Source organism: Musca autumnalis, unplaced genomic scaffold (genome assembly GCF_047663935.1).
Source record: "Musca autumnalis isolate F117 unplaced genomic scaffold, ASM4766393v1 scaffold_5, whole genome shotgun sequence".
Classification (NCBI taxonomy): Eukaryota; Metazoa; Arthropoda; class Insecta; order Diptera; family Muscidae; genus Musca; species Musca autumnalis.
This window is the reverse complement of record NW_027412088.1, coordinates 172776481-172920659: the sequence shown is the minus strand read 5'-3', so window position 1 is coordinate 172920659 and position 144179 is coordinate 172776481. Positions and strand designations below refer to the sequence as shown.

General features: G+C 35.1%; 2 protein-coding genes across 6 annotated transcripts in view; both read right to left on the bottom strand.

Annotated features, from left to right (window-relative positions):
- Window positions 1-9433, bottom strand: part of AGBE (1,4-alpha-glucan-branching enzyme) — a 13963-nt gene extending 4530 nt beyond the window's left edge. Inside the window, exons 1-5 of one of the 4 annotated variants that reach the window (XM_073992866.1) lie at window positions 9316-9433; window positions 9186-9251; window positions 9033-9118; window positions 464-633; window positions 1-394 (exon numbers count right to left, since the gene is read on the bottom strand). The exon at window positions 1-394 is cut by the window's left edge and continues 375 nt beyond it. In XM_073992866.1, the coding sequence (XP_073848967.1) occupies window positions 1-394; window positions 464-633; window positions 9033-9052 (584 nt within the window). In that variant the 5' untranslated portion in view covers window positions 9053-9118; window positions 9186-9251; window positions 9316-9433. Of the gene's footprint in view, window positions 395-463; window positions 634-5195; window positions 5525-9032; window positions 9119-9185; window positions 9252-9315 lie in introns of those variants that run through there. The other 3 variants (XM_073992867.1, XM_073992868.1, XM_073992865.1) reach the window with 3 other exon arrangements.
- A 22096-nt stretch (window positions 9434-31529) lies between these two features.
- Window positions 31530-139911, bottom strand: LOC141406814 (uncharacterized). 2 transcript variants are annotated; one of them, XM_073992863.1, is made up of 11 exons: window positions 139314-139911; window positions 61011-61546; window positions 59948-60286; window positions 59734-59882; window positions 59492-59659; window positions 59078-59346; window positions 58537-59010; window positions 54985-55674; window positions 48746-51374; window positions 32844-35283; window positions 31530-32752 (listed from the first exon to the last, which is right to left on the bottom strand). In XM_073992863.1, the coding sequence occupies exons 2-10, from the start codon at window positions 61446-61448 to the stop codon at window positions 33555-33557; spliced, it is 6885 nt and encodes a 2294-aa protein (XP_073848964.1). In that variant the 5' UTR covers window positions 61449-61546; window positions 139314-139911; the 3' UTR covers window positions 31530-32752; window positions 32844-33554. The 2 variants fall into 2 exon arrangements, with proteins under 2 accessions (XP_073848964.1, XP_073848965.1); XM_073992864.1 differs by lacking the exons at window positions 31530-32752; window positions 32844-35283 and adding exons at window positions 37048-37398; window positions 43361-43465 and having other exon boundaries at window positions 54985-55698; window positions 59078-59388; window positions 139314-139898.
- Between the last annotated feature and the right edge of the window lie 4268 nt (window positions 139912-144179).

The following is a 144179-nucleotide window of genomic DNA, read 5'->3' as shown; positions in this document are numbered from 1 at the left end:
TGTTTCTTGATACGTGGCAAAATGTTATTGGCAAAATTATCATAGGAACCAATGCAGGGTTCCTGTGATGCAATGCCCACATGGCATTCATAGATACGCAATGATTTGGGTCGCTTTGCTTTGGGATATTTACATTGATAACGTTCAGCTGCTGGTGGATTCCATACGTATTGTTTATAGTTAACACCCTGATTGGCTTCTTTGGGTGGTTGTTTAACATACACCGCCCAAGGGGACAATCGATCCAGCAATTGTCCCGCCTGATTGCGTATAATGACTTTGACCTCACTTAAATGCTTGATTGGTGCAGTACCATCGGGATTTGCGGGCAAATGTAGCTCCCATTTTCCAAAATCCATTTTTTTAAAAGGTGTTGCTTCCCATTGCCAATTATCTGGAAAAGATATGGATAAACTTAAAAGATATCAAACCAATGAGTTTATAGGGTGGAAGGGATACTTACTGAAATCACCTGTCAAATAGACATCTTTAGCTCCAGGCGCCCATTCACGTGCCACCACTGAGTTATCAGGTAAAAAGTGCAAACCATAATATTTGTAACCTTGGCTGAAGCTATCCATGCCACCTTCAAGTTTCTCGATTTTACCAATCCATTCTTGGAGGACACCGTTTCTGGAAAGAAGAGAAGTGCATTAAATTCTGAAGATGTATGCAATAGAATAGCTTTTTGTCGGGTTAACATCCTTTCTGAAAAGGTGCTTTTATAGACACTTTCTGAATGAAAGGGTGCTTCTATAGACACTTTCTGAAGAAAAGGGTGCTTCTATAGACACTTTCTGAAGAAAAGGATGCTTTTATAGACAATTTCTGAAGGAAAGGGTGCTTCTATAGACACTTTCTGAAGGAAAGGGTGCTTCTATAGACACTTTCGAAAGGAAAGGGTGCTTCTATAGACATTTTTTGAAGGAAAGGGTGCTTCTATAGACACTTTCTGAAGGAAAAAGGTGCTTCTACAGACACTTTCTGAAGGAAAAGATTGCTTCTATAGGCACTTTCTGAATGAAAGGGTGCTTCTATAGACACTTTATGAAGGAAAGGGTGCTTCTATAGACACTTTCTGAAGGAAAGGGTGCTTCTATAGACACTTTCTGAAAGAAAAGGGTGCTTCTATAGACACATTCTGAAGGAAAAAGGTGCTTCTACAGACACTTTCTGAAGGAAAAGATTGCTTCTATAGACACTTTCTGAAAGAAAAGGGTGCTTCTATAGACACATTCTGAAGGAAAAAGGTGCTTCTACAGACACTTTCTGAAGGAAAATATTGCTTCTATAGACACTTTATGAAGGAAAGGATGCTTTTATAGACACTTTATGAAGGAAAGGGTGCTTCTATAGACACTTTCTGAAAGAAAGGGTGCTTCTATAGAGCCTTTCTGAAAGAAAGGGTGCTTCTATAGAGCCTTTCTGAAAGAAAGGGTGCTTCTATAGAGCCTTTCTGAAAGAAAGGGTGCTTCTATAGAGCCTTTCTGAAAGAAAGGGTGCTTCTATAGAGCCTTTCTGAAAGAAAGGGTGCTTCTATAGAGCCTTTCTGAAAGAAAGGGTGCTTCTATAGAGCCTTTCTGAAAGAAAGGGTGCTTCTATAGAGCCTTTCTGAAAGAAAGGGTGCTTCTATAGAGCCTTTCTGAAAGAAAGGGTGCTTCTATAGAGCCTTTCTGAAAGAAAGGGTGCTTCTATAGAGCCTTTCTGAAAGAAAGGGTGCTTCTATAGAGCCTTTCTGAAAGAAAGGGTGCTTCTATAGAGCCTTTCTGAAAGAAAGGGTGCTTCTATAGAGCCTTTCTGAAAGAAAGGGTGCTTCTATAGAGCCTTTCTGAAAGAAAGGGTGCTTCTATAGAGCCTTTCTGAAAGAAAGGGTGCTTCTATAGAGCCTTTCTGAAAGAAAGGGTGCTTCTATAGAGCCTTTCTGAAAGAAAGGGTGCTTCTATAGAGCCTTTCTGAAAGAAAGGGTGCTTCTATAGAGCCTTTCTGAAAGAAAGGGTGCTTCTATAGAGCCTTTCTGAAAGAAAGGGTGCTTCTATAGAGCCTTTCTGAAAGAAAGGGTGCTTCTATAGAGCCTTTCTGAAAGAAAGGGTGCTTCTATAGAGCCTTTCTGAAAGAAAGGGTGCTTCTATAGAGCCTTTCTGAAAGAAAGGGTGCTTCTATAGAGCCTTTCTGAAAGAAAGGGTGCTTCTATAGAGCCTTTCTGAAAGAAAGGGTGCTTCTATAGAGCCTTTCTGAAAGAAAGGGTGCTTCTATAGAGCCTTTCTGAAAGAAAGGGTGCTTCTATAGAGCCTTTCTGAAAGAAAGGGTGCTTCTATAGAGCCTTTCTGAAAGAAAGGGTGCTTCTATAGAGCCTTTCTGAAAGAAAGGGTGCTTCTATAGAGCCTTTCTGAAAGAAAGGGTGCTTCTATAGAGCCTTTCTGAAAGAAAGGGTGCTTCTATAGAGCCTTTCTGAAAGAAAGGGTGCTTCTATAGAGCCTTTCTGAAAGAAAGGGTGCTTCTATAGAGCCTTTCTGAAAGAAAGGGTGCTTCTATAGAGCCTTTCTGAAAGAAAGGGTGCTTCTATAGAGCCTTTCTGAAAGAAAGTGTGCTTCTATAGAGCCTTTCTGAAAGAAAGGGTGCTTCTATAGAGCCTTTCTGAAAGAAAGGGTGCTTCTATAGAGCCTTTCTGAAAGAAAGGGTGCTTCTATAGAGCCTTTCTGAAAGAAAGGGTGCTTCTATAGAGCCTTTCTGAAAGAAAGGGTGCTTCTATAGAGCCTTTCTGAAAGAAAGGGTGCTTCTATAGAGCATTTCTGAAGGAAAGAGTGGCTGATTGTCAGTTGCTTTGTATTCGTACATGAAACTAGGGGTTCTTAAATCGAGTTCCATACTAGAGTAATTTTATGAAATTGCAGTAGTGGTGAAATCGATTTAAGAACCCCTAGTTTCATGCACGAATGGAAAGCAACTGACAATACGGAAGTCGGCCAGTGCTTCTATAGACACTATCTGAAGGAAAGAGTGCTTCTATAGAGACTTTCTGAAGGAAAAGGGTGCTTCTATAGACACTTTCTGAAGGAAAGGATGCTTTTATAGACACTTTCTGAAGGAAAAGGGATCTTCTATAGACACTTTATGAAGGAAAGGGTGCTTCTATAGACACTTTCTGAAGGAAAGGGTACTTCTATAGACAGTTTCTGAAGGAAAGGGTGCTTCTATAGAAACTTTCTGAAGGAAAGGGTTCTTCTATAGACAGTTTCTGAAGGAAAGGGTGCTTCTACAGAAACTTTCTGAAGGAAAGGGTGCTTCTATAGACACTTTCTGAAGGAAAAAGGTGCATCTATAGAAAATTTCTGAAGGAAAGGGTGCTTCTATAGACACTTTATGAAGGAAAGGGTGCTTCTATAGACACTTTATGATGGAAAGGGTGCTTCTATAGACACTCTCTGAAGGAAAGGGTGCTTCTATAGACTTAAAATGTATGTTTTGGGAAATTCCGCCATTTTATTGGCAGATATTCAATGGAATTTGCAAATTAAATGAAGTGTTTTGCTAAAACTTGTTGGATGTTAATACACTCTCAGTTATAGTCTGTTTATAGGTGTGTACGATAACTTTCCCAGCAAAAAACTACTCAGTCAATTCCAGCAACCTCTCTCAGTGAATTTTACTCTCTCAAGCAAGAAAAATTGCAGAAAGTTATCGAACAACAATTTGTAAAAACTTGCAAGGAATCAACTGTTTTGAAAAAGAAGAAGAAGAAAAGTTTTTGCATCAATTTAATGTTCTTGTTTTCCATGATTTTTTTATATTTTTCAGCTTTTGATGTTTAATTTTTTGATATTTCAATATTTATTTTTGTTTTCGCCAAACAAGAATAAAAAATAAAACAAAACAAATGTTTTCAAATCAGCTGATCAGACTTGCAAATTTTTGCGGGACAAATTTTCCCAGCAAAAATTTGCAAGTTCTCAGTCACAAAACTCTCCAAAAATCTCTCCAAACTCGCTCTCTTTTGCTGGATAATTTTGTTATCGAACAGCATTCAGCAATAATTTGTACGAATTTGTAAAAATTATTGGGTTATCGTACACACCTTATATCAGCCATGCACGCGTCTTTACGAAAAAGTTAACTACAACTCTCTTTCCCATACAAAAACCCAAAATAGCATTCTCTTCTTGTTCACCATTGGTTTATATTACAGCTTTTTTCCAAGTTAGCCTTGTTTATTAGAATTTATTTGACATTAGATTTACTAATGAGTACCACAAAATAAACGGTAAAAACTGCTCCCTTTTCTGCCCTCAAACTTATTTCAATTATTAGCCGTTTTCTTATTTATAAAATTATAATAAATAAATGTCACATAAGTTCATTTCCGTAATGTAAACGTTACGTACGTATAACTAATCGTCCGTAACGTGTCCAATTTACTTGATGAGAAGTACTCTCTCCCATTTCTCTCAAACATTGTGGGAAAGATTGTTTATAAACAACTTTCCAACTGATAAAGAAAACAAAAAGAAGTCCGAAGGCATGCAAGGTACAAGGTTTATTTATTTTATTTTTTGATAATGATTTCTCTTTCAATAAAAGAATATAAAAATAGTAAAACTAAACTAATGACGTTGTTCAACGAAATGCAGAGCAAGAAAATTGTGCGCCGGCATGCATAGCGAGGGGAAATAAAACAAAACCAACAAAAAAAACCAACTACAAAAACATTTGACCTTGATAATTGAATAGAATCTGCCGGGTTTTTTCACGCTTCTTCTACAGGGAAATTGAAATTGGTTGAACAAATTTGAAGGGAATTTTTTTTATATGTTTTTACTTCCTTTTTCCTTTATTTGTTGTTGTTGTAAATGTTGTATTAACAAAACCAACTTGTATTCCATTCCGATTTTTATTAATAAATAATCTTTTAGTTCCATCTTTTACTTTGTATTATTTAATTTAACCTTCACTTGACATTGCCCGCATAAATTCATTTCTATTCCCAACGCATTATTATTACACAATTTGTAGTTTTTTTTCATTGAACATCAATTATGATGCATATTTTAATGTTACATTCATCACTTTCGTATCTTTTATTTATCTCAACACATTCTTCATCGATACCGTTTAATTTCATTTATTTTTGCAATAAATGCGATAACCGACGAACCGCCTCATTGGAGAACGGAGGGAGTAGTGTTTGTTTTTTTACCTACCTACGACGAATTTCTCTTTCAAATGGTTTTAAATATGGATCCAATTTTAAAAGATTTTCAATTTCTTTAACTTCAACTTTCATGGGATCCATTCTCGACACTTTTTATATTCAATTTCAATTTAATTTTTTAGGTTTCTTGACCGGCTACCGAATTGCATGCGATGTTGTTGACAACTGACTATGGGGTATACAATTTATTTATGATGTTAGTTGTCAAGTATTAATGAGAATTTCTCAGTGGGGAGGAATGGGAGCAGTTGGATCAGCTGTTTTTTCTTGCTTTTGTTGTTTTGTGATTTGTTCTTTATCTTGTTGTGTTTTGTTATTAAAGGAAGGCATGAGTCGACTTTGGAGAATGCTAATGGTTACACTTAACCGGATTAACCCAGTGGGTTTGGATTTCAATGTCAATTCCATAGCGCAAACGTCAAATAAATCCCCTCGAAGTGGTTTAACCCGACAAAAAAACTCTAGTGTAATCGTACTATAAAACGGCGTTTGCATTAAACCCCGTTTGCACTTCATCTAAAATGCATTGGATTTCATTTGACGTTTAAGCAATGGAATTGACAGTTGAAATCGAGTGAATTTCATAAATGTATGTAAACTTATAGCTGGTTTATACTTATGCTCCGAAATCCACTGGATTTCACGAAATCCTGAAATACATGCCATTGTTTACACTTATTTTTTGTTGATTTCAAACATCCAATAATCAAGGTAGATGCATATGTGCAGCTGATTGAACATGAATAGAAGGGCAATGGTGGTAGAAGAGGATGATGCCCAACAAACCAGCCAGGCGAGCAACACACAAGAGGGGGTCGAAACCATCATCGACTCCAAAAAGCCCGCTTAAACTCCGTACACACTAGAGCTTTTTTGCCGGGTTAACCTTCTTTATGAGGATTTAGTTGACGTATACCTAATGGAATTGACATTTGAAACCCAAACCCACTGGGTTAACCCGGTTATATGTAAACGGCCTATAACTGGAGGAAGTACGATTGAGGTCATAAAGATAAACCTCCATCGGAGTAAAACGGCTACACAAGCCCCGGTGGAGAAAATAAACATAGGCAACATACATATTGATTTAAACCAGGTACCTTGGATCGTAAAAAACAAAGTCTCCGGACTGAACAATATAAATTATCAATTTTTTCACGCTAGCACAGGAACTAAACCGATCATATGACATGAAAAAACTTATGCTTCCTTTTCTCTACAGAGTTGTCAACATCGGACGTCACGGTATTAAAGCAAAGAGATGTGGAATATATACCTAGCGGCATTTTATCTGCTGTTCGACTCGCCGACATTATTAATGTCGTCGGAATTGAAAATCAAGCAAACAGGTAATGAAGTACTACACCATTTTTACATGTATTTCGAATAATTTCAGTATTAATTCGAAACATTTCACTTGTAATATGAGAACTCAAATTGAATTTTGAATTATTTCATTTGTAATTCGAAATTCATTTTTTTTCATTTATAATTTCAATTTTTTCATTTGTAATTCGAATTATTTCATTTGCAAATCTAATTGGGTTAAGTTCGGAAAACAAATAATAACCCGGTTACACTTAACCGGATTAACCCAGTGGGTTTGGGTTTCAAATGACAATTTCATAGCTCAAATGCCAAATAAATCCTCATCAAGTGGGTTAACCCGGCAAAAAACTCTAGTGTAACCGCACTATAAGATAAAAACTAGGACAAGAAGGAAGATATAGACAAACATGTTAACAAATTAACCGAGGCACTAGTAAGGTTACTCAAAGAAAGTTGTCCTCTTCGAGAAAGGAAGTCAGCCTACGAAAACCCTGGATGATAGAGAAAATTCGCATCAAGGGCAAAGAGATCCGAAGACTTTACAACAGGGCAAAACGTAAAAAAGCAACTATATTTTGGGACAACTTTTTGTGAACAGGTAGATGCGTAAAAGACGTCTCAAAAATCAAAAAGTTTCTATCCAAAACTAATGGAAACAGAGCTGATGGTTGATTAGATGTAAAAAAAAGATGGAAAACCCAAAGCTTTCTGATGAAAACGCATAAACAAGCCATAATTAGTATCTCACCATACAAAACAGCGGAACCAGACCAAATCTTCCTGGCCTTACTTTAAAGGGAAGTGTACTATATATTTCCAAGCTGGTCGGATTTGCGTATACTCCCTAGCATGAGAAGTCTTTAATCCAAAACCTGGCAACGCAGCAACGTCAGCACGGAAACACTGATCAACTCCATAAATGAGTTTTAGGTAGACCAGACCCTGAAGAACTGCATAAACCATATAATAAGAAATATGTATATGGATTAGTTGGGCGCTACATGATGTAAGAGAAATATATTAAGTTGGCCACGGAACGACACAGGGGTTTTTTTCACGTCTACTGTGGGTTACTACCATAAATAGTGTATAAGGGGCCTTAACCGATGATGGATTTAAATGAGGATCTCCCTTCTTACCCATAAGCTCAAACCAATCAAAAGAAAGTACGCAGCATACCTTCGACCAACAACTATTATCAACATGGATCGGCGCGTTTTTTCTGTTCTCCCATGAGAAGATTAGTGTCTAGCCTTCTATAAGAAGAGCTAGTGGTCCTCTATAAAAAGACCTAGTGACCTTCTTTATAAAGACCTGTAGTGGGATTCTGTAACTCATTTTTGCTGTTATCGATAATTGTCGGTAAAATTAAAATGCTTATAATTTCGATAATTAACGAAATTTTTCGGTAAGTTAACGATGAATAAAAAGTAGTCGCTTGCCTCTACCGACACATATATGCTCTGTTCCAGAACCTGCAAGAAGCTGTTACGGATCCGCTTCACGGTACTAGGAGGAGTCCTCCGGCTGCTCACCGCCTCCCAGGTCGAGTTCCAACCCGCTCCATCCCAGCCCAGACCCTTAACAAGAAACCTATTAGTCTATTATCTCAAACACTAAACAACGGTCATCTTTATTCCCATCAAGGACTTGGTGAATATGTCCCACACTAGCCCTCCCAACCTAGGCTGCAACATCCGTTTAAATTCGTCACGAGCCCCAATCCGCACCTGCACACATTTACAACACCACACTTACCTTCGCAGAATCATCCCCCTCTACTGCGACTTCAATCCGACATGATTACCTTCATTAATGCGACAGATGAGTCCTTATCCTAAGTACGACGACAATCGTTTTATTAAAATTGTAAAAAAAATTAACATACATATATCATTTATAGTTACCAAATACACAAAATATTACTGCAATTCATCAAGGAATCACAAAGGCGTATTGTTGGCTCTCTCTTCGGCCAAATAAAAAAAAAACAATCTCTCTCCCGACTAAATGAGCTCGCTTAGGTGGATATTTTAACTTCGGGCAATATTAATCCCTTCAAAATTTAGTATTTCCTTTGTAAATCCTATCTAACAATTTTTCCTATTAATTACCAAATTAAAAAAAAACATAAAAAAACATGCAATGACCTTAAAACTAGACTACAACTACTATATTTCTTTTCTTTATTGTTTTGTTTAATCTCGCTTCTTGATCCTTTAACGACAACGTTCTTGCAGAAATCAACACTTATATTCGGTTATGACCCTTTATAACAGGCCTTAAAGCGATCTTAACCGCCCTTACTCTGCCACCTTTTTTATGGATACCAATTGTTATTTTCAGCACGTCTGTCCACAGACATTGATAAAACTGGCTATCTGAGATATTCTATTCCAGTGACCTCACCAAATAGGCAACCCTCTTGCTTAAGAAACTCTCGACTTTTTCTTTTTTTGATCAAGCATACACATACACTGAAGGTATAACTACTTACAGTACCTGGTGGTGCCGCATATGAGTTGGCGACTGGACTTGCCTCTGCCCCAAGGGAACTGAACGTCCAATAGTGACCAGTACAATCTTTAACCAAATAGAACCATTTTACATGTTAAGTAAACTATTTATTCTGCGGTCGTTCTACACTTACGTATGCTTTTTGTTCACTTTAATTTCAGCCAACACAACCACACACACCGGAAAAGGACTTTGCAATCTGGATGAGATGTGTATTTTATTTTTTAACATTCCTGCTGAATTTTGATTTTGAAATAACTTACAATTTATTCCGCCCCGTATTTATTTAATTTATTAAATAAAAACCACTATTACTTTAGTCCTATACTAAACGGCTTTTGATAATGGCAACACGGCACACACACTTCACTGTTTTTGGTTATGCTTTGATTTTAAAATTTTTCGTGTTCCCCTTTTATATCATTCCCATATTTCCAATTTCAGTGGCCATTTTTAATGCCCCTCTCTTGAGTGTTTGCGCCAATTATATTATTTTGGAGCAAAACTCAAGAAAAACGGCAAATATAAAAATCTTTTTGGCGGTTAAATTTTTATGAATGAAATCTTTCTTATTGATCTCACCCTTTCATCCGTAGCATTGCCATCTTGAAATAGTCTAATAATCTTTAATCTATTACTTTCCTCTCGAAAGATACGTTTCATATACAACCCTTCTTATAATGGAGAGGACTTTGTTTACTATTGTCATTCACATTAATATTCTGGCACCACAGCACTCTTCGTATTTGATATTGACAAAAAGCCGGAAAAAAAACTAAAAAAAGACAAATTACGTGAACTTCATCAAAGGGACATGGTTTGTGTGAACCAACAAACCATATCAATGGAACTTCCCTCCCACAACCATTTTAGTGGGCGTCTGGTGTGCTCACCCAAACATCATCTGGCCTATTGCTTTTTGGAATTATGCCGTCCGTGTGTAAAATCACTATGACGTGGTGTGTAGGCCAGTCTAGTCCCCTGGATTTTGCCACATCGTCGAGCTTCACTTGGCTCTAACAGTGGTGTTATCCTACCGATCTCCGCAGTTCTGCTCCGCCTATGGTCAGGTCTTTCCCTAACCTCAATGCCAGTTACGAGGCCAGTCTAGAAATGTTGGGAAAGTCAGCCGACGACCCCCATCAATGGATTAAGGCATAATAGACGGATTTATAGGGGTTGCTCCCTCCTTAAAGAATGGAAGTGGTTGATCTACATCCCGCAACAAAACTCCGTGGCTAACAATGTCCCATTGGAAGGAACGGTGTGCGGGATAGGGGTTAGTCCACGTGGGGAATTCCCACACCCTGGAAGTCTCTAGCCGGGCATACGCAAACATGATTATACGAACACAGCATGAGTGTTTCTGGTAAGTGCTTGCCTTTTCCGTTACTGTTTTGTTGATTTGGGGGGGTTAAATTAATGTTGCTAAACTGTGGATCTGTACATTGGTTAGAATTTACGGCCTAGGGATAATCTATTGGCCAGTTTTGGAATAGAAATGTTGTTGGCCTGCGTGAATATAAGGGTTGCTTCTACATCCCCATTAATTTCCCGTTGTTGTACGAGCATTTGATACCCCCACTCTTGGGTCAATAGGTAGTATCATACCATGTGGCTAATCGTCAACCAAAAATGCCTATCTGACTATGATACATATGTTTTGGAGATACACATCCCATTTTGGACCAACAACTATGTGCATTAGCTCGTTAATTGGTCCAACGAAAACACCTTTTGAGTTTTACAACCAATGCTGTTTGTTAGTGTGTGGCAGACAACCGACTTTTTTCATATGTTCGGTTTTAATACCAAAAACATTAAAAACTAGATAAAGCCAACTCATTTCCAACAAAACAAATTTCAGTACATGGTTTCGCTGAAACCCCCTGTGCATGATGGGCAATTTTATACCGGTCTGCAAAAGGACACCATTTTGAACCAATATCGTAATTTTTCCTAAAAAAGTCTTCTTAATTTTGTTGGGAACTTCGGCTTTAAAGTTTGGATGTACATTGACACTTGTTTTGTTATTGCCACAATCGGTAATCCTTTTGATGAAAACAAATAGAGACGTGAATTACCGCCTCCTTGAATTTTTACAAAAAACACCAATGCTGTTATGGGAAACAGACTGTAAAAACAATCATGAATAATGGGATAATTCAGGAATTGTTCTTATGAGCAACAAGGCTCATTTTGAAAATAATCTTAATTCCCACCGAATAATTTGAACGCCCACGATTATTTTGGAAAACGTATTTGATCAGGTCGGTTGTGACTCGTAAAAAGCCGATGCACGTATCATATTCTTTATGAGGTCCCGCTAAACTTGTTTATTCTTAGTGAAACCTTTGGACAATCTCATGCTCGCCCCCAGCTATGTGTCGGGATTGTAAGAGATCAGTTTTCCGCATTTTTTTGTTCATTTTGTAGGCCACAACACTATAGATATATTTCTGCATTACGGCATTAACAGGGATTAGCTGAACTTTCTTAGGGTTTTAAGTCCTTGACGTGACATACCCCTAAGGGTCTGCCTTGCAGATCCTCAATTTCATACATATTATTGCCTTTTGGGCCCACTATTCTGCACTTTGTAAACTTCTTGGCGAATTTAGCATTGAAACATTTTCTAAAATCGCTTTGTTCGAAATTACGTTTATACACTTCTTGGCCCGGTATGAACTTTACGACCCTAGCTCTTTGGTTATAACGCCTAGCGCTTGTTTCATACGCTTTGTGTAGGTTTTGCGATATCTTTTCCCTAATCAATTCCAATCTTTCACTATTGGTCAGACTATCTATATTATGGTCCGAGAGGGACTTGAGTTGACGGGCTAGTTTGTAATCGGTACCATGGGAGTACATTTCAAATCCAAACAGTGCGAAAAAAGGAGTCGTTTTGGTGGCACTGTGGATTGATGTCCGAAGGGCACACTCAATTTCGCTCAAGTATATATCCCAATCTCTATGATCGCCATCCATATATGCTCTAATAGCTGCCAATATAGATTGATTGGTCCTTTCGGAGGCATTGGATTGTGGGGAGTATGGAGCAGTGTGAATGTGGTTAATTTTATACGTCTCCATAAGTTCTTTAAATGCTTTCGCGGTGAATTGGGGACCGTTATCGCTGTGTACCGTTTCCGGTACACCGAACTTACGAAAGATTTCTTCAACCAAGAATGCGATAACGTTGTTTGTAGTGGCCTCCTTCATAGCTTTTAAGAAGGTAAACTTAGAAAAATGGTCCAAGACCACGAACACATAAGCGTTGCCATTTCGGCTTCTGGGGTATTTGCCTAAAAAATCAATATAAAGTTTTTGAAACGGCCTTTCTGTGATCACTTCACATCCGATTTCGGCTTGAGTTGTACGATTTGTTGGCTTTGTCTCCTTGCAGGTTTGGCATTTGGACACATACTGCCTAACTTGTGAGGTCATTTTTGGCCAATAATACAAATTTTTCAGACGATGCAGTGTTTTAGCGATCCCCCCGTGAGCCGAAATTTTGTTATCGTGAGCCTTTTGAATCAACAGATGTGTTAGTGACTCCGGAATCCATAACTTCCACTGGGTTTCCTCTTCTAACATATAATTGTCAAAATGAGTACGCTTAAAGATCAGCCCATTTTTGACTTTGATATCCGGTAGCTTATCCGCGTGCTTCTCTACCACGGATATTAGATCTTTATATTCGTCGGACTCGAACTCGATCGTTTCAAAGTCGAAAATGTTGTCAGTGTTCACTACCTCTTCAGTAACGGCGGTTCGAGAGAGCATATCGGCCACCACATTATCTTTACCTTTTCGGTGCTCAATCTCGAAATTGTAGGCCTGCAATTGAAGAGACCACCTCGCCAGTCTCCCACTGAGATCTTTAAGGCTCATTAGCCATTTGAGACTGGCATGATCAGTTATTACAGTAAATGACATGAGTTCAACATACGGCCTGAAACGCTTTATTGCCATTACAGCGGCGAGACACTCTTTTTCCGTCACGCTGTAGTTCTTCTGGCACTTGTTTAACTTTTGGGAATAGAACGCTATTGGGTTCTCTTCCCCATTGTCTCCTTTTTGGAAGAGAACTGCGCCTATTCCCACATCAGAAGCATCGCATTGGATGTAGAAGGGTTTTTGGAAATTGGGATGTTTTAGAACGGGGGCTGTGGTCAAATCGTGTTTAAGCTCCTCAAAAGATTCAATGGCGGCTGGGGTCATTTGAAATTTCTCACTTTTCTTGAGGGTATCAGTCAGGGCTGCCGATTTAGAGGCAAAATTCTTTATAAATTTTCGGTACCAGCCGGCTGTACCTAAAAAACTCCTGACTTCCCTCATTGATCGTGGAATTTTTATCTTCTGGATCGCTGCCACTTTGTCAGGATCTGTTTTGAGCATTCCTCCACCAATGACGAAGCCCAAATAGCGGAGCTCTTTAAAACAGAACATGCTTTTCTTAAGGCCAATTGTTAAATTAGCGTCTTCTAGACATTTCGCTACTTTTTCAAGTGTCATCATATGGGCGTCGAAGTCTGCATTTATGATCAACAGATCATCTAAATAGACGAACACGTTGGCCTTTAATCGAGCTGGGATAACTTTGTCCATTAAGCGGCACAATCGCTGGGCCGCGTTACACAGTCCGAATGGCATCACTCGGAACTGGTAAAGCGGCCTGCCTGGGACGGTAAAAGCTGTATATTCTCGAGACTCCTCCTCCAACTCGATTTGCCAGAACGCGTGTTTTAAATCTACACTACTAATATAGACGGTCTGGTCTATTCGACTCAGAATACCCTCTATATTTTGTAGTGGATATGCGTCCTTAACCGTTAGAGCGTTTAATTTTCTTGCATCTAAACAGAATCTGTTTTTTCCAGGTTTACGTACAATAGTAGTCCTATGACTCCATGCGCTTTCGCTCTCTTCTATGACTTTAAGTTCCAGCATTTTGTCGATTTCAGAGTAGACTATTTCCTGGACTGCAGGGGATATTGGATAATGCTTATCCTTTACTGGCACTGCGCCATCAACCAATTTTATCACATGTTTTTCTAGGGTAGTTTTACCTAAACCCCTTTTCTCAAAAGCCGGAAATTTGTCTATTACGCTTTGTAACCGATTTCGCTGGCTTTGGTCCAGTTCATGCATGTTTCGTTTATATTCATTGCCAGTATTTTCGAACTGGGATTGTATTTTCTCAATGTCTAACTCGTCTACTTTCACCAGCTCGGGGGCTATCTCGAATGCTCTCCAAAAATCTATTCCAAGATAGACTCTTTGGTCCAAATCAGGACAAAGATAAAAGGATACTTGTTTTTTTATCCCCTTATAATTTACGTCCACTTCCACTTTGCCTAATATTCTAAACTTTTGACCGGAGGCGGTTCGCACCTTTGAACACATACTTTTAATCTTAAGACCAAGCTCCTCAACTAGTTCCCTACATCCTTGACCTAAGATACTAATGGTTGCTCCTGAGTCCAGTAATCCATGCAACTCGACGTCTCCTACTTTAAAATCGGCGTAAGGTCTTGGATCAGTACTTTTTTGGAATTGTATGACTGCCTCTGCAACAGATTTGCTAATTTGTTTTCTTTCCTTTTGTAGGTGTCTTAATTGGAGTATTCTTTTTGAAGGACCCTTGCCTAAACTTGGTTGGTTGCTAAGGCTGGATGGCTCGTTACAGCTCTCAACTTCCGGCAGGTCAGTATCCTTTTCTTTAAATATCCTTTCCTTTGTTATTTCATAATTTATCTTTCTAATTTCTAAAGGGAGGTAATGTCTAATTTTTGTATAGTTTTTATCTTGACCTATGTTTGCTTCTGTTGACTGTTTTCGGCAGGAATTATAGTAGGACGATGGTTGCCCGCCTTCACCATGTTCCTTTTGCCGTTTCCCGACTTGCAGTTTAGGCAGTAGGGTGCTATGGTGTCGGGTTTTCCACACCTGTAGCAAAAAACATGCCTTTCATTAGAAGGACAGTCTTTGAACACATGGCCGGATTGCCCACAGTTCCAACAACTTGCGGCAGCACCGATAGCAGCCACTTCAGGTTCATGGTCTTCATTTGTATCGCCCCGAATCTCGATAGAGGCTTCATGCACTAGCTTCTGCGGTCTTACTTGTTGTGGGGGTACATAACGAGTTTCCTTTTTTAAGAAGGTTTTCTCTGCTTCCACACAGGCGATACGTAATTGCTCGATGGAGGATACGAACATCGGAAATATTATACGGCCCAAACTGTCCTTTAAATTACTTTTTGCGATTTTTACCAGTTCAAAATTGTCGATTGGATGTTCTAATCTCGAACTCAATAGGTTGAATGAGTGGAAAAAACTGTCAACACTCTCGCCAGGTTGTTGCTTGCGGTCTAAGAGGTTACGAGTCGCTTCCAAATAGGATCTCGGGGTCTTGTATCGACTATATAAGGCTTGTTTCAGAGCTTCCCAATTATTGATTTTTCCACCTCTCAACTGTCCCCAGTACCACTCCTGTGCCTCTCCTGAAACTAATAAATGAAAATCTCGGAGAACTTCTGTCCATGTCAGTTGGTTACTCCATCTTAAATGTTCCACCCTGAACACGAAATCTTCGACCGACAACTTATTTTGATTACCATCAAACTTAACCCCAAACCTTTCTACTCTACAACCCCGGCTTTCAGCTAATGGCCAGTTAATCAGGGGTGGTATTTGTTGCTGTTGCACCGGTTGCGGTGTCGGTTGTGTTGGTATAATTTGTGGTACATCATTCCTACTACTATTCCCGGTGCTGCTGTTTGTTCGTGATTCCCTTTGATCGGTATCGGTCGTCCTTACCGTGGGTTCACTTTGGGACCTATCTCCTGTTACGTTCATATTGCGTTCCGTAGCTAACATTCGGACACTTTCATTGATTTGTGCAATCATATCATACACTCGGGTCATTTCCATAGCTACGGTCTCTTTGACCATTGTGTTCAAATTTTGTTGCACACTCTCTACACTCTCAACTACCATATTGCGCACAGCCGGGTCTAATGCAAACCCGTTCGTTGGTATTGATATGGTTACGAAGTTTTTCGGCAAATCACACACACGCGACCCGAACGCAAAGTAAGAGAGCAAATGTTTTGATTTTTTTACTTCAGTTTTGTACTGAATGTCATGCAAGCAGGTTGATGCCGCTTTATTTTTTTTTTTTGGGTACACTGAAAAGATTTTGCAGTTGTACAGCAAATATGTGGAGGGAAGAATTTGAAAATGATTTTTTGTATTAATATTTCTAATGACGCAGAATAGCCTCGTCTGCAATGCAACAATAAAAAATGTATATCCATCTTACCTTAGGCGTCATTATAATACGCATACAAAATATCATTTAATGACGGGAAATGTGCGAAATAAAATAATATGAGTGGATAATTTTCACTGTGAGGTAGAAATCGATGTTGTTTAACAATTTTTATTTTTTTATCTAAATTTACCCGAATTTCGTTAATTTTATTTTATTATATTTAAGTTAAGACCCTAATACCCTAGACAGACGGCAGAGTTAATTTGCATTAAAAATGTCCTAATTTGAATTAATTTTTCACCCTGACAGACGATAGTTTCTGCATTTATGAAACAGCTGTTTGTGTTGTTTGTTTGTACCCAGCAGACCATTTCATAAAGCTTTACAAAAGTTCGCCAAAATATGAGATACAAATACACTTTCTACCATTGACCTTTTCACCACGATGTAGCAAAAATAAATTTAATTTATTCACGATATTTTTGAGTCTTTTTAATATTATAAAAATATTGCAAAACTTTAAAAAACATTTGAAGAAGATATATGTAATTTTCGATAGAATTGGTATGGTGGGTAATGACATTTTTTTGTAAAAATAAAAATTTTAAAAAGAGGTTTGTTAGAAGGCCTGAAAAACTATTAGCTGCTATTCTACTCGCGAAAGACCACTGCTTATTTTGAAGAAACGCGAAAATTGCAGATTTTTTCCTTTTTTATTTTCTTAAACATGGAAATTTGACAAAAGACAATTGATTTTCAACAGCATTGCCATATTGAAATTGCTAAATTCAGTTTAAATTTCCCTTGATTTTGTGCATTAAGAACGTGGATAATGTACGAATTAATTTGAATTAAGGCAGTTAATGCAAATTAACTCCGCTGTCTGTCTAGGGTATTATGTACAAATATAAAAAAGAACGAAATCGCTATCATTAATCAACTCTTAGCAATCGCAGTTTTAATAAAAGAAACTGAAGTGGATACTTTTGACTGTGATTCACTGTATATTATTTTTAATTTTAGTCATACAAAGCGAACGCGCCAACACTATATTTTTTCTATTTGAAAATTTTGCCTTTTTAGGCGAAGATCATTTTTAGTATTAATTTTTTTTTTAATTTATTAATCGAGCTTTTTTATGATCTATAATGCAAATGAAAAAGGAAAGGCGACGATTCGAACCCACACTCCCACCACTATGTTTGGCTCTGAAAGCTAACACGCCGTGACAACTTTTTTCCTGTGTTTTTCATTTCATACTCAATATGAAAATCATCACCCTGTTCTGTTCTGTCAGTGTAATTTTACCCACACATAAACAATTTAAGCGCTCGCTCTTCTTGGTCGGCTATGGTCTAATGTTTCTGAGTCGTGTGTACTGGTTCCCATCTGGGGTAAGGAATTTGCCGGAAACGGACCTGCATTCCTATTTGAATTATTTATAGAATTTGACATGTCCCATATTAGGGGACCGTTTGTAGGTTGGTTCGCCATATTGGGCCCTGTATTATCTTTGCAGTATTTTCGGTTTATTCGATGTGGTGCTTTGTACTGATCATAAGAGCTTGGACGGCTCTTCTTGTGCCTTGTGCTTCTTCTTAATTCACTCATTCACTTTATGTTTACTCAAACGATAATAATCTCCTATACTAGAAAGCTGTGGTTAGCAGATGAACGTATATGTCGTAATATGTTCCAAAAAAATTTAAGAAGGTTTTCATATAGGCAATAGAGGTTTCTTCTAATTGTTGGCTAACTGCAACTAACGCTACAAAAAATGTTTTGCTTTTATAACTTTTCTAATCTTTGTTCATAGGGAGATTTTTCTGTCGGTTTTCAAGGTTTGTTGATGTGTGTGTGTGCAGTGCGTTTTCCTTTTTTTTCGCCGCTAAAGTACGACTCAAAAAAAAAACATTTATAGTGTTCTCCTAAGAGATTTAGGAATAGGAGATGACAAAATAACATTTAACTTTAAAAATAGTGATTCGGGTCCATGAACCGTGGCATTCCCTATTTCTTGGTATAGGTAACGATCTCACTACATTTTTGGATTATCAAAGCTCTATCTCCGGACGAGTGTCCGAGGCGGATATGATTCATCCTGTTTTCATGGACCTGTGGTACAATCGCTCAACGGATACTACATTATCTACTCAGATCATGCGCCTGCCGAGGTCGTCACAGCGTGAACGGACCGGTTGCACATGATCAGTAGCTGTGAAATATAGAGATTCTTACTTTCCTTCAACTAATTCCTAATACTAATACTGTACATGATCAAAACAACTCCTGTCATTTTGGCTACAATATTGCTTAGGTCTACGTTAAACTCTGGCAAAAACTCGTTGACTATTGACTTACTTTAACAATTCTGTTGTTGTGTGCCTAGCTGTTCGTACACACGGTATTTTTGCATCACTTTCCTTATGGAAAATGATCTTTAAGTCATTTTTTTGGGCGCCATTCTGTTACGGATCCGCTTCACGGTACTAGGAGGAGTCCTCCGGCTGCTCACCGCCTCCCAGGTCGAGTTCCAACCCGCTCCATCCCAGCCCAGACCCTTAACAAGAAACCTATTAGTCTATTATCTCAAACACTAAACAACGGTCATCTTTATTCCCATCAAGGACTTGGTGAATATGTCCCACACTAGCCCTCCCAACCTAGGCTGCAACATCCGTTTAAATTCGTCACGAGCCCCAATCCGCACCTGCACACATTTACAACACCACACTTACCTTCGCAGAATCATCCCCCTCTACTGCGACTTCAATCCGACATGATTACCTTCATTAATGCGACAGATGAGTCCTTATCCTAAGTACGACGACAATCGTTTTATTAAAATTGTAAAAAAAATTAACATACATATATCATTTATAGTTACCAAATACACAAAATATTACTGCAATTCATCAAGGAATCACAAAGGCGTATTGTTGGCTCTCTCTTCGGCCAAATAAAAAAAAAACAATCTCTCTCCCGACTAAATGAGCTCGCTTAGGTGGATATTTTAACTTCGGGCAATATTAATCCCTTCAAAATTTAGTATTTCCTTTGTAAATCCTATCTAACAATTTTTCCTATTAATTACCAAATTAAAAAAAAAACATAAAAAACATGCAATGACCTTAAAACTAGACTACAACTACTATATTTCTTTTCTTTATTGTTTTGTTTAATCTCGCTTCTTGATCCTTTAACGACAACGTTCTTGCAGAAATCAACACTTATATTCGGTTATGACCCTTTATAACAGGCCTTAAAGCGATCTTAACCGCCCTTACTCTGCCACCTTTTTTATGGATACCAATTGTTATTTTCAGCACGTCTGTCCACAGACATTGATAAAACTGGCTATCTGAGATATTCTATTCCAGTGACCTCACCAAATAGGCAACCCTCTTGCTTAAGAAACTCTCGACTTTTTCTTTTTTTGATCAAGCATACACATACACTGAAGGTATAACTACTTACAGTACCTGGTGGTGCCGCATATGAGTTGGCGACTGGACTTGCCTCTGCCCCAAGGGAACTGAACGTCCAATAGTGACCAGTACAATCTTTAACCAAATAGAACCATTTTACATGTTAAGTAAACTATTTATTCTGCGGTCGTTCTACACTTACGTATGCTTTTTGTTCACTTTAATTTCAGCCAACACAACCACACACACCGGAAAAGGACTTTGCAATCTGGATGAGATGTGTATTTTATTTTTTAACATTCCTGCTGAATTTTGATTTTGAAATAACTTACAATTTATTCCGCCCCGTATTTATTTAATTTATTAAATAAAAACCACTATTACTTTAGTCCTATACTAAACGGCTTTTGATAATGGCAACACGGCACACACACTTCACTGTTTTTGGTTATGCTTTGATTTTAAAATTTTTCGTGTTCCCCTTTTATATCATTCCCATATTTCCAATTTCAGTGGCCATTTTTAATGCCCCTCTCTTGAGTGTTTGCGCCAATTATATTATTTTGGAGCAAAACTCAAGAAAAACGGCAAATATAAAAATCTTTTTGGCGGTTAAATTTTTATGAATGAAATCTTTCTTATTGATCTCACCCTTTCATCCGTAGCATTGCCATCTTGAAATAGTCTAATAATCTTTAATCTATTACTTTCCTCTCGAAAGATACGTTTCATATACAACCCTTCTTATAATGGAGAGGACTTTGTTTACTATTGTCATTCACATTAATATTCTGGCACCACAGCACTCTTCGTATTTGATATTGACAAAAAGCCGGAAAAAAAAACTAAAAAAAGACAAATTACGTGAACTTCATCAAAGGGACATGGTTTGTGTGAACCAACAAACCATATCAATGGAACTTCCCTCCCACAACCATTTTAGTGGGCGTCTGGTGTGCTCACCCAAACATCATCTGGCCTATTGCTTTTTGGAATTATGCCGTCCGTGTGTAAAATCACTATGACGTGGTGTGTAGGCCAGTCTAGTCCCCTGGATTTTGCCACATCGTCGAGCTTCACTTGGCTCTAACAGTGGTGTTATCCTACCGATCTCCGCAGTTCTGCTCCGCCTATGGTCAGGTCTTTCCCTAACCTCAATGCCAGTTACGAGGCCAGTCTAGAAATGTTGGGAAAGTCAGCCGACGACCCCCATCAATGGATTAAGGCATAATAGACGGATTTATAGGGGTTGCTCCCTCCTTAAAGAATGGAAGTGGTTGATCTACATCCCGCAACAAAGCTACTACTTTTTACTACGATAACATTTTTTCCTTTATGTTATCGGAAAAAACAGTAAAAATTAGTAGATTCTTGCAGTACTGGAACAGACCAATAGTGATGCCAACTTTTCTTTATGTTTTTAGTCATAATTTTGCGATTTAATTTTACCGATGTTTGTCAAAAATTTGAAAAAAATGAGGTTAGGGAGACGTTCATTTTTTAGCTTTGAAAGAGATTTTATATGTTAGTAGCCCAATTTAATTTAATTTAATTTTTATTTGACAAACACAGTAACCTAGCCCATAGGGCCATGAGCGGTTCCAAAAACAGCTATACAATAACTACTCTCAGATACTTATATCTAACAATATTTCTTAGCATATCATGAATAGAATTAAACATAAATAAAAGCAAAAGCATGTAAATTAAGAAATGAAAATATATAACAAAATAATCATTAATAGAATCAGCTATGCAACAATATATCATTACAAACTAAGGCAACATTTGTGAACGCTGTATTTGATTACGATTAAAATGAGCACATAATTTATTCTTGTAACATTTTAAGGAGGAATTAAATGTCTTGAGACATGGTGGCAGATAGTTATAAACACGCGAAATTCTAACATAAAACGATTTTTCCAAAAAAGGAGTCAACTGCGGAACAATTATCTGTTTGTTCCTCTCAGAATGAGAAAACGTGAACAGACTCAACACACATAAAGGGGTCTTCAACATAAAAACCTTATAGAAGAATAACATAGACCGCAAACTCAAAAAATTTTCAAACGTGCACCCAAGAAACTCTTTCACATAAGGAGATATATGATCACGACGTTTAACACAGAACACATAACGCATAACACTATGGAACAAAAGTTTCAACTTACGCAAAGCACATCCCGGACTACCCCCAAAAATCTCAACACAATACAAAAAGTGAGGCATAATCAGTGCATGGACCAACTGAATTCTAATGCTCTTAGGCAGAGCTAAGTCCAAACAGTACAACTTTCTTAGAATAAAGTTCACCTTGGACACCAAAGAATTCACATGCACATCAAACACCAAACCACTATCAAGAAACAAACCAAGACATTTCATAGAGCTTACAACATTTATAGGAGTACTATAGATGGAAACACTTATTGAATCCTCTTGCATGTTTCCGAAGAACATAACTTTAGTTTTCTGAGTATTGATGGAGAGTCCATTGCAAGACAACCAAGTAACCAGCATATTCACAGTAAAATCAATCGACGACTGCAAAACATCCAAAAACACAAATTCTCCTTTAAACAAAATTTGCACATCATCAGCAAAAGCAAACGACATACAATTCCTACTATTAATACAACTCAACAAATCATTGACATACATCACAAACAACAGCGGGCCAAGAACAGACCCCTGAGGAACACCACTACTCGGAAGCATACGAGAAACATTATTTTTACAACAGACGTACTGACGTCTATTGAACAAATAAGAAAAAATTAACTTGCAAGCCGAGGACGAAAAGTTATACAAACTATGCAGTTTGCTAACCAATTTGGCATGATTTAGTTTGTCAAAGGCCTTTTCCAAATCCAGTGACAGTAAAACACAACACCCTCCAGCACTAACTGTATTCCTTATATTGTCAGTCAAACCAACAAGAAGTGATGTCGTGCTACGATTACTCCTAAATCCATGTTGACTCTCATGTAACTACGAATTCTGATTAATGAAGCCAAGCATTTGATCTTTCATAATATATTCAACCATTTTTGAAAGAATTGGCATTATTGATATAGGCCTGTATTCACCAGTATCGCCACTTTTGTGAATAGGCACTATCTTGGCTATTTTCCACACCTCTGGAAAAACAGACACTGTTAACATTGTATTGACAACATGTAACAAAAATTGACCAACAACGGGAAACACAAGCTTAAGAAACTTAAGCTGAAAGCCATCATAACCTACAGCTTTCGACTTTATTTTATTAAAAGCTAGTTCCAATTCAGCACAATCAATGCAACGAAACGAAAAACCACCATAAGCATCCACAGGAATACAAGAAACATCAAAGATATCCATAGACTGGTTAGAAACAAAATCCGCATTCAATCTCTCAACATCCACACCCTCAACTTCACTCTCCGAATCACTCAAACCATTCTTACTTAATATGGACCACACTTCCTTTGTGGTTTTATTTGCAAATATATCCTTATGTGCAATAAATTTCAGCCTCCTTATGATTTTCTTAGCTCGATTTCTACAACGACAAAATATATTCCAATTTTCGATATTTTTATCACGAAGGTATTGGCTATATGCAACATCCCTAAGTGAAAGGTGATATCGGATATCTGGAGATTTAAACCAGTCAAAATTATTAATTTTACAATATTTTCTTCTAATAGGGACAACACTTTGCAAACATTGAAGACCATAATTTAGAATATTGACCTGAGAATCAACATCCGTCAGTGCATATATTTCATCAAAGCTGCACAAACCAAAGGCCTCAGAAAGAGCTGCAGGGTCAACAGAACTATAGTCTGCATACTCATAAAATTTACGAGAACAATACCTAGGTACATTAAAAGAAACAAATAAAAACGAGTGGTCAGAAATTCCAGGACACGAAAATTGATTCGAGCATGCTAACAAACTCGAACACGAAACAAAAAAAGAATCCAACAAAGAGGTGGAAGCATGCGCAACATCAACACGCGTTGGCATTGAATTGTGCACAACAGACAAATTCAAACGATTACAAACTTCTCTTACTATTAAACTCCGGGACAGGTCAAACATGTTATTATTAAAGTCACCCATAATAATAACATTAGAGTACTTGACCACCAAGTCAGATATTTCATACTCCATGGCCACAATATCACCATGTGGTAAATAAACTACACCAATAAGAAACACAATATCATTTACAATTACCTCACAAAAAATGTATTCGACAACACCATAAGAACTCCCCCTACAAATAAGTTTATGTCTCATGTCATGCGCAAGGTATAAAACAACCCCACCTCCTCTACACTCAGGACGATCACTCCTGTAACAAATATAACTCGGTATTTGTATTGCTTCATTAGAAACTGTTGGCTTTAACCAAGACTCTGTCACACCAAAAATGCTTAAATTATTCCCCTCTAAAATGTTCCTTAATTCATGGATTTTAAAAGTATTCTTGCATAAGTTATAGCTTCTAATATTAACATGACCTACATTGAGATTGTTTCTAAAATTGCATAGCTGATTCGACAAAAAACTATTGTCACTGATAACATCACCTAAATTGGTGGCAAAGTTCATAATATATCACAATCGAGAAATCAAGAATAAAAATTAATGAACAAAATAGAATTGCAATAAGGAAAAAAATATAAAACAAATAAACAATTACACTACTAGAATAATTCCGCTTACGACTGACCGTCAAAACTTCCGGAATTACCAGAAGAAGCATCAACACCCTCGCCATTCAAAACACTAAGGCACCGATTAATGTCAAATTCATCCTCCCGACCATCTGGGAGTAAAACAAGAGCCTTAGGACTATCCTCACTTCTCAATTTAAATTTACGTATCTTATTGCTTCGCCACAACTTGCGACACAGATACATTAACTTGGCGGCTGCACGATTATGATGGTCATTCAAGTATACTCTACTTCTCACATATACACCAGTAATATCAGCAAGCAGGAGCGAATTACGACGCATTTGGTACTTAGCCATGAGGGTGTCTCTGAGAAGGACAGAATTAAACTTCACAAGTACGGAATTGCCCTTTGAGATATAGCAGCAATGATTAATGTCAGACGGCTGCACATCAACACCACACAATGCTCCTATTCTTATTATTGGGTCTCTTAATGTTTTAATGCCATCAGGCAAACCACTGACGATTATATTTGACCTATTGAGGCGCCTCGTAAGAACATCGCTCTCAATAGCAGACTCTTGCTTAGCTTGCTCAATAAGCTTAATAGAAGCATGACAGCGCTGCACTGACTGCTCCATTTGATGAATCTTATTATCAACCTCCGACCGTATAGTTTTCACAACTTCTTTGATTTTAACCATAAAGTTTTCAAACTGCTTCTCTAGACATAATTTATAGGCTTCAAACTCTTTTTCCATTTTCTCAATGACCTGCGTACCAACTACTTCACAGTCAACATTCTCACTGGCCACAGAGGAGGCATTGCTACTGGCATTATCATCAGAAACCTTTTTTATACATGTCGGGCATTTAAACAAGAACATCTTGTTCTTTCTGTTTTTGTACAAGAAGCTATGCTGTTCCTTTGTCACATTGACACAGTTAATATGAAAATAAAATCCACATGTACAACATCCGATACTGTTCTGGTTACTTTTGACAATACAGCTACAAGTAGGGCATGTATATGTTTTGGTTGTAGATGGCATGATTAATAGAACAAAATAAACAAAAAGCTCCAGATACTTTTAACGTCGATGGTGACACAGACACAAGCGCCAGAAATTATATTGAGGATCAACAACAACAATGCAATGTTGAAGAAAAAACACTGCAGCTGGTCTCCAATTACTCCAAACAAAATCCAGTTGCTTGTAAACAAACCCACACCAACATAGGAAGCAAACAGCACTTCTCAATTAATTACCAGCTACAATTCGTTTAGTATAAAAACAGCTTTTGTAACAACAGCACAGCGCGGCAAATTATTTTTTCTTCTTCTTCTTCCCGTAAACAGAACAGCTGCATGTATTTCAACAAATACGGAATTTCAAAGATCTCCTGCTTAATCAAAGCACTCCTCATCCCGAAAACATATCAGCGCAATGGCAAAGCATTGCCCACTCCATGCAAACAGCCGCAAAATCTATACTTGGATACCAGAGACCTCCACCAAGGAATCCATGGTATGATCAGGAGTGTCGTGCTGCCACCGAAGAGAAAAATGCGGCATATAGGGAGGGCTACTTTGCAATCCGTAGCAACGCGTAGCGCACGAGAGAGATACAGGGAGAAAAGGAGAGAGGAGAAACGTCTTTTCCGCAGGAAAAAGAGAGAGATGGAAAAGCGGGAGTGTGAAAAAATCGAGATGTACAGGAGCCAGAATGAAGTCCGAAAATTCTACCAAAGAGTCAAGCATCAAACTGATGGCTTTGGTACAGGCACATCCTCCTGTAGAGACCAGCAAGGTAATTTGGTAACTGATACAGATAGTGTACTCAGGATATGGAAAGAACATTTTTCAAATCTGTTGGTATTCAATAGCAGCGAAGACGGCGAAGATACCACAGTCCCAATCCCAGAAGATGGTATTGAATGTATACCGCCCAGCCAAGATGAGGTAAGGACAGCAATAAATCGGCTGAAGAATAATAAGGCGGCAGGGGCCGATGGCTTACCAGCCGAGCTGTTCAAAACCCGAGGCGACACGCTGATAAGGTGTATTCATCAGCTAGTTAGCACCATCTGGCAGAAAGAACGAGTACCCAACGATTGGAACCTGGGTATCCTGTGCCCCGTCCACAAGAAGGGAGATAAGACTGTGTGCTCCAATTACAGGGGCATAAGTCTGCTCCCTATTGCATATAAGATAGTATCTGGCATATTGTGTGAGAGACTAAAGCCTATGGTCAATGAAATTATTGGACCCTATCAGTGCGGCTTTAGACCTGGCAAAACCACCATTGACCAGATATTTACCTTGAGACAAATCCTGGAGAAGACCCAAGAGATGCAAATCGACACCTACCACCTTTGTGTCGATTATAAAGCAGCCTTCGACAGCCCGCTGCGTTCAAAGGTATTCCAAGCCATGTCTGAATTTGGTATCCCCGCAAAGCTCATCCGGCTTTGTAAAATGACTTTAACTGACACGAGGTCCTCAGTTAAAATAGGAAAGAACCACTCCGAAGAGCTTGGTACCAAAAAAGGTTTCAGACAAGGAGACAGCCTTTCGTGTGATCTCTTCAACATCCTGCTGGAAGGTCAAAAGAAATGGAACGATATACACGAACAGCCATATGTTACTGGCTTATGCCGACGACATTGACATCATGGGTCGATCGGTAAAGGAAGTAACTGACACCTTTACAATAGTCGAAAGAGAATCTGCCAAAGTAGGTCTGGCAGTAAACGGCGAAAAAACCAAGTTGATGGTATCGACGCGTAATATTACCACAAACCCCGCACCATTTGTGAATATTGGTACCTACAATTTTGAGGTATTAAAGGACTTCGTCTACCTCGACACCGCCATAAACACATCAAATAACATCAGTTGTGAAATACGAAGAAGAATAGTGTTGGCAAACAGATGCTACTTTGGGCTGAGTAAGCAGTTTAGGAATAAAGCCACCTCTCGTCAAACAAAAGTAAAACTTTACAAAACACTGATACTACCCGTGCTAATGTATGGTTCCGAAGCATGGGAACTTGCTCAAGCAGATAAGGCAGTGCTTGGTGTGTTCGAGAGAAAAATTCTTCGAAAGATCTACGGGCCAATCTGTGTTGACGGCGAATATCGGCGTCGTATGAACAACGAGCTGTACCAACTATACAATGACATCAATGTAGTTGAACAAATCGAGATACAACGATTGCGATGGCTAGGCCATGTTATAAGAATGAGTGATGATGAACCCGCTAAAAAGGCGTATAAATACGGGCCGCATGGAGGTTCTCGCAGATCTGGAAGGCCAAAGCTTCGTTGGAGCGAACAAGTGAAACGAGATATCAGTAAGCTACATATCCCAGATTGGGAAAATACAGCAGCAAACAGAGAGGATTGGAGATTTTTTCTTAGTTCGGCTTATGGAACAAATGTTCTGTAAAAGGCCAGCTAAGTAAGTAAGTAAAACGTTCTAAAGACTTTTAGTGGGAATTTGTATAATTTGTTGCCTTAATTTAGAAGTCAAACAAGTTTTCCACCATTTTCTGTATAATTTCAAAAAAATTCAAAAATTGAGGTTAAGTTGAAAAAAAAAATATTACATATTTTTCTTTTCTGTTAGAGGACTTGGTGGTGTCTTATCAAAACGCCTAACGTTTTCTGTTTATATAATAACTTTTTATGAGCATACCAAGTGGTCGTCCAGAACCAGTTTAGCAGATGTCCTTGTGGTCTTCTAGAAATAGACCAAAGAATAACAATAAAACACACATTGGTTTTTTTTTTAATTTTTTTCTTTATTTTTAATTTCATTTATGAAATACGTTGCTTGTTGTTGGTTTGTTTGTTTTGCTCTTATAATTAAAATATTTGTTTGTTTTTTATTTATAATTAAATGGTAAATCTTTTTTAAGAGGGGGTTTTCTTATTTAATTTTTGTCTTCAAATAATAATAATAATCGTATTTTTTATGTTCCAAAAATAAAACTATATCATAATGTAAAATATGATATATACTAGGTGTATGTATGTAATAATAGATCTTTTTGTTTTTTGTTTATATAATAGGTATTTTTATGTATATAGTTTTTTTTGTTTTGTTTTACTTTTCAATAACTTAGTTAAATATTATAAGTAGTAAAGATGTTTTTAGTTTTCTTTTTGTTAATTTTTATATATTTTGCAATAAAATATGATGTTTTTCGTTATTTATAATAATAAAGAGGCAATAATATAAAGGAGGGGGAAGAGAAAACATTTAAAAATAAATAAAAGTGAAACAAAAAAAAAAAATTGGTAATATGTTACAAAAATTAAAAACGAAAAGAAAACAAAAAAGAGAGGGAATTATAGGGCCTTAGTAAGCAAAGAGAATATGTTTTATATAACATAATAAGGTATGGCCTACAGATAACGAATTATTTTTTTTTTGTTATAAAGAAGAAACAAAAAGAAAAATATATTTTTATTAATTACTAAATATGTGGGGGTTGGTTTGTTTGTTTTGCTTGTAATGCTAAATAAAAGTTAAAAACTAAATTATATAACTAAAATTAAATATTTAAAAATATCTTCTAGGTAGTATTGTGGATGGTTGTTTGTTTTTTTGATGGGAAAATTATATCCTTAGGGTCTAATAAGGGATGCGGGTAGGGATGTTGGTTTGTTTGATTTGCTTATCGGTAAATTTGGAGTCTAACTAAAAAATATTTTAAAAATTTAACATAATCTTGTTTTTTAATATAAATTATATAAAAATAGTGTTTTTGTTATATTCAAAAAATGTTTATACAGATAAAGAGAAAATACAGGATAAAGAGAAAAACAACATCAATGATTTTGTTGATTTTTTTGTTTAATAACTATACAGCTTATATTATTATGCTAATGGACAAGCCTTTTTTTTGGGAAACTAAAACAAGTATTGGATTGTGAATAATTTTGAAACATTAAGGCTTGCCTTTATTATTTTTGTTTTGTTTTTGCTGTTTATACTCTTTCCTTTTGGTTATGAAGATCATTTTGTTTTACAAAATAGAAACAATAGTTTGTTTTGTTGTAATTGAACAAACTTTTTCTTTAAACTAATTTGGTTTGTTTTGTTTATATAACACACTATACTGTGGGAGAAGGGGAGGGAGGATATAACACCAACATTATCTTATTTTCTTATTACTTGTTATAGGCGGGTGCTACAGCAGAAATTTTTGGGCGCAATAATGTCGTTGCCCAAATGTGAGGTTATGTGCTGTTCATCTTCAACAAAATTGAAATTTTAGGTTATGGCTCATGATGTTAATGGAATTTAAAGGAATTGTTAAGTTATTAAGTTGGAATTTCGGTATTTGTTCAATGTTTTTGTAATACCACCACATTTACATTTAACCAGCTTAACCCAGTGGGTTTGGGTTTCAAATGTCAATTCCATAGCACAAACGTCAAATAAATCCTCATGAAGCGGGTTAACCCGGCAAAAAAAAAACTTTAATGTAAACGTACTATAAGGTTGGAATACCTTATATCCATTTTAAAGACCATTAAATGTATAATCACCAAAATGTAATAAAAGTGAGGTTAGGTTTAAAAAATATTTTCATTATTTAAAATGTTTTAGGGGCTGGGTACAAGAATTTGACAATTTTCATGGCAAAATCTAGAAGTAAAACAATTTTTCCACCATTTCCCGTGTAATTTCAAAAATTTCCAAACATATTTTTTTGTCAAATATTTTTTTCAGTTTTACAAAACGTGTTAAAGGCTCTAAATGGAAATTTAAAAAATTTCTTGACACAATTTACAGGTCAAAAAAACCATTTTCCTTGAAATTTTTAAAAATTTCAACAAGTGAGGTTAAGGTGAACGATATTTTGTTTAGTTTTACAAAGGCTTTCTTAAAGGCTTCGAATGGTTATTTGTATAACTTCTTGCCATGATTTTGAAGTCAAGTAATTTTCCCACAATTTCTTTGTAATTTCTAGAAATTTCAAAAAGTGAGGTTAAGTGCAAAGTTAGTTTTTCAATTTTAAGAAAACGTTTTTAAGGCTTCGAATGGTTATTTGTATAATTTCTTGCCAAGATTTATAAGTCAATCAATTTTTCCAACATTTTCCTTGTAATTTCTAAAAATTTCAAAAAGTGAGGTTAAGTGGAAATTTAGTTTTTCAATTTTAAGAAAACGTTTTAAAGGCTTCGAATGAAAATTTCTATAATTGGTTGTCATAATTTAAAAGCCAAATAATTTCTTATCAGTTTTCTGTGCAAACTTTCAAAATGGTAAAAAAGTGTGGTTAAGGTGAAAAAATATTCTTTTTAAGTTTTACAAAACATTTTGAAGGCTTTTAAGGGAGAATTGTATATTTTCTTATTACAAATTTCCCTGCCAAATTTTAGAAGTCAAAAAATTTTTCAAACACTTGCTGTGCTATTTCCGAATTTTTAAAAAAGTGAGGTTAAGTTGTGAAAAATATTTTTTTTTAGTTTTACAAATTGTTTTGAAGACTTCGAAAGATAAGTTTTATAATTCCATGTCACAATTTCAAGGTCAAGCAATTTTTCCAAAATAATTCAAAAAAAATTTAAAAAGTGGGGTTAAGGTGAAACGAATTTTTTTTTCTAGTTTTACAAACCATTTTAAAGGCTTGAATGCTTTTAATGATAGCTTATATAATTTCTTGTCACAATTTAGAAGCCAAATAATTTCTTAACTGTTTTCTGTTTAAACTTTCAAAATGCTAAAAAAGTGAGGTTAAGGTGAGAAAAATATTCTTTTTTAGTTTTACAAAACATTTTGAAGGCTTTTAAGGGAAAATTGTATATTTTCTCAACACAAATTTCCATGCCAAAATTTAGAATTAAAAAAAATGTTTAAACATTTACTGTGCTATTTCTGAATTTTTCAAAAAAGTGAGGTTATGTTGTGAAAAATATTTTTTTCAGTTTTACAAACTGTTTTGAAGACTTCGAAAGATAACTTTTATAATTCCTTGTCACAATTTCAAGGTCAAGCTATTTTCCACAACAATTTAAAAAAAATTTTAAAAAAGTGGGGTTAAGTTGAAACGTATTTTTTTTCTAGTTTTACAAAACCATTTTGAAGGCTTGAATGCTTCTAATGGTAGCTTATATAATTTCTTGTCACAATTTAGAAGCCAAGTAATTTTCAAACTATTTTCTGAGCAAAAATTCCAAAAATTAAAAAAAATTGGGTTAATGTGAAAATTTCTTTTGCAATTTGTATGCAAATTTTAAGGCTTGGAATACGATTTTTTGTAACAATATAACCACAAGAATTCCAAAATTTAGAAGTCAATTAATTTTTCAACCATTTACCTTGTAATTTCTAAAAATTTCAAAAAGTGAGGTTAGTTTGAAAAAAAATTTTTTTTCAGTTTTCAGAAACTTTTTAAAGGCTTTAAAGGGGTCAAATGGTAATGTGTATAATTTCTTGTAATAAATTATAATCCAATTCATTTTAAACTATTTTCTGTGTAAATTCCAAAAAAATGTTATAAAGTGAGGTTAAGGTGAAAGTTTCTTCATTTGCATTTTGTATACAATTAAAAGGTTTGGAATAAGGTTTTTTTATTATATAGCATTAGTAAAGTATGCAAACATTTTTTTAACAAAAATTTTACACAATCTCAAAAAAAAAAAAAAAAAAAAAAAACGTGAGGTTAGGGAGAAACACATTTTTTGGCTCATTAAAATATTAAAAAAAGTTTTTTAACTACTTTTGCTTAATTTTCCATGAAAGTGGTAACGTTTTTCCCGATTCGGAAATAGATGAGTAGTACCCCACTTTAATGAAACTAACCTCAATTGGCATAGCACTTTAGAACGTTTTGAAATGGACATATTTGTAGCATGATCATTAGACGCCTATGTAATTTAATTAGTTTGGACTATAAAATCTTGTCAAAACACTTTAATGCTTGGTTTACATTTCCGAAATCCACTATATTTCATCTGTCAATTCCTTTGCGTATACGTCAAATGAAAACTCATCTGAAATCCATTGAATTTCGTTTGACGTTTAAGCAATGGAATTGACAGTTTGAATCAAGTGGATTTCGTAAGTGTAAACGAAGCATAACTTTCGAAAAAAAAATGATCTAACCTCATACATAACCTCAATTTGCAAATAATACTATGTTTACATTTACGAAATCCACTCGATTTAAACTGTCAATTCCATTGCTCAAACGTCAAATGAAATCCAATCGATTTCAGATGAGTTTTCATTTGACGTATACACAAAGGAATTGACAGATGAAATCGAGTGGATTTCGTAAATGTAAACATAGTCTAAGTTTACAACGATTTAATTTTCATGTGACAAAGCCATTTCACAAGATTCGGCAAGAAATACCATTTAAAAACCCATTTTATTTTCCACAACATTATCTGACCCCTTATAACTCTAACCTAACCTCAATTTGCCATAAACTTTAGAACACTTTGAAGGGAAGTAAAACTTGCAGCATCATGCCTAACAACATCATTATCATCAACATTATGGGGAGTTGCATCATTCATCTTAGTTAAGAACCAATTTTCATAAGTTTTTTACTTTGGAGGTTCAGACTTTTTTCCAAGGGTTTTTTTTTGTTTTGAGAATTACTTATTTGTATATATGTATGTATGTTTCACTTTTTTACAATAAAAAATACAATCAGTTTAACTGATTTGGTTTTCTTTCAATATATGGTACAATTTAACTTGGTTTAGCTACAGCCCGTTTTGTTGTGTGGTTTTTGTAGGCGGCCAAATGGAACGATTTTATTTTAATAGGAGTAAACGAGAGAGGGAGAGAAAGAGGGGATATTTCAGAAATTTTTGGGTTTTTTGATCAAATTTTTATCAAAAATTATTGTTGTTATTGGAAAAACATAATTAAGAAGAATTCCTGGTTCAATTCCCATCAATTATGTTTTTTTTGTGGCAAGGTTTAACAAACAAATTTTCAATAAAAATTTACCAAAAAGGGGAAAAAGAAAGGTAAGCGAAAAGAAGAGTTAAATTTTTAAAAGAAATATGTTGTGGGCAATATTGTCGTGGGAGGATTTGTAAAAAATCGTGCAAATTGGCCGCCGCCATTTAGTAAACCCTACGCCAATATTTGTTGTTGGGCCTTAAGTAATGCTGCTGTCTCATTTGTGGCATTGCCACCAGCTGTTTGTGTCGAGGAGGAGGAGTGTGCTTGAGCAAGATTTAAACTGTTGGAGGGGGAGCTTGTATTAGAATTTTGATTACCACCACCACCAGGCAGGGGTATTGCAGTACCATCTGCAGTCAAAATGACTGTGGTGGTGGTTGCCGGTGCAGGTTGTGGCTGTACAGATACTGCATTTATTTGGGTACTTAAACTTTGTATGGCCACAATTTGTTGATGTCCCGGCTTGGTGGGATGTGGCGCTGTGGTGGCCAACAATGCTCCTTGTGGCGATTGCAGTAATATGGTGTTTGGTGGCAATTGGAAACATGTTACCGTACCATTTGGTTGTACAGCTTGTATTATTTGGGTATTTGTTTGATTGTTGGTGGAAATTGTGGCACTGGGCGCAGGAGAACTTATAAATATTCTACTTGAGTGATTTGCCGGAGCTTCCATAAAATCATCAGGTTCACCAGACATTAGCAAATCTTGATGATCTGATGATTCCACTTCTTCTATGAGTTCATGTTCTTCAATTTCATGCATTATTTGTCCATTATCATCTAATTCTTCTTCTTCTGCCGTGGCTGCTTCTGCATGGACAACACTTATTACGCCAGCTGCTGCTCCGGTTTCATCTATCTCTTCTTCCATGTCTTCATCAAGCATTTCTTGTTCTTGATATTCTTGTATTTCCTCCAATTCTTCAACCGTACCCTCAGCCTCTTCATCATCATAGATTTCTTCAACATATTCCACCAATGCTGAAGAATTATCACCTTCATCATTTGAGGTTAGCGGAGGGGATATCAGAGTTGTGGGTATGTGATGAGAGGTTTCAGAGGCAATTTCAATAGTATCACTAGCTCCACCTCTAATCATCCCGCCAGTTGTTGAAGACATGTCATGGGCAAATTTAGGTGTCAAGGCAATACCCTTTGGTATGCGGAACTTTTTAATGATTTCCTCTGTGGTTATGATTTGGGACAAGGAGGCATTATTGTTTAGACCTGGATTATACAATTCCTCATCTGCATCATTTTCGTTTTTAATAATTATGGTGGATGTAGAAGCAGAGCAGGAGGAGTTTGTTATGACATTACCACCACCTCCAGCCGTGGCCAATGTGGAATGCCTTTGTATAACTCCCCCTGGTTTAGTTGAAGTTATTATAGTATTGTGGGGTAACTGGCTGAATTGGTGTTGTTGTATTATTTGTTGTTGTTGCTGCTGCTGTTGGGATGATGTTGTTGCCATAGTATTGTTGTTGGAATTGAGATGATTCGTTGTTGTTGTTGCTATAGTTGTTTCGTTGCTGCCAATTTTGCGTGCTAACAAAATTTGAACGGGCTGTTGATGGCAATTGGTGGTAGTATTGATGTGGAGGTTGCTGCTGCTGTTGTTGCTGCTGCTGTTGTTGCTGCTGCTGTTGTTGCTGCTGCTGTTGACTGATGATATTGTTGAAGGTGTTGAGATCTTTTTCATACTGTTGATTATAATCGGTGATTTCTGGGCAATTTTGAGAGATGATGCCGCCGCCGCCGCCGCAGCTGTTATTGTTTTGATAACTTTTATGCTGTTGTTGTTGTTGCTGCTGTTTAGCATTAGGGGGTTTGTTGTGATAACGTTGCCAATTGCTGTGGCTGAGCGCAGTTGTTGTTGTTGGTTGCTGCTGCTGGTGCTGTTTAAATAACAAAACATTTGTTAGAAATTATTGAGAATTGATAGAATGGGTATTAAGTAAATGTTTTTGTTGTTAAAACTGGGGCCCAATCATAAAAATGCATAAACAATTATTTTGAGGTTAGTTTGAAATTGTACAATATTGTACTTTAAGGCATAATTTATGTAAGTTGGCATATAAATGTATTTGTTTATTGATCACAGTAGTTATTGTGAGGTTCTAAATGCAATGCTAATCACTTGTTAGGGACATAAATTGTCAGGTTCTGTTTGAGGTTATGTTGAATTTGTTGGAAAAAACCAAACAAAACCTTACAAAAATATAACACAAAGAATAGCAATCAACCATGGTGGAATAATAAGGTGTAAGGCCAAAAACAGCTGATCTTCATACCAGTTGTCAAAATGCGTTATTGTGAATAAAATCACATACAAAATGTAAACAAGCAATTCACAGTAATGTATTATTGTGAGCAAATTTGACGTTTGACATGATTTGATGTAACACCTTCTTATTCCACCAACATTAGAAAGCAATTACATGATTATGCTTGTAATAAGTTTGAGGTTATGTTAAAAATGTTTTATAAATTTGAGGTTAGATTGACAAATCATGTAACAAATTGAAAGTTACGTTTAAAAATATTGAACTTTCGAAGATAGTATACTATTTACAGTAATTAATGTTTCTATTTGTGGTTTAGTTTAGGGTCTTAAATTCCTAGGTTATGTTGAATTTGTTTAAAAAAATTATGGAAAACCATTAAAAAATGTAACAAAAAGAGTAACAATTAACTTTATAAAGTAGTTACATGAATACGGTTGTAATAACATTGAGGTTATGTTGAAAAACAATAAAAATTGTGTTATAAATTTGAGGTTATGTTGAATTTGTTTGAAAAAAACCAAACAAAACCATACAAAAATATAACACAAAGCATAGCAATCAACATTGGAAAGCAATTACATGATTACGCTTGTAATAAATTTGAGGTTATGTTAAAAAAATGTGTTATAAATTTGAGGTTAGGTTGACAAATTATGTAACAAATTCAAAGTTACGTTTAAAAATTATTGAACTTTCGAAGATTGTATACTATTTACAGTAATGAATGTTTCTATTTGTGTTTAATTTAGGGTCTTGAATTCCTAGGTTATGTTGAACTTGTTTAAAAAAAATTATGCAAAACCGTTAAAAAATGTAAAACAAAGAGTAACAATTAACTTTATAAAGTAGTTACATGAATACGGTTGTAATAACTTTGAGGTTATGTTGAAAAACAATAAAAAATTGTGTTATAAATTTGAGGTTATGTTGACAAATTGTTAAATAAATTGAGAGTTATGGCTGAAAATTATTAACTTTTCAAGATTATATGCTACTTAAAGTTACTAAAATGTTAATTTCAATTAAAAATGACCAAAAACATTTAAAAATTAAATAAATTTTATGGATTGGGCCCATTTTTACATGTGTTACTATATTAAAAACTATTTAAAAATTAAACAAATGATGGAATAGAGACACCTACAAATTCATTCATAACAAAATCAGTAAATTTATCGCCAAAGCCCAGGGTAATTTCTTTTTTACTTTGATTGTAAAGACGGGCCTGTTCTGCTGCCTTTGCTTGTTTGGCCAAAACTTCTTCATAGAAAATTCTGGCCTCATCAAAAGATGTTGGTGCCGCCGATGATGATTTTGAAGAAGAGACTGTTGTGTTGGCTGACGTAGAGGAATGTAATGATGACACTCCCTTGGATATATCATTATTGTTGCTACTACTTTTGTTAATATTATCCCGTAAAAAGGGATAATAGTTGTTGTTGTTTGTTGGTGTTGTTGTTTTTGGCAATAATAATGATAATGGTGATGATGATAATAATGATGATGATGTTGTTGTTGTTGGGGGTATTTGTGTGTTTGTGTTATGTGTTGTTGTTGTTGATGATGATGATATTTTGTTGGATCCTGATCCATATATAGGCATAGGCTTTTCTAAAGGCTTAACAAATTCATGTTGATCTGGTTGGTTTTTGTTGTTGGATGATGTGGTGGTGATGGTTGTGGTGTTCTTGTGGTCATTACATGTGGAGTGTGTTTTAGAAAAACCTATATGAGGTTTTCACATATTAGCATTTTATTTGGAGTTGGTTTTGGGTGGTGGTTGGTTTGGGTGGTATATTCCAATTGTTGGATGGCATACACAAACAAGGTACACACGCACAAATAATACGAAAAATGTAAACGAAACATGAAAATAAACAGATTTGAAAAAAAAGAAAGAAAAAATACAGGTTTTGATTAGAATTGGGATTCTTTGATTTTCATTTTTTTTTTTTTGTAATTAAAGTTATTTAATTCTAGTCTTTATTGCTAAATACTTGAATGAGAAAATATTAAAAAAATATTAAATTAAAAAAATAAATAAAATAAGAAAATAAATAATATCCAAAAATTAAATTAAAAAACAATTAAAAATAAATTAAATATATTTAAAATATGATGAGGATGATGTGAAAAAATAAATAAAGACATATATTACAAAAAAATAAGAATTTAAACATTTGTATTATCATTTTAGTTTCTTTCCTATTTAAGGTTATGTTCATTCATTCATTTATGACCATAACAAAATATATCACAACATATCTACAATTGTCCCTAACTACAGCGAAAATTATAAGTGTGTTGACTGAAAGGCTTATATTTTGAAAAAATAGTGTTTAGACTCATATTTCAAATTGTTTAGGTTGGGGTTCATTTAAAACTGCCTACAATTTCCCTATACATATATGTGATGTATATAGCCTCACTTGTGGTAAATCGCTTTCATTGCATCTCTATGAAATTATAATGAAGACATTTTTTTTATTAAGAAAACGATTCTGTAGAAAAAAGTAATTTATGTTTTTGAGGTTAATTCCGATTTAAAGCGAAATCACACATATTTTGTGGCCATACATGTGATAAAGCACTTAAATTACATAAAAATAAAATCCCTATTAAATTATAATGAATGCATTTCTAATAAGGAAACGCTTCTATAGAAAAAAAACGCCATTTATAATTTTGAGGTTAGGTTGCCTATAAATACAATAACTCATTTTCAAGATTCAATTATACGCAGTGTGAAGATAGATTGAAAATATTTTGAAAAAAAAGAGAAAATTATTTAAAAAAAAATCACATTTCATTTTTTGAGGTTATGTTTGAAATATAGGTTGGAAAATTGCAAAAAAATCATGGACATAAATGGTAAAATGTTTCAATTACACACAATATGAAGTTATATTGAAACAGTTTTGAAAGAAAGGTGCAAAATATTAGAAAATATCACTTTTTAAATTTTGAGGTTAGGTTTCAAAATTTTATATTAAAGTGGAAATGTAAGAAATTTGTTCCTGGATCTTATGAAGAAAGCCGAGATCTTTTAAAAATATATGAAATAAAGAACCAGAAGGGTGAATTGAACAATTTCTAGGGGGACGAGAGGTGTTTTATCAACATTACATATTTTGAGGTTAGATTTGAATATTTTGTTTTAAAGCCAGGGACATTGAATAAGGTAGCCGATTCACGGCAGCTGATTGAACATGAAATGTCAAAAAAGTTGTTGTAAACAACATACAACAACAATTCTTCATACAAAAAAATAACAAATGTTGACTTTTAAAGTGTACAAGAGGTTTGTTGTTGTTGGTATTTGTCGAATCGGCTACCTTATTCAATGTGCCTTGGTTTTAAAGTGAAAATATACGAAATTTGATTCTATCATGTGGTACATTTAGAAAATATATCAAATATTGAACCAGAAGAGTGAAGAGACAATTTCTATGGGAACATTTCATATTTTGAGGTTAGGTTTGAAAAATTTGTATTAAAGTGAAAATATACGAACTTTGCGATCATAAGGAAAACTCTCGAAAAATGGATATACAGTAAAACATTTTAAGAATATAGCCTATATTAGTTATTAAAACTCTTACGAATCTTTTATAAAATTTGAGGTTATGTCGAAGAAAATGTTACACATAAATGTGACATTTAATATTTGGAGGTTATGTACAAGAAAGTTGTATAAAAGTGACACATTCTGGTTTAAAAATATAAAGCTTTTAACATGATTACTAAGAAATAATAAATACTGAATTTTTTTTTGCCTTTTGAGGTTAGGTTGAAAAATAAGAAAAGTCCTCAAAGATTGTAAAATTAAAGAAATAAGAATTTTATTATCCACAATTCTTGTCATTCAGAACATGACGGCTGAAAACCCCCTATATTTTTGTGATTTTAGGTCATGTTGTAAAGTTTCGGGGATTTGAGGTTATGTTCAAGGAGAAATGTCACATTTAACAGTTGGAGGTTATGTAGAAGACACTTGCATATAAGAGACAAATTCTAGTCTTTATAAGAAATCTGCTGTTTTTAACTTGAGTCTATTGAAATAACTGGGACTAAAATCTATTTTTGCCATTTGAGGTTAGGTTGAAAAAAAAAAACAAATGAAGAAATTGAGAGCGGAGGTTATGTAGAAGAAACTTGCTTATAATAGACAAATTTTAGTCTATATAAGAAATCTGCTGTTTTTAATTTGAGTCTATTGAAATAACTGGGACTAAAATCTATTTTTGCCATTTGAGGTTAGATTGAAAAACAAAAAAAAAAAAAAAATGAAGAAATTGAGAATTTTTTTTAGCCACAATTCTTGTCAGTTTGTCATGATTTTTAGTTTTTAATGTAAAAAATTGAAAATTTCGTGTCCAAACTAATTTTCAGTTAAAACCGCTCTTGGCCTTTTTTGAGGTTATGTTGAAAAACTTTCACAATTTACCAAAATATTGTCAAATTGTGCTTGCATTCAACAAAAATAGAAATTACATGGCAATTGGTATGTAAATTATGGGAATTTATACCAAAAAAACCAGTAAGGAAAGGATCAAAGTCGGGCGGGGCCGACTATATGTAAAATATAAATCGGAGCTATATCCAGATCTTAACCGATTTAGATATAATTTGGCAAACTTATTTCCAGACTGAATTCGGTCACATATTCCAAATTTCATCGAAATCGGACATATATAGCGTGTGAGGTACAGGAAATATGTGAAATCGGGCGAAAATATATATGGGAGCTATATCCAGATCTTAACCGATTTTGATATAATTTGGCACATTTATTTCCAGACCGAATTCAGTCACACATTCCAAATATCATTGAAATCGGACTTATATATCGTGTTTGGAGCAGAAAATACACGAAATCGGCCGAAAATATATATGGGTGCTATATCCAAATCTGAACCGATTTCGTTATAATTTGGCACATTTATTTCTAGACTGAAATCGGTCACACATTCCAAATTTCATCGAAATCGGAAATATATAGCGTGTTTGGTACAGAAAATACGTGAAATCGGGCGAAAATATATATGGGAGCTATATCCAAATCTGAACCGATTTCGATATAACTTGGCTCATTTATTTCTAGACTGAATTCAGTCACACATTCCAAATTTCATCGAAATCGGAAATATATAGCGTGTTTGGTGCAGGAAATACGCGAAATCGGGCGAAAATATATATGGGAGCTATATCCAAATCTGAACCGATTTCGATATAACTTGGCTCATTTATTTCTAGACTGAATTCAGTGAAATATTCCAAATATCATTGAAATCGGACGTATATAGCGTGTTTGGTGCAGCAAATATGTGAAATCGGGCGAACATATATATGGGAGCTATATCCAAATCTGAACCGATTTCGATATAATTTGGCACATTTATTTCTAGACTGAATTCAGTCACATATTCCAAATATCATTGAAATCGGACTTATATATCGTGTTTGGAGCAGAAAATACACGAAATCGGCCGAAAATATATATGGGTGCTATATCCAAATCTGAACCGATTTCGATATAATTTGGCACATTTATTTCCAGACCGAATTCAGTCACACATTCCAAATATCATTGAAATCGGACGTATATAGCGTGTTTGGTGCAGCAAATATGTGAAATCGGGCGAACATATATATGGGAGCTATATCCAAATCTGAACCGATTTCGATATAATTTGGCACACTTATTTCTAGACCGAATTCAGTGAAACATTCCAAATTTCATCGAAATCGGACATATATAGCGTGTGAGGTACAGGAAATATGTGAAATCGGGCGAAAATATATATGGGAGCTATATCCAGATCTTAACCGATTTCGATATAATTTGGCACACTTAATTCTAGACCGAATTCAGTGAAACATTCCAAATTTCATCAAAATCGGACGTATATAGCGTGTTTGGTGCAGCAAATATGTGAAATCGGCCGAAAATATATATGGGAGCTATATCCAAATCTGAACCGATTTTCACCAAAAGCAGTAGCGTTCTTCCTATGGCTAAAAAAAGTTGTAGTCCCCAATTTTCAGCTGAATCGGACAAAGAATGCGACCTGTATGTTGTGAACAAAAATACATGGACTGACGGACAGACAGACATACGGACGGACGGACACGCATAAATCGACTCAGAAAGTGATTATATGTATATCCCCAAAAGGAACTGTCGATCTATTTCGTTTCCTTTTGTATGTTACATACAAATGCACAAAGACATAATACCCCTTACCACTGTGTGGTTTAGGTTATATTTTTTTTTTTTTTTTGATTTTGAGGTTATACAAGAAAATATTTTTTTTTTTTCGAAAAAATACACATATTTCAACTTTTTCTATTTACTTGCTAATTCTAAGAATTGAAAAAATTGTGGATTTTTTTACCCACATTTCTTGTCATTATGGTCTAGAGTACTGGAAACCCCCTACTATTCATAGGATTTTAGGTTATGTTGTTGAAAATTTTTAGGTTAAAATAAAGAAAATCTTATATAAGAAACAGATTCTAGTCTATATATAGACACTAATTGTCTCTAAATTCGTGTGTATTAAAAGATAGCAAGTTTTAGTGTTAAAAAACATATTAATGCAATTTGAGGTTATGTTAAAGAAATGTTTAACATTAACATTTTTAAGGATAATTTAAGGAAATTTGTATTGACAATTTCTAGGCTATATATACACAAATTTTGTTACCGTTAACTTTCTTGTATAGAAAAACAACCAATAAAAGCCCTTTCAATATTTTTGAGGTTAGGTTGAAACAATTAAATCTAAATTTTGAAATTTAGCTTAAGGTGCTATACATAAAGTTGGTAATATTCAAGTTATATATGAAAAAATAAGTCACCTAACTTTCTTGTATTGAAAAACAACCAATAAAAGCCCTTTCAATATTTTTGAGGTTAGGTTGAAACAATTAAATCTAACTTTTGAAAATTAGCTTAAGGTATTATGTATAAAGTTGGCAATATTTAAGCTATATATGAAAAACATGTCACCTAACTTTCTTGTATTGAAAAACAAACACTGAAAGTAGTTTTAAGATTTTTGAGGTTATGTCGAAAAAAAAACATTTAAATTTTGAGGCCTACCTTTAAGAAATTTTGTATAAAATTGACACTTGTTGAGGACATTGTTGAGTTTAGTTTGAAAGTGTTATTAATGCTAATACAAATGTTTTAAATCCTTAAAATTAAAAAAACTAAAAAAACATAATAAAAAACTTAAAAATAACTTAACAAAGAAAATAAAATAAAAAAAAAAACTTAGGAAAACAAAACAAAAAATCCACATACCTTGCTTTTATTTTTTATATAAATAAAAGTATTCAAATTTGTTTTGTTTGTTTTGGTATATAAAAACAAATTAACATATATAACAAATGATTTGTTGTTTTCTTAGATGAGGATATTACTTGGGATGCTGGTGGTAGTGGGAGAGATTTAACCTCATTAAACATTATGAAAATGATTAGTAACACTTGGTGATGTGATATTGAGTGCTGATGATGATGACCAGAGAGGTTTTTGTGATGTTTCATGGTGATGATAATGATGAAGATGATGATGGTGTTGTTGTTGTTATTTGAAACCCCTTTGTGGCCTAGTTAAGCTTTGAACAAAGAGTAACACTACTACTGCTGCATAACTTATCAAGGAGAGTATGCGTGCCTCACAAAATGTTGACAACATTTCCTAGGCTTTTTTTTGAACCAAACCAAACTGTTGCAGTTGTTTGTTTAAAGGGCTAACAGCACGGCTTCGTTGATATCGTAACTGTGTTTACGGTGTATGCGGTTTTGTTATTTTATTTTTATTTTTGAATTTACAGTGGGGTGGTAATGTGAATTTTTTTGTGTTGTATATAATGAAACGAAAAAGAGCATAAAAAAAGAAATAAAAAAAGAAATAAAAAAAGAAAAAAAAAAAACATAAATTAAAACCATATTTAAACAAAATTGGAAATTAAATGTTATTAAACCCAAGCAAATAAAGCAAATACTTTTTGTTTACTTTTTCATTTGCCCAAAAAATAAAAACTCTAATATTTTTTTCACAAATAAAATGCACAAAATTTTACAAAAAAAAGAGTATGGATTAAAACAAACCTAAAAGTAAATATTAAATTTAAATACTTAACAAAAATGTTTACAATACTTATTTTTAAGTTCAAGTTTTCAGTGTAGAAATTTTATTTGCAAACTTGCATTGTCAAGAAGTGTTGTGTAGTTTGAAGAAGAGAAGTGTTTTACAGAAAATAATTTGAAAAAAAGGTTATAGATTTAATAGTATCGTTTATCGCAAAGTAGCAGCAACAATAACAATACATTTTTTGGTTGTCTTCGAAGATTTCAAGATGTTTACATTACTTGCTAAATATAGAAATTATAAAGAAAAAATACTACAAAATACAATATTAAAAAAAAAATAAATAAACAAAAAAGATTTGAATAATGTTTAGAAACCGTTTCATATGTGAAGATACTTCCTTACGTTGAGTTTTTTTTTTTTTTTTTTTTTTTTTTTTTTGAGGTTATATTGGCCATTTAGTTTTTTTAGTTTTCATGTCTCAGATGAACTATTAGGCTCTAAAAGCTTAAAAATAAGTTCCCTTGCTGTTTTTTAATGCAAAACATAGAAAATTTGTGTCCAAAACTAATTTTCAGCCAAAACATTTCTTGGCCTTTTTTGAGGTTATGTTGAAGAACTTTGCCACTTTACCAAAATATTGTGAAATTGGGCTTGCATTCAACAATAATTGAAATTACATGGCAATTGCTATATAAATTATGGGAATTTATATAAAAAAATATTTTTTGAGGTTATGTTAAAAAAATTAACATAAGTTCACTTTGAGGCCTGGCTCTGGATTGTTTTGTTGTCTTTGGATTTCAATTAGCTCTTAAGGTCCTGATTAGAAAAATGTAATTTTTTTGCTGCGTAAGCTCATACTTCCCGATATATGGCTCAGAAAGCGGTTTTGAGGTTAATTTGAAAATGTTGGCGCTAGTTCAGTTTAATGTCTGGAATCAGATTGTTTTATAGTCTTAAAGTGTATTGTTTATATTCACTTTCCGAAACTCATTGTATGAGCATTTTTTTTTTTAGATTTTTCATAAAAAATATTTTTTGAGGTTATGTTGAAAAATTGAAATTCGTTAAGATTTTGGGTCTCGCATTGTATAGTAATCTTTCAGTGTATTGCTTGTATTTACTTTCTAAGCTCACAGTATGAATTTTTATAAAAATATTATAAAAATTTCAATAAAAAAAAAAAATTTGAGGTTATGTTGAAAAAAATTAACATAAGTTCACTTTGAGGCCTGGCTCTGGATAGTTTTGTTGTCTTTGGATTTCAATTAGCTCTTAAGGTCCTGATTAGAAAAATGCAATTCTTTTCCTGCGTAAGCTCATACTTCCCGATATATGGCTCAGAAAACAGTTTTTAGGTTATTTTGAAAAATTGGAGCTGGATCAGTTTAATGTCTGGAATCAGATTGTTTTATAGTCTGGGATTGTATAGTAATCTTTTAGTGTATTGCTTGTATTTACTTTCTAAGCTCACAGTATGAAATTTTTATAAAATTTCAATAAAAAAAAATTTTTTTGAGGTTATGTTGAAAAAATTAACATAAGTTCACTTTGAGGCCTGGCTCTAGGTTGTTTGTTGTCTTTGGATTTCAATTAGCTCTTAAGGTCCTGATTAGCAAAATGTAATTTTTTTCCTGCGTAAGCTCATATTTCCCGTTATATGGCTCCGAAAGCTGTTTTGAGGTTAATTTGAAAAAGTTGGCACTAGTTCAGTTTAATGTCTGGAATCAGATTGTTTTATAGTCTTGAAGTGTATTGAAGTGTTTTCACTTTCCAAACTCATTGTATGAGCATTATTTAGATTTTTTATAAAAAATATTTTTTGAGGTTATGTTGAAAAATTGAAATTCGTTAAGATTTAGGCCTCGGATTGTTTTGTTGTCTTTGAGTGTCAATTAGCTGTCGAGGACCTGACTAGAAGAATATAATTTTTTTCTTGTGCAAACACATACGTTCCGAGATATTGCCCGAAAGATTTTTTTTGAGGTTATTTTGAAAAATTTTTGTTAATTCAGTTTAAGTGCTGGTATTGGATTTTTTAGAGTCTTATAGTATATTGTTTGTACTTTAACGTATTGAATTTAAAAAACCAGTAAGGAAAGGATCAAAGTCGGGCGGGGCCGAATGTGTAAAAATACAAATCGGGCCTATATCCAGATCTTAACCGATTTCGATATAATTTGGCACATTTATTTCTAGACCAAATTCAGTCACACATTCAAAATTTCATCGCAATCGGAAATATATAGCGTGCTTGGTACAGAAAATACGTGAAATCGGCCGAAAATATATATGGGAGCTATATCCAAATCTCAACCGATTTCGATATAATTTGGCACACTTATTTGCAGACAGAATTCTGTTACATATTCAAAATTTCATCAAAATTGGACGTATATAGCGTGTTTGGTGCAGCAAATACGTGAAATCGGGCGAAAATATATATGGGAGCTATATCCAAATCTGAACCCATTTCGATATAATTTGGCACATTTATTTCTAGACCGAATTTTGTCACACATTCCAAATTTTATCGAAATCGGAAATATATAGCGTGTTTGGTGCAGCAAATACGTGAAATCGGGCGAAAATATTTATGGGAGCTATATCCAAATCTGAACCGATTTCGATATAATTTGGCGCACTTATTTGCAGACCGAATTCAGTTACATATTCAAAATTTCATCAAAATTGGACGTATATAGCGTGTTTCGTGCAGCAAATACGTGAAATCGGGCGAAAATATATATGGGAGCTATATCCAAATCTGAACCGATTTCGATATAATTTGGCACACTTATTGGCAGACCGAATTCAGTTACATATTCAAAATTTCATCAAAATTGGACGTATATAGCGTGCTTGATACAGAAAATACGTGAAATCGGCCGAAAATATATATGGGAGCTATATCCAAATCTGAACCGATTTCGATATAATTTGGCACACTTATTGGCAGACCGAATTCAGTTACATATTCAAAATTTCGTCGTAATCGGAAATATATAGCGTGTTTGATGCAGCAATTACTTGAAATAGGGCGAAAATATATATGGGAGCTATATCCAAATCTGAACCGATTTCGATATAATTTGGCACATTTATTTCTAGAACGAATTTAGTCACACATTCCAAATTTCATCGAAATCGGAAATATATAGCGTGTTTGGTGCAGCAAATATGTGAAATCGGGCGAACATATATATGGGAGCTATATCCAAATCTGAACCGATTTCGATATAATTTGGCACACTTATTTGCAGACCGAATTCAGTTACACATTCCAAATTTCATCGAAATCGGACGTATATAGCGTGTTTGGTGCAGCAAATACGTGAAATCGGCCGAAAATATATATGAGAGCTATATCCAAATCTGAACCGATTTTCACTAAAAGCAATAGCGTTCTAACTATGGCTAAAAAAATTGTAGTCCCCAATTTTCAGCTGAATCGGACAAAAAATGCGACCTGTACGTTGCGAACAAAAATACATGGACAGACGGACGGACATGCATAATTCGACTCAGAAAGTGATTATATGTATATCTCCAAAAGGAACTATGGATCTATTTCGTTTCCTTTTGTATTTTACATACACATGCACAAAGACATAATACCCCTTACCACAGTGTGGTGTAGGGTATACAAAAATGATATTATGGTGAAAAATTGACTTTACTTCAGTTTAAGGCCTGGCCTCGGATTGTTTTGAAGTCCTTGAGTGTCAATTAGATCTTGATACCATGACTAGAATAATATATACGTATATAATATATACATATGTATATATTACATATGTATATATTGTTCCGAAAGTTTTTTTCAGGTTATGTTGAAAAATTAACTTTAGTTCCGTTTAAGATCTGGCCTCGGATTGTTTTGTAGTCTTTAGGTGTCAAAAAGGTATATTCGCCTTGACTGGAAGAATGTAATTTGTTTCTTGCGCAAGCTCATACTTCCCGATATATGGCTTCAAAAGTTTTTTTCAGGTTATGTTGAAAAATTAACTTTAGTTCCATTTAAAGTCTGGCCTCGGATTGTTTTGTAGTCTTTCAGTGTAATGGTGGTATTTACTTGCTAAACTCTTAGTAAGAACATCTCTTTTATTGAATTTTTATAAATATATTTTTGAGGTTATGTTAAAAAATGTTACTTTAGTTCACTTTAACCCCTGACCTCGGATTGTCTGGTAGTCTTTGGATGACATTTAGCTCTCGTGACCCTGACTAAAAGTATATCATTTTATTCTTTCGCAAAGACATACTTCCCTATCTATGGCATCAAAAGTTTCTTAAAATGAATAACCTAAGCCTCCGGCCATGCTTATTGTCTCGAATCCTACAGTCTCACATCAGTCTCACTTTAAAATATTGAGGCTATACGTTTCAAATAAACACTGTTTACAAAAACTTTTTCATATTTGGATTCTAATTGATGTCGATTGTAGAATAATTCATTACATACGAATTCGGCTCTAAACATTTTCAAACCAATAATTTACAAATTGTTTCAAAACTAAACAAAGGTTTACAATACTTAAAATTAATAAAAATACAAGTTATAAAAATAAACAAAAATACAGAAATAATAAAAAATAAAAAATAATAATAAAGCAACGATTTCAACTCTACACAAAATTCGGGCAGTTCTACTCAAATGAAACGAAACATAACGAAACATGTTTTGAGAGAATTTCTTTCTCGTCAACATTTCAGAGACGATTCTACTTGAAAGAATACAATAAAGAAACAACAGGCACACACAGCACAAAACTGGATGAGATTACAGATGCTTTTACTACTTTGTTGTTCTTGGCTCACTCGCGTTTGTTCGCAGACACACTGACAGGCGCAGGCAGCAGGCAAACGGAGGAGTAGTTTACTACTACTGATTTTTGATTTCACATTCTTTGTAACTAATGTAAGATGCTTGAAAATTCTAAAAAAAATATTCGTGAATATTACCTAATTTCTTTGGTTTCCAGCAGGGAGGATGAATTCACATCACTCACAGCATTGATCATTGAGGTGGGTGAAAAGGGCAGATGATACATTGAGGTGGCTGCATCCAGTGAATAGGCATCGGTACTTTTGATCAGCAAATCATTTTTCAATTCCATAAATTGATGATGATGTGGCACCGCCGATAACGAGGGTAGTGTGTGATGTTGTGTCGCCGCTGCCGTTTGATGATGTTGTTGCAACTGATGATGATGATGAGGATGATGATGATGTTGTGTGCTGGTGGTGGTGTGATGTGGTTGATGGTGTATCGTTTGATGTGTTGCAGCAGACGACAGACCATTGTTGTTATTGTTGCCGCCGGTGGTTTGATGATGTTGCGGGTGTAACGAAGGATCGGCACTTGACGTTAAATGACTGCTAAATGTGTAGTGGGGTGTTGTGGTGGCCATTGTATAGGGACTTAGCTCCAATTCATTGTGTTCCAATTTAGTGGCAGCTTGATAACTTTGTAGGCCATCGGGTGTCAGAATTTGATAGCTTTGCACTGTGCCAATAACATGTTGTTCAGGTAATGATGTAGCCGTTGTGGGGGTGGCAGCCGTTGACGAGAGATAGGCTACATTTTCCAATTCATAGTGTTGCTGTTGTTGGCTTGATTGTTGCTGCTGCTGCTGTTGTTGTTGACTCGTTGTGTTGTTGTGACTAGTTGTGTTATTGTTGGAGTTGGTGGTGTTATTGTTGTTATTGTTCTGTTGTTGCTGCTGTGTACTGTTTGTGGTGTTTGGTTCCACTTTAATGTGTGTTGTTGTTGGATGTGGGGCGGTGGTTAGTAGTGTCTGATTGCTTGCTGGTGCTTGGGTTTGTATGATTTGTTGCCTTCCAGCCGTAACGGCAGTTGCTTGTGGTGCAGCCGGAGGGGCTGGGGCTGTGGTGTAGATGGTTTGTCCACCATCCAATGTCTGCAACGATTGCAGTGGCACCAAATTACCCGCCTGATCTTGTATCATAATACTTTGACCATGTAATTGCTGTTGCAGCAAAGCCTGTTGCAAATCAATTTGATTGGAATAGATGAGAGTTGCGGTACCAGGAGAATGATTCTGTTGAGCAGGTTGTGTACTAATAACCCTTTGGGCCTGAGGCTGCATTAGACTGGAAGTGGCACCTGGATTGGCCAAGGCCAATTGGGCTCCACCCGGTAAAATCATGCCACTAAATTCTAGGGGAGGTAATTGTTGTGTTTGTTGCTGCTGTGTGGTCTGGACATGAGAGTTTGCTTGCTGTTGCGTAACTTGGCCGCCAGGTTGTATGATGGTGTTTTCTTGTATGTGAATACCACCACCTCCACCGCCACCACTTGATTGATTGGAATCTGCATTTTGCACCTCATCCAAAACCGAATCAATTTGGGCCAACCTCTTCTTCACAGCATCATCTTTACTGGGTATGGCAATATCCATGGTATTGGCCAAACTGCTGCGTGGCTTGCGGGCTCGGGGAGTTTTTGCTGTACTATTCCTGGCCCTTTTGGCTGGTGGTGGTGTATCGCCATTATTCTTTACAGGTGTACCACCACCATTTGCAGTCTCTGCCACCGGCATATCACCATGCTTATCCTTTTTGTGCATTTTCATTTTGTCGGGACGTGAAAATTCCTTATTGCATATGGGACAAGCAAAGATTTTGCGATTATCACCCTCATGGAACAGATATGCATGCCGTTGGAAACTGTATTTGTTCTTAAAGGTCTTGTAGACATCATTTTTGGCACAAACCAAACAATAGGAAACACCATCAATGATGTGTTCATAACGTTGTATGTCCAGACCCCTGACTGACATTTTTTCCAAATATTCACCCTGTTCATCGGCACATACGGATCTTGTTTTGCGTTTCCTTTTTTGTTTGCCTGTGGATAAGACAACATTGTTATTGCCATTGTTGTTGTTGTTATTGTTGCCATTTGCTGGTATAACAATGGTTTCCGTTATAATTTGATTGTTTTCTTTGTCATGATGGGTTATGGTTTGATAGGTAACACCACCACCACCACCATTCTGTTGATCCTTTTGCGGTGATGATATACTTTGGAACTCCTCATAGCTATCATCATCTAAACTTTGATCTTCATATTTGACAATGACTTCTTGATGTTGATGTTGTTGTTGGTGATGCTGTTGATGTTGTTGGCCATTATTTTGTTGTTGTTGTATAATGTGTTCATCAGTTTTCTCACTTTTAACCAATTCATATTCACAACCTTCAAACTTAATAATGGTATTGCCATTGTTTACATCCGAGCTACCGTCTTGTTGTATGACCTCCCCATTATAGGGTTCATAGACAATTGTTGTCGTTGGCGTCGTTGACGACGGGTGATGTTGTGAACCATTGGACCCAGGTCCAGGGGCAGTGGTGGTGGTAATATAGTGGTATTGAGGTGCATGTGTCTCCGAACCGGGCATTTCATTAATGTTGGTGGTAATTGTTGAGGGAGTTTGTGGCGGTGGTGGTGTGGACGTGGCCGTGGGCGCAGATGATGCTGATGATGTGGCTGTTGTTGTTGTTGTTGTGGCAGGGGCAGTTGTGAGCAGCAATGAAGACGAACTAATAGTGGTGACCACATTGTCTTAATTTTTAAAAATTCGTTTGTTTTAAAAATTAAATGTGTTTTTGGTTTTTTTTGCGAAATAATTTTTGTTTTAAAAAAAACAAATAATTGTTCATATTTTTTTTTGTAGAGACCAAACCAAAGAGAAAAAATAGAATGGAATATAAAAATTAATAATGGAAAAGAAGAAAAAACTTATGAAATAATTTTGTTGTTGGGTTTTTGTTTTTTTGGAAGTTGTTGTTTTTTTGTTTTTCTAAATAAAAAATAAAAATTTGATTACATTTTTAGCAAATGAAAAAAAAACTAATTTTTACCTACAATCAGTTGAATCAGCTGGTTGTCGATCGTTGTTGTTTTTTTTAGCTTGTAAAAATTATTTAAATTGTCTAATAATTGGCTAAAAATTAAATAATAATAATAAAATAAAAAATTTCTTGCATTATTTAGATCAAGAAATGGGCCAAGTGACTGGAATTACCATTAAATTGTGTAGTTGACATTTGTTGTGGTGCAGTTACTTGCAGTTTCTTCCTTTGCGCCTTGAAGTATGCTGTAATTTGGGTTATAAGACAAATGCAATTCACTGTGTTATCAATTCAAGTGATTTGCAGTGATAACCCAAAAAAAACCCTTCTTCTTCGGACATATGTTACCATAGGTCAATTCCACCATATTTGGGGTGGATAAATAACCAAAAAAACCCTATACTTTCTTTCTCATTGTTAGTCATTGTCAATATTTTGCACATCAAAAAATAAATAAAAAGGTATTCCATTGTGTTATCAATTATCAGTTCATATACATTGAAATGATAACACAACCTGAAGGAGTAAGATTCATCTCACCTTTTGCACACAATTGGTATGTTCCTCTACTTTTGAAAATGGTAAAACCGGCAAAAGTAGTAAAAGTTGTAAACTGCTCACATATGGTCTGTTCCTTTACATTTAAAAATGGTAACAGGGGCAGAAAATGGTAAAAGTGGTAAACTGCTTTCATATAAATTGTATGCTATTAAAAGGGAACACTTTACAGGTTAAAAATGGTAAGAAATGGTAACTTCAGGTAAGTAAAGGAACACAGCTATATGAATTGTATGGTGTCAGAAGTAAAGGAACGCTTTTCGAGTAAAAACTGACAAAACTTGAAGATTCTTGCACGTAAAGAAACAGAGCTAAAAATATAGTTTTTTTTTTTCAATTAAATGTTTGGTGTCTTTGCTAGAGTATTTATTGTTCACTTGGCGCCTGAAAGTATGCTCACTTTTTGCCATGGTGTGATAAGAAAATCATTACTTTAAAACAAATGAATGTTTTTCACATTTATTTACTTGTATTCCAAGCGCTCTGGATTTTTAACAAAAAAGAAATGTCCGTTTGAGAGCGAGAGAGGAAATGGGAGAGTATAATTTCTCTCCAATTTTCTTTTAGTTAAAGCTTCGCTGTGTTTGACGAAATGCAGTTAGGTTGTGTTGCTCACTTGGCGCCTCAAAGTATGCTCACTTTTTTTGCAAATCTATGCGTAACCCTTAAAATTAAACGTAGTTGATGCGGCAAATGTCACTTTTTCTCACAGTTGGTTTATTAAATTCACTTTAATGACCCAATTTTTCTCTAAAAATCTAAATAATTTCGAAACTACAAAATTAAAAATATTAATAAATACTACAAAAAATTATAATTTGCATATAATTTAATTATGTTTACACAGCTTTCGTTTTTGTTGGTGAGAAAAATAAATAAAAAATACGTTTGTTTTTGGTTAGATTTTCAACTACAAAAGAGAACTTAAAATTAAAGGAAAGGAAAAGTCATAATAATAAAATATAAATATAAAAATAATTGCCTTTTTTTAATAAATATTATATATTTTACAACTCCCATGATATATTTGTAATAGAAATACAATACAAATTTTGTTGAAGAGTAGTGGAGAAATTTATTACAATTATTTTTTTGCGGTTGTTTTGAAGATTTCTTTCTGTAGCGAGGATTGTTGGAATTTTGTGCATTTTATATGGGGAAAAAAATTACAGAGTTAAACACAAATAAATGGTAATTTGAGTATTCAATTTCTCCAATTATTGTTTGTTTTTGGTTGTTGTTGCTTGGATGTTGCCTGGAAGTTTTGAATTATCTTAAAATATTTCTCATTTTATTCTCGGCTCTCGGCGCTTTGCTTAACTCTTTTTCTTTTGTTATTGTGTATTTTTGTTTTGTTATTGGCAAAGTAAAATCACATCTAGTTAAATGAAGAAAAACAATAAATGAAATACATGTGTATTTATATGGTGGGGGGGGGGGGGGGGGGGGGGAAGTTATGTATGTGGTTGTGTATGATTGTTAGATAATAATGTTTGGACAATGGGACGGAGAACAAAAGTTAGAAACACGAACACAGGGGGGGTTGGAAGTTTGTTTGGTGGGAGAGGGAATGTTTTGGATAAGGGGATTTTGAGAAAATTTAAGCATAGCTTGCAAAAGTTGTTTTCAAATATCAAGTATTTGCTAGTGAATATATTAGTGCCAAACCAAAGTTTGGCAGAAATGGGAAATGTAATGGGGAACCGGAATATTAGTTGTAAATGAAACCATTCAAACCTTTGGCCAATTATGATTGGGGTTTAAGAAGTGATGTTTACATGGTGTTGTATTAAATGTTTTATTTTATTTTGAGAATTTTGTTAAAACAATTAGGCAAGTATTAGTAACTAAACGAAACGAAACGAAAAAAAATAAAAAAAATTAACAACACAAATTAAGAAAATTAGTTAAATATTTAAACAAATGTTAGTTTTTATTAATTAATGATGAGTTATGATGCATGATTTAAATTAAAATTATATAAAAATACCAACAACAAATTAAAAACTTTTATATTAAAAAAAAAATAAACAAATAAAAAACACATACATACAAGCATAATTACACAATGGTACAGACTTTAGGTGGGAACTCAAGAACATTTGAGTTCATGCTCCAGAAAAATTGAATCTTATTTTTTTTTTCAAATTATACTATTTTTGGAAAATTATGACATGATTTTTGGTAATAGTTTAAATTCATAAACAGATTTACGATGAAAATTTCCATAGGAAAAATGGTTTAATTAAATTTTGAAACAAGTTTTCAATAAAAATTTTGAAAAAAACATTTTTCAATTTTTTTAATTTTTTTAAATATATATATATTTTTTTTTTTTGCAATTTTGTTTTTTCAAAATAGTCTGGCTTAATCCCATTGTTGTTGTTTTAATATTTTAAAACAACTATTTTATTAGTGGAAAAGATTTGGCATTGTTCGCCAAGGGGTAAGGCAGGGAATACTATAGTTTCGATCAACGCCACTGGATCTCATCAGTTCACTTTCTTTAAATTCTGTAAGGGCATGTTTATATTAGCCTTTTGTAGGGTTAACCTTCTTAATGAAGATTTGAAACCCACTGGGTTTGTTAAATCCAATTATATATAAACGTACTATAACCATTGTGTAATTAATTCTAGGATAAACAAATCAATTGAAACATAAAATTGAAATTCAAACAACAAAACTTCAGTTTATTTTCAAAAATCTATATACAATTGTTAAGAATTCCAAAAAAAAAAAAAACGATATTCAAAACTTACCTTGTTGATTTACCTCATGAGAGGTAGTAGTGTGTTGTTGTTGCTGCTGCTGCTGGTGCTGCTGATACGCCTGACTATCACATATAATTTCCGATTTATATTGATAGACAGCACCATCTGTACTGCTGGTTGTAATCGCCATGGGGGGACTAGTGGTGGTGGTTGGACTTAAAGTCACTGTGGGCGATTGCATAGTAATATATTGAGGCTGATGATGATGTTGCTGCTGATGATGATGGTGATGGGATGGAATGCCATTGAGTGTGGTCACAGCTGGTAACATGGTGCTATAAACAATTGTTGTTGCTGTTGGTGGTGTTGAAGGAGGAGAAATAGTGGTTACCTCTTCTTGGGTAACTACGGTTTGACTAGAATTTGTTGTTATCGATTCGTGTTTAATGGAATCAATAGCAGGGGGAGGGGGAGCAGCAATAGCCGTGTTGTTACCGCTATAGATGTTGTTGTTGCTGTTAATTGGTGGTGTAGCAGTTGTTGTTACAATTGTCTCTATTGCGGTCATTGGTGTTGTTGATGACGATTGTTGTTGTGGCGCCTGATGTTTTTGCTGGTGCTGCTGCTGATGCTGATGCTGTTGACTGAGTTTTGGTATCTTCCCTTCGAATTTACGTTGCTGTTGCATAAATTGTAATGAAGGATGGTCGTTAGATGTTATTGTCGTTTGTGATTTTTCTGTAATAACGTTTCGAAAGATTTCTATTAAACCAAAAAAACATTACATTATGGTGAACAAAATAAATAATAAAAAATAATAAAAAATAATAAAAGAAAAAACAAAAAGGGCAAAAAGGAACAAAAATATAAAAACAAAAAGAAATCGAGCGTGTTTTTAGTAAATGAAAATGTAAAAAAAAATGATAAGTAAAAGTTAATAATAGTAAGCGGAAATGTTGGTCAAAAGGAGGGTATAGTGGGGACATGCATTAGAAAGTAATAAGATATAAAGGAAAATGTTAAAACAAGACACAAAGCTGTAACCTAATCACCTAAAATTTTGTGGATTCTAATCAATGCCTTAACGCTAGCTTCCTAATTTGCAATTTTGAAAAAAAAAACAGTAAAGAAAGGGTCAAAGTCGGGCGGGGCCGACTATATGACACCCTACACCACCGTGAATACGTAAAATATAAATCGGAGCTCCAGACCGAATTCAGTCACACATTCCAAATATCATTGAAATCGGACTTATGTAGCGTGTTTGGTGCAGCAAATACGCGAAATCGGCCGAAAATATATATAGGAGCTATATCCAAATCTGAACCGATTTCGATATAATTTGACACATTTATTTCTATACCGAATTCAGTCACACATTCCAAATTTCATCGAAATCGGAATTATATAGCGTGTTTGGTGCAGCAAATACGTGAAATCGGGCGAACATATATATGGGAGCTATATCCAAATCTGAACCGATTTCGATATAATTTGGCTCATTTATTTCTAGACTGAATTCAGTCATACATTCCAAATTTCATCGAAATCGGAAATAAATAGAGTGTTTGGTGCAGCAAATACGTGAAATCGGGCGAAAATATATATGGGAGCTATATCAAAATCTGAACCGATTTCTATATAATTTGGCACACTTGTTTCTAGACCGAATTCAGTCACACATTCCAAATTTCATCGAAATCGGACATATATAGCGTGTTTGGTGCAGCAAATACGTGAAATCGGGCGAAAATATATATGGGAGCTATATCAAAATCTGAACCTATTTTCACCAAAAGCAATAGCGTTCTTCCTATGGCTAAAAAAGTTGTAGTCCCCAATTTTCAGCTGAATCGGACAAAAAATGCGACCTGTACGTTGCGAACAAAAATACATGGACAGACGGACGGACATGCATAAATCGACTTAGAAAGTGATTATATGTATATCCCCAAAAGGAACTATGGGTCTATTTCGTTTCCTTTTGTATGTTACATACAAATGCACAAAGACATAATACCCCTTACCACTGTTATGTTCACTATACGTATTGTTTTGTTTAATTAAATTGTCCAACAAAACAAATAAAACATTTCAGAATCCTTAACTCCATAAAAATTCAGCAATATCCTTGGTTTTCGTGGAGAAAAATATCATTAAATGATTTAATATAAACACAAAAATGATTTGAAATTAGACAAAAATCCTTTTACCGGCAAAAAATTGATTTATTTTTTCCTTCACAACAGAAAAAAATAGCAAAAAATGTCTTAAATTGACATTGGGGGTTATCATGAATGAAATTTTCCCCGTGAGTTTTGTCTTTCCGCCATTGCAACTTAAGGGAGAAAGTGAAAAAATGCACGGGGAATTGCCGTTCATGATAACCCCCATTGTCTTAAATTAATTTCACAGTGTTACGCATCTTTTTCGTTTCATTCATTACCCTATTGTGACTTTATCCATTATATTTTCTACTATAAATAATATTATTCCATTCTTTTCTAATATCAAAACATTTAAATATCATTAAAATGTGCATTACATTGATTTAATGTCATTACGTTATGTTTATATTACGTTAGGTATTCATTGAGTATAGTTTTATAATTTTACTCTACCAAAATACAACCGTTATGTTTCATTTGTCCCGGTATTGACTTAATTTCTTCAATTTTCTAATAAAATGAACTTTATTCCTTCCCTTTCTAACATCAAACCCTAAAAATATTATTAAAATATGCATTACATTGATTTAATGGGGTTACGTCATATTTGCATTACGTTACTTATACGTATTGCGTATTGTTTTGTCATTTTACTTTGCCTATTGTGAAACTATTGTGAATGGTTTTGTTTTCTCACGGACCATTTACAGTGAATCACAATTGATAACCTAAGGGCCTAAAAGTATGCAACACTTTTTGGTAATTAGCTACTTAATGGTATTATTAAAGGAAAAACAGACAAAAACCAAACAAATTAACATTAACAAAACATTAATAAAAACAAATAAATTTGATTAAATAACAAATAAAAGTAAACTAACAAATAAATGAAAAAGGGTACTACTACATGAATGCATCTATCAAAAAAGTATATGAATCAAAAGCCAGACATACACGAAGTGGTTGGTGGGTGGGGAGAAGAATTAGTAACATTATGAATGGATGGTGGTGGTGGTGTGGTTGGTTGCTAGAATTGTTGATGATGTTTTGGAATGTGTAATTAAATATTTAGTTTGTTTAAATTAATTACAACACCCAGTACTTTTTTTTCACAAGTCATTAGTTGCAAGGAACTGTTAGGTGAAGAAAAAATTAGGTTGGTTGGTAATGGGACATGGATGTTGTTGATGTGGATGGTGGTGGTGATGGTGTTTGGGGGAATGGAGGATTTGTTGTTGTTTATTTACACTTGACAACTGTGATTAGTTTGGGTAGGGTAGGGAAAACTTATGGACGAATGGACCAACGAGCTCTCTCTCTCTTTCTATTTGTTTTTGTTTTATCATATTTTTTTGCTCTTTTTAAGTTATGCCCAAAAAGAATTCCCTTTTATTATCACAATATCATTGCGAGGCTTTTATTAAGCGCTCACCTCCTCCTCCACCTCCTCCAATGCCATTACCACATGCTGTTGTTTCGCTTTTTATAATACAGCTGCCAGCTGATGATGAACCATTAAAGCTTGACGAGGACGACATTGCAGCACTAAAATTAACAGGACTTGTTGATGTTGAGGAGGCTCCTGATTTGTCCTCATTGCGTTTACGTTTTACTGGTGTTTTGCGTGGTGATTTGCTGGGTGTCTTTTCGGTTTTGGAATTCGTTCGACTGCGTCCGCCCTTTACACTACTGTTGGCCGTTGTAGAAGATGATGTTGAGGAGGCTGGCGATATGGAACGATCATCTTTTGTTTTATCCTTGCCACGGGGACTGCGCCCCTTGTTGCTGTTGCGTGAAGTTGCAGTACGCCGCTTTGAGGCCAGCCAATCATCATCATATTCAGCATCAGTTTTACGTTTATTTTTGCGTTTTTGAAAATTACGTTCCTCCTCGTCATTATCCTCATCTAATTTAAGGAAAGAAATAAAAATGTAACACTTTGGCAAGATTTCTACCGACGCTATGAAGCCTACCATCATCTATATAAGCTAGCAGTTCCTTTTTCGTTTTAAACTGGGCTGGACTTTGTAAGCTGATATCCGGTGTCGTCGCCAGTGCCTCAGTTTCTTCACCCACAATGGCCGGCTCTTCCTCCTCATCGTCCAGAGTTAAAACACTTTCCTTGAGCACGGCCTTAATGTCATCTGGGATATTTGGATTCTGTTGTATCTCATCTAAATCCAAATCAGGATTACGCTCCTTAAACGATTTCTGTTTTGTGGGATTGCATTGTTTTTTCATTCTTTGTAGGATATGTAATGGAATATCATTGGCACCCCCATTACTAAATGGGGCACCGCAGTATGTGCGTTGGTGGTTAAAGAAAAACAAACAAACATGTTAGGAGAGAATGGCACAAAGAGAGAGACAAATCATTGAGAGCATACTTTTTATTGCACATAATATCCAATTGGCTGGGCGGAGGGGCTGGCACAATAGCATTGGGAGGATCCTCGGGATGTAAACCATAATCGGTGCCCTCCAACCAGGCCTCATAACGATCAGGCTGGAAACGTTTGACAAATGTGTCCATTGAAATTTTCACCATATCATTGCTGGTAGGTAACAACAAAAACAAACATACATTTAAACCCTGCACATAAAGGATAACAACAAAATCCAAGCTAACCTGCAGGTACATTGTACGGCCCTCTTGCCGTATTCAATCCAACGTTCCATGGCAAAATTTGTTGATTCGGCACAATTAAAGCCATGATTAAAACCGGCATGATAACCAAATGGAAATGTTATCATTATTTCACCCTTCTCCTGGGTAATCTAAACAAAACAAAGACGATGATTATAACCCTCTACAAAAGACACTTTTTTATCCTGCTGCTCACCTTATTAACCGGCACATCGTGCTGTTTTAAAATCTGTGGACTTATCAGTGTCATTTTATGCCTCAAATAGGCATTGCAGTTCTTATAACTGGCTGGGAAATATTGATTGGCAACCTTTTCCAATTTACGTCCATACTCTGGGGGCACCGCATACCAGGTCTTTGGTGCACCAAAGTGCAAATAATTAATGGAATATAAATCCATATCTTCTGTGTGCCAGGCAAATGTGGTCTTCCACATGCCAAAATATAAATAGGCAGTATTGACTCCATCAATTTGTATGCCATAATCTTCGTTGACATAGTCGAGTATTGTGCCCAAACGATTTATGTTCCAACTCTATTGTGATAAGAAGGGTGAGAATGAGAAAACATTTTCACATTGAGAAGAGATTTCAGGGAGAGGAGGATATTTGCAAGAGAGTGTATTTTTGAAAGAAAACTTCCAATCAGCCTTCAGCCTATAGGAAAATTTTAATTCAGCCTGGCTGAATAAAGGATTACACGGGAAATCTTCAATTCAGCCCGGCTGAATAGAGGTTTCCATAGGTAAACTTCAATTCAGCCCGACTGAATAGAGTTTTCCATAGGTAAACTTCAATTCAGCCCGGCTGTAAAGAGTTTCCAAGGGAAATCTTCAATTCAGCCCTGCTGAATAGAGGTTTCCATAGGTAAACTTCAATTCAGCCCGGCTGAATAAAGGTTTCCAAGGGAAATCTTCAATTCAGCATGGCTGAATAGGGACTTCCAAGGGAAATATTCAATTCAGCCCGGCTGAATAGTAATTTCCATGGAAAATCTTCAATTCAGCATGGCTCAATAGTGATTTCCATGGGAAATCTTCAATTCAGCCCGGCTGAATAGTGATTTCCATGGTAAATCTTCAATTCACCCTAGCTGAATTGGTATTTCTATAGCAAAATTTCAATTCACCCTAGCTGAATTTAGTTTTCAATATCTGAATTTGAAATTTATCTTCAAAAAATCCTGTTCTCTCTAACACAACACACTCCTTTCCCACCCCCAAATCTCTATATTCTCGATATCACTTTCCTACAACTTACATCTTGATCTGGATCTGTTATACTCCCACTAACATCAGCCCCATATATGGGCGCTACATATGTAATATTTTTCCAATATTTTCTTTCCAAATCTTCATAATCGAAATGTTTGGGTGGACAATAACGTTCCGTATTGGCTAAATCTCGAAATTGTTTAACTGTCAGCGGTTTCTTTTGTATATTGATTTGTTGATAGAGACCCTGTTTGCCGGTTACCACTTGACAGATCGGTGCCGGTATGGTAATTTTTAATGCATCTAAATCATCATAACCTTGTTTACGTGGTACCCACTCGGGTGGTGGTACTACTTTAGCCAAACCGGCTTTGTGAGCACCTTGAGATTCCATATAGGCTATATATTTGGGGAAATCTTTAAATTCTTCCCATGTCGGTCTAAAGACCATAATACGTGGTATATCCGATGAATTGGACGACATTTTGTTTGTTGGTTATACGTTTTTGTACAAATTGCGTAGATATCCTGGCGGTTCCTTGCTTTTCTTACAAGGACAACATTAAAATATAGACATTAAATCTGTAAACGAGAAAGAAGGAAAGAAATTCATGTAGAGCAATCGTGGAGAATTTTTTGGTAAAGGTGTGTTTCTCTTTTATGACCTTAGACGGCGGCGCATGAGACCAAACGAAATTTTGTACTTTTTTGGGGGTTTTGAATAACAAAAAATAGTGAATTACTGCAATTCAGCTTAGCTGAATAGTAATGTCATTAGATAAAATGGAATTCAGCATGTTTTAAAGGGGTTTTTCTCTAAGAAAAATGTAATTCAGCTAGGCTGAATAGCAATTTCTATAGGAAATCTTCAATTCAGCCTGGCTGAATAGCAATTTCTATAGGAAATCTTCAATTCAGCCTGGCTGAATAGCAATTTCTATAGGAAATCTTCAATTCAGCCTGGCTGAATAGCAATTTCTATAGGAAATCTTCAATTCAGCCTGGCTGAATAGCAATTTCTATAGGAAATCTTCAATTCAGCCTGGCGAATAGAGATTTCTATAGGAAATCTTTAATTCAGCCTGGCTGAATAGAGATTTCTATAGGAAATCTTTAATTCAGCCTGGCTGAATAGAGATTTCTATAGGAAATCTTTAATTCAGCCTGGCTGAATAGAGATTTCTATAGGAAATCTTTAATTCAGCCTGGCTGAATAGAGATTTCTATAGGAAATCTTTAATTCAGCCTGGCTGAATAGAGATTTCTATAGGAAATCTTTATTTCAGCCTGGCTGAATAGAGATTTCTATAGGAAATCTTTATTTCAGCCTGGCTGAATAGAGATTTCTATAGGAAATCTTTATTTCAGCCTGGCTGAATAGAGATTTCTATAGGAAATCATTATTTCAGCCTGGCTGAATAGAGATTTCTATAGGAAATCATTATTTCAGCCTGGCTGAATAGAGATTTCTATAGGAAATCTTCAATTCTGTATGGCTGAATAGCAATTTCTATAGGAAATCTTCAATTCTGTATGGCTGAATAGCAATTTCTATAGGTAATCTTCAATTCTGTATGGCTGAATAGCAATTTCTATAGGAAATCTTCAATTCCGACTGGTTGAATAGCGATTTCTATAGGAAATCTTCAATTCAGCCTGGCTGAATAGAGATTTCTATAGGAAATCTTCAATTCAGCCTGGCTGAATAGAGATTTCTATAGGAAATCTTCAATTCAGCCTGGCTGAATAGAGATTTCTATAGGAAATCTTCAATTCAGCCTGGCTGAATAGAGATTTCTATAGGAAATCTTCAATTCAGCCTGGCTGAATAGAGATTTCTATAGGAAATCTTCAATTCAGCCTGGCTGAATAGAGATTTCTATAGGAAATCTTCAATTCAGCCTGGCTGAATAGAGATTTCTATAGGAAATCTTCAATTCAGCCTGGCTGAATAGAGATTTCTATAGGAAATCTTCAATTCAGCCTGGCTGAATAGAGATTTCTATAGGAAATCTTCAATTCAGCCTGGCTGAATAGAGATTTCTATAGGAAATCTTCAATTCAGCCTGGCTGAATAGAGATTTCTATAGGAAATCTTCAATTCAGCCTGGCTGAATAGAGATTTCTATAGGAAATCTTCAATTCAGCCTGGCTGAATAGAGATTTCTATAGGAAATCTTCAATTCAGCCTGGCTGAATAGAGATTTCTATAGGAAATCTTCAATTCAGCCTGGCTGAATAGAGATTTCTATAGGAAATCTTCAATTCAGCCTGGCTGAATAGAGATTTCTATAGGAAATCTTTAATTCAGCCTGGCTGAATAGAGATTTCTATAGGAAATCTTTAATTCAGCCTGGCTGAATAGAGATTTCTATAGGAAATCTTTAATTCAGCCTGGCTGAATAGAGATTTCTATAGGAAATCTTTAATTCAGCCTGGCTGAATAGAGATTTCTATAGGAAATCTTTAATTCAGCCTGGCTGAATAGAGATTTCTATAGGAAATCTTTAATTCAGCCTGGCTGAATAGAGATTTCTATAGGAAATCTTTAATTCAGCCTGGCTGAATAGAGATTTCTATAGGAAATCTTTAATTCAGCCTGGCTGAATAGAGATTTCTATAGGAAATCTTTATTTCAGCCTGGCTGAATAGAGATTTCTATAGGAAATCTTTATTTCAGCCTGGCTGAATAGAGATTTCTATAGGAAATCTTTATTTCAGCCTGGCTGAATAGAGATTTCTATAGGAAATCTTTATTTCAGCCTGGCTGAATAGAGATTTCTATAGGAAATCATTATTTCAGCCTGGCTGAATAGAGATTTCTATAGGAAATCTTCAATTCTGTATGGCTGAATAGCAATTTCTATAGGAAATCTTCAATTCCGACTGGTTGAATAGCGATTTCTATAGGAAATCTTCAATTCAGCCTGGCTGAATAGAGATTTCTATAGGAAATCTTCAATTCAGCCTGGCTGAATAGAGATTTCTATAGGAAATCTTCAATTCAGCCTGGCTGAATAGAGATTTCTATAGGAAATCTTCAATTCAGCCTGGCTGAATAGAGATTTCTATAGGAAATCTTCAATTCAGCCTGGCTGAATAGAGATTTCTATAGGAAATCTTCAATTCAGCCTGGCTGAATAGAGATTTCTATAGGAAATCTTCAATTCAGCCTGGCTGAATAGAGATTTCTATAGGAAATCTTCAATTCAGCCTGGCTGAATAGAGATTTCTATAGGAAATCTTCAATTCAGCCTGGCTGAATAGAGATTTCTATAGGAAATCTTCAATTCAGCCTGGCTGAATAGAGATTTCTATAGGAAATCTTCAATTCAGCCTGGCTGAATAGAGATTTCTATAGGAAATCTTCAATTCAGCCTGGCTGAATAGAGATTTCTATAGGAAATCTTCAATTCAGCCTGGCTGAATAGAGATTTCTATAGGAAATCTTCAATTCAGCCTGGCTGAATAGAGATTTCTATAGGAAATCTTCAATTCAGCCTGGCTGAATAGAGATTTCTATAGGAAATCTTCAATTCAGCCTGGCTGAATAGAGATTTCTATAGGAAATCTTCAATTCAGCCTGGCTGAATAGAGATTTCTATAGGAAATCTTCAATTCAGCCTGGCTGAATAGAGATTTCTATAGGAAATCTTCAATTCAGCCTGGCTGAATAGAGATTTCTATAGGAAATCTTCAATTCAGCCTGGCTGAATAGAGATTTCTATAGGAAATCTTCAATTCAGCCTGGCTGAATAGAGATTTCTATAGGAAATCTTCAATTCAGCCTGGCTGAATAGAGATTTCTATAGGAAATCTTCAATTCAGCCTGGCTGAATAGAGATTTCTATAGGAAATCTTCAATTCAGCCTAGCTGAATAGAGATTTCTATACGAAATCTTCAATTCAGCCTGGCTGCATAGAGATTTCTATACGAAATCTTCAATTCAGCCTGGCTGAATAGCAATTTCTATAGAAAATCTTCAATTCAGCCTGGCTGAATAGAGATTTCTATAGGAAATCTTCAATTCAGTCTAGCTGAATAGAGATTTCTATAGGAAATCTTCAATTCAGCCTGGCTGCATAGAGATTTCTATACGAAATCTTCAATTCAGCCTGGCTGAATAGCAATTTCTATAGGAAATCTTCAATTTAGCTAAGCTAAATTGTTTTTCCTCTGGGAAGCCATCCATTCAGCTCAGCTGAATAGTGTTTCCTCTATAGAAAACAGCTGTTCTTTTAAAGTAAATTTTAATTTTAAAAGGAAATCCTAAAATCCATTTAAACATAATTGATTTTCTGAAGTAAAAATGCATTACAGCCTGCTGCTGAATGAATACAAAAAGTACTCGCTTCAGGTAGACTTCCTCTTGTGTTCCTTAAAAATTATGATAGGCATTATCTAATTTTTGAAACATTTACACAGCATGTAATTTTAACTTTAGATGTGCGGCAGCTGTTCCTTCGTATGGTGTTGTTGTTGCTGTTGTTGTATTGTATATTTACTCCTCCTGTTAGGAAACGGAGACCGACATATTGAGAAATTGAGCAGCAACAGCAGCTGTTCCTCATTAACGGCGACCTTTTTCAACTACAATAGACGATGACGACGACGCGACAGGCAACTGATCGTAGCCAGTGGATTAGGCTAGACAAACAAAAGTGGAATTGTTGTTGTTGTTGTGACCGGCTTGTAAAAAAAAATAATAGCAATAGCAGGCTGCATTCACAATAAAAAGGGATTAGAAGATGGTTTTAAACGAATGGACAGATGTAATGTTGAGAGGCTTAAACATGGAAAGGTGTCTTCTGGCAGTTCAAAAGAAGACAAATGTTTCAAAAAGAAGAAACTAATCGGGGATTGAAGAAAGATATTGCAACTTTATAACATCGAATATATAAAGGAAGATTGGGAATATTATTTTATGTTTGCATATCTAAATCACAGAAAGAAAGGCTATGCCTGAAGAAATGCCCGGATGACTCATACATCTTATAAAGTTCTTGAGTCTCCCCTTTCCCCAAAAACACAAACAAACTTGTGTGTCTTGAATGCCTCAAAGGAAAGCAGCAACAAAGGATGTCGGCTAAAGACCATGAATCATTCCTGAGGAAAACGAAAAAGTAATAAATCATCAAAAGAAAGCCTCCTAAAGCGAAAAAGTGAAAAAGGCAAAGGCAATAACAACTCAAATTGAATATCTTTTTAAGAACAAAAAAAAAAACGTTGTGAAAATTAAGCTAAATAATAAAAGTTTACAACTATAACCGTTAACGGTTGCTGGCAAACACAGAAACACACACACACACTATTAAGTCAGGACACAAAGGAGGCACATTGACGTGTGTGTGTGTGCTATTTACAAAAAAGGATCAAAAACGAGAAATTTTATAAATAACATTTGTATGTTACGCGACAACAGCCGACAAAGCCAGACCGAAATACGCACACACAGATGGCTTTCATTTGCGTGTGAGTGTGTGTGTACAACACAAAGAATAATAAGGATAATTCGCTACGCAGAAAACTGTACCCAACCACCACCACCCGGTCATGCTCGGGCGGTCGGTCGGTCGTTAAGTTTTTATGTTTGAACAATAAAGATTTTCTATGTTATGTGTTCATGACAAATGGCGTATAAAGAAACATACAAAAAGAGAAGAGAGGAGAGAGGAGAAAAAGCAAATAAATTAAATTCGCATAGGTATAATGCAAAATGAAATCATATACATCCATCACGAGAGAGAAAGAGATGCAATGCACACAATCAAATCAAAGATGATATGAAATGAGAAAAACAGAGTTGCCACTCTGTTTTTAGTGAACATAATTAATAGAATTGGGTGTTTCACTTGACAAATTTTATAAAATCTCAAAGAAAAGCCGATTGAGTATAGCTAAATTGCAATTCTATGAATAAAAAATATTTAAATTTGATTTTCTATTTGAAAAATGTAATTCAGCTTAGCTGAATTGATTATTTTTCTGTGTGAAATTTTATTTTCTATAAATTAAAAATATTTAAATTTGATTTTCTATTTGAAGAATGCAATTCAGCTTAGCTGAATTAATGATTTTCTCTATAAAACGTTTATTTCTTTGAATAAAACATCTATAAAATTGATTTTCTATTTAATAGATCTAATTCAGCTTAGCTGAATTGATGATTTGCTGTGTAAAATGTTATGTTGTATCAGTTAATCATTTTTAAATTTGATTTTCTATTTGAGGAATGCAATTCAGCTTAGCTGAATTAATGATTTTCTCTATAAAATGTGTATTTCTTTGAATAAAACATCTATAAAATTGATTTTCTATTTAAGAGGTCTAATTCAGCTTAGCTAAATTGATGATATTCAGTGTAAAATATCGATTTCTATATATTAAACATATTTAAATTTCATTTTCTATTTAAAGAATGCAATTCAGCTTAGCTGAATTAATGATTTTTTCTATAAAACGTTTATTTCTTTGAATAAAACATCTATAAAATTGATTTTCTATTTATTAGATCTAATTCAGCTTAGCTGAATTGATGATTTTCTGTGTAGAATGTTATTAAGCATGAACTAAACATCTTTTAATTTGATTTTCTATTTGAAAAATGTAATTCAGCTTAGCTGAATTGATGATTTTCTGTGTAAAATGTTATGTTCTATCAATTAATCATCTTTAAATATGATTTTCCATATGAAGACTGCAACTCAGCTTAGCTGAATTAATGATTTTCTCTATAAAATGTGTATTTCTGTGAATAAAACATCTATAAAATTGATTTTCTATTTAAGAGATCTAATTCAGCTTAGCTGAATTTATGATATTCAGTGTAAAAAGTTATTAAGTATGAACTAAACATCTTTTAATTTGATTTTCTATTTGAAAAATGTAATTCAGCTTAGCTGAATTGATGATTTTCTGTGTAATATTTTATGTTCTATCAATTAATCATCTTTAAATTTGATTTTCCATCAGAAGACTGCAATTCAGCTTAGCTGAATTAATGACTTTCTCTATAAAATGTGTATTTCTTTGAATAAAACATCTATAAAATTGATTTTCTATTTAATAGATCTAATTCAGCTTAGCTGAATTGATGATTTTCTGTATAGAATTTTATTAAGCATGAACTAAACATCTTTTAACTTGATTTTCTATTTGAAAAATGTAATTCAGCTTAGCTGAATTGATGATTTTCTGTGTAAAATGTTATGTTATATCAGTTAATCATCTTTAAATTTTATTTTTTAATAATGATTTTCTCTATAAAACGTTTATTTCTTTGAATAAAACATCTATAAAATTGATTTTCTATTTAAGAGATCTAATTCAGCTTAGCTGAATTGATGATTTTCTGTGTAAAATGTTATTAAGTATGAACTAAACACCTTTTAATTTGATTTTCTATTTGAAAAATGTAATTCAGCTTAGCTGAATTGATGTTTTTCTGTGTAAAATGTTATGTTCTATCAGTTAATCATATTTAAATTTGATTTTTTATTTGAAGAAAGCAATTCAGCTAAGCTGAATTAATAATTTTCTCTATAAAATGTGTATTTCTTTGAATAAAACATATAAAAAATTAATTTTCTATTTAAAAGATCTAATTCAGCTTAGCTTAATTGACGATATTCAGTGTAAAAAGCGGTTTCTATGAATAAAACATATTTAAATTTGATTTTCTATTTGAGGAATGCAATTCAGCTCAGCTGAATTGATGATTTTCTGTGCACAATGTAATTTTCTATAAATTGACTACCATTAAATTTAATTTTCTACTTGAAAGATGTAACTCAGCTTAGCTGAATTGATGATTTTCTGTGCAAAATTTTATTTACTACAAATTAGACATCTTTAAATTTGATTTTCTATTTGAGATATGTAATTCAGCTTAGCTGAATTGATGTTTTTATATAATAAAAGTTTGTATAATTAAGCCAGTTATGCCAAAAGTTCATTTTTATCATTTTCAAAGTTGATTTTATATAGGAGAATTGTATTCCAGTTTAGATGATTGGAACATTCTTTTTGTGTTGGCACTTCAGAGTGACATTTTCCCGCTAACATCGCAAAAAAACATGCGAAGACTCTTTCCCCGTATCGAAGAATAATGTCCGATTATTTTTTTTAATAATATGGGAGGGAATTTTTCTACTATTTTCTAAAAAAGTTGTACAAGTCTGAAATACTTCGAAAATGTAACTTCCACTGGAAAATGAAGTGCTTGTAACAGCCGATTTCCATCTCACTCGGTTCGTGGCATTATATCTGACTTAATCCCATATTAAATCCGACAAATCTCATTCAGCCTTATTTGGAATTCTTATTTAAATCATTTGATATTGGTTGTCCAAAAAATACGACTTCCGAAAATGTTATCTAACGGAAATATCTATTTTCTTTCCTAAACAAAATCAGGTAAAAATATTTTTTTATCTTAATTTAATTTTTACATTTTTCTATATTTTTTTTTCTGTACTTTACATCAATTTTAATAACATAAACAACAAAAATGCCCTTATTTGACGTGTCTAGTAATCGATACATCAAAGCCAAGTTTTAAGGTCTTTCAAATCTTTTCTACTTTCTTATTTGAATTCTAGATGCATTATATAAATCGTTTTAACTTATGAGTGTTATGGCCTTATATTTTCTTCTTATTTATCATAAAGCGTTTTCACTAGACTGGTCAATTTATTTTGGTATTGTCATGACCAAACACGACTTTCTGTGGCACCAAAAAATGTTATTATTAGTCCTTGGTCACACTAAAGTGTTTCATTGAAACAATTTCATGAAAACAAGGGTTCCTAGGTCGACTTCCACAGTAGAGTAATATCATGAAGTTGCTGTAGTGGGGAACTCGATCTTTAAACACATAAAAGTTTCAATGAAACCACTCTAGTCACTAGAGTGACCTTCTAGTGCGACCTTCGACTAAGGAATAATATTTTGTTGATTTTATTTTAAATTTCAAAATATTTTTATATAATTCTTCCTATTTTTTATCAATTTGAAAATGTAAACAACGATTTTGACCTTACGTTACGTGCCTACTAATCGATGGAAACATATCCAACTTTTTCTTGTTCTTTCATGTCTTTTCTTTCTTAGTTGAATTGAAGACCCATCATAAATCGTTTTATTTTGGTCTTGTCATGTCGAAAACGCCAAGCTTTTCTTGATATTTCCATTCTAAAAATATTTTCTTTTGATTGTCTTGCCAAAAACACGACACAGAAGACATCCAAAAATGTTAATATATTTTTCTTTAATGTTTAATTTTTCGAATTCTTCTAGGAATAAAAATTTTTCTTAGCATATTATAATTTGTTTTATTTTATTTTTCTTCTATATTTTTCTTTTGTCATTTATCTCATAGTTCTTTTATTTTGATTTTATTTCATTTTAATTTTTTTATTAGTTTTTAATCTATTTTTATTTTGGATTATTTTTTTATTTTTATTTATTTATTTTTATTTTATTTTTTTTTTATTTTAATTTATTTTTTATTTTAATTTATTTTTTATTTTAATTTATTTTTTATTTTCATTTATTTTTTATTTTAATTTACTTTTTATTTTAATTTATTTTTTAATTTATTTTTTATTTTCATTTATTTTTTATTTTAATTTATTTTTTATTTTAATTTATTTTTTATTTTAGTTTATTTTTTATTTTAATTTATTTTTTATTTTAATATATTTTTTATTTTAATTTATTTTTTATTTTAATTTTTTTTTATTTTAATTTATTTTTATTTTAATTTGTTTTTTATTTTAATTTATTTTTTATTTTAATTTATTTTTTATTTTCATTTATTTTTTATTTTCATTTATTTTTTATTTTCATTTATTTTTTATTTTAATTTATTTTTTATTTTAATTTATTTCTTATTTTAATTTATTTTTATTTTAATTTATTTTTATTTTAATTTATTTTTTATTTTAATTTATTTTTTATTTTAATTATTTTTTATTTAAATTATTTTTTATTTTAATTTATTTTTTATTTTCATTTATTTTTTATTTTTATTTTAATTTATTTTTTATTTTCATTTATTTTTTTATTTTAATTTATTTTTTATTTTCATTTATTTTTTATTTTCATTTATTTTTTATTTTAATTTATTTTTTATTTTAATTTATTTTTAATTTTAATTTATTTTTATTTTAATTTATTTTTTATTTTAATTTATTTTTTTATTTTAATTTATTTTTTATTTTAATTTATTTTTTATTTTAATATATGTTTTATTTTAATTTATTTTTTATTTTAATTTATTTTTTATTTTAATTTATTTTTTATTTTAATTTATTTTTCATTTTCATTAATTTTTCATTTTAATTTGTTTTTCATTTTCATTAATTTTTCATTTTATTTTATTTTTTATATTATTTTTCTTTAATTATTTATTTATTTTTATTCTTTATTAATTATTTTTTATTTCTTTAATATTTCCCTTATATTTTTTCTCAATTTTAATAACATAAACAACAATTATGTCCTTTACGTTACGTGTCTAGTAACTGTGCCTGTTGTTATATTCCAACATGATTTGTCAAATGTGTCTACAAAATGGCAGATATTTGCAAAAAATGGCGAGAGAGAGAGCGAGGGAAAACAATGTGGCAACCTTACCACACTATACACCGTTCACACCACACCATACTCAAAAATACATGGGCAAACAATGAGAATATGAGAGAGAGAGCGAGAGTCCAATGAACAAAATCTACTATTCATGTAGTTGTAGTACCGTTAGTTAAACAAACAAAATCAAATATATAGATATACAGAAAGGAAATGAAGTGTAAAAAAAACGAGGAGAAGAAGAAGTAGCAAAATGGCAACAAGAAATGTAGTAGAAAATGTATAGCAATATGAAAAAAAATTACAAAAAAACACTCACACAACTTTGGCAGGAATAATGGGGGGAAAACGATTGTTTTGTATATCCTTTGGTTTGTTGGTAGTAGTAGTAGTGGTAGTCGTGCGATGTGATGCGACGACAAGATGATAATTGATTTTGTTTGTAGTTTTTTTTTTGTTTTATTTTATATAATTGCAGTTGTAGTTGTTGTTGCTATTTTATTGCACATTTTCACTTAATAATGACATATTTTTTTACCATCATCAGCAATGAGTTTTCATGAGATTTGTATGCGCCATTTTTGGCAATAATTTTTTTCGGTTATCCTGCAAGGAGCAGAAAGCTTCGTCACAATGTATAAAAGGCGAGGTTTAAAAATGACTTGATTTTGAACTGCTCATTTAAAACGGAATTTGTTGGAGAGACAATTTTTATTGCACCAGTCAGTAGTCGTTGTTGAAATTGTTAATTTTTTTTTACTAATTTTTCAATTCAATATCCTTTTACAATTTTCTTATTCTTTTTATGCAAATTTTTCTTTGGTTTTCTTCTTTGTTGATAATTTTTTTAACAAAAAATGTTGGTTTTCTTTTTGTTTTCGTATCCTTTGGTAATGTTGTCCTGCAACATTTGTGGTAATATCCTTTTTTTCAATTATCCTTTGTTCTCAGCTTATTTAATAATTGTGCACTAATTCTGTGTTAGCTTTGTAGGAATATCAAAAATATACTTCAAATCTACGAGACACGTTTTCTTCTAGACTTTTTTTTTTTAAAACTTATATTTGGTTTGTTGTTGTTTTGTGTGTGTATGTTTTTAAATTAAATTTTAGTTTTACTTTTTGTCTTCTGGCTTAAAAAAAGTTTATGCGTTACGTGTATTGTAGCGAGGCTACGTGCCTGAGATCTGAGCGTAAACTAAAATTTAAAATCCTGGCGTCACTGTTACAGAGTCCTATGAAGAGCAGTTCACTAAACACACAGGCAAAGAGATATACACACACGCACACACACTTAGTTATGGTATACCGAATTGAAAAGCCAGGCACAAAAAGGAAATTGAGATAATCAAACTCTCTCACACAAAAACTCTCTCTCTCCATTTCTTGTTTGGTTAGTCATGTGCATGAAAAAAGTACAATTTGTTGTTGTTGTTTTCGTTATAAAGGACACAACACATCACAGCCAGAAAAAAGGTTTTATGGTCATTATCCTTTTCTGCAGCTGTGTGAGTGCATATGTCATATATGCACCAACAATTAAGCCAGTGATTGAGTATTTCATCAAGTCTCTCTCTGTTCTCTCTATCAAAAAAAAAAAAATACTCTGTCTTTGAGAAAACATCTTTTCATCTTCTTTCATTAAACAAATCAAGAAAAAAATGTAAATAGAAGGCCAAAAAATCAGCAACAACAACAAGAACGTTGAATTGTTGATAAATTAAAGTCATGTAAATATTTGCCCATTGAGGCTACTGCCTTAAAAGGATGCAGCATAAAAGGATGAATGCTTGCTTAGCTTGAAAAAAATATTTGTTTATTTATAATATTGAAATATGAAACGGTTTGGGAAACAAATAAGAAATGAAAATTGAAAAGCAAATTAAGACTATTTTCTCATACATAGGAAAAGCATTAATTCTGCCTGGCTGAATAGAGGTTTCCATAGGAAAAGCATCAATTTAGTCTGCCTGAATAGAGTTTTCTTTGGGAAAACTTCAATTCAGCCAAGCTGAATAGAGTTTTCTTTGGGAAAACTTGAATTCAACCTGGCTGAATAGAGTTTTCTTTGGAAAACTTGAATTCAGCCTGGCTGAATAGAGTTTTCTTTGGGAAAACTTCAATTCAGCCTGGCTGAATAGAGTTTTCTTTGGGAAAACTTCAATTCAGCCTGGCTGAATAGAGTTTTCTTTGGGAAAACTTGAATTCAGCCTGGCTGAATAGAGTTTTCTTTGGGAAAACTTGAATTCAGCCTGGCTGAATAGAGTTTTCTTTGGGAAACGTTCAATTCAGCCTGGCTGAATAGAGTTTTCTTTGGGAAAACTTCAATTCAGCCTGGCTGAATAGAGTTTTCTTTGGGAATACTTCAATTCAGCCTGGCTGAATGGAGTTTTCTATGGGAAAACTTCAATTCAGCCTGGCTGAATGGAGTTTTCTTTGGGAAAACTTGAATTCAGCATGGCTGAATGGAGTTTTCTTTGGGAAAACTTGAATTCAGCATGGCTGAATGGAGTTTTCTTTGGGAAAACTTGAATTCAGCATGGCTGAATAGAGTATCTTTGGGAAAACTTCAATTCAGCCAGGCTGAAAAGAGTTTTCTACAGGAAAAACTTCAATTCAGCCTGGCTGAATACAGTTTTCTTTGGGAAAACTTCAATTCAGCCTGGCTGAATAGAGTTTTCTTTGGGAAAACTTCAATTCAGCCTGGCTGAATAGAGTTTTCTTTAGGAAAACTTCAATTCAGCCAGGCTGAATAGAGTTTTCTTTAGGAAAACTTCAATTCAGCCAGGCTGAATAGAGTTTTCTTTAGGAAAACTTCAATTCAGCCAGGCTGAATAGAGTTTTCTTTAGGAAAACTTCAATTCAGCCAGGCTGAATAGAGTTTTCTTTAGGAAAACTTCAATTCAGCCAGGCTGAATAGAGTTTTCTTTAGGAAAACTTCAATTCAGCCAGGCTGAATAGAGTTTTCTTTGGAAAAACTTCAATTCAGCCTGGCTGAATAGAGTTTTGTGTAGGAAAAGCTTCAATTCAGCCTGGCTGAATAGAGTTTTGTGTAGGAAAAGCTTCAATTCAGCCTGGCTGAATAGAGTTTTCTTTGGGAAAACTTCAATTCAGCCTGGCTGAATAGAGTTCTCTTTGGGAACACTTCAATTCAGCCTGGCTGAATAGAGTTCTCTTTGGGAACACTTCAATTCAGCCTGGCTGAATAGAGTTTTCTTTGGGAAAACTTCAATTCAGCCTGGCTGAATAGAGTTTTCTTTGGGAAAACTTCAATTCAGCCTGGCTGAATAGAGTTTTCTTTGGGAAAACTTCAATTCAGCCTGCCTGAATAGAGTTTTCTTTGGGAAAACTTCAATTCAGCCTGGCTGAATAGAGTTTTCTTTGGGAAAACTTCAATTCAGCCTGGCTGAATAGAGTTTTCTTTGGGATAACTTCAATTCAGCCTGCCTGAATAGAGTTTTCTTTGGGAAAACTTGAATTCAGCCTGGCTGAATAGAGTTTTCTTTGGGCAAACTTCGATTCAGCCTGGCTGAATAGAGTTTTCTTTGGGAAAAATTCGATTCAGCCTGGCTGATTAGAGTTTTCTTTGGGAAAACTTCGATTCAGCCTGGCTGAATAGAGTTTTCTTTGGGAAAACTTCGATTCAGCCTGGCTGAATAGAGTTTTCTTTGGGAAAACTTCGATTCAGCCTGGCTGAATAGAGTTTTCTTTGGGAAAACTTCAATTTAGCCTGGCTGAATAGAGGTTTCCATAGGAAACTTGACTGTATTTGAATCCCGTTAGGGTTATTGCCCTGTCGCTAACATTTTATTTTCCTTATTATTAATTAAATCGGATTTCATGAATGATTTCTCAAGAACTGAAGAAAAAAACTTTACCACAATAAATAAAATATTTTGGAGCAAAAACCTCTTAAAGGATTAGAATATGATTTGATATTTGAGCGACGTATGTATATCAGTATACAGCCTTCAACTTGAGTCCCACTTCACAATACCTACTTGCCATAAAACTTCTTTGCTGGTACTTAATATTCAAGAAAAGTAGAGATTATGAACAAGATTTTCATCCTCCTCTTTTTCATTTGCCTAATAGCCCAAATGGACGGACGGACAATAACAATAATTTGCATTATGTATGCGATAAATATGTAAAGAAGGTCCTTTAAATGTCCCTTAGAAGATTTGGTCTCTTTTAAATGGAAATATTTATGACGAGAGAAGGAAGGACATTTTTTGATTATGGACAGACAAATTCTACTAGTAATTATAATATAACAACAACACAACAGCAACAACAACATAATTCCCATAGGTAGTTTTCTAGATGATTTTGTGAAATAGTAAATAACAACAACAATAACAATGGCTTCGTATACACCAACTGCTGCTCTCGTTTTGTAAGGATTTTCCAAAGAACATAATCACGCACGAACGCACACAGATAGGCAAAGCGAGTGAATCCTTCAAAGTCCACAACAATCCCATGCACACAACGACAACAACACAACAGCAGTAAAAACAACATTCGTTATGAAATGTTAGTTCCTCCTTCTAGGTCTTCAATGGCAGGCCATAAAATACTACGTCGTGTGTGCAATGAGAAACAGATGTGTGGTGTACAGAAAGAAGAGTACCCAAAAAGAGATAGAATAACACGACACCGTACCGTACCTTGTGAATATTTGGGATTTCTGGCAACTGCATTATAACAAGTAGGGACATGGAAGACATACACTCAGAGAAAAATATGTTGTGGCAATTCGATTACCGTTTGGCATGAAAAACCATTTCTGTTATTCCGAAACTATTGCCTTGAAGTTTGAAATGACTTCAACGAAAATTTTTTTCTCTGAGTGTATCTTTCAGCGTAAACACATTAGCGTGAATATAATCCACAAACAGATGCGAAGACTTGCTCTTACACACACATATACTTGCCCACCTATACCCCGCCTCTATATCCGTCTAGTACTTAAATGTCAAAACACTTTGTTTGCCTAGCCATTCGGATTGTGTATGAGTGCGTTAGCCAAGGATTTTCTAGCAGGATATAAACAGGCAAAACGAAATATTGCTGCTGCGAGACAAATCAAATTAATCAGGTAATGTTTGCAATCTACACGTATGTGTGTGCGTGAGAACCTTTTTAGAGATGCATTTTTGGTTATCGAATCAATTAAAAATTCACAGATGAGATGATTGAATTGATTGGAAGAATTAGATCGATTTTTTATATATGCGAAACACAAATTACAAAAGTTTTAAATAAAAAAGCTGAGCTGAATTGAAGTTTTCCTATAGAAAACCGAATTCAGCTAGGCTGAATTTAAGTTTTCCTATAGAAAACCCCATTCAGCTAGGCTGAATTCAAGTTTTCCTATAGAAAACCCCATTCAGCTAGGCTGAATTCAAGTTTTCCTATAGAAAACCCCATTCAGCTAGGCTGAATTGAAGTCTTCCTATAGAAAACCCCATTCAGCTAGGCTGAATTGAAGTTTTCCTATAGAAAACCCCATTCAGCTAGGCTGAATTGAAGTTTTCCTATAGAAAACCCCATTCAGCTAGGCTGAATTGAAGTTTTCCTATAGAAAACCCCATTCAGCTAGGCTGAATTGAAGTTTTCCTATAGAAAACCCAATTCAGCTAAGCTGAATTGAAGTTTTCCTATAGAAAACCCAATTCAGCTAAGCTGAATTGAAGTTTTCCTATAGAAAACCCAATTCAGCTGAGCTGAATTGAAGTTTTCCAATAGAAAACCCAATTCAGCTGAGCTGAATTGAAGTTTTCGTATAGAAAACCCAATTCAGCTGAGCTGAATTGAAGTTTTCGTATAGAAAACCCAATTCAGCTGAGCTGAATTGAAGTTTTCGTATAGAAAACCCAATTCAGCTGAGCTGAATTGAAGTTTTCGTATAGAAAACCCAATTCAGCTGAGCTGAATTGAAGTTTTCCTATAGAAAACCCAATTCAGCTGAGCTGAATTGAAGTTTTCCTATAGAAAACCCAATTCAGCTGAGCTGAATTGAAGTTTTCCTATAGAAAACCCAATTCAGCTGAGCTGAATTGAAGTTTTCCTATAGAAAACCCAATTCAGCTGAGCTGAATTGAAGTTTTCCTATAGAAAACCCAATTCAGCTGAGCTGAATTGAAGTTTTCCTATAGAAAACCCAATTCAGCTACAGTTTTCCTATAGAAAACCTATTTCAGCTACAGTTTTCCCCCAATTCAGATAGGCTAAATGAATTTTGCAATGATATTTATAATGTCCATGTTTAACATTTTCCTGTTTCTAGTACAAATTACAATCGTATAAAACCTCGCAACAATTCGACGAATCAACCTCATCCTTCAGCCGCCCCACAATTAAAATAGCATTTTATGCTTGAGCGATATTTTGTCGAGTACCATAAAAACAGGTTTGGTGTTGGTTATTTTTCAATTATGTTTGGTTTCGAGGTTTCCACTACTTAGTAGTAGGAAGCCGCCAGTACGAACTTGGTAACCCCTCCTGTTCATTTTTATTTTGTTTTTAAAACCGCCAATGTTGAAATGTAAATGATCCTTCTATCCGCTTCACATGTCCGTTTTCTGTTCGTTACACACATCCGCATACATTTGTGTGCTCCCGTTACGCTCTGTTTCATGTCATCTTTCTCTTGTAGGGTTTTTGTTGACCACAAAGATATTTAATGAGAGGAACAAATATATTGTAGGCGTTAATTTCTATAATGACATATCCCCTCCTCCTTCCTTTAGGCACGAATGACAAAATTTTAAAACCCCAAGGACTACTTTACTAATTTTTACAGTATATAAATTAATTTATCCCTTGATATTCTAATGAAAACAAAATTCAGCCAGGCAGAATTGATGATTTCCTTCTATGGAAACGTCTATTCAGCCAGGCTGAATTCAAGATTTCCTATGGAAACCTCTATTCAGCCAGGCTGAATTCAAGATTTCCTATGGAAACCTCTATTCAGCCAGGCTGAATTCAAGATTTCCTATGGAAACCTCTATTCAGCCAGGCTGAATTCAAGATTTCCTATGGAAACCTCTATTCAGCCAGGCTGAATTCAAGATTTCCTATGGAAACCTCTATTCAGCCAGGCTGAATTCAAGATTTCCTATGGAAACCTCTATTCAGCCAGGCTGAATTCAAGATTTCCTATGGAAACCTCTATTCAGCCAGGCTGAATTCAAGATTTCCTATGGAAACCTCTATTCAGCCAGGCTGAATTCAAGATTTCCTATGGAAACTTCTATTCAGCCTGGCGGAATTCAAGATTTCCTATGGAAACCTCTATTCAGCCAGGCTGAATTCAAGATTTCCTATGGAAACATGTATTCAGCCAGGCTGAATTAAAGATTTCCTATGGAAACCTCTATTCAGCCTGCCTGAATTAAAGATTTCCTATGGAAACCTCTATTCAGCCTGGCTGAATTAAAGATTTCCTATGGAAACCTCTATTCAGCCTGGCTGAATTAAAGATTTCCTATGGAAACCTCTATTCAGCCTGGCTGAATTAAAGATTTCCTATGGAAACCTCTATTCAGCCTGGCTGAATTAAAGATTTCCTATGGAAACCTCTATTCAGCCTGGCTGAATTAAAGATTTCCTATGGAAACCTCTATTCAGCCTGGCTGAATTAAAGATTTCCTATGGAAACCTCTATTCAGCCTGGCTGAATTAAAGATTTCCTATGGAAACCTCTATTCAGCCTGGCTGAATTAAAGATTTCCTATGGAAACCTCTATTCAGCCTGGCTGAATTAAAGATTTCCTATGGAAACCTCTATTCAGCCTGGCTGAATTAAAGATTTCCTATGGAAACCTCTATTCAGCCTGGCTGAATTAAAGATTTCCTATGGAAACCTCTATTCAGCCTGGCTGAATTAAAGATTTCCTATGGAAACCTCTATTCAGCCTGGCTGAATTAAAGATTTCCTATGGAAACCTCTATTCAGCCTGGCTGAATTAAAGATTTCCTATGGAAACCTCTATTCAGCCTGGCTGAATTAAAGATTTCCTATGGAAACCTCTATTCAGCCTGGCTGAATTAAAGATTTCCTATGGAAACCTCTATTCAGCCTGGCTGAATTAAAGATTTCCTATGGAAACCTCTACTCAGCCTGGCTGAATTAAAGATTTCCTATGGAAACCTCTATTCAGCCTGGCTGAATTAAAGATTTCCTATGGAAACCTCTATTCAGCCTGGCTGAATTAAAGATTTCCTATGGAAACCTCTATTCAGCCAGGCTGAATTAAAGATTTCCTATGGAAACCTCTATTCAGCCAGGCTGAATTAAAGATTTCCTAAGGAAACCTCTATTCAGCCAGGCTGAAATAAAGATTTCCTAAGGAAACCCCTATTCAGCCAGGCTGAATTAAAGATTTCCTAAGGAAACCCCTATTCAGCCAGACTGAATTAAAGATTTCCTAAGGAAACCCCTATTCAGCCAGGCTGAATTAAAGATTTCCTAAGGAAACCTCTATTCAGCCATGCTGAATTAAAGATTTCCTATGGAAACATCTATTCAGCCAGGCTGAATTGAAGGTTTACCTATGGAAACCTCTATTCAGCCAGGCTGAATTCAAGATTTCCTATGGAAACCTCTATTCAGCCAGGCTGAATTCAAGATTTCCTATGGAAACCTCTATTCAACCAGGCTGAATTCAAGATTTCCTTTGGAAACCTGTATTCAGCCAGGCTGAATTGAAGATTTCCTATGGAAACCTCTATTCAGCCAGGCTGAATTGAAGATTTCCTATGGAAACCTCTATTCAGCCAGGCTGAATTGAAGATTTCCTATGGAAACCTCTATTCAGCCAGGCTGAATTGAAGATTTCCTATGGAAACCTCTATTCAGCCAGGCTGAATTGAAGATTTCCTATGGAAACCTCTATTCAGCCAGGCTGAATTGAAGATTTCCTATGGAAACCTCTATTCAGCCAGGCTGAATTGAAGATTTCCTATGGAAACCTCTATTCAGCCAGGCTGAATTGAAGATTTCCTATGGAAACCTCTATTCAGCCAGGCTGAATTGAAGATTTCCTATGGAAACCTCTATTCAGCCAGGCTGAATTGAAGATTTCCTATGGAAACCTCTATTCAGCCAGGCTGAATTGAAGATTTCCTATGGAAACCTCTATTCAGCCAGGCTGAATTGAAGATTTCCTATGGAAACCTCTATTCAGCCAGGCTGAATTGAAGATTTCCTATGGAAACCTCTATTCAGCCAGGCTGAATTGAAGATTTCCTATGGAAACCTCTATTCAGCCAGGCTGAATTGAAGATTTCCTATGGAAACCTCTATTCAGCCAGGCTGAATTGAAGATTTCCTATGGAAACCTCTATTCAGCCAGGCTGAATTGAAGATTTCCTATGGAAACCTCTATTCAGCCAGGCTGAATTGAAGATTTCCTATGGAAACCTCTATTCAGCCAGGCTGAATTGAAGATTTCCTATGGAAACCTCTATTCAGCCAGGCTGAATTGAAGATTTCCTATGGAAACCTCTATTCAGCCAGGCTGAATTGAAGATTTCCTATGGAAACCTCTATTCAGCCAGGCTGAATTGAAGATTTCCTATGGAAACCTCTATTCAGCCAAGCTGAATTCAAGATTTCCTATGGAAACCTCTATTCAGCCAGGCTGAATTGAAGATTTCCTATGGAAACCTCTATTCAGCCAAGCTGAATTCAAGATTTCCTATGGAAACCTCTATTCAGCCAGGCTGAATTGAAGATTTCCTATGGAAACCTCTATTCAGCCAGGCTGAATTCAAGATTTCCTATGGAAACCTCTATTCAGCCAGGCTGAATTCAAGATTTCGTATGGAAACCTCTATTCAGCCAGGCTGAATTCAAGATTTCCTATGGAAACCTCTATTCAGCCAGGCTGAATTCAAGATTTCGTATGGAAACCTCTATTCAGCCAGGCTGAATTCAAGATTTCCTATGGAAACCTCTATTCAGCCAGGCTGAATTCAAGATTTCCTATGGAAACCTCTATTCAGCCAGGCTGAATTGAAGATTTCCTATGGAAACCTCTATTCAGCCAGGCTGAATTGAAGATTTCCTAAGGAAACCTCTATTCAGCCAGGCTGAATTGAAGATTTCCTATGGAAACCTCTATTCAGCCAGGCTGAATTGAAGATTTCCTATGGAAACATCTATTCAGCCAGGCTGAATTCAAGATTTCCTATGGAAACCTCTATTCAGCCAGGCTGAATTGAAGATTTCCTAAGGAAACCTCTATTCAGCCAGGCTGAATTCAAGATTTCCTATGGAAACCTCTATTCAGCCAGGCTGAATTCAAGATTTCCTATGGAAACCTCTATTCAGCCAGGCTGAATTCAAGATTTCCTATGGAAACCTCTATTCAGCCAGGCTGAATTCAAGATTTCCTATGGAAACCTCTATTCAGCCAGGCTGAATTCAAGATTTCCTATGGAAACCTCTATTCAGCCAAGCTGAATTCAAGATTTCCTATGGAAACATCTATTCAGCCAGGCTGAATTCAAGATTTCCTATGGAAACCTCTATTCAGCCAGGCTGAATTGAAGATTTCCTATGGAAACCTCTATTCAGCCAGGCTGAATTGAAGATTTCCTATGGAAACCTCTATTCAGCCAGGCTGAATTGAAGATTTCCTATGGAAACCTCTATTCAGCCAGGCTGAATTGAAGATTTCCTATGGAAACCTCTATTCAGCCAGGCTGAATTGAAGATTTCCTATGGAAACCTCTATTCAGCCAGGCTGAATTGAAGATTTCCTATGGAAACCTCTATTCAGCCAGGCTGAATTGAAGATTTCCTATGGAAACCTCTATTCAGCCAGGCTGAATTCAAGATTTCGTATGGAAACCTCTATTCAGCCAGGCTGAATTCAAGATTTCCTATGGAAACCTCTATTCAGCCAGGCTGAATTCAAGATTTCCTATGGAAACCTCTATTCAGCCAGGCTGAATTCAAGATTTCCTATGGAAACCTCTATTCAGCCAGGCTGAATTGAAGATTTCCTATGGAAACCTCTATTCAGCCAGGCTGAATTGAAGATTTCCTAAGGAAACCTCTATTCAGCCAGGCTGAATTGAAGATTTCCTATGGAAACCTCTATTCAGCCAGGCTGAATTGAAGATTTCCTATGGAAACCTCTATTCAGCCAGGCTGAATTGAAGATTTCCTATGGAAACCTCTATTCAGCCAGGCTGAATTGAAGATTTCCTATGGAAACCTCTATTCAGCCAGGCTGAATTCAAGATTTCCTATGGAAACCTCTATTCAGCCAGGCTGAATTCAAGATTTCCTATGGAAACCTCTATTCAGCCAGGCTGAATTCAAGATTTCCTATGGAAACCTCTATTCAGCCAGGCTGAATTCAAGATTTCCTATGGAAACCTCTATTCAGCCAGGCTGAATTCAAGATTTCCTATGGAAACATCTATTCAGCCAGGCTGAAGTCAAGATTTCCTATGGAAACCTCTATTCAGCCAGGCTGAAGTCAAGATTTCCTATGGAAACCTCTATTCAGCCAGGCTTAAGTCAAGATTTCCTATGGAAACCTCTATTCAGCCAGGCTGAAGTCAAGATTTCCTATGGAAACGTCTATTCAGCCAGGCTGAATTCAAGATTTCCTACGGAAACCTCTATTCAGCCAGGCTGAATTCAAGATTTCCTACGGAAACCTCTATTCAGCCAGGCTGAATTCAAGATTTCCTACGGAAACCTCTATTCAGCCAGGCTGAATTCAAGATTTCCTACGGAAACCTCTATTCAGCCAGGCTGAATTCAAGATTTCCTACGGAAACCTCTATTCAGCCAGGCTGAATTCAAGATTTCCTACGGAAACCTCTATTCAGCCAGGCTGAATTCAAGATTTCCTACGGAAACCTCTATTCAGCCAGGCTGAATTCAAGAATTCCTACGGAAACCTCTATTCAGCCAGGCTGAATTCAAGATTTCCTACGGAAACCTCTATTCAGCCAGGCTGAATTCAAGATTTCCTACGGAAACCTCTATTCAGCCAGGCTGAATTCAAGATTTCCTACGGAAACCTCTATTCAGCCAGGCTGAATTCAAGATTTCCTACGGAAACCTCTATTCAGCCAGGCTGAATTCAAGATTTCCTACGGAAACCTCTATTCAGCCAGGCTGAATTCAAGAATTCCTACGGAAACCTCTATTCAGCCAGGCTGAATTCAAGATTTCCTACGGAAACCTCTATTCAGCCAGGCTGAATTCAAGATTTCCTATGGAAACCTCTATTCAGCCAGGCTGAATTCAAGATTTCCTGTGGAAATCTCCATTCAGCCAGGCTGAATTGAAGTTTTACCTATAGAAACCTCTTATAAAGCCAGGCTGAATTGAAACAAAATTAAATATTGTGCAAGTGGTCATTGACTTACAAATGTTTCGTCAATCAACACGAAATGGAAATAACAAAAACAAAAAACCAGAAAACAATATTTTGTTGTGGTAGAGTTTCCCCTCTTTCTACTCAAACAAATAGAACAGGAAGAAATGGAAACAAGAAACCCAACTGGAATAAAGAAGAAGAAAACAAGAATACCGGCGGCAAGGATAACAAAAATATATAATTTTTTTTATTTTTTAATTTATCATTAACATTTTGTATTTTACATTCGTTCAACTTCTGTTCTAGTCGCCTTGTTGTTGTTCCCTTTTTCATTTCTTTTCTCCCTTTCTCGCACACCATCAATTTACACTGGATATAATGGATAACTAGGAAGTAACGTAGAACAGCGTAATAATAACAAAAACAGGAATAACAACAACAATATAAAATGTGACAAAAACTGCGTCCCTTCCATTTGTTTCGCAGAAAAGAAAGACGAAGAAGAACAACAACAACAAAACAAAATGTGAGTTGCTCAAGTAGTACGTTCCAAAAAAAAAACATTACAAAATGACGAGGACAATTTTTGCACTACACAGAGTTGTAATGCGGACAGACAGATCACAAATGTTGCCAGTTTACACACACACACATACATATTGTTCAGCTAGAAAATACATTATTCAAGCATAAATATTAATTTGATTTGGTATTGCGTCAGGGAATTTATGTGAAAGGAATTCTACACATGAGGAAATGCTGTGGAGACATCAATTCAGCCCGGGCTAGCCCGGCTGAATATGGTATTCCACAATAATCTTCAATTCAGCCTGGCTGAATAGAGGTTTCCGTCAATTCGGACTTGCTGAATAGGGAAACTATAACCTTTTAATGTCTTCCCTATTAGACAGAACATCTAGTTAAGGTATTTAATAGTAGAAATACCTTTTAGGGTCTTCCCAAGTAGACAGAAGACCTTTTAAGGTCTTCGCTAGTAGACAGAAGACTTTTTCAGGTCTTCTATAGTAGACAGAACTCATTTGAAGGTGTTCTAGGGTAGACAGCAGACCTTTTAAGGTCTTAGCCATTAGACAGAAGACGTTTAAAGGTCTTCTAGGACAGACAGAAGACCTTTTAAGGTCATCAATAGTAGACAAACAAACTTTTAGCAAATTACGTTACCTGGTTTCGCTGTTGGTTAAGCAGCTCTTCAGACGTATCGACTGTTGAATGGCTTCTCTGTCCTGCAACTTTTCCTTTTTCAAATGCAAATGTGTTTTTATACATTAACGGATATTTGGCCGTTGAAATTTATTTCTTCATGACAAACGCTACTTTGGGCTGCCTTTGAAGTTATGAGAGAAGCCAAACCAACAGCGAAACCAGGTAACGTAATTTGGTGACTGTGTGGGTTCCAGTCCTTGGCTTTCCTTTTTCACTTGCAAAAAATTTCCGATCATCAAGCTTAACTCTAAACGAGAAAATTATTAAAAAGAAAATCTTTCATTTGGACCATCAATTCAACCCGGCTGAATAAGATTCTCCATAGGAAACCAACCATCAAATCACCCTCAATGGGTTTTCTTTATGAAGACCTCAAGAGGTTTTCTTTTGTGTCTAGAAGACGTTAGAAGTTCTTCTTCTGTCTCTAGAAGATCTCAGGAAGCATTCTTCTACCAGTAGAAGATCTCAGGAGGTTTTTTTCTGGTCTCTAGAAGACTTTAAGAGGTCTTATTCGTTCTCTAGAAGACCTTAGGAGGACTTCTTATGCCTCTAGAAGACCTCAAAAGGTTTGCTTTTGTCTTCTATGTCTAAAAGTCCTTAGGAGGTCTTCTTCTGCCGTTAAAAGACCTCCCGAGGCATTCTTCTATCTGTAGAAGATCTCAGGAGGTCTCTAGAAGGTCTTACTAGGTCTTCTTCGGTATCTAGAAGACATAAAGAGGCCTTATTCAGTCTATAGAAGACCTTAGGAGGTCTTCTTTTGCCTCTAGAAGACCACAAAAGGTTTTCTTTTGCCTTATATCTCTAAAAGTTATTACGAAGTCTTCTTCTGCTTTTAAAAGACCTCAGGAGCCATTTTTGATATTTAAAAGATCTCAGAATGTCTTTAGAAGACATTAGGATATCTTCTTCTGTCTCTGGAAGAATGTAGGACGTCTTATTTGTTATTTAGAAGACCTTAAGAGGCTTGCTTCAGTGCCTAGAAGACCTTAAGAGGTCTTTTTCTTCCTCTGAAAGACATAAAGAGGCTTTGTTTTGCCAATGGAGACCACGAGAGGCTTTCTCGTGTGTCTAGAAGACATTAGGAGGTCTTCTTCTGCCGTTAAAAGACCTCCCGAGGCATTCTTCTATCAGTAGAAGATCTTACGATGTCTCTAGAAGGTCTTACTAGGTCTTCTTCGGTATCTAAAAGACATAAAGAGGCCTTATTCGGTCTATAGAAGACCTTAGGAGGTCTTCATTTGCCTCTAGTAGACCACAAAATGTTTTCTTTTGCCTTATATCTCTAGAAGTCCTTACCAGATTTTCTTCTGCTTTTAAAATACCTCAGGAGCCATTCTTTTATATTTAAAAATTTTCAGGATGTCTTTAGAAGACATTAGGAGATCTTCTTCTGTCTCTTGTCTTATTTAGTATCTAGAAAACCTCAAGAGGCTTGCTTTAGTCTCTAGAAACCTTAAGAGGTCTTTTTCTTCCTCTGAAAGACCTAAAGAGGCTTTGTTTTGCCTATGAAGACCTCGAGAGGCTTTCTTGTGTATCTTAAAGACCTTAGGAGATCTTCTTCTGTCTTTAAAAGACCTCAGGAGGCTTTCTTCTATATGTAGAAGATCTCAGGAGGTTTTTAGAAGACCTTGCGAGGTCTTTTCCGATCTATAGAAGGCTTTAAGAGGTCTCTAGCAGACCTCAAGAGGTTTTCTTTTGTCTTCTATTTCTAGAAGTCCTTAGGAGGTCTTCTTCTGCCTTTAAAAGACTTCAGAAGGCATTCTTCTACATTTACAATATCTCAGGAGGTCTCTAGATGGCCTTAAGAGGTCTTCTTTGATCTCTAACAGACTATAAAAGGTCTTTTCCGGCCTCTAGAAAACTTTAGGATGTTCTATTTGGTCTCTAGAATACCTTATTAGGGCTTCTTCTTCTTATTTGGTCTCTAGAAGACCTGAAGAGGTTTGTTTGGTCTCTAGAAGACCTCAACTGATCTTCTTTTATCTCTAAGACTCCTTACGAGATTTTCTTCTGCCTTTAAAATACCTCAGGAGCCATTCTCTATCAGTAGAAGATCTCAGGAGGTCTCTAAGAGATCTTCTTCGGTCTCTAAAAGACATTAGGAGGCTTTCTTCCCTCTCTAGAAGACCTCAAGAGGTTTTCTTTTGCCTTCTATCTCTAGATGTCCTAAGGAGGTCTTCTTCTGCCTTTAAGAAACTTCAGAAGGAATTCTTCAACATCTAGAATACCTCAGGTCTCGTAAGGTCAGGTCTCTAGAAGGCCTTACGAGGTCTTCTTCGGTCTCTAGCAGACTATAAAAGGTCTTTTCTGGCCTCTAAAAAACTTTAGAATGACTTATTTGGTCTCTAGGATACCTTAGTAGGTCGTCCTTTTCTTCTTATTTGGTCTCTAGAATACCTTAGAACGTCTCCTTCTTCTTCTTATTTGGTCTCTGGAAGACCTTAAGAGGTTTGTTTGGTCTCTAAAAGACCCTCAAGGGATTTTCTTTTATCTCTAAGATTTCCTGGGAGATTTTCTTCTGCCTTTAAAACACCTCAGGAGCCATTCTCTATCTGTAGAAAATATCAGGAGGTCTCTAAGAGGTCTTCTTCGGTCTCTAGAAGACATTCTTCTTTCTCTAGAAGACCTTAAGAGGTTTTCTTTTGCTTTTTATCTCTAGAAGTCTTAGGATGTCTTTAACAGACCTCATGAGGCATTCTTCTATATTTAGAAGATTTCAGGAGGTCTTTAGAAAACCCCACGAGGTCTTTTTCGGTCTCTAGAAGATTTTAGGATGTCTTATTTAGTCTCTTGAAGACCTTAAGAGGTTTGCATCGCTTTCTAGAAGACCTCAGGAGGTCTTCTTCTGTCTATACACCTCAAGGGGCTTTCTTTTACCTATGAATACTTCAAGGGATCTTCTTAAATCTGAAAAATTCCTTAGGAGCTCTTCCTTCTTTCCCTATAAAAGACCTCAGGAGACATTCTTCTATATTTAGAAGATTTTAGGAGTTTCTTAGAAGACCTTAGGAGGCCTTCTTCATTCTATAAAAGACTTTAGGATGTCTTATTTGGTCCCTGGAAGACCTTAAGAGGTTTGCTTCCGTCTCTAGAAGACCTCAAGAGGTTTTCTTTTACCTATAAAGACCTCAAGAGATCTTCTATCTCCAGAACTAATTGGGAGACCTTCGTCTGCCTTAAAAGGAATTCAGGAGCCATTCTCCTATATCTTAAAGATCTTAGGAGGTCTCTAGAAAGCTTTACTAGGTCTTCTTGGGTCTCAAGAAGAATTTAGATGGTATTATTCGGTCTGTAGAGGACCATAGGAGGCCTTCTTCTGTCTCTAGAAGACCTTAAGAGGTTTCCTTTTGCCTTCTATCTTCTGCCTTTAAAATACCTCATGAGCCATTCTCTATCTGCAGAAGAAATCAGGAGGTCTCTACGAGGTCTTCTTCGGTCTCTAGAAGACATTAGGAGGCCTTCTTCTCTCTCTAGAAGACCTCAAGAAGTTTTCTTTTGCATTTTATCTCCAGAAGTCTTGGGAGGTCTTTAAAAGACCTCATGAGGCATTCTCCTATATTTAGGAGAATTCCGGAGGTTTTTAGAAAACCCCACGAAGAAGATTTTAGGATGTCTTATTTAGTCTCTAGAAACCTCTTGCTTCGCTTTCTAGAATACCTAAGGAGGTCTTTTTCTGTCTATAGACCTCAAGGGATTTTCTTTTACCTACGAATACCTCAAGGGATCTTCTTCTATCTGTAGAAGTCTTTAGGAGGTCTTCTTCTGTCTATAAAATACCTCAGGAGACATTTTCTATATTTAGAAGATTTCAGGAGTTTCTAGACCTTAAAAAGTTTGCTTTGCTTTCTAGAAGACCTTATGAGGTCTTCTTCTGTCTATATACCTTAAGGGATTTTCTTTTACCTACGAATACCTCAAGGCATCTTCTTCTATCTTTAGAAGTCCTTAGGAGGTCTTCTTCTGCCTATAAAAGACCTCAGGTGGCATTCTTCGTTCTCTAAAAGACTATAGGATGTCTTATTTGGTCCTGTAGGACCTTAAGAGGTTTGAATCTGTCTCTAGAAGACATCAAGAGGTTTTCTTTTACCTATAAAGACCTCAAGAGATCTTCTATCTCTAGAACTCCTTGGAAGACCTCCTAGAAGTGCTTAGGAGGTCTTCTTCGGACTCTAGAAGACGTTAAGAGGTCGTATTCGGTCTACAGATGCCCTTAGGAGGCGTGCTTCTGCCTCAAAAAGACCTGAAGTGTGTATTCTTTTGCCTTTTATGTCTTGCTTCGGTTTCTGGAAGACCTTGGGAGGTCTTCTTCTGTCTATAGAGGACCCCAAGAGGTTTTTTACCTTTGAAGACTTCAAGGCATCTTTTTCTATCTCTAAAAGTCCTTAGGAGGTCTCCTATCTTTAAAAGTTCTCATGGGGCTTTCTTCTATATCTAGAAGATCGCAGTGAACTTTAGAACACCTTAGGAGGTCTTCTTATGTCTCTAGAAATATTCAGGATGTCATATTTGGTTTCTAGAAGAACTTAGGTCTCCTTCTGCCTCTAAAAGACCTGAGGTGTGTGTTCGTTTGGCTTTTACGTCTAGAAGTGCGTAGGAGGTCTTCTTATGTCTGTAAAACACCTCAGGAGACACTATTCTTTATCTAGAAAATCGCAGGTGGTCATGGGAAGACCTTAGGATGCCTTCTTCGGACTCTAGAAGAGGTTAAGAGGTCGAATTCGGTCTTCAAAATACCCCAGGAGGCATTCTTCTACATCTGGAAGATTTCAGGAGGTCTTTAGAAGACCCTACGAATTCTTTTCCAATGCCTTGAGGAGGATGTTTTATTTTGCCTCTAGAAGAGGTTTGCTTCGGTTTGTAGAAGACCTTAGGAGGTCTTCTTCTGTCTATAGAGGACCCCAAGAGATTTTATTTTGCCTATGAAGACTTCAATGGATCTTCTTCTATCTCCAAAAGTCCTTAGGAGATCTTCTTCTATCTTCAAATGTTCTCATGAGGCATTCTTCTATATCTTGAAGATCGCAGGTGGTATTTGGAAGACATTAGTAGGTCTTCTTAGGCCTCTAGAAAAATTTAGGATGCCATATTTGATTTCTAGAATACCTTAGAAGATCTTCTTCTGGCTCTAGAAGACCTTAAGTGTTTTTATTTTTCCTTTTACGTCTAGAAGTGCGTAGGAGATCTTCTTATGCCCGTAAAAGACCTCAGGAGGCACTCTTCTTTATCTAGAAGATCGCAGGTGGTCTTGAGATGACCTTAGGAAGTCTTTCCCGCACTCTAGAATACTTTAGGATGTCTTACTTGGTCTCTAGAAGACTTTAAGAGATTTGCTTTGATCTCTAGAAGACCATAGGAGGTCTCAAGAGGTTTTCTTTTGCCTATGAAGACCTGAACAGATCTTCCATCTTTAGAGCATGGGTGACCAAGAAGAGAACAGACCAAAATATGAATGTAGTTAAACTATTGGCAACTTATGACTGTGTGTTAGTGTGTGTTTAATGCACCCACGCTACAAAACAAAAACAAATCAAATCCGCCGAGCCAAAGAAGAACACATTTGCTTTAGAGGCCCTTAGAAGGCCTTCGTCTGTCTTTAAAAGATCTCAGGAGACTTTCCTCTATATCCAAAAGGTCTCAGGATGTCCTTAGAAGACCGTTCGGCGTCTTTTCCGGTCTCTAGAAGACTTTAGAACAGGGATGGCCGGACACCAACAACAACGTTTCTATGCCCGCGGGCATACGAAACACACGTACACTATAAACACATTCCTTAGGTTGATGCATTGTTTACGTTTCCATTCACACTAGCGCAAGTTATAATCATCAAATGTGTGTTTTTGGCCATCCCTGCTTTAGAATGTCTTATTTGGTCTCTAGAAGACTTTAAAAGGTGGTCTTCTGTCTACAGGTTTTTTGCCTATGAACACCTCATGGGTTTCTTCTTATATCTCTAAAAGTCCTTAGGAGGTCCTCTTCTGTCTTTAAAATACTTCAGGAGACATTCTTCTGTATCTAAAAACTGTCAGGAGGTCTTTAAAAGACCTTGCGAGGTCTTTAAAAGACCTTGCGAGGTCTTTTCCAGTCTCTAGAAAAGTTTAGGATGTATTATTTGGTCTCCAGAAATCTTAAGAGGTTTGCTTCGGCCTCTAGAAGACATGAAGTGGGAAGTCTTTTGCCTGTAAATACCTCACGATGTCTTCTTTTAACTATGAAGGCCTCAAGGGATCTTCTTCCATCTCTAGAAGTCGGTAGGAGCTGTTTTTCTGTCTTTAAAAGACCTCAGGAAACATTTTTATATATCTAAAAGATCTCAGGATGTCTTTGGAAGTCTTTAGAAGACCTTAGGAGGTCTTCTGCGATCTGTAAAATAATTTAGGATGTCTTATTTGGTCTCTAGAAGACCTTCTAAGGTCTTCTTCTGCCTCTAGAAGACCTGAAGTGGTCTTCTTTTGCCTCTAGAAGACCTGAAGTGGCCTTCTTTTGCCTCTGCAGGTCTTCTAATGTCTAGAGAAACCTCGAAAGATCTTCTTCTGTCTATAGAAGACCTTAAAAGGTTAGAAACCTTTTTCTTTCAGTGCATTTATGGTGAAATAAACATAATTTCGTTTATTACTCATTTATCCATTTTGCTATGGTCAGATTCAGTCGGTTCATCAAACGAACGAAGCCGCACAGCACAGTAGCAGCAATTACAAAAACAACAATCACATAATTTCAAAATGGAAACACAAATGTTAAAAATTTACTATGCTCGTTGAACTCTCGAAACCAGTGAAGCGAGGATGTACAGAGCCACACATACATACACACATTTCATGGAACGAAAGTCTGCCAAAGGAAAAATAAGGAATAAAAAGCTAATTGGAAGGGAGAAAAGCGGTGGAAAAGCAACAAAATATGCGTCCCCTTTTTTGTATAGAGTTTCCGTGTGATACCTAAATGGTTTTGAATTGTTATTTTTGTAACTATTTGAGAGAGAAAAATGGAGAGAGAGAGACAGAGAGTTATGTGTAGGTACATAGAGTAAGCATACGCCATAGAGACCACAATAAATTTAATTCGCAGTGCTTTAGAGCGCATGCTCTTAATTATCCTTTGTAGCACACACTCGCACACACACACAAACTCCTCACAGGAAACAATTACATAGCGCAAATATGTGTAATTGTTGAAATAGTAGAAAAGCAAGAAGAAGAAGAATAACGCTGTATGTACTATATTGTTGGATAAATCGAGCGAGCAGCAACTAAAAACGTTGGCAAACAACTGCAATAATAATAACAACAACAACAAGAAGAAGAGGAATACAATGACGGAGACCGTCAGGACAACAACGCTTGATGAAAATTCTGTTGTGGAGGGGGGAGTTTGATGGCGATGGCGAGATGACGATAACAATAATGATATGAAGGAATAACAATGTTGAAAAAAAAAACATTGTGTGTGTGTTTCTAGTTTGTCCTCCCATCCGGCCCCTTTTCCGTCGTATCCTCGCGTCTGTTTGCTTTTGATATCTTTTTGAAATGTAGAAAAGTGACAGCGGCGGCAACAGCTATAAAATTAAAATTTATGTTCATATGTATATTTTGTATTTTATTCTAGTTTTGTTGTTGTTGTTTCTTGTTCCTTTGTCCTTTCTGCTGATGTTGAAGTTTCCATTGCTGTTGGGAAAACATGAAAAGTTTTTTTTCTTCCTTTCGAATATTAATGATTCTCGCGTACAAATGAACAATCTAAAAAAAGTTTTATCGCCATGTATCTTTGTTCTCTCTTTCGTTTTGTTGCATATATCCTTTATGTACTGCTGTGTATAAGTTTTGGATATTCATCTCCACTCGATTTGAAATGGACGCCATTTTGTGCAAGTTTCGTTTCGTTTTATAGTTTTTGTTTTTGTTATAAATTGATGAATTATGTTATCCAACCAAACATAAATAAGATACACATGTTGTCGATTAATAATTTTTGGGAGGGATTAAGACAAAGAAAATAAATGTTGGACATTGAGAAATTTATTGTTTTTTTTTTCTGGATGATGAATTGGCGATAACCGTATCAGGACTTTGATAAAATATTATGATGATATTTAAGGCTGAACATTGAAGTAAGCGCAACTAAGTCCATTGCAGTCTAAATAGCATTGACGCAGTTGGTGATCAAAGGGTTTGTGAGGTCTTCTTTGCACAAAAGACCCCATAAGGTCTTCAAGAGATCGAAGAAGGCCTCTTGACGCCTTCTAGAGACCTCCTGAGATCTTCTAAAGATAAACGAATGCTTCCTGAGAACTTCTAGAGACAGAAGAAGAAGAAGACCTCTTAAGGTTTTCTAGAGACTGAAGAAGACCTCCTAAGGTTTTCTAGAGACTGAAGAAGACCTCCTAAGGTTTTCTAGAGACTGAAGAAGACCTCCTAAGGTTTTCTAGAGACTGAAGAAGACCCCGTGAGGTCTTCGTAGGTAAAAGAAAACCACTTCAGACCTTCTAGAGGCAGAGGAAGACCCCCTAAGATCTTCTAGAGACCGAAGAAAACCTCTTAAGGTTTTCTAGAGATTGAAGAAGACTTCCTAAGGTCTTTTAGGCACCTCCAGAGATTTTCTGGAGACAGGAGAAGGCCTCATAAGGTCTTTTAGAGACAGAAAAAGACCCCGTGAGGTCTTCGTAGGCAAAAGAAAACCACTTCAGGCCTTCTAGAGACCTAGGAAGACCTATTAAGATCTTCTAGAGACCGAAGAAAACCTCTTTTAAGGTTTTCTAGAAATCTAAAGTCTTATAGAGACCGAAGATGACCTCCTAAGGTCTTCTACAGACCTCCTAACATCATTTAGAGATAAGAGAAGACAGCCTTAGGTATCCTCTTAAGGTTTTCTAGAGACCTGAAGTGTTCTAGAGACCGAAGATGACCTCCTAAGGTCTTCTACAGACCTCCTGAGTGTCTCCTACCACTCCTGAGGTCCATTAAAGACTAAACAAGGCTTCCCAAGGTCTTCAAGAGACAGAAGACGAGCCCGTGAGGTCTTCATAAGCAAACGAAAACCTCTTGAGGTCTCCTATAAACAGTACAAGACCTCTAGATGCTTTCTGGAAGCAAAATAAGACCTTCTAAGGTCCTCTAGAGACCTCTTGAATTTTTCTAGATACAAAGAAAGACCTCCTGATGTTTTCTAGATACCGAAAAAGACCTCTAAAGGCCTTCTAAAAACCTCCTGACATCTTCTAGATGTAGAATGCCTTATGAATACCTTATAGAGATAGAAGAAGGTCCCTTAAGGTCTTCGCAAGTTAAAGAATACCTCTTCTATAGACAGAAGAAGCCCTCCTAAGGTCTTCTAGAGACCGAAGCAAACCTCTTAAGGTCATCTGGAGACCAAATAAGGTCTTCAAGAGACCGAAGAAGGCCTCTGAACGCCTTCTAGAGACCTCCTGAGATCTTCTAAAGATAACCGAATGATTCCTGATAACTTCTAGAGGCAGAAGAAGACCCTTCGACGTCTTCTCTAGACAGTAGAAGACCTCCTAAGGATTTCTAGAGACTGAAGAAGACCTCCTAAGGCCTTTTAGGCACCTCCAGAGATTTTCTGGAGACAGAAGAAGGCCTCATAAAGTTTTTTTGGAGACAGAAAAAGACCCCGCGAGGTCTTCGTAGGCAAAAGAAAACCACTTCGGGCCTTCTAGAGGTAGAGGAAGAGCTCTTAAGATCTTCTAGAGACCGAAGAAAACCTCTTAAGGTTTTCCAGAGATCTAAAGTCTTCTAGAGGTGACCTCCTAAGGTCTTTTACAGACCTCCTGAGATCATTTAGATATAGAAGACAGCCTAAGGCATAATCTTAAGGTTTTCTACAGGTTTTCTGAAGTCTTCTAGAGACCGAAGATGACCTTCTAAGGTCTTCTACAGACCTCTTTAGAGATAGGAGAACACCTTCTGAGGACCTTTAAAAACTAAAAACACTTCCCAAGGTCTTCAAGAGACAGAAGACGACCCCGTGAGGTCTTCATAAGCAAACGAAAACCTCTTGAGGTCTACTATAAACAGTACAAGACCTCTAGATGTTTTCTGGAAGCAAAATAAGACCTTCTAAGGTCCTCTGGAGACCTCTTGAGGTTTGCTAGATGCAAAAAAAGACCTCCTGAAGTTTTCTAGATACCGAAGAAGACCTCTTCTTAAGGCCTCTTAAGACCTTCTAAAAACCTCCTGACATGTTCTAGATATAGAATGCCTTATAAATATCTTATAGAGATTGAAGAAGGTCCTTAAGGTCTTCGCAAGTTAAATAAAACCTCTTCTCTAGACAGAAGAAGCCCTCCTAAGGTCTTCTAGAGACCGAAGCAAACCTCTTGAGGTCTTCTGGAGACCAAATAAGATTTTCTAAGGTCCTCTAGAGACCTCTTGAGGTTTTCTAGATGCAAAGAAAGACCTCCTGATGTTTTCTAGATACGGAAGCAGACCTCTTAAGGTCTTCTAAAAACCTCCCGACATCTTTTAAATATAAAATGCCTTACAAATACCTTATAGAGATAGAAGAAGGTCCCTTAAGGTCTTCGCAAGTTAAAGAAAACCTCTTCTATAGACAAAAGAAGCCCTCCTGAGGTCTTCTAGAGACCGAAGCAAACCTCTTAAGGTCTTCTGGAGACCAAATAAGACATCCTAAAGTTTTCTAGAGACTGGAAAAGACCTTGTAAGGTCTTCTAACAACCACTTGATATAGAAGAATGCCTACTGAGGTATTTTAAAGACAGAGGAAGACCTCCTAAAGACTTCTAGACATATAAGGCAAAAGAAAATCTCTGGAGATCTTCTACAGACAGAAGAATACCTCCTAAGGTCTTCCAGAGACCAAATAAGACATCCTAAGGTCTTCTAGAGACCAAATAAGACATCCTAACGTATTCTAGAGACCGGAAAAGAGCTTGTAAGGTCTTCTAAACATTTCGTATGGTCTTCTAAAGACCTCCTGAAATCTTCTAGATATAGAACAATGGCTCCTGAGGCCGCCAAAAGTCTTATAGAGATAGAAGAATATCCCTTAAGGTCTTCGCAGATTAAAGAAGGCCTCCTAAAGTCTTCTAGAGACCGCAGCAAACATATTAAAGTTTTCTGAAGACCGAATAAGATCTATTAAAGTCTTCTAGAGATCGAAGAAGACCTAGTAAGGCTTCCTAGAGGCCTTCTGAAATCTTCTAGGTATAGAAGAATAACCTTGGGTCTTTTAAAGACAGAAGAGGACATCTTAAGGACTTCTATAGATAGAAGAAGATCTCTTGAGGTATTCATAGGCAAAAGAAAGCGACTTCAGGTCTTCTAGTGACAGAATAAGACCTTCTAAGGTCTCCTAGAGACAGAATAAGACTTCTTAAAGTCTTCTAGAAACCGAAGAAGACCTAGTAAAGCCTTCTAGAGACCTTGTGAGATATTATGGATATAGAAGAATGCCTCCTGAGACCTTTTAAAGGTAGAAGAAGGCTTCCAAGGACGTCTAAAGATAAAAAAAGATCCCTTGAGGTCCTCATAGGCAAAAGAAAACCTCTTGAGGTCTTCTAAAGGCAGAAGAAAACCTCTTAAGGTCTTCTAGAGACCAAGGAAGACCTCTGAAGGACATCTAGAGGCATAATGAGGTCTTCTACAGATAGAAGAAATCCTCCTGAGGTCTTCATAGGAAAAATAAATCGTTTCTTCTATAGATAGAAAACGATCTCTTAAGGTCTACTATAGACCTCTTCAAATAAGACCTCCTAAAGTTTTCTAGGGACGAAGTAGGCCTCCTAAGGTCTTCTACAGACCCCCTGAACTCATCTAGAGAGGGGAGAATGTCTTCTGAGCTATTCTAAAGACAGAAGAAGACCTCCTGAGGTATTTTAAAGACAGAAGAATACCTCCTAAGGTCTTCTAAAGCCAAAAGAAAACCCTGTGAGGTGTTCATAGCCAAAGGAATAACTTGAGATCTTTTAGAGGTCTTCTATAGATAGAAGAAGACCTCTTAAGGTATACTATAGACAGATCAAGGTCTCTTGAGGTCTTCTATACACAGAAGAATGCCTCTTAAGGTTTTTATAAAACTCTTGTGATCTTTAACTACAGAAGAATACATCGGGGGGTATTCTTCTTACATTGAAGAGGTCTTCTATAGATAAAACAAGAGCCTCAAAAGACAGAATTCGACATCTTTAGGTACTTTATATACATAAGAAAGCCTCCTGATGTCTTCAATTACAAAAGAAAACATCTTAAGGACTTCGGTGTAAGAAGAAGACCTTTTAAGGTCTTTTATGGACAAAAGAAGATATTTTGAAGTTTTCTGTAGACAAAAGATCATTTCGTCAGTTTTTCTATGGACAGAAGAAGACCTTTTAAGGACAAGAAAACTTTTTGAGATCTTTTATAAACAGAAAAAAAACACCAGAGGTCTTCTGTAAACAGATGAAGACCTTCTGAGGTCTTCTAGAGACAGATGGAGAGACAGAACAAGATCTTCTAAGGTCACCCAGAGATAGAAGAAGCCCTCTTAGTGTCTTCTACGGACAGTAGAAGACCTCTTCAGGTCTTACAGAGATATAAGACGCCCTCTTGATGTCTTCTGTAGACAAAGTAAGTGTTCTTAAGGTCTTCTGTAGACATAAGACCTTTTGATGCTTTCTACGTACAGAAAAATACCTCTTGAGGTCTTCTACGGACAGAAAAAGATGTCTTCTGTAGATAAGAAAATGGATGAAAAGTCTTCCAAAGACAGAAGAAGGCCTTTTTAGGTCTTTTATATACCAAAGAAGACCTCTTGAGGTCTTTAACGTACAGAAGAAGGCCTCTTGAGTTCTTGTATACCCAGAGTAAGATCTTTTGAGAACTTCAATGACAAAAGTAGATATCTAGAGGTCTTGTTCTTACATTGATGAGGCCTTCCATGGGCAAAAGAAGACCTCTTGAGGCCTTCTGTAGACAAAGTAAGTGTTCTTAAGGTCTTCTGTAAACAGAAGAAGACCTTTTGAGGCTTTCTACGTACAGAAAAAGACCTCTTGAGGTCTTCTACGTACAGAAAAAGATGTCTTCTGTAGATAAGAAAATGAAAGAAAAGTCTTCCAAAGACAGAAGAAGGCCTTCTTAGGTATTTTATATACCAAAGAAGACCTCTTGAGGTCTTTACTTGAGACCTTCTATGGGCAAAAGAAGACATCTTGAGGTCCTCTATGGGCAAAATAAGACCTCTTAAGGTCTTCTATGGACAAAAAGAATAGACAGAAGAAGACCACTTGAGGCCAAGAATTGTTTATGATATCTTCAATAAACAAAAAAAAACTTCGAAGGTCTTCTGTAGACAGATGGGGACCTTCTAAGGTCTTTAAGGTGTTCCTGTGGTCTGCTATATACAGAAGAGAGTCTATCGAGGCCTTTTACAGACAGTAGAAGATTACTTGAGGTCTTCTATAGATGGAAGACGGCATCTTGAAGTCTTCGGATGTCTTCCGTAGACTGAAGAGGACCTTCTAAGGTCTGTAAGGTGTTCCTGTTGTCTCCTATATACAGAAGGGAGTCTATTGAGGCCTTTTACAGACAGCAGAAGATTACTTGAGGTCTTCTATAGATGGAAGACGGCATTTTGAGGTCTACGGATGTCTTCCGTAGACTGAAGAGGACCTTCTAAGGTCTCTAAGGTGTTTCTGTGGTCTCCTATATACAGACGAGAGTCTATTGAGGCCTTTTACAGACAGTAGAAGATTACTTGAGATCTTCTATAGATGGAAGACGGCATCTTGAGGTCTTCGGATGTCTTCCGTAGACTGAAGAGGACCTTCTAAGGTCTTTAAGGTGTTCCTGTGGTCTCCTATATACAGAAGAGAGCCTATTAAGGCATTTAAAGACAGGCATCTTGAGGTCTTCGGATGTCTTCTGTAGTCAGAAGAGGACCTTCTAAGGTCTTTAAGGTGTTCCTGTGGTCTCCTATATACAGAAGAGAGTATATCGAGGCCTTTTACAGACAGTAGAAGATTACTTGAGGTCTTCTATAGATGGAAGACGGCATCTTGAGGTCTTCGGATGTCTTCCGTAGACTGAAGAGGACCTTCTAAGGTCTGTAAGGTGTTCCTGTGGTCTCCTATATACAGAAGGGAGTCTATTGAGGCCTTTTACAGACAGTAGAAGATTACTTGAGGTCTTCTACAGATGGAAGACGGCATCTTGAGGTCTTCGGATGTCTTCCGTAGACTGAAGAGGACCTTCTAAGGTCTCTAAGGTGTTCCTGTGTTCTCCTATATATAGAAGAGAGTCTATTGAGGCCTTTTACAGACAGTAGAAGATTACTTGAGATCTTCTATAGATGGAAGACGGCATCGTGAGGTCTTCGGATGTCCTCCGTAGACTGAAGAGAACCTTCTAAGGTCTTTAAGGTGTTCCTGTGGTCTCCTATATACAGAAGAGAGCCTATTGAGGCATTTAAAGACAAGCATCTTGAGGTCTTCGGATGTCTTCTGTAGTCAGAAGAGGACCTTTTAAGGTCTTTAAGGTGTTCCCGTGGTCTCCTATATACAGACGAGAGCCTATTGAGGCCTTTTACAAACAGCAGAAAATTTCTTGAGGTCCTCTATAGACGGAAGAAGGCATCTTGAGTTATTTTGCAAACATAAGAAGGCCTAACCTTTTATAAGGAAACCTTATGGTCTTTTATAACACACCCTGGTGACCTTCCATTGACATCACGCACTTTCAAAATACCATGACATCCTTTGCACATAACACCTCACCTTCCGATAATAACATTTCAATTATATCCTACCCTAAAAACCCTGCGAGTGCTCCCCCATAGTAAGCAGAAACTTGTTGCTTGTTTTCCAAAAATCGCGAAAAATCTACCCCTATAAGTAGCGCCATGATAACAAAACAAAACCACAACAAACCCTAAAAAATTCAATATCAAGGTCAAACACCTGATCCACCGACCTGACCAACAGCAATACATACCCCAAAAAAAACCCCGACAGACCAAAGAGCGCAATAATGAATTTAACCCTATGTTTAAGGAGAATTTATGAATGAATGAAAAATTGCAATGGAAAGAAGAGGTGGTGGTGACGTCTTTGATTACTCAGGGAAATAGTGGTGGTGGTGGTGGTGAGGAAGGTAACCACCAGTCAATCCAAGACATTGCTATTTTCATGGCAAAAGATGTAAACAAACCCCTAAAACATATTGAAATTCCATAACAAGTAAAGGAAAGGAGATGAAGAAGAAGACCTCTTTAAGGAAAGTGCAGTGTAGCTCAGCCATCAAATGCCTAAAAGGTGCTAATTGTGGTGCTAGCGAGCCGTTTTGCACATGAAAAATAAAGGAAATCCTCTAGAAATTGCACCCGCCCCACCATCATCAATATCTTTCTCCATGGAGCTATATGTGTGACACACTTGAAAAGTGGATGTTTCTTTTTTTCCCGGTTGTTTATGAACGACTTTTTTAGAGGGAGCAGCCGCCATCAAATTGGGGGGACTGGGCCATGCGAGTACTTTGTTTTGTTTTCTTTTTTTTTGGAAAAAAAGTGGTTGCTGGTGCCGCCTGCCTGAATTCATTGAGAAGACGATGAGAATGCCGGCCGGCAGTTAAGGCCACTTGGCTAATGGTGGATGAAAATCGTCTAGCTGGGGAACAGAACAAGTGGTTCAAGGCCGCCAGACGTCCTTGCACCTAGAAAACATGCGTGTTACTTTTCCACCCCTTTTAGTTTGGACGTTGACATTGTAGGCACTCTGTCTCAAAATGAGCCGGGAACCACCACCGAAAGACCAACCAACCCTACAAAACTCCCCCGCAAAAACGTCATTACCTTACCACCGCACATACCATTACTGGCCAACAACAACAACAGCAACACAACAAACAGTAGCACCACTAACTGAGTGACTGGCTGGCTGGCTGGCTCTACTTGCCTTTGGTGGTGGTTGTTGTTGTTGTTTTGGAGCAGCAAGTGCCCTGCATGGAAATCTATATCAGAGAAATATGTTATGGTGGATGATATGATGACGACACATTGAGTACTCTGCCTGGTTGCTCGGTTGCTGGGTTGGTTGGCTTCTTATCCCTCCTTTATATGCATATATGGTGGATGAAGAGTTCAAGAGTTTCCACAGGCCACAGAGACTTAAGCACGGATATCAGCCCTTGGAACAACTACCACTGGTTGGTTGGTGATAGCTACACTAACATTCAGTACTGGTTCATGACGCAGTGGAGGTCGACGGAGAAAATTAAAAATAAGAACAAAAAATATATGCAATAAATGACAAAAACAATAAAAAAATGCAAAAATAAAGAAGAAAGAAAAAACGAACAACAAAATGTCAGCTGTAAAAAATATCAACAAAAATCAGCTGTATTTTATAAACAACCGGAAGGTTGCTAAAATTAAAAGGATTACGTGGAAAGAATTATCCACAAGTTTTTGGATAAAGTTAAAGAAATGTTTACATTGCTTGCAATTCGTTAAGGCTCAACTGGTGTTATTGGTATAAGGAAACAACATTTTCCACAGTACCTGAAAATATTATCCAGGGTATTTGGATAACGTCAAATCGTTATATACGTTGCATGAATGTCACAAAGCATTAACCACGTTACTTGGATAACATAGAAACATTATCCATGTGGATAACGTAATGTTTATAAGTTATATGGATAACACGTTATGTGGATAACATTTAAACATTATCGACGCCATCTGGATACGGATAAACATTATCCACTTCATTTGGATAACGTATAAATATTATCCACGTCATGTGGATAACGTATAAACATTATCCACGTTACATGGATAATGTATTAAAATTGTCCCCGACATGTGGATAACGTATAAACATTATCCAAGCCATGTGGATAAAGTATAAACATTATCGACGGCATGTGGATACGGTATAAACATTATCCACTTCATTTGGATATCGTATAAACATTATCCACGTCATGTGGATAACATAGACATATTATCCATGTCATGCGGGAAACGCAGAAATGATATTCTCATCATGTGGATAACGTAGAAAAATTATCCGCTTCATGTGGATAACGTAGAAACAATAAGCACGTCATGTGGATAACTTATACACATTATCCACGTCATGTGGATAACGTAGAAAGGTTACCCACGTCAAGTGGATAACGTAAAACATTATCGACATCATGCGGATAACGTAGAAACATTATCCACTTCATGTGGATAACGTAGAAACATTATCCACTTCATGTGAATTCATGTGGGTAACGTAGAAACATTATTAATGTCATCTGGATAACGTAGAAACATTATTAACGTCATTTGGATAACGTAAAAACATTCTCGACATCATGCGGATAACGTAGAAACATTATCCACATGACGAGGGATAACGCATCTACGTTAACCACATAGCGCGGATAATATTTCTACGTTATCCACATGATTTGGATAATGTATCTACGTTATCCAAATGACGTGGGTAATGTTTTTACATTATTTACATGACGTGGATTATGCTTCTACATTATCCACATGTCGTGGATAATATTTCTACGTTATCCACATGACGTGGATAATGCTTAAACGTTACCCACATGGCGTGGATAATGTTTCTACGTTATCCAAATGATGTGTATAATGCTTAAATGTTACCCACATAACGTGACTAATGTTTATACGTTATCCACATGCCGTGGATAATGTCTCTACGTTATCCAAATGACGTGGATAATGTGTCTACGTTATCCATATGACGTGAATAATGTTTCTACGTTATCCCCATGACGTGGATAACCTTTCTACGTTATCCACATGACATGGATAATGTTTCGACGTTATCCACATGACGCCGATAATCTTTCGACGTTACACAGATGACGTGGATAATGTATCTACGTTATCCACATGAAGTGGATAATGTTTCTACGTTATCCACATGACATGGATAATGTTTCTACGCTATCCAAATGATGTGTATAATGCTTAAACGTTACCCACATGACGTGGATAATGTTTCTACGTTATCCAAATGATGTGGATAATGCTTAAATGTTACCCACATAACGTGAATAATGTTTATACGTTATCCACATGTCGTGGATAGTGTCTCTACGTTATCCAAATGACGTGGATAATGTGTCTACGTTATCCATATGACGTGAATAATGTTTCTACGTTATCCCAATGACGTGGATAACCTTTCTACGTTATCCACATGACATGGATAATGTTTCGACGTTATCCACATGACGCCGATAATCTTTCTACGTTACACAGATGGCGTGGATAATGTATCTACGTTATCCACATGAAGTGGATAATGTTTCTACGTTATCCACATGACATGGATAATGTTTCGACGTTATCCACATGACGTGGATGTTTTTACGTTATACACATGAAGTGGATAATGTTTCTACGTTATCCACATGACATGGATAATGTTTCGACGTTATCCACATGACGTGGATAATGTCTCTACGTTATCCAAATGACGTGGATAATGTGTCTACGTTATCCATATGACGTAGATAATGTTTCTACGTTATCCCCATGACGTGGATAACCTTTCCACGTTATCCACATGACGCCGATAATCTTTCTACGTTACACAGATGACGTGGATAATGTATCTACGTTACACATATGACGTGGATAATGTATCTACGTTATCCACATGACATGGATAATGTTTCGACGTTATCCACATGACATGAATTATGTTTCTACGTTATTCACATGAAGTGGATAATGTTTCTACGTTATCCAAATGACGTGGATAAGGTTTCTATGTTATCCACATGAAGTGGATAATGTTTCGACGTTATCCACATGACGTGGATTATGTTTCTACGTTATCCACATGAAGTGGATAATGTTTCTACGTGACGTGAATAATGTTTATACGTTATCCACATGTCGTGGATAATGTCTCTACGTTATGCAAATGACGTCAATAATGTGTCTACGTTATCCACATGAAGTGGATAATGTTTCTACGTTATCCACATGACATGGATAATGTTTCTACGTTATCCAAATGACGTGGATAATGTTTCTACGTTATCCACATGACGTGGATAATGTTTCTACGTTATCCAAATGATGTGGATAATGCTTAAATGTTACCCACATGACGTGAATAATGTGTCTACGTTATCCATATGACGTGGATAATGTTTCTACGTTATCCCCATGACGTGGATAACCATTCTACATTATCCACATGACGCCGATAATCTGTCTACGTTACACAGACGACGTGGATAATGTATCTACCTTATCCACATGAAGTGGATAATGTTTCCACGTTATCCACATGACATGGATAATGTTTCGACGTTATCCACATGACGCCGATAATCTTTCTAACGTAGAAACATTATCCACTTCATGTGAATTCATGTGGGTAACGTAGAAACATTATTAATGTCATCTGGATAACGTAGAAACATTATTAACGTCATTTGGATAACGTAAAAACATTCTCGACATCATGCGGATAACGTAGAAACATTATCCACATGACGAGGGATAACGCATCTACGTTAACCACATAGCGCGGATAATATTTCTACGTTATCCACATGATTTGGATAATGTATCTACGTTATCCAAATGACGTGGGTAATGTTTTTACATTATTTACATGACGTGGATTATGCTTCTACATTATCCACATGTCGTGGATAATATTTCTACGTTATCCACATGACGTGGATAATGCTTAAACGTTACCCACATGGCGTGGATAATGTTTCTACGTTATCCAAATGATGTGGATAATGCTTAAATGTTACCCACATAACGTGACTAATGTTTATACGTTATCCACATGCCGTGGATAATGTCTCTACGTTATCCAAATGACGTGGATAATGTGTCTACGTTATCCATATGACGTGAATAATGTTTCTACGTTATCCCCATGACGTGGATAACCTTTCTACGTTATCCACATGACATGGATAATGTTTCGACGTTATCCACATGACGCCGATAATCTTTCGACGTTACACAGATGACGTGGATAATGTATCTACGTTATCCACATGAAGTGGATAATGTTTCTACGTTATCCACATGACATGGATAATGTTTCTACGCTATCCAAATGATGTGTATAATGCTTAAACGTTACCCACATGACGTGGATAATGTTTCTACGTTATCCAAATGATGTGGATAATGCTTAAATGTTACCCACATAACGTGAATAATGTTTATACGTTATCCACATGTCGTGGATAGTGTCTCTACGTTATCCAAATGACGTGGATAATGTGTCTACGTTATCCATATGACGTGAATAATGTTTCTACGTTATCCCAATGACGTGGATAACCTTTCTACGTTATCCACATGACATGGATAATGTTTCGACGTTATCCACATGACGCCGATAATCTTTCTACGTTACACAGATGGCGTGGATAATGTATCTACGTTATCCACATGAAGTGGATAATGTTTCTACGTTATCCACATGACATGGATAATGTTTCGACGTTATCCACATGACGTGGATGTTTTTACGTTATACACATGAAGTGGATAATGTTTCTACGTTATCCACATGACATGGATAATGTTTCGACGTTATCCACATGACGTGGATAATGTCTCTACGTTATCCAAATGACGTGGATAATGTGTCTACGTTATCCATATGACGTAGATAATGTTTCTACGTTATCCCCATGACGTGGATAACCTTTCCACGTTATCCACATGACGCCGATAATCTTTCTACGTTACACAGATGACGTGGATAATGTATCTACGTTACACATATGACGTGGATAATGTATCTACGTTATCCACATGACATGGATAATGTTTCGACGTTATCCACATGACATGAATTATGTTTCTACGTTATTCACATGAAGTGGATAATGTTTCTACGTTATCCAAATGACGTGGATAAGGTTTCTATGTTATCCACATGAAGTGGATAATGTTTCGACGTTATCCACATGACGTGGATTATGTTTCTACGTTATCCACATGAAGTGGATAATGTTTCTACGTGACGTGAATAATGTTTATACGTTATCCACATGTCGTGGATAATGTCTCTACGTTATGCAAATGACGTCAATAATGTGTCTACGTTATCCACATGAAGTGGATAATGTTTCTACGTTATCCACATGACATGGATAATGTTTCTACGTTATCCAAATGACGTGGATAATGTTTCTACGTTATCCACATGACGTGGATAATGTTTCTACGTTATCCAAATGATGTGGATAATGCTTAAATGTTACCCACATGACGTGAATAATGTGTCTACGTTATCCATATGACGTGGATAATGTTTCTACGTTATCCCCATGACGTGGATAACCATTCTACATTATCCACATGACGCCGATAATCTGTCTACGTTACACAGACGACGTGGATAATGTATCTACCTTATCCACATGAAGTGGATAATGTTTCCACGTTATCCACATGACATGGATAATGTTTCGACGTTATCCACATGACGCCGATAATCTTTCTACGTTACACAGACGACGTGGATAATGTGTCTACGTTATCCACATAGCGTGGATAATGTTTCCACGTTATCGAAATGACGTGGATAATGTTTCGACGTTATTCACATGAAGTGGATAATGTTTCTACGTTATCCACATGACGTGGATAATGTTTCGACGTTATCCACATGACGTGGCTAACCTTTCTACGTTATCCACATGACGTGGATAATGTTTTTACGTTATCCACATGACGTGGATAATGTTTCTACGTTATCCACTTGACGTGGATAATGTGTCTACGTTATTCACATGAAGTGGATAATGTTTCTACGTTATCCACATGACGTGGATAATGTTTCGACGTTATCCACACGACGTGGATAATGTTTTTACGTTATCCACATGACGTGGATAATGTTTCTACGTTATCCACTTGACGTGGATAATGTTTCTACGTTATGCACATGACGTGGATTATGTTTCTACGTTACCCACATGACGTAGATAATGTTTCTACGTTATCCACATGACGTGAATAATGTTTCTACTTAATCCACATGACGTGGATAATGTTTCTACGTTATCCACATGACGTGGATAATGCTTCTACGTTATCCACTTGACGTGGATAATGTTTATCCACATGACTTGCTTATTGTTTCTACGTTATCCACATGAAGCGGATAATTTTTCTACGTTATCCACATGAAGCGGATAATTTTTCTAAGTTATCCACATGAATAATTTTTATACGTTATCCACATGACGCCGATAATCTTTCTACGTTACACCGATGACGTGGATAATGTATCTGCGTTACCTACATGGCGTGGATAATGTTTCTACGTTATCCAAATGACGTGGATAATGTTTCTACGTTATCCACATGAAGTGGATAATGTTTCTACGTTATCCACATGAAGTGGATAATGTTTCTACGTTATCCACATGACGTGGATAATGTTTCGACGTTATCCACATGACGGGGATAACCTTTCTACGTTATCCACATGACGTGAATAATGTTTTTACGTTATCCACATGACGTGGATAATGTTTCTACGTTATCCAAATGATGTGGATAATGCTTAAATGTTACCCACATGACGTGAATAATGTTTATACGTTATCCAAATGACGTGGATAATGTGTCTACGTTATCCATATGACGTGGATAATGTTTCTACGTTATCCCCATGACGTGAATAACCTTTCTACGTTATCCACATGACACCGATAATCTTTCTACGTTATCCACATGACGCCGATAATCTTTCTACGTCACACAGACGACATGGATAATGTATCTACGTTATCCACATAAAGTGGATAATGTTTCCACGTTATCCACATGACATGGATAATGTTTAGACGTTATCCACATGACGCCGATAATCTTTCTACGTTACACAGATGACGTAGATAATGTATCTACGTTATCCACATGAAGTGGATAATGTTTCTACGTTATCCACATGACATGGATAATGTTTCGACGTTATCCACATGACGTGGATAATGTTTCTACGTTATCCAAATGATGTGGATAATGCTTAAATGTTACCCACATTACGTGAATAATGTTTATACGTTATCCACATGTCGTGGATAATGTATCTATGTTATCCAAATGACGTGGATAATGTGGCTACGTTATCCATATGACGTGGATAATGTTTCTACGTTATCCCCATGACGTGGATAACCTTTCTACGTTACACAGATGACGTGGATAATGTATCTACCTTATCCACATGAAGTGGATAATGTTTCTACGTTATCCACATGACGTTAATAATGGTTCTACGTTATCCACATAAAGTGGATAATGTTTTTATGATATCCACATCTAGATATATTATCCACGTCTTGTGGACAACGTGGAAGCATTATCCACTGCATGTGGATTAGCCACGTCATGTGGATAACGTAAAAAACATTATCCACGCCATGTAGATAACGTTGTAAAATTTTCTACGTTATGTGGATAACGTTAAGACATTATTCTCGTCATGTGGATAATGTAGAAACATTATCCACTTTTTGTGGATAAGGTAGAAACATTATCATCGTTATGTGGATAACGTATAAACATTATCCACTTCATGTGGATAACGTATAAACATTATCCACGTTATGAGGATAAAGTAGAAACATTATCCATAAATCGTATAAACATGTGGATAACGTATAAACATTATCCACGTCATGTGGATATCGTAGAAACATTACCCACATGGTTTGGATAACGTAGAAACATTATCCACGTCGTTTGGATAACGTAGAAACATTATCCACGTCATGTGGATAACGTGAAAACACCTTTCCAACTATTCTCAGACATACACATTATTTTGGATTTGACAGCACCTACTGACTCACAATTTTATTACAATCAGCTGATTTTCGTCGCCCAAACAATAAAACACGACATCAATCAGCTGTTCTAAGACAAATTATTTCCAATCAACAAAAATTTAAGGATTAAAAATACAATAAACCCACCGATAAAATAAAATTTTAAACAACTGCTCTCAACTGTTCCTCTCCTCTATGGAACACCTGCCACAAAAATATTGCATGTGGCACGTCGACAAAAGGAGAAGAAGAAACACCCAAGCAAGCAGCTGTGAATTGTAGTTAGTGGCCAAATGTAAAAGGTGAGATAAGAAAAAGGTAAAGTAGGAAAATGCAGTTTTGTTTAGACTAGCATTCATCTGAAAGAGGAAAGTGCAAATAAATTTTTTTAGTTCTTTAAATAAAATATTGTGAATGGCAGAAGGAAAAAACTATGCAGAGAGATCCTTTTTTTTTGCCACAACGGGCAAATGTGGCAAGCTGTTGGCGAAGAATGAAGAAAAACACAAGCAAGAATAATACTAGGACGAAGTAGCGCAAAAGAATTATGTGTGGAATTCATGCACCGGGCCGACACAAAACACGTATTCAATAGCAAAAGAAAGAATACCCAACAGCCGCTTAGAACCAGGCACACACACACAACTCTAATACACACACTCATACTATTTTACAAAAACAAACAACCAGCTAAAGAAGTAATAATGTCAGCGACCTAAAAACTATTTCGTGCTACAAGCCACAGACGAGAAATTGAATTGAAAAGCAGAAAAAAAACTGAAACAAAAACCCAGTGGCAGGCGTTGTCCTCTCGGCTTTTGTTATACAGCCGTACACACACACAAACACATATGCATTAACCATAAAGCACTCAGCCTGACAGTTATACAAATTTACACAGAGAGATATATCCTGCTGAAGGAAACGATCAACACTGCACCGCAGAACAGAACAGAAAACAAAAAAACGGCCAGATGTTTAAATAATTCAGATGTCTTCGTTAAACATTTGGCCTCATTGTATGACGGTTTGTCTGTCTGTCCGTCGTCAGTCGCTGGTAAAGGACGACGACAGTGCATTCAGTTGTGTGTGTGTGTGGATTAAACAGTGTGTTCTATAAAAGCATTGCTCTTCACATTCAAAACGAACGAAACGAAACTACAACTCACAACTGCTCTTCAAAGGATAATAATAAGAAAGAAAAACAACAACATCATTGGAGTTTTGTTTTTGTAATATTTCAATTGAAAAATATTGAAACAAAAATACTCTTTAAAATGAAAAACAAAATAAGAAGTGAATTCACCTTTACCGCAGGATTTAATTGGAATTGTGGGAATTTCAGTTGGGTTAAGGAGGCGTTTGATTGAATTCAAAATGCAGACACTGGTTTTGATTTATAAATCCATCTGGCACAACATGGTAGGAGATCAGAGGTCTTCCTATAAAATGCCAGAGCTATCCCTAAAACGAAGAACTGGGGTTTTCCTATAAAAGACCAAAGGGGTTACTTTAGAAGCAAAGACGTCTTCCTATAGAAGGCCAGAGGTCCTCTTATAGACGACCACAAATGTTGCTATAGAAGACCAGAGGTCTTCCTATAGAAGACCAGAGGTTGCTATAGAAGACCAGAGGTCTTCCTATAGAAGACCAGAGGTCTTCCTATAGAAGACCAGAGGTCTTCCTATAGAAGACCAGAGGTCTTCCTATAGAAGACCAGAGGTCTTCCTATAGAAGACCAGAGGTCTTCCTATAGAAGACCAGAGGTCTTCCTATAGAAGACCAGAGGTCTTCCTATAGAAGACCAGAGGTCTTCCTATAGAAGACCAGAGGTCTTCCTATAGAAGACCAGAGGTCTTCCTATAGAAGACCAGAGGTCTTCCTATAGAAGACCAGAGGTCTTCCTATAGAAGACCAGAGGTCTTCCTATAGAAGACCAGAGGTCTTCCTATAGAAGACCAGAGGTCTTCCTATAGAAGACCAGAGGTCTTCCTATAGAAGGCCAGAGATCTTCCTATAGAAGGCCAGAGCCCACCTATAGAAGACCAGAGGCCTACCTATAGAAGACCAGGCGTTTTTCTATTGAGGACCAGAAGTCTTCCCATAAATGATCAGAGGTCTTCCTATAGAAGACCAAAAGGCTTCTTATATAAGACCAGAGGTCTTCCTATACATCTTTTTCAGATATAATTCGAAACATTTTAGTTGTAATTTGTAACATTTCATTTGTAATTCGAAAATTCCATTTGTAATTCGAATTACTTTACTTGTAATTCGAATTATTCCATTTGTAATTACAAACAAAATTATTCGATTTACAAATGAAATAATTCGAATTTCAAATAAAACAATTCGAATTACAAATGGAATAATTCGAATTACAAATGGAATAATTCGAATTACAAATGGAATAATTCGAATAACAAGTGGAATAATCCGAATTACAAATTAAAAGTTACGAGTTACAAATAAAATGATCGAATTACAAGAAAAATAATTCGAATTACATCTGAAAAAAGGTGTAGAAGAGCAGAGGTCTACCTATAGAAGACCAGGTGTCTTCTCCGGTGAACTTTTGTTTGGGAAAAGTCATCTCCGGCGAACTTTTGTATTGGAAAAGTCATCTCCGGTGAACTTTTGTATGGGAAAAGTCATCTCCCGTGAACTTTTGTATGGGAAAAGTCATCTCCGGTGAACTTTTGTATTGGAAAAGTCATCTCCGGTGAACTTTTATTTTGGAAAAGTCATCTCCGGTGAACTTTTGTATGGGAAAAGTCATCTCCGGTGAACTTTTGTATGGGAAAAGTCATCTCCACGTTTTGTGGCTTCTAAAAACCTAAAAAATATTCTTTAAAAAATCCACGTTTTGTGGCTTCTAAAAACCTAAAAAATATTCTTTAAAAAATCCACGTTTTGTGGCTTCTAAAAACCTAAAAAATATTCTTTAAAAAATCCACGTTTTGTGGCTAAAAAATATTCTTTAAAAAATCCACGTTTTGTGGCTAAAAAATATTCTTTAAAAAATCCACGTTTTGTGGCTTCTAAAAACCTAAAAAATATTTTTTTTAAAAAATCCACGTTTTGTGGCTTCTAAAAACCTAAAAAATATTTTTTTTTTTTTAAATCCACGTTTTGTGGCTTCTAAAAACCTAAAAAATATTCTTTAAAAAATCCACGTTTTGTGGCTTCTAAAAACCTAAAAAATATTCTTTAAAAAATCCACGTTTTGTGGCTTCTAAAAACCTAAAAAATATTCTTTAAAAAATCCACGTTTTGTGGCTTCAAAAAACCTAAAAAATATTCTTTAAAAAATCCGCGTTTTGTGGCTTCAAAAAACTTACAAAATATTCTTTAAAAAATCCACGTTTTGTGGCCTCTAAAGGCCTACAAAATATTCTTTAAAAAATCCTCGTTTTGTGGCCTCTAAAGGCCTACAAAATATTCTTTAAAAAATCCACCTTTTGTGGCCTCTAAAGTTTTACAAAATATTCTTTAAAAAATCCACGTTTTGTGGCTTCTAAAAACCTAAAAAATATTCTTTAAAAAATCCACCTTTTGTGGCCTCTAAAGGCCTACAAAATATTCTTTAAAAAATCCACGTTTTGTGGCCTCTGAAGTTTTACAAAATATTCTTTAAAAAATCCACGTTTTGTGGCCTCTAAAGTTTTACTAAATATTCTTTAAAAAATCCACGTTTTGTGGCCTCTGAAGTTTTACAAAATATTCTTTAAAAAATCCACGTTTTGTGGCCTCTAAAGTTTTACAAAATATTCTTTAAAAAATCCACGTTTTGTGGCCTCTAAAGGCCTACAAAATATTCTTTAAAAAATCCACGTTTTGTGGCCTCTAAAGGCCTACAAAATATTCTTTAAAAAATCCACGTTTTGTGGCCTCTAAAGGCCTACAAAATATTCTTTAAAAAATCCACGTTTTGTGGCCTCTAAAGGCCTACAAAATATTCTTGAAAAAATCCACGTTTTGTGGCCTCTAAAGTTTTACAAAATATTCTTTAAAAAATCCACGTTTTGTGGCCTCTGAAGTTTTACAAAATATTCTTTAAAAAATCCACGTTTTGTGGCCTCTAAAGTTTTACTAAATATTCTTTAAAAAATCCACGTTTTGTGGCCTCTGAAGTTTTACAAAATATTCTTTAAAAAATCCACGTTTTGTGGCCTCTAAAGTTTTACAAAATATTCTTTAAAAAATCCACGTTTTGTGGCCTCTAAAGTTTTACAAAATATTCTTTAAAAAATCCACGTTTTGTGGCCTCTAAAGGCCTACAAAATATTCTTTAAAAAATCCACGTTTTGTGGCCTCTAAAGGCCTACAAAATATTCTTTAAAAAATCCACGTTTTGTGGCCTCTAAAGGCCTACAAAATATTCTTGAAAAAATCCACGTTTTGTGGCCTCTAAAGTTTTACAAAATATTCTTTAAAAAATCCACGTTTTGTGGCCTCTAAAGTTTTAAAAATATTCTTTAAAAAATCCACGTTTTGTGGCCTCTAAAGGCCTACAAAATATTCTTTAAAAAATCCACGTTTTGTGGCCTCTAAAGGCCTACAAAATATTCTTAAAAAAATCCACGTTTTGTGGCCTCTAAAGGCCTACAAAATATTCTTTAAAAAATCCACGTTTTGTGGCCTCTAAAGTTTTACAAAATATTCTTTAAAAAATCCACCTTTTGTGGCCTCTAAAGGCCTACAAAATATTCTTTAAAAAATCCACCTTTTGTGGCCTCTAAAGGCCTACAAAATATTCTTTAAAAAATCCACGTTTTGTGGCCTCTAAAGTTTTACAAAATATTCTTTAAAAAATCCACGTTTTGTGGCCTCTAAAGGCCTACAAAATATTCTTTAAAAAATCCACGTTTTGTGGCCTCTAAAGGCCTACAAAATATTCTTTAAAAAATCCACGTTTTGTGGCCTCTAAAGTTTTACAAAATATTCTTTAAAAAATCCACGTTTTGTGGCCTCTAAAGGCCTACAAAATATTCTTGAAAAAATCCACGTTTTGTGGCCTCTAAAGTTTTACAAAATATTCTTGAAAAAATCCACGTTTTGTGGCCTCTAAAGTTTTACAAAATATTCTTTAAAAAATCCACGTTTTGTGGCCTCTAAAGTTTTAAAAATATTCTTTAAAAAATCCACGTTTTGTGGCCTCTAAAGGACTACAAAATATTCTTTAAAAAATCCACGTTTTGTGGCCTCTAAAGGCCTACAAAATATTCTTTAAAAAATCCACGTTTTGTGGCCTCTAAAGTTTTAAAAATATTCTTTAAAAAATCCACGTTTTGTGGCCTCTAAAGGCCTACAAAATATTCTTTAAAAAATCCACGTTTTGTGGCCTCTAAAGGCCTACAAAATATTCTTTAAAAAATCCACGTTTTGTGGCCTCTAAAGGCCTACAAAATATTCTTTAAAAAATCCACGTTTTGTGGCCTCTAAAGGCCTACAAAATATTCTTTAAAAAATCCACGTTTTGTGGCCTCTAAAGTTTTACAAAATATTCTTTAAAAAATCCACCTTTTGTGGCCTCTAAAGGCCTACAAAATATTCTTTAAAAAATCCACCTTTTGTGGCCTCTAAAGTTTTACAAAATATTCTTTAAAAAATCCACGTTTTGTGGCTTCTAAAAACCTAAAAAATATTCTTTAAAAAATCTACAAAATATTCTTTAAAAAATCCACGTTTTGTGGCCTCTAAAGTTTTACAAAATATTCTTTAAAAAATCCACGTTTTGTGGCCTCTGAAGTTTTACAAAATATTCTTTAAAAAATCCACGTTTTGTGGCCTCTAAAGTTTTACTAAATATTCTTTAAAAAATCCACGTTTTGTGGCTAAAAAATATTCTTTAAAAAATCCACGTTTTGTGGCTAAAAAATATTCTTTAAAAAATCCACGTTTTGTGGCTTCTAAAAACCTAAAAAATATTTTTTTTAAAAAATCCACGTTTTGTGGCTTCTAAAAACCTAAAAAATATTTTTTTTTTTAAATCCACGTTTTGTGGCTTCTAAAAACCTAAAAAATATTCTTTAAAAAATCCACGTTTTGTGGCTAAAAAATATTCTTTAAAAAATCCACGTTTTGTGGCTAAAAAATATTCTTTAAAAAATCCACGTTTTGTGGCTAAAAAATATTCTTTAAAAAATCCACGTTTTGTGGCTAAAAAATATTCTTTAAAAAATCCACGTTTTGTGGCTAAAAAATATTCTTTAAAAAATCCACGTTTTGTGGCTAAAAAATATTCTTTAAAAAATCCACGTTTTGTGGCTAAAAAATATTCTTTAAAAAATCCACGTTTTGTGGCTAAAAAATATTCTTTAAAAAATCCACGTTTTGTGGCTAAAAAATATTCTTTAAAAAATCCACGTTTTGTGGCTAAAAAATATTCTTTAAAAAATCCACGTTTTGTGGCTAAAAAATATTCTTTAAAAAATCCACGTTTTGTGGCTAAAAAATATTCTTTAAAAAATCCACGTTTTGTGGCTAAAAAATATTCTTTAAAAAATCCACGTTTTGTGGCTAAAAATATTCTTTAAAAAATCCACGTTTTGTGGCTAAAAAATATTCTTTAAAAAATCCACGTTTTGTGGCTTCTAAAAACCTAAAAAATATTTTTTTTAAAAAATCCACGTTTTGTGGCTTCTAAAAACCTAAAAAATATTTTTTTTAAAAAATCCACGTTTTGTGGCTTCTAAAAACCTAAAAAATATTTTTTTTAAAAAAAATCCACGTTTTGTGGCTTCTAAAAACCTAAAAAATATTTTTTTTTTAAAATCCACGTTTTGTGGCTTCTAAAAACCTAAAAAATATTCTTTAAAAAATCCACGTTTTGTGGCTTCTAAAAACCTAAAAAATATTCTTTAAAAAATCCACGTTTTGTGGCTTCAAAAAACCTAAAAAATATTCTTTAAAAAATCCGCGTTTTGTGGCTTCAAAAAACTTACAAAATATTCTTTAAAAAATCCACGTTTTGTGGCCTCTAAAGGCCTACAAAATATTCTTTAAAAAATCCTCGTTTTGTGGCCTCTAAAGGCCTACAAAATATTCTTTAAAAAATCCACGTTTTGTGGCTTCTAAAAACCTAAAAAATATTCTTTAAAAAATCCACCTTTTGTGGCCTCTAAAGGCCTACAAAATATTCTTTAAAAAATCCACGTTTTGTGGCCTCTAAAGTTTTACAAAATATTCTTTAAAAAATCCACGTTTTGTGGCCTCTGAAGTTTTACAAAATATTCTTTAAAAAATCCACGTTTTGTGGCCTCTAAAGTTTTACTAAATATTCTTTAAAAAATCCACGTTTTGTGGCTAAAAAATATTCTTTAAAAAATCCACGTTTTGTGGCTAAAAAATATTCTTTAAAAAATCCACGTTTTGTGGCTAAAAAATATTCTTTAAAAAATCCACGTTTTGTGGCTTCTAAAAACCTAAAAAATATTTTTTTTAAAAAATCCACGTTTTGTGGCTTCTAAAAACCTAAAAAATATTTTTTTTTAAAAAATCCACGTTTTGTGGCTTCTAAAAACCTAAAAAATATTTTTTTTTTTAAATCCACGTTTTGTGGCTTCTAAAAACCTAAAAAATATTCTTTAAAAAATCCACGTTTTGTGGCTTCTAAAAACCTAAAAAATATTCTTTAAAAAATCCACGTTTTGTGGCTTCTAAAAACCTAAAAAATATTCTTTAAAAAATCCACGTTTTGTGGCTTCAAAAAACCTAAAAAATATTCTTTAAAAAATCCGCGTTTTGTGGCTTCAAAAAACTTACAAAATATTCTTTAAAAAATCCACGTTTTGTGGCCTCTAAAGGCCTACAAAATATTCTTTAAAAAATCCTCGTTTTGTGGCCTCTAAAGGCCTACAAAATATTCTTTAAAAAATCCACCTTTTGTGGCCTCTAAAGTTTTACAAAATATTCTTTAAAAAATCCACGTTTTGTGGCTTCTAAATACCTAAAAAATATTCTTTAAAAAATCCACCTTTTGTGGCCTCTAAAGGCCTACAAAATATTCTTTAAAAAATCCACGTTTTGTGGCCTCTGAAGTTTTACAAAATATTCTTTAAAAAATCCACGTTTTGTGGCCTCTAAAGTTTTACTAAATATTCTTTAAAAAATCCACGTTTTGTGGCCTCTGAAGTTTTACAAAATATTCTTTAAAAAATCCACGTTTTGTGGCCTCTAAAGTTTTACAAAATATTCTTTAAAAAATCCACGTTTTGTGGCCTCTAAAGTTTTACAAAATATTCTTTAAAAAATCCACGTTTTGTGGCCTCTAAAGGCCTACAAAATATTCTTTAAAAAATCCACGTTTTGTGGCCTCTAAAGGCCTACAAAATATTCTTTAAAAAATCCACGTTTTGTGGCCTCTAAAGTTTTACAAAATATTCTTTAAAAAATCCACGTTTTGTGGCCTCTAAAGGCCTACAAAATATTCTTGAAAAAATCCACGTTTTGTGGCCTCTAAAGTTTTACAAAATATTCTTTAAAAAATCCACGTTTTGTGGCCTCTAAAGTTTTAAAAATATTCTTTAAAAAATCCACGTTTTGTGCCCTCTAAAGGCCTACAAAATATTCTTTAAAAAATCCACGTTTTGTGGCCTCTAAAGGCCTACAAAATATTCTTTAAAAAATCCACGTTTTGTGGCCTCTAAAGGCCTACAAAATATTCTTTAAAAAATCCACGTTTTGTGGCCTCTAAAGTTTTACAAAATATTCTTTAAAAAATCCACCTTTTGTGGCCTCTAAAGGCCTACAAAATATTCTTTAAAAAATCCACCTTTTGTGGCCTCTAAAGGCCTACAAAATATTCTTTAAAAAATCCACGTTTTGTGGCCTCTAAAGTTTTACAAAATATTCTTTAAAAAATCCACGTTTTGTGGCCTCTAAAGGCCTACAAAATATTCTTGAAAAAATCCACGTTTTGTGGCTTCTAAAAACCTAAAAAATATTCTTTAAAAAATCCACGTTTTGTGGCTTCTAAAAACCTAAAAAATATTCTTTAAAAAATCCACGTTTTGTGGCCTCTAAAGTTTTACAAAATATTCTTTAAAAAATCCACGTTTTGTGGCCTCTAAAGGCCTACAAAATATTCTTGAAAAAATCCACGTTTTGTGGCCTCTAAAGTTTTACAAAATATTCTTGAAAAAATCCACGTTTTGTGGCCTCTAAAGTTTTACAAAATATTCTTTAAAAAATCCACGTTTTGTGGCCTCTAAAGTTTTAAAAATATTCTTTAAAAAATCCACGTTTTGTGGCCTCTAAAGGCCTACAAAATATTCTTTAAAAAATCCACGTTTTGTGGCCTCTAAAGGCCTACAAAATATTCTTTAAAAAATCCACGTTTTGTGGCCTCTAAAGGCCTACAAAATATTCTTTAAAAAATCCACGTTTTGTGGCCTCTAAAGGCCTACAAAATATTCTTTAAAAAATCCACGTTTTGTGGCCTCTAAAGTTTTACAAAATATTCTTTAAAAAATCCACCTTTTGTGGCCTCTAAAGGCCTACAAAATATTCTTTAAAAAATCCACCTTTTGTGGCCTCTAAAGTTTTACAAAATATTCTTTAAAAAATCCACGTTTTGTGGCTTCTAAAAACCTAAAAAATATTCTTTAAAAAATCTACAAAATATTCTTTAAAAAATCCACGTTTTGTGGCCTCTAAAGTTTTACAAAATATTCTTTAAAAAATCCACGTTTTGTGGCCTCTGAAGTTTTACAAAATATTCTTTAAAAAATCCACGTTTTGTGGCCTCTAAAGTTTTACTAAATATTCTTTAAAAAATCCACGTTTTGTGGCTAAAAAATATTCTTTAAAAAATCCACGTTTTGTGGCTAAAAAATATTCTTTAAAAAATCCACGTTTTGTGGCTAAAAAATATTCTTTAAAAAATCCACGTTTTGTGGCTTCTAAAAACCTAAAAAATATTCTTTAAAAAATCCACGTTTTGTGGCTTCTAAAAACCTAAAAAATATTTTTTTTTAAAAAATCCACGTTTTGTGGCTTCTAAAAACCTAAAAAATATTTTTTTTTTTTTAAATCCACGTTTTGTGGCTTCTAAAAACCTAAAAAATATTCTTTAAAAAATCCACGTTTTGTGGCTTCTAAAAACCTAAAAAATATTCTTTAAAAAATCCACGTTTTGTGGCTTCTAAAAACCTAAAAAATATTCTTTAAAAAATCCACGTTTTGTGGCTTCAAAAAACCTAAAAAATATTCTTTAAAAAATCCGCGTTTTGTGGCTTCAAAAAACTTACAAAATATTCTTTAAAAAATCCACGTTTTGTGGCCTCTAAAGGCCTACAAAATATTCTTTAAAAAATCCTCGTTTTGTGGCCTCTAAAGGCCTACAAAATATTCTTTAAAAAATCCACCTTTTGTGGCCTCTAAAGTTTTACAAAATATTCTTTAAAAAATCCACGTTTTGTGGCTTCTAAAAACCTAAAAAATATTCTTTAAAAAATCCACCTTTTGTGGCCTCTAAAGGCCTACAAAATATTCTTTAAAAAATCCACGTTTTGTGGCCTCTAAAGGCCTACAAAATATTCTTTAAAAAATCCACGTTTTGTGGCCTCTGAAGTTTTACAAAATATTCTTTAAAAAATCCACGTTTTGTGGCCTCTAAAGTTTTACAAAATATTCTTTAAAAAATCCACGTTTTGTGGCCTCTAAAGGCCTACAAAATATTCTTTAAAAAATCCACGTTTTGTGGCCTCTAAAGGCCTACAAAATATTCTTTAAAAAATCCACGTTTTGTGGCCTCTAAAGTTTTACAAAATATTCTTTAAAAAATCCACGTTTTGTGGCCTCTAAAGTTTTACAAAATATTCTTTAAAAAATCCACGTTTTGTGGCCTCTAAAGGCCTACAAAATATTCTTGAAAAAATCCACGTTTTGTGGCCTCTAAAGTTTTACAAAATATTCTTTAAAAAATCCACGTTTTGTGGCCTCTAAAGTTTTAAAAATATTCTTTAAAAAATCCACGTTTTGTGGCCTCTAAAGGCCTACAAAATATTCTTTAAAAAATCCACGTTTTGTGGCCTCTAAAGGCCTACAAAATATTCTTTAAAAAATCCACGTTTTGTGGCCTCTAAAGGCCTACAAAATATTCTTTAAAAAATCCACGTTTTGTGGCCTCTAAAGTTTTACAAAATATTCTTTAAAAAATCCACGTTTTGTGGCCTCTAAAGTTTTACAAAATATTCTTTAAAAAATCCACGTTTTGTGGCCTCTAAAGGCCTACAAAATATTCTTTAAAAAATCCACGTTTTGAGGCCTCTAAAGGCCTACAAAATATTCTTTAAAAAATCCACGTTTTGTGGCCTCTAAAGTTTTACAAAATATTCTTTAAAAAATCCACGTTTTGTGGCCTCTAAAGTTTTACAAAATATTCTTTAAAAAATCCACCTTTTGTGGCCTCTAAAGGCCTACAAAATATTCTTTAAAAAATCCACGTTTTGTGGCCTCTAAAGTTTTACAAAATATTCTTTAAAAAATCCACCTTTTGTGGCCTCTAAAGGCCTACAAAATATTCTTTAAAAAATCCACGTTTTGTGGCCTCTAAAGTTTTACAAAATATTCTTTAAAAAATCCACGTTTTGTGGCCTCTAAAGGCCTACAAAATATTCTTTAAAAAATCCACGTTTTGTGGCCTCTAAAGTTTTACAAAATATTCTTTAAAAAATCCACCTTTTGTGGCCTCTAAAGGCCTACAAAATATTCTTTAAAAAATCCACGTTTTGTGGCCTCTAAAGGCCTACAAAATATTCTTTAAAAAATCCACGTTTTGTGGCCTCTAAAGGCCTACAAAATATTCTTTAAAAAATCCACGTTTTGTGGCCTCTAAAGACCTACAAAATATTCTTTAAAAAATCCACGTTTTGTGGCCTCTAAAGGCCTACAAAATATTCTTTAAAAAATCCACGTTTTGTGGCCTCTAAAGTGTTACAAAATATTCTTTAAAGAATCCACGTTTTGTGGCGTCTAAAGTTTTAGAAAATATTCTTTAAAAAATCCACGTTTTGTGGCCTCTAAAGGCCTACAAAATATTCTTTAAAAAATCCACGGTTTGTGGCCTCTAAAGGCCTACAAAATATTCTTTAAAAAATCCACATTTTGTGGCCTCTAAAGGCCTGCAAAATATTCTTTAAAAAATCCACGTTTTGTGGCTTTTACAAATCTACAAAATATTCTTTAAAAAATCCACGTTTTGTGGCTTCTAAAACCCTAAAAAATATTCTTTAAAAAATCCACGTTTTAAGGCTTCTAAAAACCTAAAAAATATTCTTTAAAAAATCCACGTTTTGTGGCCTCTAAAGGCCTACAAAATATTATTTAAAAAATCCACGTTTTGTGGCCTCTAAAGGCCTACAAAATATTCTTTAAAAAATCCACGTTTTGTGGCTTCAAAAAACCTTCAAAATATTCTTTAAAAAATCCACGTTTTGTGGCTTCAAAAAACCTTCAAAATATTCTTTAAAAAATCCACGTTTTGTGGTCTCTAAAGGCCTACAAAATATTCTTTAAAAAATCCACGTTTTGTGGTTTTAAAAGCTACAAAATCTTCTTTTAAAAATCCACGTTCTGTGGCCTCTAAAGGCCTACAAAATATTCTTTAAAAAATCCACGTTTTGTGGCTTTAAAAAACCTAAAAAATATTCTTTAAAAAATCCACGTTTTGTGGCTTTAAAAAACTTAAAAAATATTCTTTAAAAAATCCACGTTTTGTGGCTTCTAAAAACCTAAAAAAATATTCTTTCAAAAATCCACGTTTTGTGGCTCCTAAAAACCTAAAAAATATTCCTTAAAAAATCCACGTTTTGTGGCTTCTAAAAACCTAAAAAATATTCTTTAAAAAATCCACGTTTTGTGGCTTCTAAAAACCTAAAAAATATTCTTTAAAAAAATCCACGTTTTGTGGCTTCTAAAAACCTAAAAAATATTCTTTAAAAAATCCACATTTTGTGGCTTCAAAAACCCTACAACATATTCTTTAAAAAATCCACGTTTTGTGGCCTCTAAAGGCCTACAAAATATTCTTTAAAAAATCCACGTTTTGTGGCTTCTAAAAACCTAGAAAATATTCTTTAAAAAATCCAGGTTTTGTGGCTTCAAAAAACCTACAAAATAGTCTTTAAAAATCCACGTTATGTGTGTGTATAAAACATTTATAACATCTGCTTGATATCTTGTCAAATTTCAAATAAATTTGATATTAAAAAATGCGTTTGAAGATAATAAAAATATTTGACAGGTTTATCCACATCAACCAAAAAGCAATACACTCGCAAGGAAACAAACATTTTCTAAACAGCAGTTTTCCATTTTCAATTTTTTTAATTTTCAAGAAACCATAGTAAAGTAGTAGGCATTTGAAATTGTTTGTCTATAATCATTCGAATGACAGATGTTTGTCATGATGACCTTACGACAATGGTCTGTCGGTCGTCTACACAAATAACAAAAATAGTATCGAGTTTATCGGTTGTCGGTCGTCTCTACATATCATTACAAATGTCAGAAACACCTTTTGTTGCTCCAAGCGAAAGGCTGGCCTATTCATGGCTGGTTTCATTTCACTGTTGATGTCGTCTAGTAATGGTTAGAAAAAGCAACAGCTGATGTTGCAATGGCTAAATGGACGGACCATAGACCACCAACCGTTGTTCGTAATAATGTGTGTGGGGACTGTGTGTAGAGTGAAACTGGCAACAACATTTGTAAGGACCACAAAAACTTAATTGTTAACTCTGATGGCCATTGAAACCGCCTAGGTCGTAAACATGTAACATGACATAAATAAGCCGAATTACACACACATTTTGGCCCAAAGCAGCAGCAGTTGTGTGTTTTCATCTGCCAAGGACAGTTGCTAAGGATTTTAAGAGCACAGATGGATTTAGTTATTGATTTTTATTTCTGACAATCAATGGTAGTTATTGATTATTTGGTTGACTATAAAAAGGCATCTTTAGGAGTTTTTAAATTTATGTAGTTTGAGTAATGTCTATGTGCCCCATGTTGGGCGCCAAAAATGTCGTGTGCTATGATAATAACTTGAGTATTTTGAAACTCATATATGGAGACAGTCAAAACGTCTCAAAATAGCCAAATCATTCTCTTAGCTCACACCATTTTATAGAGAATATTTTTTAGGACTTTGGAGGCCACAAAACGTGGAATTTTTAAAAAGTTTTTACATCTTTAAAGGCCACAAAACGTGGATTTTTAAAGAATATTTTGAAGGTCTCTAGAGGCCACAAAACGCGGATTTTTTTAAAGAATATTTGGCAGGTCTCTAGAGGCCACAAAATGTGTATTCTATAAAGAATATTTTGTAGGAACCCACCAGAGGCAGTGATTCCATCTCTGGAAAATATTTGCCGAGCTTGTATGTGCGTTTAACGTTCATTCCGGTTCTACGGAGATATAACCACTGTGGCATCGAGTGACCCTAAATGGACCTTAAAATGAAAGCCAAACTTTGGAACAATGCTACAAGTTCTGCCCAACAGGCCAATATCAAAGGTAAATAGGTCGTAGTGTCTTCCAAGCCGAAATCTTCGCAATCAAAAAATCTGCAGATGAAAATTAACGTAGTTGGACCGGTGACAACGCTTAAAACACTCAGGTCCTACTCAGATTTTGATTGCAAGAACGCCTTGGTGACCCTAAAATCAATCGTAACTTTGAGTTGGGTCCTGGGCCATTGCAACACCGAAGGAAATGACGCTGTGGAAGAACTGACGACGCGCAGATCTGGATCATTCCATGTTACAAACGACAACTCGATGAAGCCAACCCGCCAGTTAGAACAAAGCTGTCGCGGATAGCTAAATTTGGACAACGAACCAAGCTTCAAGGAATCCAATGACATCTGCCATAGGTTACTACAGAATCAGATCTATGTTTTGCAAATAGGAAAGAAAGGACATTGAAGACTATTGCAGGATAAGCGAAAATTAAAAAGTAACTGAGAAAATCGAGCTGCCCGATGATCACGGATATTTGTGGAGTGCATTAGCAAAAATAACCTCAAGGGGTATTATATGTATATGAGACAAGTTCCTAAAGAGGTATTCCATGCCTACAAGGCTTCTTTGAGGGGTCCTATATGCGTAGAAGACTTCTTAAAGACATCGTCAAGCATCTTCTTTACACGGACGACCTCTTGAAGGGTTCTTCTACACACAATCTCCTAAAGGGTTCTTCTATGAATAGAAGTCTTCCTAAAAAGGTCTCTATACATAGAATACCTACTAAATTGTTCTTTTATGCATAGAAGTCCTCCCAAAGTGTTGTAGTATGCATAGAAGGCCACCTAAAGGGGTCATCTATATATAGACGATATATTAAGACGATATATTTATGCATAGATAACGACCAAAAGGGGTCTTCATTACGTAGACGATCTCTCAAAGGGTTCTTCTATGCATAGATGACCACCTAAAAGGATCTTGTATGCCTAGAAGACCTCCTAAAGATATTCTATACATATATTCTTTCTTTTTTTTGCAGGTGTTCTCCTAAAGTGTTCTTCTGTGTTCATAGAAGACATACTAAAGAAATCTTCTGTACCTTCTATGTACAGAAGATCCCTTAAGACACCTAAAGGTGTCTTCCGTAGATGGAAGACCTACTAAAGGTATCTTCTGTAGATAGAAGATATCCTAAAAGTGCCTTCTGTACATATAAGACCTCCTAAAGGGGTATTCTTTCCATAGATGACCTCATGAAGGGGTCTTCTGTCCATAGATGACCCCATTAAGGAGTCTTGTATACATAAAAGTCCTTGTAAAGGGATATTCTGTACCTAGAAGACCTCCTAATGTTGTCTTCTGTACGTAGAAGACCTATTGAAGGTATATTCTGTACATAGAATACCTCCTAAAGGTGCCTCCTCTACATATAAGATCCCCTGAAGGTGTATTTTGTACATAGGAGATCTCTCAAAGAAATATTCTACACATAGGCCTCTCAAAGGGGGTCTTCTGTACGTAGAAGACCTTTTAAACGGGTCTTCTATGCATAGAAGACTTCCTAAAAGCATCTCCTATACATCGAAGACCTTCTAAAGAGATTTTCCATCTATACAGGGGTTTCTATCGACAGAAGACCTCCTAATTGGGTATTTTAAACATGGAAAACTTTCTAAGGGAGTTTTCTATAAATAGAAGACAACCTTAAGGGATTCTCTGTAAATAGAAGAGATCTGATGGAGTCTTCTATACATCGAAGACCTCCTAAGGTGTCCTCTATATCTAGAGGAATTCCTAATGGGTCTTCTGTAGATAGAAGACCTTTAAAGGTGTCTTCTGTAAATAGAAGACTTCCTAAAGGCGTCTTCTGTACATACAACACCTCCTAAAGGGGTCTTCTTTCTATAGATGACCTCATGAAGGGGTGTTCTGTCCATAGATGACCTCATTAAGGGGTCTTCTATACATAAAGTCCTCGTAAAGGGATATTCTGTACATAGAAGACCTCCTAATGTTGTCTTCTGTACGTAGAAGACCTACTGAAGGTATATTCTGTACATAGAATACCTCCTAAAGGTGCCTTCTATACATTCAACATCCCCTGAAGGTGTCTTTTGTACATAGGAGATCTCTCTAAGAAATATTCTACAAATAGGCCTCTCAAAGGGGGTCTTCTGTACGTGGAAGACCTTTTAAACGGATCCACTCATAGAAGACATCCTAAAAGCATCTCGTATACAACAAAGACCTTCTAAAGAGATTTTCCATCTATAGATGAATTCATAAAGGGGTTTTTATCGACGGAAGACCTAATAAATGGGTATTTTATACATAGAAAACTTCCTAAGGGAGTTTTCTATAAATAGAAGACAACCTTAAAGGATTCTCTGTAAATAGAAGACATCTGAAGGGGTCTTCTACACATCGAAGACCTCCTAAAGGTGTCGTCTATATCTAGAGGAATTCTTAATGGGGTCTTTTATGGATAGAAGACCTTTAAAGGTGTCTTCTGTAAATAGAAGACATCCTAAAGGGGTATTTTGTACATACAACACCTCCTAAAGGGGTCTTCTTTCCATAGATGACCTCATGAAGGGGTCTTCTGTCCATAGAGGACCTCAATAGGGGGTCTTCTATACATAAAAGTCCTCGTAAAGTGATATTCTGAACATAGCAGACCTCCTAATATTGTCTTCTGTACGTAGAAGACCTATTGAAGATGTATTCTGTACAAAGAATATCTCCTAAAGGTGCCTTCTATACATACAAGATCCCCTGAAGGTGTCTTTTGTACATAGGAGATCTCTCAAAGAAATATTCTACACATAGGCCTCTCAAAGGGGGTCTTCTGTACGTAGAAGACCTTTTAAACGGGTCTTCTAGGCATAGAAGACACCCTAAAAGCATCTCCTATACATCGTCGACCTTCTAAAGAGATTTTCCGTCTATAGATGAATTCATAAGACCGAGAGAAGATCTTCTAAATGTGTATTTTATACATAGAAAACTTCCTAAGGGAGTTTTCTATAAATATAAGACAACCTTAAGGGATTCTCTGTAAGTAGAAGACATCTGAAGGGGTCTTCTATAGGTCGAAGACCTCCTAAAGGTGTCTTCTATATCTAAAGGAATTCCTAATGGGGTCTTCTGTAGATAAAAGACCTTTAAAGGTGCCTTCTGTAAACAGAAGACTTCCTAAAGGCGTATTCTGTACATACAACACCTCCTAAAAATGTGTCTTCTGTACATAGACGGTGCAAATATTACCTCATAAAGGGGTCATCTTAAGACCCATTGAAGGGATTTTTATAGACAGAAAACCTCCGAAGGGGGGTTTCTATAAATAGAAGACATCTAAAAGGCATCTCCTATAAGTAGAAACATCCTAATGGGGTCTTCTGTAAAGACAAGACCTGCTAAATGGGAATTCTGTAAATACAAGAGCTACTAAAAGGGTCTTGTTACATAGAAGACCACATAAAGGGGTCTTCTATACATCGAAGACCTCCTAAATGTGTCTTCTGTACATAGAAGAGGTCTTCTGTGCATATATTACCTCATAAAGGGGTCATCTATTAATAGAAGACCCCTTGAAGGGGTTTTTTATAGACAGAAAACCTCCGAAGGGGGTTTTCTATAAATAGAAGACATCTAAAAGGGATCTCCTATAAGAAAAACATCCTAATGGAGTCTTCTGTAAACACAAGACCTGCTAAAGGGGTATTCTGTAAATACAAGAGCTACTAAAAGGGTCTTGTTACATAGAAGACACATAAAGGGGTCCGAAGGGGGTTTTCTATAAATAGAAGACATCTAAAAAGAATCTGCTATAAGAAAAAACATCCTAACGGGGTCTTCTTTAAAGAAAAGACCTGCTAAAGGGGTATTCTGTAAATACAAGAGCTACTAAAAGGGTCTTGTTACATAGAAGACCACATAAAGGGGTCGTCTATACATCGAAGACCTCCTAAAGGTGTCTTCTGTACATAGAAGAGGTCTTCTGTGCATATATTACCTCATAAAGGGGTCATCTATCAATAGAAGACCCCTTGAAGGGGTTTTTATAGACAGAAAACCTCCGAAGGGGGTTTTCTATAAATAGAAGACATCTAAAAGGGATCTCCCATAAGTAGAAACATCCTAATTGGGTCTTCTGTAAACACAAGACCTGCTAAAGGGGTATTCTGTAAATACAAGAGCTACTAAAATGGTCTTGTTACATAGAAGACCACCTAAAGTGGTCTTCTGTACATCGAAGTCCTCCTAAAGGTGTCTTCTGAACATAGAAGAGGTCTTCTGTGCCAATTTTACATCATAAACGGATCATCTATCAATAGAAGACCCCTTGAAGGGATTTTTTATAGACAGGAAAGCTCCGAAGGGGGGTTTATATAAATAGAAGACATCTAAAATGAATCTGCTATAAGAAAAAACGTCCTAATAGGGTCTTCTGTAAAGACAAGACCTGCTAAAGGGGTATTCTGTAAATAGAAGAGCACATAAATGATCTTCTATACATCGAAGACCTCCTAAAGGTGTCTTCTGTACATAGAGAGGTCTTCTGTGCATATATTACCTCATAAAGGGGTCATCTATCAATAGAAGACCCCTTGAAGGGGTTTTTATAGACAGAAAACCTCCGAAGGGGGTTTTCTATAAATAGGAGACATCTAAAAGGGATCTCCTATAAGAAAAAACATCCTAATGGGGTCTTCTGTAAACACAAGACCTGCTAAAGGGGTATTCTGTAAATACAAGAGCTACTAAAAGGGTCTTGTTACATAGAAGACCACCTAAAGAGGTCTTCTATACATCGAAGACCTCCTAAATGTGTCTTGTATACCAAGAAGACCTTCTGATCATGTCTTCTGTATATAGAAGATCTCCGCGTTTTCATTACGAAGAAGACCTCCCAAAGGAGCCTTTTATACGAAGAAGACCTTCTATACACGGAAAAGTTGCTAAGGGGGGCCTTCCCGACATAAAAGACTTCGTCGGATGGTCTTTTATAAATCAAAGACTTCCTAAAGAAACCATCCTCAAGGGTTCTTTTATTTCTAGCAGACCTCATAAGGGGATCTTCTGTACACAGAAGACCCATCTGTAGGAATCCTCCTCAAGGGGTCTTTTATACACAGAATTGTCATCTTTACAAAGACGAGCTCCTAAGACGCTATCCACACATATAAGACCTCTTAAAGGGGTCATTGAACAATTTCTTTCTTGAAAATTGTACTTCCACAAGGCCTCCTAAATGATTCCTATATACACTGATAAGTTCCTAAGGGGGCCTTCCCGACATAAAAGCCTTCATCAGAGGGTCTTTTATTAATCGAAGACTACCTTGAGAAACCATCCCCAAGGGTTCTTTTATTTCTAGCAGATCTCATAAGGGGATCTTCTGTACACAGAAGGCATCTGTAGGAAGCCTCCTTAAGGGGTCTTTTTTACACAGAATTGTCATCTATACAAAGACTAGCTCCTATGATGCTATCCACACATAGAAGACCTCTTTAAGGGGTCATTGAAAAATTTCTTCCTTTTAAAATTGTACTTCAATTAAATTTTTATCACCATTTTCCAAAAGTACGTTTTATATCTGCAAGGATTTTAAATAATTTTGAAATAAAAATTAGTATGTTTTTAGTTCCTTCAACATTTATCCACCATTCGGACTTGATATTCGGTTTTTCTGACATCCAACAAAAACAAGCAGCACAGATATTTTGGATTTTGGATCCTTTCTTTTGACATCCGTAAAGACCTAAAAAAATTTTTCATGTAGAAAACAATATTTCAAAGTTAATTTTCATGTAAAGCGAAAGCAATTATGAACATGGAGCGGAAGCTCTACAATGCCCAACAAAACACAGTTTTTTGTTTTAAAGGAATGTAACATAATATCTTTACACAAGCCTGAGATTGCGTAGCCAGGAATAGGGACTTTTGAAAAATCGTAAAACAAACGAGACTCTCAGGCCTTAAAAATGAGCAGCAAAGCACTCAATACTCTGCCAGCGATTAAAGTGTAAATGAAAGACACAAGAAAGGAAATCAATAATTATTAATGATGTTGATGTTCATGTTCATGGTTCAGGGAATCAAAGCAACGATCATTGTTGTTGGATAGGGCAATCAACGTGACAGCCGTGTTTGCACAATGACACTTTATGTGTCATCACTTGGCGACAATGACGACAGGAAGTGATTCTTGTTGCAAACTTCATGCTTTGATCGAAAGGTATCGTTAATTTTGCGTGACTTAACACAAGAAAGGAATCCAATACATGAAGAAATGTTAAGGAAAGGAACAAAGAAGAAAAAATAAACGAGGACAATGAAATATTGTAAGATTTCCTTGCCAGGCAGATAGACAGATAAAAAAACATAAAAATGACATTTAAGGATATGGCTTTAGTGTGATACAATAATGAAAATATATACGCAATATTGACAAGATATAATATTTCATTTCATTAGTTCTGCTTTTGTGTGAAGAGAAGAAGATCCTGTAAGGAAAGAAATTAAGGAAAGGTATGTGTTTTTAGGCCTCCTTATAAGCAAACACAAATAAACTTTGTTAATGGAGAGTATAAAAAGATCAATACAGCTGGTTATGGGAATTTGAAACCCCCGATGTTCATTTTGTTGTTTGTTTGGGATCTTAAAAACGGTAGATAAGGCGGGGGTCATTGAACCTATGTACTTAGAAGTTAGGAAGATGTAAAAGAAAACTTCAATTTGTGCACCTTCTCTTTAAAAAAGGAAAAGAGTTAAATCTCCAAAAAGTATTTGGTACGAGCGAATGGAAAACACATGCCGCATTGCTTGACATCTGTTCTCCGCTCTAATAAAGTCATTAACATTATTTAATTAAATTTAAACAAAAAAATTTAAATTCTTCTTTTAAAACACACAAATGGTCATTTACCCGTTATCAATTGCGTTTACCATAGGTCAGGATACAAACATGAAGCCAGGCCAGAAGACAATTTTATTGTTTACCACCAAAAAAGGTGCGTGTTTATTTATTTTTGTAAGGGTTTTCGGTGCAAAGAGTTATGAGCATTGCCATCCTTTTTCTGTCCCGGTGTGCATGAATCTTTTTTTTTCTAAATTAAATAAACAAGCGTGTGCCTAAAAACGTTTAGGGGTAGTTTTGGTGCAGAATTACAGCAACCAACTATCCTTTTAAAGATCATCGCCAGTATGACACTTTTATAAGTGAAATCTTAAGTTATCTGTGAAAATCCCTTTATGTAAACTCAAACACAAAAAAAGAAACCATAATTTTATTATGCAAATTAATAGGGTTTTCCTAGGAAAAGAATTTTTTCTCACGGACGACAGACAGATTTTTCACTTTTTTAATATGCCAAAAAACATTAATTTGGTATACATAGATAATATTGAATTTCATTACTTTATGTGATGAAATTAATATCCATTTTTAGATGAAGAAAAATACCAGTAGTAGAGTTCCAATTTTCATAATAAATTCAAAGCACTAAGTCTGAGACACATTAGCAGCATAATAATACATAAAAAAGAAATGAAAAAGATGCCTTTCCCTTTATTAATTTCAGTTTATTGCAGACATACATATGAGAGAAAGCCATCGGCTTTATTTCTTCCAGAATCTCATCTCTGAAATGGGAGCAATGCCAACATCGTTGCCCACATACAAATCTCATCAAAAGTCTCCTCATCATATCCAGAAACATACCTCATGCCAACCTTAGAAACTTTCCTAGAGATTTCCAGTCTCTTTAGAAGTCCTGCTAATAGGATATTCATAAGAGGGTCCTCTGTCCATAGAAGACCACATAAAGGTGTCTTCTGTACATAGAGCGCTTTCTAGAGGGGTCTTCTATCCATATTAGACCTCATAAAGGGGTCTTCCTTCCATAGAAGACCTCCTAAGGGGTTCTTCTTTCCATAGAAGACCTCATAAAGGGGTCTTCTTCTATTTTAAATTGATTTATTCTTAAGGTGTTTTCTATACATATAAGACCTCCTAAAAGGATCTTCTTTACATAGACGACCTCTTAAAGGGTTTTTCTATACATAGAAGATCTACTAAGTATATCTTCTGTACATAGAAGACCTATCAATGGGGTCTTCTGTAGGTATAGGTGTATTCTGTAAATAGAAGACCTTTCTAAAGGTGTCTTCTATACATAAATAACCTCCTAAAGTATCTTCCGTACATAAAGAAACCTCCTAAAGGTGTCTTCTATACATAGAAGATCTTCCAATAAATATTATACAGAGTCTTCTGTACATAGAAGTCCTTTTAAAAGGATATTATATGCAAAGAAGACATCCTAAAGATGTATTCTATACATCAAAGACCTCCTAAAGGGCCTTCTAAACATCGATGACCTTCTTTTTCTATCCATAAAACACCTCATAAAGGGGTCTCCTATCAATAGAAGACCTCCTAATCTCCCTTAGAAGACATCCTAAGGGGTTTTCTATAAATAAAATACATCTTCAATGGATATTCTATAAATAGAAGACATCCTAAAGGGGTCTTCCTTAACTACAAGACCTGCTAAAGGGGTCTTCTGTACATAGAAGACCAACTAAAGAAGTCTTCTATACATAAAAGGCTTCCTCAAGGGGTCTTCTACTAATAGAAGGAAGAGACGACCTCATATGATAGTCTTGTATCCATAGAAGACCTTATAAGGATGTCTTCTATCCATAGATGACATTTTAAAGGGGACTTTTCTCCATAGAAGATCTCCTAAAGTGGGCTTCTATACACAGAAAACCTTCTAAGGGGGGATTACATTAAATAGAAAATTACCTAAAGGGGTCTTATATAAATACAAGACCTCCTAAAGGGATCTTCTAAACAAAAAATACCTCCTAAATGGAAGACATCATAAATCGGACTTTTATACATAGAACTAGAGGACTTTATAGGGAGTCTTCTGTTCAAAGAAAACCGCCTAGGGGAGGTCTTCTGAGCATAGAAGTGCTAATAAATGTGTCTTCTTTTTATTGGAGACCTCCTAAAGGGGTCTTTTAGACATAGAAGAGCTCCTATAGGCATCCTCTATAAACAAGGACTTCCCAAGGGGCTTTCTATACATAGAAGACTTCATAAAGGGGCCTTCTATATAGAAAAGAAGACATGGAGGAGAAGACCTCCTTCCCGATATTGAAGACTATCTCAGCGGAGGTGTTTTATTCATAGAAGAAATCCTAAAGGGATCCTAAAAGGGGTTTCTATACAAGAAGACATTCTCAAGGGTGTTATATTTCTTGAAGACATCATAAGCAGTCTTTTTTCGATAGAAGAGACCTCTTCTGTACATAGAACACATCCTAAAGGTGTCTCCTATCTATAGGAGATTTCCAAAGGGCCTCCTATATATATAGAAACACTACTAAAGGGGTCTTCTGTACACAGGAGATCACCTAGGTTAGGTTTGGGGATGTGCAGCCACTAAGTGTGACTGTGTCCGGTCCATTGTGATCATCCAAAAAAGGTATAGAAGTAGAGTATGTGGTAGAAACCTGTAAACCTATACATTGAAGACCCCTTAAAGGAGCCCTATATACATAGAAGAACTCCCAATGGGTTCTTCTATACATAGAAGACTATCTAAAGTGGTCTTCCGTGCATAGAAGAAATCCTAAATATTTATTCTATCACAGAAGACCTCATAATGGGGCCTCCTATCCATAGAAGTCTAAATCACGAGGTCTTTTGTAGATAGAAGAGGACTTCCAAATAGGATTAACTCTCCATAGAATATTTCCTAAGGAGGATATACTATAATTCCTCAGATTTTAGGCATATCTTGTCCATAGCGGCACATTTTACCCAATGTAACCCTTTTAATTAGTTAAGGTTTGGCTACTTATTAAAAACTTCATTTTGAGCAATTTATTTCCACGCAGCGTGTTGGTAAAGAAAGTGTCACAAATAAAATTTGGTTAACAGGTAGTTTCCGTCTGTGTCTATAAACGAAAAATTCCTAGTGAGGCAAAATCAAAGGTCAAGCAGCACGTAGTACCTAAGGCTACATGAATTGAATCGTTGGCGTGACAGCACCTATGGACATGCTTGCATTCTTCTGGAGCTAGGTCCAAAGCTTAGCTTAAATCTGCAGGGGAAATTCAGCGACTACTTATCACCAGTCTAAAGATATGAAGATATTGAGGTCGTTATCCCTATTAGAGATGACTGGACGGTCTGACTTTCTACACAGACGGTTCCAAGATGGTACCGGAGCTGGCGTCTTCTGCGAAAAGCTTTGTCTTGAATACTCATTATCCCTATTAGAGATGACTGGACGGTCTGACTTTCTACACAGACGGTTCCAAGATGGTACCGGAGCTGGCGTCTTCTGCGAAAAGCTTTGTCTTGAATACTCATATAGATTAAACAGCGACTGTAGTGTTTTCCAAGCCGAAATCTTCGCGATCAGAATGGCTGCAGAGTTAATAAAAAGTCTGATGGAGAAATCTTTGAACCGGTAACTATCTTCGTTGATAGTCAGCCGGCTCTTAAAGCCATCAAATCCTCCAATATCATGTCTGAGGCCGTTCTTGAGTGTAGAACTGCTTTGGCGAACCTCACTAACGCTGTCCGACTCTACTGGGTACCGGGACACTGTGACATTGTGGGAAACGAGAAGGCAGATGAACTGGCAAGACATGGATCTCAATCAACAAGTCAAGCTATCACTGATTCTATCAAACCACCCATATGTCACGTTTTTCGGAAGGTGGAGACGTTCTTTGAATAACGAGCTAAGGAACTATGGCATAATGAATCAAGGTGCAACGTGTCAAGGGCCATTTGGCCAACTCTATCAGCAAACAGAACAACTTCACTCTTAAATTTGAGCAAATCTGAAATCAGGATATTAACGGGAGTCATTACCGGTCATTGCAACATCCGAGCTTTTATCGGCAAATGGCAGGATGATGGCGTGGACTATTGCAGGCTCTGTGAAGATGAGGAGGAAACGGAGACGATTGAGCATATTTTATGTCGTTGCTATGTTAACTCGAAAGCGATATAGATTAACAGGAATATGCTTTCCTCCAAGCTTAACCTTCTACTCAAACATGAAACCAACAATCATAAACATCCAACAATCATAATCATCAAAAATTTGAATTGGCTGGGACGGCGCGACCCATAAGCGTAACTACTTCTCTGACAGTTTTCTACCATCACCAAATAATTATTTTTTTTCTCTTGTCTCTCTTCTTTTGTCTTTTCAGGTACTTCTGAACTTCTCTTTCCACTTTATGGATGATAACAATGGACCGAAAGGTCTCCGAGTGGCGTAGTCAGTATATGTATATTGGCTACACATCCCCAAACGTAACCTAACCTACCTCGTGCAAAATTTCGTGATTACTGAGCTATAATTGCGGCCTGTAGCGTGTTTATGATTACACTACAAACAAATAACAGGGCATGGCACAATTACCCAGGTAGTGGCATCGTAAAATTTTGAATATGTTATGTCAAAACTTTCTTTATGTTGTTTGGTAAATTACAACAAAACTAATTTTTTATAAAGGGATTTGACTTTTCATATTCGAACAGCTGGTGTGATACCACTACCTGGTAGTTCTGCCATGTAACAGGGTATATTAGGCTGTAACTCTGTTATCTTAACATGTACACCAACACAATTGAAATCAATAGAAATGCCAAGCTTTTCTCTTCCAAGTACAGCTTACTTGCCGGGAATGTCTCTTCCAGGAATAAAGATATAACCTGTATATAAAATTTTTCACAATTTTTACACAAAAGTTTTGGTCCATTTAACCCTCTAAATATTATCTGATCGCCATCTCAAATTGCAAGCTTCTTCTTTGTCATATACTCTTATTTAAAATGTCGAGGTGATCTGCCTATTATTGCGACCTACAAAATCGGAAAAAATGTATGTTTTTGGTCCAATTTCACCCGCTAAATATTTCACGATAATCACCAATTTAAATAGCGATCTATTCTGATGTGAAACCGACCTCCATACCAAATTTCGTGACGATCGGTCCATAATTGCGGCCTGGAGTTTGATTACAATTTATAATGGACAGACGGACACACATCTCAAAATCGCTTTATTTCGCCGAGATATGAACATTGGTATAACACATTGGGGGTCTCCGACGAATATTTCGCGGTGTAACATGAATTTTTACCAAAACAAACTTATAATACCCTTTCTACATAGTGGTGTACGGTATAAAAATAAAATATTAGATAGGTATATTAGTTTGCGGATTAGCTTATAATAGAAAAGGTCAATTTCGATCCAAAAGATCAGTTATTTGCAATAAACTTTTAATTTCAGTAGAGCGATTCTCTAAAGGTAAGGTCACATGGCGGAATAAGAATGTGTTACATCGATAACAATAATCGGGTCATTTACCACACCAAACGTCAAAATAACGCATTACTGTGAATTGCTTGATTACCTTTTGTATTTAATTTTAACAAAATAATGCATTTTGACAACTAATGTGAGCTAATATGAATCAGGGTGCACTCCCTTGTCCCGTCTAGGATGTTTGTGTGTTTTTGTTGAAAGTGAATATTTCTGAATTATTTTCTAATTTTATTTAATCGTTTAATTTTGGGAATCCTTTTCTTGGGCAATAAAGTTAAAAAAATTGAATGAATCGTCGAAAGAAACTTCCAAAAATCATTTATTCCTAACTTCTTTTATACCCAGGTTACACTATACCGGATTAACCGAGTGGGCTTGGATTTAAAATGTCAATTCCATAGCGCAAACGTCAAATAAATCCTCACGAAGTGGGTTAACCCGGCAAAAAAAAACTCTAGTGTAACCGTACTATTAAATGGTATCTTGTTCTCTGTGAGCAGGTCTGATATAAACGTAGCCTTAGTACGTTTTTTTCTAACGGCGTCATCAGTTTTTGTTACGCCTCAAAACTCTATAAACTTTGTTTACATTTAATCAAAGAGAATTTTATATTCATCCACTGAGAGATTAACAAGGAAATTTTTTATAAAATGTTATAAAAAATCAAATTGTATATAAAATCAAGGCTAATATTAGAATAAATAAGAAAAATATATTGTTACAATAACAGTGTGTGTGTGACTATTGTGAATGATCAAATAAGAAACTAGAAGAACAGCTGACAAGTTTGTTTGCCAAATAATGTATCCTTTTTGCTACTTCAAAATCGAATAAGGCACACATTTGCATGGAAATATGTGATAACCAAAAGGAACAAGACACGTTTAATATATATTTTTTCACCTTTTTCTCTTTTCCACTAATTGCCTTTACTGTTGTGAGCATGGCACAACTACCCAGGTAGTGGCATCGTAAAATGTTGAATATGCTATGTCAAAAATATCTTTATGTTCGGGCAATTACAGCAAAATTAATTTTTTACGTTTAAGGAATTTTACATTTCATATTCGAACAGCTGTTGTGATACCACCATTGTGCCATGGTTGTGAGAGAAATAATAGTTGTTACATCAAAAACAATTGAGTTGTCAAAATGTATTATTGTGAATTGAATCACATGCAAAACGTAAACAAAAGAAAACGAAATGTAAACAAATGTACAAATGTTGACGGTTGGTCTGAATTTGAGCAACTAATGCAACTAACGCCTTATAGAAATACTGTTTCCTGCATTTGGGAACGAATTGCTAATCAGGAATTTGAGTATTACTCTTGTTGTTATAATGTTAAACATTTTTTTTTTAAATTCAGAGAGAAACAACAGTTATTGAAAGATGCAAAAATTAATAAATGAAATAATTTATATGTAATACAGGTCCACGCTTTCGTATAGCCCCCATACAAAATGACGCGTGACGCGTCGTCGTTTTAAGGAATTTTTAAGATATTTGGCCCATTTTACCACCGAATTGGTTGTAATTTAGTACTTTGTGTCTCCAGAGGCCAAAAAATATTCCTACCAAAGTTGGGTTATATAGGTCCACGTTTTGGTATAGCCCCCATATAAAGTACGCGTCATTTTAATATATTTTGAATGTATTAGACCCATTTGACTACAGAATTGGTTGTAATTTGGTATTTTGTGTCTTCAGAGGCCAGAAAACATTCCTACCAAAGTTGGGTTATATAGGTCCACGTTTTGGTATAGGCCCCACATAAGGCCCCTTATAAAGTACGCGTCATTTTTAATATATTTTGAATCTATTAGACCCATTTGACCAAAGAATCGGTTGTAACTTTGTATTTTGTGTTTCCAGAGGCTAAGAAACATTTCTACCATAAAATGTTTATATAGGTCCACGTGTTGATATAGCCCCCATAATACAATATCTCCCGATTTTCGATATTTTGAACGTTTTAGCCTCATTATCACACCGAGATGGCTGAAATTTGGTATTTAGTCTTCTTTAGGCGTATAAAACTTTCCCCCAGAAATTTGTAGGTATAAGTCCACGCCATCATATAGCCCCATAGAACGGTACCTTCCGAATTTCGGTATTTTGAAGGTTGTGGCCACATTAATCCACCGAAATGGCTGAAATTTGTGGTGGAGGGTATAAAAAGTTCGGCCCGACCGAACTTAACGCTTTTCTTACTTGTTACTATTTTTTTCGATAACATAAAGGAAAAAAATGTTATCGTAGTACAAAGCAGTAGCTTCTTGCAGGTACTGCAAAAGAGCAATTATGTTATAATAGAGTTTATATTATGAGCACATATTTTTATTCCAATGTTTACATATGCATTGTGAATTATCTAGTTAGAATCAACAAAGTTAATGGTTTAGCAAAGACATAACAATGGATGCCATAGTGGAAGTTCTTCAAAAAGCACTAAAAACGCAAATCAATTTGTAAATACAAATTAAAGAATGGTCAAATCACTGGTTTTATAAAATAACAAAAGCGGAATGCTTACATATATCCACTTTGCTTTCAACAAAACGATACTATTGTGAATGATTTCATTTGCACTTTAACATGACGAACGAAACGCCGGCAACTCTTTAATTAGGCACAAGAAATCCAATTGATTTATGAAATATAAATAACTATACATTTTACTATAATAAATGTGAATAAATAATTATATCATTTAAAATTGACATTTATTTGTTTTCATCCAAAAATCAACACATTTTTCTTCACTGTATATTTTTATTGAATGGTTGGCAACAACACAAATAGGATTTGATAATATTCCAAATATAAATATATGGCAATTACAACACTCCAGTCAGTCCTTTATATAAATTTCCAAAGGTGACCCGAATGAAACAAGCCATCAACATGGATGAGAAGAAGAAACAACAGCACAGACACAAGCTAACGAATTTCGTCGGTAATAGCTGCTGATGGGATGACCAACATCCACATTAACAGACATGAAGTGTAAGAGAGGGTTACGACGACTGGCAGCTACCAGCTAGCTAGTATAGCTAGTATCTAGTAGCTATCTAATAAGAAAATGTATGACAAAAAATACACAAAACCAAAATACAATAAAAACAGAACGCTTGACTGCTATAATGAGATTATATTGAAATACGGAATTTGTAACAAAATAAACGTCATATAAAACAGCCGAGCTAAACGTATTAAGGAAAATAAACTAAACAAACATAGAAGAAAATGTAAAACAAATTCAAGCAAAATGCCCCTGCATTTGCTTAAAAATCAATATTACACTATATCATTTGACAAATTTCCCCATTAATTATCAAAACTAATTGAACAAAAAAATTCGTTTGGTCTCATTAAAAATTTATGTGTATTACACATACTGTATGAAGCAGCAGGCAGCTAGGGGGTCGGGTCAGGTCATAAAATAAGAAACACTGTTCATATTTGCAACACCACTCTCCATCATCGTCAATGTACTTACCCCAAGCTTTGTAGAACAAGTTTTCAGCTTCCTTTTTTATGCTTCGTTTAATGAACATTCACTTTTTTTGTTACATACTAAAGAAGGGCACAATAAAACAACAACACTTTATAAATTAAATATTCTGTCATTACATTAACATTGAATTCACTTTTTATAAATATAATTTAATGAGATAAACACACAGTTTTTGCATTGTTTTTTTTTTCTTTGCGAAATAAAACACTGATGTTTGGTGTACGTGACGAGAAAATTGTCCATTCACAATAATGCAACCAGATTGGTTGAAACGTCTTCAAATGTCTTTGCAACAAACTTGGCAATTCACTGTGGAGTAATAGCCCCCGTACACACACATACACTTTTTACGAACAATAATACTTTTTTACATCACTTTTTCCGATGGAAATTCTTGTTAAATTCATAGTCTTTTTGTTATTTCATGTGTACAGAGCTTTATTTGATGTTTTCGAATAGTTTTACTGTAGTCAGATTATTATAAAACAGTGCTTTTAACAAAATTGTTCAGAAGAAAAACGAAAAACTTTTTTGTTGACTTTTCTCTTTTTGCCCGTAGGGATATGTAAGTGTGACTTTCGATAAATCGATTATTTAGTTGTTTGAAAGTCCAAAAATTGAAGTCGACTTTTGGTTATAGAGAAAATCGAAAGGTCGATTGTTCATGGTGGACTTTTCTGTTTTTGTAAAACTGCTTGCCTGTCACCTTGCCTGTCACACGTGATCATGGTCTCTTGTTGTCTCTTTTTATCTAAATTTGGTTTTGTAACATTTTAAAAAGCATTCGTCTATTTCGGAAAGCTTTTATATTTTTTTTTTTGTTTCCATTATACTTATTTTGTAAATTTCGCATCTGCTATTAAACCTAAAGTGTGTCGCTCGATGGCAACCCCGATAAACAAACAGAAGCAAAACAAACAATCAGAAAAAATGTAAACAAAAAAAAATAATTGTGATGTATAATAGGTCTCTACGATAACATAAAAATTTGTACAAATTCGTGCAAATTTTTACTGAATGCTGTTCAATAACAAAATTGTCCAGCAAAAGAGAGCGAGTTTGGAGAGATTTTTGAAGAGTTTTGTGACAGAGCTGGTCGAACTTACAAATTTTTACGGGACAAATTTTCCCAGCAAAAATTTGTAAGTTCGACCAGCTTACAGTATGCAAAGTTCATATTCGTACACCCCTAAAAAATGAATAAAATCGTTATTAATTGTATATTTTATCTGCAAATATGAAATAATTGATAGGAATTACCATAACGAAGAAAGATTTAAGAATAATAAAACAAATTTTTAATTTACTCCGTCATTTAGGATAGATGGCGCCTGTGTGGGTGGCAAAGTTCGTATTCGTACACCTATAAGCTCTATATATTTGGAGTTTTTAAGAATTTGCAAAGCAAAATACCGTAAATTTTTGTTCTTTTCTTCTTTTGGAATGCCTCTGCTGTAGAAATATGTAAAAATAACGGTAATTTGATTAAAAATTGTGCATGAATAAAAAGTCGGACGAATATTTGAAATACTTAAAAAAAATGTGCTAGATATGATTAACTATTGCAATTTATTCCCGAATTTTGGACGAAAATAGCTAATAGCAGTCCTTCTGTAACACATTTCGAGGTCTAATATGAAAAAATGTGGTCAGCGTTTGGAAATGCAAAGAAACGTAATCCGAGCTTAGGTAAAGTCAACACATTTTTGGTTTTTACTTGGTGAAAATAACAAGTTTCGTTTTATATTTGACATTAAATGTAAAACTTCAATACATTTAATGTCAAATATACGGTTTCGAAAATCATTTTATGTCAACGCATAGCGGAAATTACAAGGAATAATCAATTTTTAAGTAAGACAATTTCCCCGAAAAATAATACATTTCTTCAAAAGGTTGCCCCACGTTCATTCCTGGACAATTTACTTCATTCTTTTGACATTTTTGAACTCATTTTGGATCCTTCGGTAAAGAAATATAATTTTCAAGAAGTAAAAATCATTATTTTCGCAATTTTGGCAGTCATAACCCTTGTTCATGATAAGCGCAGAATTTCAGTCGTACGCAGACAGTATGAAAACTTGTACAGTTTCATTTTTCTTCATAATTTCTCACAGTTTTCGACATAAAATGATTTTCGAAACCGTATTCTAAAACTTCAATACATTTTATGTCAAATATAAAACGAAACTTGCGATTTTTACCAAGTAAAAACCAAAAATGTGTTGACTTTACCTAAGCCCGGATTACGTTTCTTTGCATTTCCAAACTCTGACAAAATTTATTTTTATATTAGACCTCGAATATTGTTACAGAAGGACTGCTATTAGCTATTTTCGTCCCAAATTCGGTAATAAATTGCAATAGTTAATCATATATAGCAGATTTTTCTTAAGTATTTCAAATATTCGTCCGACGTTTTATTCATACAAAAATTTTAATAAAATTACCGTTATTTTACATGTTTCTATAGCAGAGGCATTCCAAAAGAAGAAAAGAACAAAAATGTGCGGTATTTTGCTTTGAAAATCCTTAAAAACTCCAAATATATAGTGCTTATAGGTGTACGAATACGAACTTTGCCAACCACACAGGCGCCATCTATACCTAAATGAAGGAATAAATTAAAAATTTGTTTTGTTATTCTTAAATCTTTCTTCGTTATGGTAATTCCTATCAATTATTTCATATTTGCACATAAAATATGGAATTAATAACGATTTTATTCATTTTTTAGGGGTGTACGAATATGAACTTTGCATACTGTACCTTTAATCAGCTGTTCAATGTAAACAACTTGAAATGTTAACATTTTTGACCAAGAAAATGTCACAATTTCACATTTTCTAAATAAGTCCCGGGCCACACTAAGAATAGTTTCACCGAAATTTTGACATGAAAGTAAAAGAAAATGTAAAATAAAATGGTCTGTTTGTTTCATACGAATATTGCAACAAAGCAAAATTGCAGAACACATGAAACCGTGTACACTAGTTTCTTGAAATTATGAATTTTTCCCAAAAAATGCAAAGTTTCATGTCAAAATTTCATTGAAATTACTCTAGTCTGGCCTGGGACTAACAGGGTGTTTTGTTAAAATGCTTGCTGTCACACGAACCGTTCGTACTAAAACGTATACGTTCAAAATTTGGTTCTTGTAAAATTTTACGAACCATTCGTTTTTATCTAAAAGCTTTCGCCTATTTCATAAAAGCTTTTATATATCAGGTTTTCCATGATAATTATTTTGTGAATTTTGAATAGGCATCTGCACCTAAAATGTTTTACTTGATGGCAACCCCGATAAAAAGATGACAAAAAAATAAGAAAAAAATGTAATCAAATTTGTCCAAAAATAATTGTGATGTAGGTACATGTACGCGTGTGTTTCTATGGAAATAAATAAAATTGAATTCCCTTTCAGTTTTCGTGTGTTTTGTGTCAATTATTACTCAAATTATTTAAGCTCTGTTCCTTTACGTTCAAGAATCTTCAAGTTTTACAACTTTTTACTCGAAAAGCGTTCCTTTACTTCACACACTATTGGCCTGTTCCAGAACTGCAAGAATCTACTAATTTTTACTATTTCTTCCGATAACATAAAGGAAAAAATGTTATCGTAGTAAAAAATAGTAGCCTCTTGCAGGTTCTGGAACAGAGCAAATACAATTCATATGGGAGCAGTTTTCAACTTTTACTACTTTTGCCGGTTTTACCATTTTCTGAAGTAAAGGAACATACCATTAATTTTTATTCAAAACGATGGGCATGGTACAAATACACAGGTAGCCGCATCGGCAATTGTTGGTAACATAAGATGTCAGAATTTGACATCAATTCAATGCAATTGGCACATTATGTTACCATCAGCTGGCTTGATAATGCTACCTGTATTATTGTACCATGACGATGGGTATTTTCCATTCGTTAATTTTTGACGCATTCTTTCATCTGATTTTGTTACGAAAACCAAAAAAAATACGAAAATACCAAAGCAAATCTTCCTAAAAATATTGAATTTCGTTTTGAAGGACAATAACTACTTCCAGTGCAATGACAAAATGTACCATCAGACTTATGGTATGCCAATGGGCAATCCATTATCTCCTACGATTGCAAACATCGTACTTGACACGCTACTAGACGACGTTATTGCAGAACTCAACGAACAGAATATCACAATAAAATTGCTTACGAAATATGTGGATGATATATTTGCAATTATAAATAAAAAAGACGAGGAAACGATACTAAACCTTCTTAATAAATACCATCAAAAATTAAAATTTACTATTGAAAAGGAAGAATTTCAAAAATTACCATATCTGGACATGTTAATAATAAAAGAAGATGACAAATTATTAACTGAATGGTACACAAAAGAAACATCATCAGGAAGAATTATAAACTATCACTCGACGCAACCAAAAAACATGAAAATTAACACAGCAAGAAGCCTTTTAAATAAGATATTAAATATAACTGACGACAAATTTTTGAAGAAAAACATAAAAAAGTTCGCTGGGATATTGGAGAAAAATAGTTACCCAATTAACGTTATCAATCACATAATAAATAACATTAATATTAAAAACAATTGCCAAAATGAAAAAGAAACGACTGATAATTATTTTTTCAGTGTACCATATTTGCCAAAATTGACGGACACAAAAAACCTAAGAAGCATCATCAAAGACACAACAACAACAAAGGTAGCACACAAATCAAACGAAACATTGAGAACGATATTCAAAAGACCAAAAACAAAAGAGGAAAAAATGAACCAGAACAATGTTGTGTATGAGATCACATGTAAGGGCAACGAGAAGGAAGAATGCGGGAAGGTGT

What these genes read in the sequence shown, in the direction of transcription:
- LOC141406814 (XM_073992863.1), bottom strand. Translation starts at nt 61,448, where the DNA reads ATGTCGTCCAATTCATCGGATATACCACGTATTATGGTCTTTAGACCG. An exon ending in TAACAGATCCAGATCAAGAT is followed by an intron (nt 60,287 to 61,010) that starts GTAAGTTGTAGG and finishes TTATCACAATAG; the next exon opens with AGTTGGAACATAAATCGTTT. An exon ending in CTGGAAACCAAAGAAATTAG is followed by an intron (nt 35,284 to 48,745) that starts GTAATATTCACG and finishes TTATTTAAACAG; the next exon opens with CACCAGCAGCAGCAACCAAC.